The following is a 128,958-nucleotide window of genomic DNA, read 5'->3' on the forward strand; positions in this document are numbered from 1 at the left end:
GTTTGCCCTATTATTAGAATAGACTTTCTCTACATCTTAGTGCTGTATGAATTCCTTTATTCCCAGAATCATTCCCAAGAGCAAGATGTCAAAAAAGCTAACAGGGAAAAAAAGACGCTGGATGCCCAAGGCTGTAAGCGGATACCGTAACATAAAACTATTATGCTCCTGTTACAGGTCAATTTAACAAAAGAAGTCCGCACACAGAGTTAGATTTCTTCTTTACATCAAAATTTCTACAAAATAGGAGAGAATACAATGCAATACACAAGTCCATAAATGCAAGATACAGTACAATTCACACTAATTTACAGATGGTTATTTACACTGTTGTATATACATATACAGTCAGACCCAGTTAATGCAAATTTGGTAAGTCCTTCTAAAATGCAAATCAAGCAGTGTAAATAAAGGAATTTAAACTTATGTGACGAGAACAGTTAGCATCCAGAAATCTTTAATGCTTAGGTGGCCTAAGAAATTAGGCATGGGTTAACCAGATCTGACTGCAGAAATGAGAAGAAAAAAGTTCACACTATTCTGCTTTACAAAAGCAACCAGGCCACTATGGTCTATTGACTTGATGCTATTTATGCAAGAATGCTGTTACTAATAATCCTCTTTATATTTACAATATAGGTTTAACTACAGTAGGAATTATTAATTTTGGCATTCATGCCCTTTGCTTAACATAAAGGCAACAGAGTATCTTCTTGGCAAGTCACAGTCAAAACTACTACAGGATGTTTCTAGAGCTCAGTCATTTTTTGTCCTCCTTCAAATATCTTAACATTGCTATTAAAGAGACTGAGATAAATTAATTGAAACAAGTACATGTTCTCTAGTTCGGTGCTCTAGTACCCAACTTACATTCAGAATGTCCTGTATTCACAGTTTCAAGCTACCTTATAACCTGCAAAGCTATTGCAAACTACTGCTTCAAACTTAACACACCTGTAGATATTCAGTATCTGAGTGCTACTGGCTCAAACGGATGTGGAACAAGGCTCAAGGTAACTGGCATTTCATTTTGGAAAATGTTTTACAGTATTTCCTCAGAATGTATCAGGAATTGTTTTAATCTGCACTTGTCTTGAAAGAAAGCTGATGCAAAGCAGCATTTAAGTGTGTAAAATGAATTTCAACATGCAAAATGAAAGCCTCTACCCAGTACTGCAAACTCAACCACCGTAACCTGTGATAATCCTTGTGCTTCTTCGAAGTGGCTCAGGAAAAGCTTGCAGTATTTACTATCTGCTTCAAAGTGCTTTCACAGGATTCAGTGGAACTTCACGAGAATGAGATTGAGCTGCACTCATGAATAGCTTTGGTTCTGCAGAAGCAAGCTTCTACTCCTACAGTTATTGCTACTTGAGCTATACAAACAAAAATACTACTGAAAAAAATTACATTAACTCCAAGCTTAAATAGTACTGGTACCTGAAAAGGGAATGTGTTTTGCCAACTGCTGGGAAAGTTGGGATCTGTCAAGTGTTGGATTTCCCAACACGCAGTGAACTTCACAGCCTTTTTCAAACATTTCACAAATACAAAACAACACTGCAAGAAATAGAGTCACCACTTGAAGAAAACAGTAATAAGAGTTCAAAAAACTTTTATCAATCTTACTTCCAGATCTTGTTGAACTTAAAGGGCCTACCAAGACAACAGGGTATTACTCAACATAGGTCAGTAATGTCAACAGGGAGAAAGTACAGAAAATTAGTAAGTCTTCAGTGCTTTCATGAGCTCTAGCAACATCCTTGATAACCGCTACAAAGGAAAATATAGATGTTTTAGCTATTTGTTTCTATTTAACTACCAAGAAAGTTTGTCCATTATAGTAGCCTCCAGCTAACAAAAGCTAGTGAAAATGGTTACCAAATTTCAAGTTACAAAAAATCCCAGTTCTCCCATTTCTATAAGGATTTTTAAGGTTTTGATGAAGGAAATAATAAAAATGGAAACATTCAGAGATTAATAGAAAGAAGAAAAAAAAAAATCCCAAACCTTGCTTTTGTAAAATAACAGAATGCCATTCAAAATGGTCTTTCAAGGTGAAAATTTTTCATTCACATCAATTTTCTTTGTCCTGAATCAATCCAAGCTTTTGTAAAGCACATATGTATGTGTGTATATGTGTACAGATGTATACACACACAACGGTGTGCCATAAAGCAATTCTGAATAAATATCTTTGCTGGAGTCTGTACAACAGACACCCCATAGTATTTACTCTTCAGGTAAGCTTGTGTTTGCCCATGCATATGCACACACACAGACTTTGTACATGTGGGCACTTATGTGACCAAAGTGCAAAGTTTTTCAGAGTATGATCAGAGTTGAGTAAACGCCTGCCCAATTCCACACTGCATTGTTGGGTTTTATTTTTCTGTTATGGATTCCTTACCCACCCACCCCTGTCTGCCCCCACCCCACCCCCAGCCCCTTTCAGATTTAAAGCCTCTTTTCCATGCAAACTTATATATTGTTTTGTTAAGTAAACATTTTCTTGTCAATTCACATTTTGTAATCCAGACCATTCTTGGTATAATAGCTTTAAGAAATAATGATGTGATGATCAAAGCCCCATTGTTCAAGTCAGAGTTTTCCATACTACCCTTCAAATTGGAGACTTTGAAATGTAATTTGCTGCTGCAGGAAAAAAACAAAACAAACTCAAAAAACCAAAACACATACATACAGAATCTGCAACTACAGGACCAAGCATTTAAGACTAGAATCCAAGGGTAGAAGATGACAAAGCAGAAAGGCGTCAATACACAAACTGTAAACCTAAGTGTCTTGCTCCCCTGTGCAACAGGATCTCTGTTCACTGATCTTCAGTTCAATAGTCCTTTCCACTAGATACTGCTGAAGCACATCAAATATAGACATCAGGATAGTGTTCAAATTGAAAGTTTCGAAAAGGAATACAGATTTGGAATAGTGGTCTTTTGCTGTAAAGGTACACTTAATAAACAAGCAGCTTTCCCACAGAAGTTAGAGATGGTACATTGTCCATCTAACACTAAGATGGTACATAACCTCAAAGAATCTTATGGCCACAGAACTTGCACATTTCTACAGCTTAACGCATTAGGAAATAAAAAATCAAAACATTATTTATCATTTCAAGCAAGCTGGTTGATTCTTACACAAAAGAAAAGTACCATCATATGGAAAGCTTAAGTTTTTTCTTTAAAACAAACAAAAAACCAAACCAAAAAAAAAAAAAAAAACAAAACAACCAAAAAACCCACACACCACCAACGGTGGGGGTGGTAGAAAGAAAATCACTCTATAACCTTTTTCCTTAGTTACACCACACTGGTGATCTCACAAAATCTACTATCAGTCATTTTGCTTGTATACATCTAAAAGGTTATTATTCTCTGACCACGTTTTCTTTAATATAAGTTAATGCAACTTCAATAAAATAAAAGTTGTTAAACGAATCCTTTGGAACAACTTCACTGTCTGCACACAACTTTTACAAAAACTGATGAAAGCAGCAATGGAATCATGTTAAACTTATAATAAATAATTCACATACAACATATGTTAAATTACAAAGAAGGATTAAATTGCCATTTCTACAACTTTTTATAGATTTAGCAAGTTTCTAATCCATTTTATATCAACAGCAGTACGTATGCTCTTCATATTAAATTTAACATTGAAGGACTGTTTAGGGTAATTATTTATAAAGCAAGAACAACCAAGTGAGCATTAGAGAACAACAAATGTTTAGCTTTTTTCCAGTATCTGTTCTCAGAAAAGATTCAGGTGTTGTCTTATCCACTTGGTAAGTTTCTTCCTCTTAATTACTCAGGAAGAGTTAACGTCATGACCTCCAGCTTCATTTTGAAATACTGGTTAAACCGAACAATTGCATACCTATTCAAAAGGAGAGAGAGATTTCAAGTTAAGAGCAGATAACTCCTTACATGAAAACAGCCATGCTAGGTAGGACTAATCAGAAGTCCACCTACCGCACCCCACCAGCCTGTTTCCAACAGTGACCCTCAGCAGATGCTAAAGGAAGAAATCAAGAACAGAGCAACCACATTATGGTACCTTCCTACCACTACCACCCACTCCAAGCTTGCTGCAATTTGCAGAACAGATGCTGTTCTGCGATTACCAAAGGTAGTGTTTTCATGTTTAATAGTTCTTAATAGACTGTCCAACAACTGACAACTACAATTCCTGAGAAATCTGATCTCGATCATAGCAAGAATGACATTTTATTCGACACTGACACGTGTTCGGGTTCTACCACCTGTGCTTTAACTTGGGGCTTTTGTGCCATCTAGTGGTTACTAACAGGCACTTCTACTTGAGAATGTCATGAGAAGAAATTCCCACTTGCCTCATTTACAAAACGTACAACTAAGCCTAGTAAACCGTCTCAGACGATGCAAAAAAATTCTGAAGTGGGATCTTTTACCAAGCGAAATGATTAATTGTATCACCACATCCAGTCTCCATTGGAAAGATAAATTCCTCTGCTTGTTGCCATGAAAGACCATTTTAAAATGGGCCAAAGACATCTCTACCTGACATTGGCCAGTGTCCCAGGAAACAGAATTTAACATTCACTGGCATTATGAAGACTTTTTTAAAAAGATTAAGAATTTTCAAAGATCAACACTCCACGCAACAAGAAGTAAACAAGCTCTTTTGTACAAAAGACCATTTTTTGAGTCTTGTAGCTGGAAACGTAGGTCTTGTGTCTTGACAGATAGTACACCATGCTGACCAACAACTTGCCTTTTACGCCTGTGCCTCTCCAACAACAAACACTCAATGCCAAAACACATTTACTCCTCTAGTTATATCCCTTGCCTTGTTATATCAAGTGTTTAAACCCAAAGGCACTCACCAATCTGGAGAACTTTTAGCAACAAAAAGCACAGACAGCTTTTACTGTCTTGTTTTCTCTTAAAAATTAAGTTATAGTATGATCACATAAGATCAGGTCTGCTACTCAGACCTCAGTTTCTGATAGCTGGGGTGTTGGACTAGATGGCCCTACAGGTCCTTTCCAGCCTGAAGATTTCCGTTATCATATGTAGCAAGCACACTTACCCTAGAAAATCGAAGTCAATGGTGGAGTACTTGGCTTGAATTAGAGCCCACAATCCCCAAAAGAAGTGGGAAGCCTGAAAAAAAAAATGTGTTAGTGAAAGATTAACATTATATAAAATCCAACATGTGAACATATTCTCACATTAAGACAGAGTTACCTACAAAAGAACTCTCAAAACTCAATCTTTTTGTAAAGTTATTTGAGGTCTCTTACCAAAGAGACTGGTCAATGAATATTACAGAATAATTACTGGCACTCAAAGGAGTAAATATATAGGCATCTTGACTCTCCATTTGTCATTTTCAAGAAAAATAATGTTCCATTTAATAGATAACCGGTTTCCTGAGTAGACTGTTGTATAACTATATACGCAGTGTTAAAAAAAATGCATAGAAATACAACTATCATATCTACTGCTGCTAATTAAATACATACTATTCTACCTGTATTCAACTCTAGTACAAACGTGAAATTCCTTTTGAATCTTTGATTACAACTTGTAGGCTGCTACAACAACAACTCACTTTCACTACTGACTTGGACAAAAATACAGTCTGTGGCATGTTAAGAAAACCTCTAAGTCATCAGCATTTAAAAAAATTTCTCATTTATTCCAAACCTGCTTCCATTACAAGTCCAGGTAAGTAGCCTGGAGGCCTATATTCTATTCAGTTTTAGATCGAAACTATGGATTACACTAATGATACGATTGTTACTATGCTTTAAATGAACAAACAGATGTAATGGCCATGAGCTTGGTTGAGTCTGCTTGTGGAAGACACTTCTGGACCACCCAGTTACAAGTGATATAGTTCAGACTTCTGTTCAGTTAATAACAGCTTACAGTAATTACCAAAATTACTTCTGAAGCTTGCATTTAACACTTCAGAGGTGAAGACAACATATGCAACACCTTAAAATGGCAACTGATGTTATGTACATGTGAATCTTTCTTGTACCTCTAATTTCAATAACTTTGCCTGACAGTAAGCAGTTTGACATTTTACACGAGCATCCTTTAACTTGCAGTTCACTTTTTCTTTTAACAAAGCCTCCCACATTAAATGACACAAGAGTATTTAGCAGTATTTGTGCATCATGTGTGGCCTATAGGCAGGCCTTGAGCTGAGTGTATCCTCTTAAACATTAATATAACCATAGTTTAAAACTGACAAAACAATGCTATGTATTTCAGAACAGACCACCAACCTACTTAATTGCAGATCCAGCTTTCCTGAATGAGTGGGACAGCCGAATTTCACAGTAACAGTTGATAACAGAGATTTTGAAAGAGTAACAGCATGTAAGCTGGTACTTTTAAGGGCTTTTTTATAATCACCTTCCTAGAACACGAACTGTATTTCCTCACTGCAACCATTAGCTTCTGCCAAAAAAATTGAAGGTATTACAGTAACAGAGGTGTGTTGGATTAGTTAGAAAGAGGACTGAAATAAGGCTAAACTGGCCTCTAAGCCTCAGTCCCCCTGTGAAAACTATGGCACATTATTCTTCAGGAGAAAGCAAAACAAAAGTTAACGAGCTATTGGGTAAAAGGCACTTTTGCTCTAACATTTCCTATCACATCCTCTGGGCAAAACAAGACCAGGGCCAACTGGAAAATATAACAAAAATAACGTGAACCTGCAAAGTATCTTCAGAAATCTAGAGAGATAAAGCTTGGGGAAAAACATTTTAAAAGTCATCTTCAAACTGCTTCTAACAGTATACATAATTGGAACATTCACAGATTTAATGTCACACCTATTTGACTTCTTATTCTACCTCCACGAATTACACCTGATAGGGTTTTTTTTCATCTGAAGGACAAGGCACCAAAGCCAGATCAAAACTGCACACACTCCGAGTGAAGCTTTTACATCCAAAGCCTGCAAAAGACAGACTGACAGACAGAAGACTGCTTATAATGCACAGATACATGAGGAGCAGGGAGTACTCTCACATAGCCAGCCCTCACATTACAGAAAGGCAGAACTTTTGGGGAAGCACAAGAGACTACATGTGCACTCTGCTAAAAACTGTTAAGGTGACCAAAACCAAATCTGAAAGCAACTCCCTGTTTCCAAGATTCAGCAGACAAGGAAAGAGTTACGGTAGTACTGGGAAGATTCTGGACCTTATTATCTGTTTAAAAGGAAAAAATCTCACCAAAACCAAAAGCAAAGTATCCTAGTTTTATGTTAACAAAATGTTACCATCTTATTTTTAAAAAGCTTTCAAAGTCAGAAAATGTACAGGTCATTATGAACCACTACCTGGCTCTTTGTCTTCTGACCATTACAAGAAACAGTTCCAACAGAGACTCACCATACACTCTAGCCAACTTGGGAACTTGCCAGACCAATAAACAGGCAATAGAAATACTTGCTAAAAGCTCATCTCCTCATTTTCTGAATGCTCACTGCCTCTTTCAGTAGGAATATTCTACAGAGTATTTTTAGCACACGACATAGCAGAAAGTTGCCATTGAACAAGTTAAGGAAGTTTTTCTTCACGTGCCACAGCACTCAGAGTAATAAAACCAGCAATTCCATTTGTCCACAGAGGAGCAGGCTTCCCTACAGCATGTAATATATTCTAATCAAGTGGTTGTTATTTACCAGTGCAAACTGATTGACTTGGACATATAGAACTTCAACTTCCTTTTCACTGACTTCTCTGCCAAATCCTTTATATTCTTTGTAGGCCTCAAGGTAAGATCTCAGCCATTGTTCCTGTAATTTTCTGTTGGGATAAAGGCTGTAGTCTACCTCATTTACTCCTAGAAAAAGAAAAAAATACTTATTAGAACCTTATGGTGTCTAAAAAGACCATTAAAATCTTGTTACTGGACTACTTCCCCCTCCCCACCCTCAACACGCACACACATATAAACTGATGTGGACAAACAGTTCTTTTTACTCTGACCCGAGTTTATCAGTTACGTGTTGGCAAGAATTTCTCACGCATGAATCACAGCATTCAACACAGCAGAAAGGTTTATGCTGTATCTATTTTCAGCCATGTACGTATCTACTTGTATTTTGAAATTCAACAAGTTTGGTTTTGAGAGAATCCTCAAGGAAGTATTTGCATTATGAAACAACAGCCCTCCCAAACATAAAATACTACACATTTCCTAGGAAGAGGGACTTGTATGCGTAATATCCAAAGCTGAATCCAGATGCATGTATGTTGTCACCAACTAAGCTCATATTTGAGATTTATTAAAAGTCTACCTCTCTCCTAATTCTACCAGTACCCCATTGGAGAAGTCTTATTACCATAACCATTCCTTTTGACCTATCTTTCCTCCTATATTGGAGATGCTTAAGTCACAGGACATACAGAGTCTGCCGGGAGTCCCAAACTTGGATCACAGTTCACTCCCCTAGCTACCCCAGAGGACGTGGTAATTCTCCTTAAGTCTTATTTTATGAACGAGCAATCCCCTAGCATCTAAAATCTTTCCTATGTCAGAATCACTCAAATTTAGCTTAAAAAAAATAATCATCAAGAATTTTACTGGATGGACAGAGAATAGCAGAGGTGAAGCACAACTGCTCTTCATAGGCAAGAAAATTTACCTGTGCGTTTAGTCTTCTTACTGTACTTAGCTCCTTAAAGATGTAGTCAGACTCTGAAAAGAAGTCCCAGATGAAAAACCGAAGCTCTCAAATATATTTTGTAAATAATTTAACTTGCTTTCCAGATAGTTAAATTACCAATTATACAACTTTAAAAAAAAAAACTCAGTGTATACATGGTAATTTTAAGTTACCTAGACTTAACATTCAATTTGTGAAACAACAACTGGTAAGAAGATTAAGGCTCCCAATTTCACCATACTGCACTTTCCATCTGTATCATTTATTAAGTGGGCTTTTCCTGTCGCCCTCTCTGCTGAAGTAACACAGCATACACTCGAGGTTATTGCTCTTACAAAGTAAATGGAATTGGCATTCACTGAAAGAATTTGAACTAGTTAATGAATGAATCTACCAACACCTTACTCCTAAAAGCCCACCTTTTTCCTGTTGCACAATCTTAGTGCCTTTACTTCTCATTTTAGGACATGTCTCAAGGGCAAGTATCGAGCGCACACAAAGTCACCAAAAAAACCACATAAGCCTGCCATTTCGAACTGTGGAACCACACAGCATGTTCTCAATATACACCTATGCTGTAAAAGATACATCCGCAGTATTTCATTACAGTGGGTTGTCTCTGCTACGTCACTCCACAGAATGATATTGCGACGGCTGTGAATTTTGTATTTATCTAACTCTACCAAAATTTATGACATGATGTTCCCATTTCTGGGTTAACAGAACTGCAGAGGAAGGGCATAACTGGCCTGCAAGATCAGACATTAATATATTAGGATATCATGAGATGAACAGCTATATACATGTATTCAGATACACAGAGAGAGAAAAAGAATGTGTAAAAATTACAGGTTTTTTTAAAACACATTTACCTTTACCTCAGAAATCCAATTTTTACCTGCAAATTCATTGAAGTGATTTCCAATATCATAAGCCAGGTAGTTGTATCCAGAGTACTCATAGTCTATGAACTGCACGTCACCTATGTGAGACACAATAGCAGCAACATCAGCATCCGTATCAATTGAAGTCACAGCCCTAATCCTTCGGTATCCTTTGGAAGTTTTAGGGGAAAAACAAAACAAAACCACACTTGTCTTTCTTGTCCTTGTGCCCAGTTGTGTGCACTCAAAACATTCCAGGGTAAGGCTATGACTTTTATGAGACGAGATTCCCTTGAATATAAATTTAAGAAAGCTCTTAATTACTTACAGCTTATGATTCTCTATTTGTAAACTCTGAATAGCAGAATCAATTTTTATTTCTACCACATGAGGGCATCCCTTACCTTCAAAGTAAGAAATATAGTTGAGGATTCCTTATTTAAATTTTATGTAGAACTAGTAGATCATTTTTTCCCCCAACTTAAGAAAAGAACAGTCCTGTTTACTCTCACAGAAGTGTGCAACCACAGTGGACTAACACATTGCAACATGTTCGTATTTCCTTTAACACGTTGATACTCCCAGCTTCTTCCAACCACACTTACAAAACAAAACTATTCTTAATTGTTGCTTTTTTTATCTGGCTGAAACTAGTCTCAAGAATCTATCAGACAATCCTCAAGACCTCAAAACTATGCAACTATGTAGAGTCATGTAAACAAGGACTGATAAAGCAGCACATAGCCCCAAATGCTTCTGGTTTGCATTTACCTACAGTGAAGCTGGGGAAAATCCTTCACTCCAGGTAATGTAGCATTGAAACTGCTCAAGAATGTCTACACCACATCAAACAGTCAAAACATTAATACAGTGGATTAGGTAAAACTAGAACTTGCTGGTATTTTAAGGGAAACTAGCAAAATTACTAAAAACATCACAAAAGGAGTTTGCACTAGAATATTTAAAATGTAAACCCTTATGTTTTCCACTGCTATGCTGAAAACGCGTAATTTTCAGTTGTAACCTTCTTCCTCATTACACCCATTCTTTTGATGACCAAACTGCATATTTGTGCAATAAAAACATATTCCTTCTATTACAACGAACAATCTTCTTGACAAGACTTAAAACATCTTACAGAAACTTATTCTATCAGAACTCCAAGTAAAAAAAGTAAATCAAGAATCACGTTTGAGTATGTTTGTTTCCTAGACTAACCATTTTAAGTGTCTAATACACTGCCTCCATATGATTTATGGATGTCACACGTATCATACAACAGTCTTGACAGGTAAGTGTCATGACCAAGTTATCACGTAACAGCCATGTTAGAAGTGTTCCTTCCTATGCAGCTCATCTTCACCACATCTGAAGTACTAACATATTAAACGTTTTCAGATGGATAAATCTTCTTGTCTAAGCACTTAAAATGGACTTTAAACCCCACAATACAGAACCACTTAGTCACAATCCTCTGAGTCAAAGTTTACCCTTAATTTCACAGAAAGGGAGGATTGCTTACCAAGGTTATGAGGTTAAACCTTCTAGGCTCTGACAAACCAACATGAAAACACCCTGCAAAGCGGCAAGCTCTTCCCAGGAAAATCTGGTTGCCAATGGAAAATTGAGGTTCTCTAGAACTCTGAAGGGACAAGAAGTTTTGCAGCAGCTGCAGCCAAGACCTTATAACATTGTCACAGATTAACTTCTGCCACTGCTTGAACAGCAGATTCATACACTTGTTCTTCTCACTAACTCTGTAATACTACGTTTGAAAAGAAACACCTCTAAGTCACAAGCCAGTCAAAATGCATAGCCCAACCCTGGTTAATATCCTGCTACACAACTGATCTCCTGAACTCCACTGCCCCAGCCTCCCAAACACTTAATATTGCTTCTATTTAGAAGGTTTTTTTTCTTCCTCCCTCAAATAAAATACAAACACAGCAGATCGTCTGCTTGCAAAGTATCAATAAGAAATACTTTGAAAAAGTCCTGCATTTTTACTGATCTTTGAGACTCATGCTACTGTGGAACTCAACCTTAAGTTTAATTTTTACAGGAAGGATCAGAATAAAGATGCAGAGCTCTTTCTGGGAAACTGAAAAAAAAAAAAGCAAAAACTAAGTTTGCCTCTTCATAAGTGCGTGATGTATACATGTGCCAGCTACCTTGTTTTAGAAGAAGAGACTCTGCATTAGTTTTTTAAAATATCCATAATATTAGAAGTTACTTTTACAATTTATTGCAGTCCATATGGGAAAGCTACTTCTAATGTAAGTCATTATCTTTAAGCAGCTAGCTTTTGTTTTGAGGTTTCTAAAGTACAAAGAGCAGGTAAACCAACAAGAGACACTAATCTAAATGCATTTTTATTTTATTGGAGACAGGGTTTAAAACTAAGCTCTATCATCCCTCTGGAGAAGCTACTGTTATTAACAGGAACAGACACGTGACAGATCAAGAGTATTGACTATTTCAAGCTGAGACACATTCCTTTCTTCCAAGGGTCTCCTAGTGTAGACAACATACAACGTAATCTACAAAAACTGCATGTATTCCAATTTGTATCCTTATGTTGTGCTCCGTATACCAGATACTAATTTTTTTAACAGATCAAGTAGTATTCCATAGAGCATCTGTTGGGTCTCCTCAGGGAACTCATAAGTAAGAGGGTGATGACACCTCTCTAACTGCTCTTCACTCTTAATGGTTTAATAAGGTAAGCACTTTCGACATGCAAGTTCTAGCTGTAGTCACCACAGCAAAATGATATATCCCGAGTTCCATCCCATCCTGCTCATCTGGTGAGCCACCGATGCCCTAGAAGACAGCTTCAGTAATGACAATGATCTATGCTATGAACATACTCAAAAATTCACGAACGGGTCATATACCTATTTATAGCTAAAATTATTCCTTGGGTAATATAGCTTTGCAAAATAAAACAGCTTTTTGATCAAAACCAGAAGCCTTAAACATACCTCAGTCTTCAGAAGCACTGAGCACCCACAGACTCCTACCAAAGATCATAGAAAACATTGGGTAGGCAGAGGGATTAAACAGAACAAAACTACCTACACACTTAACTTCCTGGCAGGTAATTTTAATACATTCAAGAAAAGTACATATAGATACAGGCAAAAAAAATATTATATATATACACACACTGGTACTTGGTCTTACTGAATAGTAAACATTTTAATACTCTTAAAACATCAGGTATTTCTGGGAACTCCAGGTCACGTTGGGGAAAAAAACCCCACAACCCTAAACGATAAACCACACTTTTAAGAGCATCAGAACACAAAGTGTATAAATAAGCAGTATCAAGCATATTTTGACTACTTCAACATCCACCTGTAATTAGAAGCAATGTGAAACTCTGAGTTATATCCTTCAAAAAGTAGATAACACTGATAATTGTCAGTTATGTAAAGTAACACTTGCAGATTTTCATATCCTGAGTGACTGAAAACGGACATTAGGAAAAACAGCAAGAGGCAGAGTTCTCTCAGCCACAGCATGAGTAAATTCAAATCAGATGAGTGAAACACCATTAAATGATGCTAGCACTCAACATGCTATTCCAGTCTCATAAATAAAATTTAAGAACATGAGACCAATTCTTCTTAAAAGCAATATATAGCACAACTATGATTTTTCTTTCAAGTCTGAAAACTTAACATGAGTTTAATGCAGAGGACAAGCCTAAAGCAAAGCACTGGAACAACCCATAATAATTCTAACTGCAATGGACAGGAGTCCTAGTATCTGTGGATAATCTTTACCTTAAACACAGACCACCTCACACCTTGTAAATGTGCAGATTTAGCATTTACAAACAACATGATAAATACAGGGTTGTTAAAACCAATAATTGAGTTTGTGTGCCAGCTTCTGAAAAGTCACAAAAACACTACCAGCTTTGCACAAACTTTACTGAGGGGAGCAGGGAAGGGAAGGAATAATTAAAAAAAAAAAAAAAAAGGTAGTTATTCCAGAAGATCAATTGACCAGTTCTCTCTCTCAATTCCAGTTTAGGCTCACCAAGGTCTTTTTGATAGACAGAAGTCTTTGTAGATGGAAGAGTAAATTTAATAAGAGTACAGCAACATAAAGTTGTTAACTACCTTCATATAGTTTGATGCCATCCTTAATGAAGCACATCTTTAAATTAGATTCTATTTTGTGCTCTTGCAAAATTATTTGTATACCAATAAAAGCTTTTGCTCTGCTAAACAGAATTCCAGCAATACATGCTTATTTACAGTTAAAGCTGAGCTTCCACATCTAAAATCACATTCCCCATCTTAAGATTGTGCTACAGACAGCTTGAAATTTTTGGTCAGTAAAAAGTACACGACAAGGAAACAGCTCTCAAGTTACGCATATTCTTTCTACAGATGGCACTGAGGTTTGATTACTATGAAGATGGTATCTACTGTACCCAGATTGCAAAAGCTTTACAACACAGTACACATGCAATATAATTTTAATAAATATATTGCTTTCATATTCCCAAGTTTTCTTCTCCCCTGCAAGCTGTTTACAGCTAGCTTGAAGCCAAAGAACTTTAAATACCTCCCTCCTCCCTACCCTGTCCCCAGACTCACTCACAGCTAGGCACTCACACACTCGTTATTGCAGAATTGCTCTTAAGTGATGCGCTGCTGGCATTGTTTTTTTCCTCCATTCTGTTCACAAAAAGAAAAGCATATAGCATTTGTTTTTAAATTAGGAACTTCACGCCTATTGACCATGATAGAGAACCCTTTAAAGGAATTCCTCTGTTTCACGGTTGGGGGTGGGGGTGTCTTTTGCTTTTTGGGGTTTTGTTTCTTCCCCCCCCCCACCCCAGCATGGTTCTTCTATGAAGAGAAACTAAAAATTACTTTTACCTCAATGGGTCTGCTCTGGAATGCTAAAACTCAAGGTAGTTTCAGCACTAAAAAATTTCACACGGTAAAAAGATGTATTTTTCTTACTAAAATATCAGAACTCCAATGTGTGTAAGACCACAAGCCAATTTTTGTGCATACCTTCCATGGTTCACACACACACACACACTGCATATGCAAAACTATAATCTGTCATTGAAACCAAGTAAATCCACTGAAGTCTGGTATTGAATTCTTAGCATTTAAAGTGTATATTAATAACACTGTACAGGCATATATATGTATATACCTATATTAACTAGAAGTTGAAAGTGGCATTTCTCAGAGGGAAACTTGCATACAAACCACCAGAAGACTTTCTCATTTCACATCCATTCAGTGCATACCTGATGCAGAAATTCGTTATACATACACAGCCAGTTTTCATACTACAATCCAGCACATTTTTGTTAGTTTAAGAACTTAAGGCACACAAGCTTAAGAGGTCAAAGATCAACGATGACTGATGAAGAAGACTTTTGCTTCAAACAAATATGAAGCTACTAAAAGGAATATAATAACCTCATTCCAAAAGGAAAACCTGGTCTAACCTGACGAATTTGCTGAGCTCAGTTATTTGAAATGGAAGGAAAGTTGTGCGTTTTTACTGCGCAACAGCCATTTTAGTGTTGCAAGTTTGACTTATTTTGCTTTAATATCCTAATTCATTTAGTAACTGACCCTCAGCCACTAAAATCAAGAAATAAAAGAAACTGAGTTTATACAGAAGCTTTACAGATTTTAATAAAGGCATTCTTTAGTAACATGAAGTATAACATGTATTATAACAAAAAAAAAAATCATCTTTGCTAAGACACGTACTGCTTACAACTGCTTAAATTTCATGTATTTACAGAAGAAATCTTTAAGATGCCTATGTACCTCACACAGAAAAACAGAATCACTGAATGCAATATTGAGTATCACTAAGATACTTCACTATGAAAGCATCTTCCCACAATCACAAACCAGAACAATACACATATTATAGGAGACTATGTCTTCAGGTTATTTTCTATGCTTGTATGATTATTTTTTTTCTTCCTAAAAGCTTTATATGACTGGAATTGAATTAACATGAACAATTACATACTTTGAAGCGTAGTCATACAGGCTGGCTAGGGATTAACAAATTCATTAAAGAAAAAACAAGGAACATCAACACCGTTCCTCAGTACAATAACATACAGATGAGAGTTAGCTAATCGAGCAACTTACTATTTACACAGATACCACTACCATTACACTGAGCCTTAAAAATTCAAACCAAGTTCACTTTAACAAATCAGTAAAATGACACCGACACAGCAAATGCAACTACAAGCATAAACAAAGCCACTCACTACTTACTGTTTAGTTCAATACCTACCTCGTTTCTTGTTGTAAATAATATTCTTACACAACAGGTCATTGTGACAGAGTACCACTGGTGATCCTAAATTTGACAGTCTTTCCTTCATCCAGGCCATCTCTTCCTGAAGAACTTGAGGACTTGGAATGTCACTTAAAAACCTTTTCAGGTATAAGTTTGAGAGTTAATATCTAGTACTGCGTGTTCCATACCAAGTATTTGTAATGAAATTACTTATTTCCTCTACATTTTTTTCACAAATAATTCAACAGACCTTCTCCCAAGCCAAGGCACTTTTTCCCCTGGCACAATGGCAGTCTAATTATCACAATTATTTCCCTCTGTCCTCCCCAAAAACCTATTCTCTGAAGATTATCTATGCTGTAATCATGTCAGTAGTCCAGAAATCAGTAGAATTGAATGCAATCCTGCACATTTTTAAAGGAGTCAAGATGAAAAGGGCTATAACACAGATTTCATTCATTTTTTGCTCACATTACTTCAAGAATACACAACAGTAAGTACTAAGCACTATATGTATCTATACATAAGAAATTCAACACTTAGTTCCAGCCATCGTAAATATGCTTAGGTAGTCATTTTATCTTCTAGATAAATTAATTTTTAATTAATTACTCAGTTTTCTTAAGATTTTTACGTTGTAAAAGAAAAAAATGAACTTTGCTAGAGCATTCTTTAATTACAAAGCAGCAAGAAGGGCAGCTGGCATCAGCGATTTCAAAAAAGTTTCACGAAAAATGCTTTTAGGCTGGAATCTACTTCCTGAATGCCACAAAGTTTGAGGATATTGTACAAACACTTATGAATTAAAGAGTTTTAGCTTAAAAGTGTCATCTCCACTCCCTGAGAAACACTATCTTCAACTCAAGCTACAGATTGCAGCACAGAAAATTCAGTTACGTTAAACATTGCTCCTAGTTTTGCTGTTCCTCTCATCCCAAACTTCCTGTGACTGACAGTAGGACCCTCTGAAAATATTTTGCTAAGCTCCCAAAGAGAAAAAAAGGCAAAAAAGCCAGTTTGATTTACAACTCCAAGAGCTGTACTGGCATGATATAAAACGAAGTGTAAATAAACCCTTAAACCCAGGTGACAACATTATTCATACTCCATGATAGCACAGATCTAGAATGACTGGATACCTTTTCCTCCTCTGGAAAACACTTTGGGAGCTCATCCCATCACCCTTTTTCATTAACTTCACTTTTACATCACCTAGTTTAGGACAAACTTAAACACTGAACAAATACAAGACAGCAAAGAGGTGCAGGTTAGAATGGACAAGCAGCAGTACTCCTGCAAGCTCAGGAAACATGCTTTCAGTATTCACCTCAGAGGTGTGAGTTTGACGGTTCTCTTAAAAACTACTGAGATTCAACTACCTAAAGAAGTATGTGACTTGATGGTGGTTCTTTAGAAAGAGTAAGAAAACTACCATCAAATGACCAATCAAACCAAGAACACAATATACCAGAATTAATTTAAAATACTTTCCTTACCATATTTGACATATATACAGCTACTGAAGTATACAATAGTAAAACATAACTAAGTTTTATAAACCTAACATTATGTGATAATGCTAACCTATTTTTTTAAGTACTCTTCTACCCCTCAGCCAGAAAGAATGGAAGTCGGGAAAGCACATAGTGAAATGCCTACCTTTTATTTACTTCCTCATCTGCAAATTCTGTGGGTATGAGAGAGAAGTACTTCCCCATTTTCAGCCACAGATTAGATTTAGGGATCCATCCATTGTGTGCATGAATAGTATGGATTTTAGCAAGCTGTCTTGCAATAAGTCTAAAAAAAAGTTTAATTTAATGTTATATTTAATGTATATCTTGACAGTCTGCATCATATTTTTCCTAGTAGGAAGACAACTACAATATATTTAACAGAAAAACTGGAAAACGCCGCAAGGGAATCCAAAGAAGGTTTTTAAACAAGAGCAGCACAGCTACAGGATAGCATCTTGCCAGACTCAAAAGGTCATTAGCAGCACTACTGGAGTTCAGTTACAGCATGCAGACTTCACCTGTATTTACAGTCTACTCTTCAACTTGCTTATCTTTAGCTGAAATCAAATTAGCTGCCATTGTTAGGCAAATACCGAAAAAACTAAAATCTTAAAGACATCAGCACTTTCTGTTCAATGGAAAGAGTTTATAAAACTACTTCTAAATGGAAGACTATCTTTAACTTATTCACAACAGGAAAGTATTAAAAAACAGAACAATGAGTACTTGCTTTAATCAAGTCCAGCCCCTTACAGCTCCCTGTTAAATGATCTCCCTAATGGTAATGTGCAAATGTTAAATATTCACAACTAACAGACTTCTAAAAAGCATAGTCTTCTGGGGAAACAGCAAGGATCATTTGTTCAACACTGAAATACCATTTTAACTAAGAGGACAGTGAGCTGGTCAAGAAGAGTGTGAACATCAACTCAGTGCAGGCTTACAGAAATGTAACTTTTTTGCCTGCTCTTAAATAAGCACGAGATCCTTTAGACCTGTCAGAACACCATAAATGCATCACAGAACTTGAATAATGAAATAATAAGAAAATTAAAAGCTTACCTGAAAATATCTGGATTGCATACATGCTCTGGATCCAGTGCTTCTCCCTGCATGAACTCGTAGCACAGGCCATTATTGAAAGTACAGTATAGTTGAGGTGCACAGCCATGGGCCTGCAACACACGGAAACTCTTCACTTCCTCATCTCGATCTACTAAGAGCTCGGTCTTATTTCCATAAATCCTAACTAGAACGACATCGTCTGTTAAGTCACCCACGTAGCAGCCAATTAATTTATTGGTGATTCCATCAGTGAACAGCTGAAAAACAGAAATAACGCATAAGCAACTTAGATCTGCATCTGCATTTTCAACAAAGGAAAACAATCCAGGATTATTCTTCAGTTCACAACGCACAAGTGTCTCCTAGATCGAGCATTAACAAAAGAACTCCTTAAGAAACAGGAAAGTCATGAAGAAAATTGCAGGCATTTTTACCAGTGACACATGAAGACGAAAACATGCTACAGTGAACTACAGAAATACGACATGTAAAAGGCAGTAACTGAAAGCTCGGTATTGTAAAATGAGTTTTTACATAACCACTCTGAAACTGATGAACTTTTAAAAAATGGCTGAAATGAGAGACCCAACAAGGCAGCAATCCTAAACAAGTACATTAAGAGTCACGAATACAGGCAGCACAGAAACAAAAACAACTTTGATGCACTTCAGAACATCAGTATTTGTGATCAGTGCACCACTAGTGAAAGATGCTCCTGGAGTTCTAAGCTACTTCTTCAAAAAGCAAAATTCCAGTCAAACAGTTCAAGTTTGGCTGTTGTCACCTTCCCACTAGCCCTAAGGTTTTACTGGTTGAGAACAACTCCTAAAGTAACTTGGCTCCTCTACAAATTTGAGACAGTACTTAAAATTCAAAATCCTAGCCTTTAGCCTTAAGTACCATTCCAAATTTAAAAGCTTCTGATAACAGCCACTATCCTCCCATTTTACTTCATAACTGGTACACACTAATTAAAAGATTAAAAAGGCATTGTAAGCCCTTATCATTAAGATGCACATAAAAGCTACTAGACTTTGACCTGTCTCATCACTGATGCCTGAATATGCAGAAGATGAAGCAAGTAACTTTTACAAAAATAACTAAAGAGCATTATGCTTACATCTAATGATAACCTACTCACTGCCTTTCAAATAACGATGAACATATGGATACTGCAAGTGCCCAGCCATGGAAAGAGAGGTGGACTGAAAAAACACACTTGTTAAATGCTGCTTCTCCTTTCACATTTGATGACGAGGCCTAAAATTGTCATTATACAGGCTGAACTCTTGCAGATGCTGCCTGACAAGCAGACCAAACCCTGAGCTACTGGGCTGTGTGCAACCAGTCGCACGTAGTCAAGCATTTGAAATCCCACTCAAAGCCTGCAAGAGTAGCACAGCAGTTCTTAATCTCCTACAGCCCAGGACAATTTTACAGCTCAAAAAACAGATGTTTGGCACTTCCAAATGCTTTGCACTCTGTTAACTCACACTGAATGCTTAGGGACTTGGCTAAATGAGCACTACCCCTATTAACTCTAGCTGTCAGGTATGTGACCAAATGACAAGCCATTATCATTCTCGGATGAAAAGCAACATCACAAGCATGAACATTACTAACTACTGAGCAGTCTTCAACTTAAGAAGCAAACCATTTAACGTGAAGGTTCTCACAGCAACTTTAATTTACAGAAGTTCAAATATATTTTTTTTTTTTTTTTTTTAGTGTTTACAGTCATGCCCTCTTCTCCCACTCCGTTGCCCCCAAAACCCTACCTAAAACTTCATTTAAAAAAAGAATAAACGCGCCCACAAAGCACAAAAGATCCTTTCAGGACCTTCTGCTAAAACAAGCAAGCAGCAAGAAGTAGCTTCAAGTTGGTTACCATACAGTTAGGACATACACAATTTTCCCTTGAGTGGACATCCTGCAAGTTTAAATTAACACCTTTCTTTAGGAAGCGCTTTCATCATTAATTCTCATTTAGTTAACTCTTCCACCACATGCACAAGAGACAAATGGAAATACGGTCTGATCACTTGTATTAGGATTTTTTTCAAACTACACAGGTCCTTGAAGCTGCAAGCAGCTTTTATTTAAAGGCAACCTGAAGACCCTCTATAGATTTAATTCCTAATTGTAACAGAAGTCAGAAAATTAGCTGAAAAATGAAACCTGTTTATCAGAACTAGAATACTAAGTGTTCAATGACAACAGCTGGAACTCCTGATTTACTGATGTCCATTCACACATCCTCCTCCATGTCTTCTCCCTCAATCCCCAAGTCAGGCCCTGAACAAAATTACTGACAAATGGAGCAGTCTGTTGCATTTCAGATCTTATCCTAAACCTTAATATTTAATGAAAAACTATGTTCATTAAAAACACACATTAAGAACGGGCAACTTCTACAGGCATCACCATTCCTTAGAACCCTAGATGGTTTGGGTGGGGTTTTTTTCTTGAGCATTTTGTTTGGGCATGGGGGTGTTTGTTTTTAAAGCAAAACACAACTCAAACTGACTTTTTTTTCCCCATTCTCCAAGAGGTGGCCTTCATTTTGAAAAGTGAAGTAGCATAATTCAAACACAAATGACAGCTTATTTCCAAATCTCAGGGGTTTAGAGAAATCCAAGCATTAAGGACAACTTTTTTAACTCAAAGAAAAGAATTCTGAAGTTAGGTCAGGTCAAGTCTCCCAATTTAGGAAAAGACAAGAGTTTTGCAGTGGAACACATAGCATTTTAACAATTATGCTTTGCTTTCCCCAGCATCCCTATGTAATGAGGTTAACAAACTCATCAATAAATGCAGAAAAGGACTGGGGAAGCTTTAGTTGTCATCACAAGTAACAAGAAACAGCTCAAGTTCCCGAGGGAAGATGCAGAATAGCAGAGGATGCAAAACAGTTACAAAACAGTTACACTCAGTCTTGCACAAGCAGATTCAGCAAATTATATACCTTTCATCTACACAGGGTAACTATAAATTCAAATAAACCTGCTTACAAAACATCCTTGATTGACTCAAAATTAAGACTTTACAATTTACAGACATTTTATTACTACCTAGTATTTTAATAACCCACAGTGGGAGACCTGTAACAAAGAATCCTGTCTTAGACAGTCTTCATAGCAACTAAATGCTAATCAGCACAACTAAGAAAACTATACCATTTAGCACCATAGATACTAGTTTTCACATTAAAAAATACCACTGTACTCTAACACTACCCCATTCTGTTGCTTGATGCTTATGTAGATGTTAAGTTTTCTCTCTGTACATAAGCATATTGTTGCAACAATACACAGTCCCTGTACCAAGAGAAGGATGATGTGCTTGAGCAGTGTTACCTAATTTGAACACGCAGTACTTAAATGCGTTTCAAGTATGGCTTGTAAATCACAAATTAACACCTTCATAATATGTCTTCATTCATAACCTTCCCCCTTCTAAGCGTATTGTCACAGAACTATTTAGATCAGAAGGCACCTCCTGTAATCACTTAGTTCAACCTCCCTGCTCTACCCAGGGCTAACTACAGCCAGTTGTCCAGGACTGTGGCTAGTGAAGTCTCCACGTATTATGGAGATACTACAACCTGTCCCAGTGTTTTACCATCCTCACAGTAAGCGTATTCTTGTGTTCAGACAGAATTTCACAAGTATTTTATTCTGTGCCTATTGCCTTGTCTGTCACCGAGAAAACTCTGGCTCCCTCTTCTTTGTTCCCTTCCATCAGGTATTTATACGTATCAGTAAGACCCCTGCCAGACCTCTTTTTTCCAGGCCAAACAGTCCCAGCCTCTCCTCATATGAAAGATTCCTCAGTCATCTTCATGGCCCTTTGCTGGACTTGTTCCAGTAAGCCTGTATCTTCCTCACACTGGGGGATCAAGAACTGGACACAGCACTCCAATATGGCAAATCAATGCAGAAGTACCAATTTTCATACATTTTAGCATAAAACAAGAATTAACTCATTAAAAAGTTCAAAGAGCACATTGCAGAAGTGATTTGTGTCGAGCAGTCAAACGAGTTGACACGTATTTTGTCTACCATACTTAGAATTAAAACGTCTGAAACTGAGCATTAGAAAAAGCTCTTATCCTGTCATTGCAGGGTCGAAAGAAAAGTTCTATTGAACTAAGAAGGATCAAAATTAGTTATAAAATTCACTAGCCCCTCTGAAGAAAAAGGAGTCTGTTGTATTTACTGAATGGCAAAGGTGGCAAACAAAATAGGCAGCAATTCCCAACATACAACAGCACTATTTCAAATCACTGGAACTTGTGCTACTGTTTTCATTAGAAGATTGTTTTGTAAGAAGTAGAAGCTTGCCTTTCCCTCCATATAGAATTGCACTAAAAAGACAAGGCTCTAAGGTCATCAGAAAGAGTGATATTACAAACATCAGACCTTAAATAGTGCTTATGCGAATACACAGTTTGACTTGCTTACAGAAACTGTACAGCTTTTGTCATCCTACACAGGTCTATTATGCCCTTAAAAAGTCTCATTAGCGTTAACAAACAGGAATCTACAACATGGAAATTGGACTCCCTCAACTGATAATTTAGGAGCTCTACTTATTAGCATCTATTTGTAACATGCTGCTTTAAGTAATTTACACCCAGGAGTATTTTAGTTACTGCTTCTTAAAAAGGCAGAAGGGTTTACTTACTTTTCTAACAACATTATTCAGAGCAGACAATTTCCATATTCCATGATGAGAAAACATCTAATGTTTTCTACCAGTAGAAGAACACAATACTCGCTTTATTCTTTTATTCAGAATGCCTCTACTGTAGCATTTAAAGAATCAGCTTAGGCCAGCTTGCCTGGAACATAACCTGAGATGCAGCAAGGCAAAACCGAGTTGTGTAACAAAAGCATCAGCTGAGTGGCATAAACAGAGAATGGACTCTGATGACATGGACACAATAATCAGTAAACTCTCAAGGCCATGTGGAAGAAGATGGAAGAGTCTACAGAACATTAGCAGGTAGAAAATTCTGGGAATAAAAGTTACAGAGCACCAACAGAAGTCAAGAACAAAATGCAATGCATAAAAAAATCCAGCAAGAATCTGATACTCTTGCAATCTGCAAAAATGTAATTGTGTTATGTTCTTATCACATTACAATAAGTACTTTCAGTACATGGCAGGCACAGGACAGGCCAAGTGAGTCCAGGAAGAGCAGAGAAAACTCAATCAAGACATGAAGCATCTTTAGGACAAGAGTGCTTTTAAGGTAAGCTATCAGCAACAGTCAGGCTACTAGATTCCTGAAAAGGGCATGAGATGATTATGTTTCCATTTCATAAGCAGATGGTTCAAGGAAAGCTTGTATCTGACCCTACTGTTCCAAATGTTCAAAAGAGTGAGTGGTATCAAATTTAGTATCAAGCATGAATAGGCAGAAAAAGTGTGATGAGGCAAAGTAGAAAGCACTTACCACTCACAGAATAGATGTAAAACCAAACAGATTTTTTCCATCTAGACTGGTTATTACAGCCATAGGAGGAGAAATACAGAAAACAATGTTGTACTGCTGTAGAAACGGAACAGTGAAGTTTCAGCATAAGCAGGGATTCCCCAGATTCTGCTGCTGAACCCCAATCGCACGTTTAGATCTTCAGACAAGAAGAGTTTTAATACATGCTTCTTTAATGCTCACAAAACTTGGAAGTTTGTATTGTAAGATTTAACTTAATTTTTTCTGCCAAAGTATAGTCTATACAGGTACATCCACAAGTACAACCTCTCAAGAAATTCATTCCAGTAGCTATTCATAAAAAAACTTAAGTACAACTACTCGAAAATACAGAACTTAGGTAAATTCTCATATATTCAGCAGGGCTTACAACATCATTCAAAGGTCTCCAGGCTGTGGAGCTACCTCCTCTAGATCACTACACTCAGCAGGTGAAAGCCATTATCTATGTGATTCTGGTGGTCAGATGATCACAAACAAGACCATTTAGCTAGGAGGGAGCCAGTAAGTTAAGGTCTTAACTGAACTTTCACATCCTCAATAAAAATGCCATTTAAAATTACATTCAGTAGTCTATTATAAAATGCTACGGATATGTCACACCTTGCAAGGACTGGTTTGGACCTAAATGCATGACTAGATGAGAAAGTTTCCTCTTGTTTATGTCAGAAGAACACCCCAGAGAAATTTTATATTTTTTGCCTTGTTTCTGAAGACCATTGTCCTACCTGAAAACAGTCAATGTCAGGTAACTACTTAAGACTTTTGAAGTGGTGAATTGTTTTAGATCTTTTTACAGATTTCGTGTAAATGAAAACCATTACAGATAAATAACAAAAATTCAGTTAGTACAAAAAGAGTCTAAGATTTTATTCTAACTCTTAAGAATTAATTTGCTGCTCCTCCCCCTGGAAAATTTTGACATGAAATGGCCATATAATAGGGGGGAATACAAACAGGAACTAATATGCCACTACACAGTCAGATCCAAACTGTGCCTAAGCAAATGTTCTCTGTCATTAGAACCTGAGTTATCAATACAAACACACCTATAGCACGCACAACTGGATTACATCATGCACTGCAATGACATCATGCACTGTAAAGGGGCTCATTAATTGCACAAAAGGTCACTTCATGCCTGACTGCTGCCCCACCCATTGATAGAACAAAAAAAAAACCTTTACTGCAAGGGATTGAAGTGATCAAGCTTCAAAAGAACAGAGAAACCAGCCCAGCCTCAACTGACAGCTAATACTGCCTACATTTATCGCTTACCGTGACCCTGCACCCAAGGCACACCTCAAATTACAGTTTTTCTACAACACATGAGCAATGCAGCCCATTCTGTAACTAACTTTTCTTATACTTTAACTCATCACTTCTCCATGTAGAGGTATTAGCACTTCAGGATGTTAATCTGTGAAATCTGTCCTTCATCTTTACTAGGTAACTACTTTCACAACTGCTGAAGAGCATCATGTCCTTAACCCAGCTAAGCAATAAAAATCTCTTTTGAAAAATGTAATGACACCGAGATACAGAACAAAAAGTTACTTTGTTTCTCAAAGACTAACATTTTCTGTTTCCATTCAATTATTTCAATGCTTTAAAACCCACATTCGGTCTGTTTAAATAAACTGTGAAGTATTTTAACTAGTTCAGAAATTTGAACCTAATCATAGTTTGTTACAAAGAAAACAACAAGAGCGAGACAAGCCAAAAAAAATTAAGAGAAGCAGCCAGAAATTACTGCCTGAAGCAAAGCTATTGAGCACAAGTCAGGAAGAAAAAGCAGACACAAGGAGAAAAGCTAACCTGGTACATTAAAGAAAAAAAAAAAAAGGGTGGTGGTGCTGGTTAAAGTACAATTCTTTATAAGCAAGCTTCTGTCTTATATGTTCACATTTTATAGCTACAGATGAAACGTGTAGTAGTAAATGCTGCAGTAGTAAACTCATGCAAAGTGTTGATAAGTGCACAGACATACATATACATCAGGCCAACAAAGACCCAGTGCCAGAAAACAAGGAAGGTCCAATTATTCCAGAGAATAAAAACCTAAAGTTAATTACACTTCTCTGGAGATGACAGGAGCTTGCAGGATTTGGCAGGGGCCTGGGGGTTGTCTTATTGAAGAATTCAATCACTTTTGCAAAACCGTCAGGTTTGGGCAATGACAAGAGCACTGTTAGATAGCATATCATTGTTATTATTTTAGATCTCAGGGATTTTGCAGCCATCTTTTTTCTGCAAATAAGATACCATGATGGTCTATCCAATTAATGATATAACGTTCATTAATATTAAGCATTTTCACCCATAAAAACAAGCAGCCTTTATTCTCAATGGTAAAGATTATTTCAGAACAAGAAGAAATACAGATTATTTTTCCTGGATCAGAACGTTACACTACAGAGAGCGAATTATGTATTAGCCTACTGAATCCTTTGTTATGATCAGACCTCCAAGACATAGAATAGGTCATGGGATAAAAGAATCCTGAATCTGCACTTTCTGAAGTGGTAACTTTCCCATACTGTAAGTGAACACTGATCCTGCCGTAAGAGAGGAAAAACAGAATTCTTAAGGTGCCCAATGGATTCCAAACTGTGATTGTGTTTTTACCTTTAGAAGGGTGATACAACCTATATAAGACAGTAAAGAATTAAAACAATTATGTTTTTATACCTCATTAATAACAAATTGCCCAGAATATAGAAATTTGCATGTCCGCTGTCACAATTCAAGCTGCTTACTAACTCAAAACAGGGCCTGACTGAGTTCTGAAGAGCATTTTTGGTCATGAAAGAAAAGAAAAACCCAAACATTTCCTCACATGCACCACAGCCGATTTCTGGATTTAGCAAGCAGTGAGCTTTTCAGCAGCTTGGGAAAGAGGCCTCCAGAGATCCCACCCAACCTGAATTACTCTACAATTTTATTATTAAAATCAGCTGTTACAGAATCAAAAGCAACTGCTGCCAAAAAAAGCATAATTTCTTTTAGTAACATTTTTTTAATAATTTTAATAACTGCAGTAGTACATTGCTTTGTGTTACTGTAGAACTGAGAAAGCAAACCTCAAGAACTTAAGGGCTAGAAAATGTAACACCCACTTCTCCGCAGCTCCTAGTACATGCTCCAATTACACCTGCACAAAGTATCTACACGAAGATCAGCGTTCAGACAGGAAAGTAGTGTTTCTCCTTATCAGTGTAAGAGAACCTGAATATTTGTACCGTTCCATAGCGATATTCATATATTACTTGAGATAGAGGAGATGCATTACAGTAGAGCTGCTTGTGATCTGGCAAATAATCAGCAGTAATTATGGATTCTAAAGACTTCCTGATAAATAATACAATAAAGTAATAATTTAAGCACTGAATATTTAAATTATTTTCATCCTCTGTCCTACATTTACGTTCCATGCCATGATGCAAAAAAATCAAAACAATGTTAAAATATAATCATGATTTTAGATACTTCTAAATCTTAAATAAAGTGAGGATTAAGCATTAAAATTTTCTAACTGCACTTTCAAAATTGTTTATTAGCTGACTGAATTTGACACAAAACGGTGTATTTTTGCAAGATAAGTTAATTAACTTTTTTAAGTTAAACTCTGGACTAACTTCTTTGCTAATTGTTTAGACCCAAGAAGTACTAAGAGCAAAGGCAGCTAATAGCAGAGTTCAACAGAGGAAGCAGTAGTTTGCTTACCTATCAGTGTTCTTTGTCTACTTTGCTATGATGCTGCTGTTTCAGATTAGTCAAGCATATTTTCCATGCAATACATGATTCTCCATTTCCATCTCCCTCCTAAACATATGCCCCTCTAATGAGGGGACTCCAAGGCAGGCCTTCTGTTTGCTCCATCCTCTTAACAAAAAGTAATCTTTCATTTCAGCATCTTACTGCGCATGATGCACATGTAACATGCATGCGTAACAGACTGCAGCAGTAATGGTGGTAATACAACTCGTTTCAAACCACATGCGTTCTCGCTTGTTACAAACGCACACCAGTTTAAACACAGACCGAAGAGCTAAAAATAAAAGGCCACTAAAGAGCTTCATAAATAGGATGTTCTGCTGTTCAAAAGGAGCAAAAGGAGGGGGGCAGAAAGTTGAAAAGTCACCATCTTAAAGTAACTTCGCTGAAACAAAACTCGGACAACTTTTAGACAGAAACCTCTAACCAGACAGCAGTCTATTACATGATCAGTCAAATGAGTCCCTGTTCCACACCAATGGTACCAGTGGTTTTTATTCTGTTAATTGCTTCTTCAGAGGAGAGGGGGTGGAGAGGGGTTGACAGAGGAAGGAAGCAGCATTTTTTTTTTCCTTAAACCTACTAGAACTTTCCCAAAAGGCTTGAGTCATCTGTCCTTTGTAAGAAAGTGTTCTGTTTTCATTTATTACTAATCCTGCATGAGAGAAGAATATTCTGTTGAGAAGTACCCTCATCAGAGAGCTAAATAAAGAAAATTAATAACTTCAGGTAGTCCTGCAAGGAGCAGGGAGTTGTACTCTGTGATCCTTAGCCGCCCCTTCTAACTTGAGAGTGCACAATTCTATTAAGTCTAACAACCCTGTTTAGCATGACATGTTGCAAACCTATCTGCATTGCACCTTCAAGATGGTGGGCCTGTGCTTAACTTATGGTTACAGCCCTCAAAAAAAATTAGTTTGAAAAACCTGATCAGCTTTATTTTTGTACTAACTGGATTGGTATGTGTCAAGCTTCTTTTCCCGTCAATAAACTCCAGAAAAATTCAGTCAACTTACGTGCGATTACCTCAACGTACTCAGTTTCTCCATACAAATTAGTTTCAGCAGCTCTCTCCAGAGGAACTTCACTAAAAGAAGACGCTTCCAGAGATTAGCAACTGCTGAACAATGCGGTTTACGACCATATAATAAAACGCACAAGTGAACATAGGCTGCAATAGAACAGGTATTTTAGCCAGCTAAATTGACTGATGACTTGTGCGCGGCCAGGTTAAGTATATTCTAGAAGCACAAAAGCAGCCACTCCTCGAGCAGAGGACTCGCCGCGAAGAGGAAAGCCCGCTCACCTACGGCACACCGGAGCTCCGCGGCGGCACTCCTGCGCGCCGGCAAGGCTACGAGACGCAAGCAAAGCCGTTACCGAGGCCGATACTCACGGAGACGCCGCCAGCCTCAACCCAAACCCCGCAGCGAATCCAAGGCAGGCGTCTGTATGTACTTACCACGGGTGTCGGCGTGGGGCGAGCCCGCCAAGGGCTCTGCCGCCGATGGCGCCCCGGGGAGCGCCCAGCGTCCCGGCGGCCGTTACCTCAGCGGCGGCGTAGGCAGCGCGGCGGCAGCAGCCAGCCGCCCCCTCCTCCGGCCGCCCTGCCCCTCCTCTGCCCCGGGGAGGCGGCCAGTGCCCCGCCGCTGTACGAACACGCCGCGCTCGGCGCGGGCCCGGCGAGGGCGAAGCTCACGGCAGCCGGGAGCGGGTGGCAGAGCTCTCCCCTCCGCTAACGGGGGGAGCCAAGTTTCAGCGGGAGGGCACGAAAGGCAGGGGGAAGCGGGCGGTGGGGAGGACCGGGAGGGGGCAGGGGATGCTACCGCGCCGACACGCCCCGCCGCCAGGCTGCCTGGCAAATGGGGCTCAGCGCAGGGGGCTGCATTTGGAGAGCGAGGAGGGAGGGGGAGGGGAAGGAAGCGAGGCGGCAGCTCCCCCGCACAATGGCCGCCCGCCCTCCCCCCTTCCTTCCTCTCTCCCTTCCCTCCCTCCCCAAACTGGGGCTGCCGCATCCCCCGCCGGGTCCCCGGCGTAGGCCCCGCGACGCGCCCGGCCTCCCCCGTACCTGCAGCGTCACCTCCTCGGGTCTCCAGTGGGGCCGCAGGCGACGCAGGAGCTGCAGGGCGCCCTGGCGGTAGCCGGGCCCCTCCCGCTCGCTGACAGTGATGTCCAGCTTGGGCACCTCCGGGGAGCCGGGCGGGACGTGGATGTAGTTGGACATGGCGGCTGGCGGTCGCACGGGACGCGGCACGGGGCGGCAAGGGCGGGCGAGTCCGGCTGGAGTCTCCTCCGCGGCGGAGCCGGCAACTGAGGGGGAAATTTCCACTTCGGCTCTCGATAAAGCGGCTCCACCTCCCCCCGGCTGCGGCGCGGAGCAGCCTGGGAGAGCGGGCGGGGCCTGGCGGCGCCCTGCGCCCTGCCCGCCGCCCCCCCGCGCCCCTCACCTGTCCGCCCGCCGCCGCCCCGGCCCCTTCCCGTCCTCTTCCCGTCCTCCGCCGCGGCCCTGGGGCAGCCGTGAGGTGACTAACGACAGCTCCCGGTGGCTGCCGACGGCGAGGCGCGAAGGCGGCTGGTGTACGGGAGAGCGGTCCCAGCCGCCGCCCGCTCCCCGGGCGAGCGGGGCGTGCAGGAATGCGGCCGGCAGCTGCCGCGGCGCCGCCCAGCCCATCACCAGGCGAACGGCTGATTCTGATCAGGCTTTGAGTTATCTGCCGCGGCGGGTTTTGCCTTTAATTTCGGTGCCAGCCTTCATGACAATCCGCTTTTGTCTGCCCCGTGCCCCTGATGACCACCTTGCTCCGCTCCCCGGCCCCAGCGCGCTGGAGTTCGGTCCCGCCCGGCACCGGGAAGGTACCGCGCCACGCGCCCGCCCTGATGTAAACATCTTGGTAGATATCAGCCTTTTCGGGAGCAGTACAGAACAGTTACGTTTTGGTTTGGTTGGTTTTTTGTTTTTGTTTTTGTTTTTCCCCGGTTTTATGCTAAAAATCTTGCTGCCCTGAAGTTATTTTCAGCCAGAAAAACAGAACTCAGACTACACCGCAGCATTTTACCAACCGGGGGGGGGGGGGGGGGGAAGGAACAAATTATCCTGTCTTTTTTAGAAATATTTTGATGCTACTCCTAAGATTCCCACAAGTACCTTCCTCCCGTCACATTCTGTGACCCTTCCCACATGGGAAACACTGAAGACTCCAGCAGTTCCTCTGTTACAAAGCAAGTTTCTGAGTTAGCCTGAGACACAAGGAGTATGGGAACAGAATAGTGGCCAGTCTCTTCCCTGAAGAGTTGTTACTCTAAATAGACCCGGGTCAGGGGAAAGGGATGCTAATTTACACTCAAAATGAGCAATGCCGTGAGGGAAACGGCTAGCTCCACAGGTTTAATTCTCATTAATTCAATATGCATTCCTCGTGCATTAGTAACCTTGCCAGTGTCAGCCACAACCATCTACTTGTCTTTTTACCAAGAACTGCTATTGTCTTCCCACTGTGAATGGTCATGCATGACCTCACTATGTAAGTACATCATCACTTCTATTATTTCTGTTGAACACTTCACCTTATGCCAATATGTCTTCTTCATTCACTCACCCACATACCTTTCCCCTCAGACAAGATTAAACATTTTGAATAGTCTGTCAACAATTTTTCAAGTGATTTCCTTCTTAAATCTTTTTCCTCTCATTCCTCATGATCATTAATCTTAACATTCTCTTTGGTCTAAACTTTGGTTCAGACCAAGTGTTTAAAATCTTTAGAGCCAGGAATTTCTCTCTGTGAGAGTTCAATAAACAGAACTTCCTTCTGTTGTATTTTAAATGAAAACATAATGTTTATGGGTTGGTGTTACTACTGTAAATTTGTTATTCTTTATTAATAGGCTTTTTCTATCAAGGATTACAATGGTAACAACATAGGCGTCTGAATCAAATTTTGAATGGCATAAGATTTTCAGATCTGAATGTTATAACTTGAGTACATTTCTGGTGGTAATGTGCTTTTGGCTAAAAAAAGCCTGTTGCAAGTTTTATAACCTCTTTCCTGTGATGTTGTGCCTGTCTTACATACACTGACTCACCACTTTCTTAAAATCTTCTTTCTCCATCTCATCTGATTGGACCTACCCATTTCTTCCATTAGCCCACTCCACTTTTTCAAAAGTAAGGACATTTAGAAAGTTAAACTTTTTTTTACTTGAAAAAAAAAATCTTTAAACACACTCACTTTTATACATTGTTCCCTCCTATAAGGTAGCAGTATATTACTCTGTCTGATCAAGTATGTGATACATGGTGCCCTCTGCTTCTGCTCAGGCAGTCTGGTAGATCATAAACTCAGACTTATTTATGGATTAAGGGCAAAGCAACATTTTTGTTCATGTATCAAAGGTTGAAAGCTCCAGTTTCCGTATGTTAATTTCAACAAGAACTGGTCTAAACAGAGATTCATTCTTGCTAATGCTGAACACAATACTCCTTCCAGAAGCTTCCAGTCATTAACTCTGAGAAGCTTTGCTAACTTACCCAAGTCCAACTAAATTTTCAGGAGCTGGCTGTAAGTGTATTTTAAACATAAAGCGGGGAAGTTGAAGCACTCATGGTGCTTAGATTGTTTGGGAATTAAGAGACCTGAACTTCTGCCTACTAATTACGTATCAAATAGACAAAAGAACCAAAACCACTTATGCAATAGCACCTTCATAAAACCATAGAATCATTTAGCTTGGAAAAGACCTTTAAGATCGCGTCCAACTGTTAACACTGCCAAATCCACCACTGAACCATGTCCCTAAGCGCCACATCTACACCTCTTTCAGATACCTCCAAGGATAGTGACTCAACCACTTCCCAGAGCAGCCTGTTCTGATGTTTGATAACCCTTTTGGTGAAGAATTTTTTCCTAATATCCAGTCTAAACATCTCCTGATGCAACATGAGACCATTTCCTCTCATCCTATCACTTGTTATCTGTGAAATGAGACCAACACCCACCTTGCTACAAACTTGTTTCAGGTAGTTGTATATCTTTCTGGTCATGGTATAAAGACACATCCTTTTTGCTTGTCCTCATGGTGCACATAATTCCTTTTCTTAATTCCTGATTTAAAACAATTCAACAGAAGTTATAGCTAGCTACTCACCCTGTTTCCTTTTACCTTTTACTTACGGCAAATACTTGCTGTGTTCAAATCAAACCCCAGAAAACATCTGAAGACTGGGACTCTTTCTCAAGTTTCCAAGAATAGTATTCTTTTTCTTTTCAAAAGATCTATTTTCCCTTTTCTTTCCCTCCCCTCTCCTGACACCTGTACCCTACAAACTGTGAAATTCATTAATAAGAACCCTAGTGGGTTCTTCACAGGTTGTGTCCAGGTCAGCTGTAGGCTTGTTCTTAGAAAGACATGATGTTACATGAAGTAAGGGCATAAAAATAATAGGAATAAAAACAACAGGAATAAAAAGAATGCATTTTCTCTTAATGCCTGATATTTTTGTAGGTACACCATACCAAATTAAAGTAATTCTAAGGCTGACCGTAGATGTGCGTAACATGGAACTGAAGAAAAAAGGGTGCTACGCTCTACCAGGTGGTTTGGGTACTGACTACATACAGCCTGTCTGACCTGCTTATCCTCACTGTTCTGCCATTCAATTTTCCTTTTTTTGCTAATCAGAAACCAGCTTATGCCATTTTATTTACTCCTACATTTTTCACCTTGCCTTTAGGTCAGCACTGGATGCTTGATAAGCTCTTTAAAAAAAGTAATTAAAAAGCACAAAGAAAAGAGCAACATCAGGCTCAGAACCAGTTTTAACTTCCCAGGTGCAGTTCTCCTGGCTGCTTTCCAAACCCGGTAATTCAGTAATCGCTTCAGAAGAACTCAGTGCATAAATGTGACTATAAATGGGAAATATAGCCCTTCTAGCCATAATTAGTTTTAGTAATGTTTTGCATAGCAGAGTCTCAAAATTCTTTTTATTGTCCTAATCTCACAAATACAAAAATTTAGTCATCAGAAAGATAAACCTGCCATTAGACCAGTGGGCCCAGAAATAATTTTTTACTTCCAGCCCAGTCCTTTGATCGTAGGGTTTCATCAGAGCTTTGAAGAATGTCATCTCTGTTGATTATCCAGCATGTATTATTTGTGTCAAGATGAATCATGTCTCTGTACACACAGTGTTATACTGTAATTCAACTCTTATATTTATTTATTTATTATATTGATTTTTAAAGTGCCTAGTGCCCCAGCATCCATATTGATTTACCAGCAACAACTCTCGACACACAAAGCTGATAGTTCTGTCATATGTTTATTGAACTCTATAAGCAGGTTTCATTTTAATCTTGGTGAAGACTAGCTTGAAATATATCATTTTATACAAATCTTGACAGATTACAAATTTCTCTAAAATAGATACTGCTTGGTAAGTTGATGAAATGGTAAAGACCCTTCTCTTGCAAGTTGCTTGACAGAATAATAGGTTATAGCTTTTTCAAGTATATTTTGAAAGCTACATATGATAGAAAGTAAAAGCCTCAGTGCTCACTGCAGCTTCATGGCTTAGTTTTCTAGTAGGCTGGCAATTAGTGACACTCATTTGACACATTCCATGTGACAACCTAGTTCCTGACATCTAACCCCTATTTCTTCCAGCATGGGAATGGCATGGTACATAATGTAATGTGATAACAGATGTAATTACATGTGAAATAGCTTAGTGGTTTCCTTCAGCTTTTCAGTGTTTCACCTGGAAACCTCAAAAGTTTCTAGTGGAAGTCTAGACATCTGTGCCAGTTGGCTTGGTTACCTCCAAGGCTCCTTCAGATGAATGCACAGGCATCTTCCCTCTCTGCTGTCCCTGGCTCTGGGTCCGTGAACTGTAGACTGAACTGTCGTGAGTAGTTATCCAGTTCCACGTCCTGCAGGAAACCTAAGCAAGCTAAGCAAAACACTTAAAAATGCATGTTAATTAATCACAGTGCAGTGAAGAGACAAAACCTGATAAAGCCTGCTTAAGTCAGTAGGACCAAATACATGCTTACGCTTAAGCAGGTGCTAAATCAAAATGAGCAGCTTAGCAAGGAATTCTACAATTTCCCCATGTTGGTGGGGCTAAACTGTACATATGTTTAGAACTATTTAAAAAACATTATAGCCACTGGGTACAAAGAAGAGAAAATCTTTGTACCAATTACACTACTCAGAAATACATGTTAAATAAAGCAGCGTAAAATCATAATTAAGGTCAGTGTCTGCATTCATTTTAATAGACATATCTGTATTTTAAAAAATTAAGAGTAATTACAAGTTGACTGATTCTTGACTAAACTTCAACTGTGTACACGCATCCAATGATGTACCATATCCTGGTGCTTTTCTCAAAGGCAACAAATCCACATACAGTGCAAGTACCCAAAAAGAGTCTACTTAGGCAAATTTAGGATGCCTTGCATGCAAAAATAAATTCACCTGCAGCAAGATAAGAGGAGGGGTTGAATAGCTTTTGTATCTTCTAGAAATTTAAGCTTTTCTAACATTTTATTGACTAATCAAACATCTTCCTATGAAGAAAAGTTATAAACCTCAGCAATTTGAAACACTCTCTATGAACAAAGGCAGTATCAGATGTGCATTTGATGTTATGCAAGCTTGTAAAAGAAGCCTAAAATACTTCTTCTGACTTTTAAGGTACTATCAGAATGCCGTTCTGTATTCTCGAGTGACATCTCTAATCAATTTTGTAGCACAAAAAGTGGAGGGAGAGTTAGCTGAACTAAATTAAAACAATTTAAAAATGTGTACAGAATTATCTGGAGAGACTGAGAGTACAGTTATCACATGTAAATGACTGCCAATTCACATTCAGCCTGAATCAGTAATAAAGAAGGAAAGGCAAAGAAGGGTGGCAAAGAGGGGAGATGAGAGGGAGAAGGAAAGAGCAGGAAATTGTGATTCTGTGTGAATGAGAAAAGAAATTACTGAACTGTCTTAAGTCCTCCTCACAAAAACACCATTCCCTGCAACTTTCTTGGTAGCTTCAAGAAGGATGGAAAAAACCTGAAATTACGTGGAAATTGTGCTCCATTCTCATATTTATATCCAATTCCTTTACATCAAGTTGACAAATGACCAGGAGGGCTCTGGGGCAACACCCCTGCATCCTTTTCATTAAGTGTTGGAGCTTGCCTGCCAAGGCCTGTGTGCCCACTAGACTCCAACCTGGATGTTCTTTGGGTGCCCCTGTGTGCAGCTTTTTCTCTAAGCCTTACTTCCATCCTTGTTTATAGCCCATTTCCTATGGGAGTAAGGTTAACGTGACCAGACTTTGTGTCTGTCCTCCCTTAACAACTCTAAGGGGAGCGACTTAAAAATTTCACTGGGACTTAAAATCCCAAAGATAGTTTTAAGTCTTGTAACTGGGAATTGCTGGACAGGTGGAAAGAATCACTATTACTTCTCACTGAAAGAAAGGATAGCCGAGCTAAGCTTTTATTCATTCTGTTGCTGCCAAAGAAGTAACTTGTTTGGGTTTTGTCTCTATATTTGCCACTTCTCAGCTGGGTAAAAGGGAGAGGTTTTGAAAGGTGCGTAATCCCAGTTTCTCTGGATTAAGAATGACTAGCATAACCTAGTTTAGTATCCCCCGCTCAGACTTTTCCCCTTTTCTCTTTCTTTTGATCCCCCTGCCTTGTTTCTTATGTAGCATTCTCATGCTTTGGTCCTTTCCTGCCGGCAGAGTGGAAGTGCCTAGCTCCTTAACGAAGGAGGTGCATTGCACCCCAGGAACAAGCAACAGCACCCCAAATCAGTCCATGGCTCTGCAGTCATTTTCCTTTTCCAGAGCTCTTCTTTTTGTTCTGTAATAGACATGCTGCTTTTTTGCCTTTATAGCTCCCCCGCCCCCATATTTCGAGTCTTTTTTTGTTTTTAGCTGATTCCTGTTTACTTGTGGTGGTTGCCTTTTGCTGTGTACCAGCCCGGTTCGGATCAGTGACGCCAGAGGCACAGACCTTTGGGCAGCCTGTTCAGCTTCCATTGCCGTCACCAAGAAAACCACCACCCACCGTTTACTTCATTAAGAGCCAAATGAAGTGCAACAGTCTACCTACGTCTGTACAGTCACATGAGCTTAGATGAAAGTCCAGCACGGAGCGCTGCTCCCTGGCTGCCGTCACCCCTCACCCAGCGAGGGGGCAGATTCCACCCCTCTCCAGGGGTGCAGCACCCGGCAGTGCCCGGGGGGCTTTGGGGGCTCCCCCGGGGCACAGGGCAGAGCTCATCTCACCACCCCAGCCAAGGGACAGGGCAGGCAGGGTGGAAACAGGATCCTGGGGGTGTTGGGTAGGGACATTAGAGCCCATGAGGGCCCCCAGGGCCTGGCAGCACCTCCCTGGTTCCACCCTGGAGCAAAACGACCTGCTCTCAAGAGGGTAGGGGAGAGGCAAATCTGAATTTCCGAGGGGCAGACACGTATTTCCATTCTGAACCTATAAGCTGTAGGTCACCATCCACACCTTACATCTGCAAATCCTACAGATTTTATTATTTTCAGTATTTTTTATTTTATTATTTATCCTACCAATTTTATTTACTCCTGAGGCGTTGAATCTTAGGGGCCTTGACAAAGAAGTACAGTGAGCATAAGAGAACAGCTCAGAACAGCCTGATATTTGATCATAGGCTGTAAATATCTTTTACAGACTTCTTTCTTTGCAACTGTTGCTAAGCATGGCAAATTACTGAATTAGCTTAATTTGTATTTTTGTCAAGGGAGAGCTCAGAACATTAATTAAATTACGTTTCAAGTTTAAGGATAACAAAGCTATGTATTCCCATTGGAAAAGTAAAATGATAATACAATAAAAAATAAATATAACATAATGAAACAATATCAAACATATCAAGGGCAAAGGGCCAAACTTTGCTAAAGTGTCTCTCTTGCTCAGCTACCACAGAAGCACAGAGGAGTGCAGGGGAGGAGAATTGCTCCCTGGCTCCTGCCAGCTTGGACAACAAGCAGAAAGCAAGCAGGAGGGTTAACAGGGAGAAAGGTAACAGGAGTTGCTGCTACAAGAACATCGTGTCTTACTAGGAGCTTCTAGTGCAAGTGGAATTCAGAGTTTAAGTTTTATCAAAACATCTTGAAAGAGAACTGGAAGCCTCCCTGCAGTGTAAGCAAACACGTATTCTTAATCATTACCAGCTTTCCTAAATTCTCTTTCTTTCTCTACTTCCCTTAAAATATTTTGGTTTGTGCAGCAGACTCAACTCTGCAGTCTTTACACTTGAAGATGTGACACCATTTCTGCTTTGTTTGAATCTCCAAAGCTTTTAGCATGTGAAAAGGAAGGAATATTCATTCCAGCTTCACCCACCTCTCTCCAAAGCACCAGAGGTGAGGAGTAATGCCTCTGGTTCTTTCTTACACACTGGAATTTTGCATTTCAGCTGGGCCTCCCTGCCCGCAGTCCCTAAAAGCTGAGGTTCACCCAGAGCAGGGCAGAAAATCTTCTGCAAGTAAGTTGCAACAGCATTTTGTTTTACTGTGATCCCTGTATCTTCTGCCCCAATGTTATGCTGAGATTTACATTTTTATCTTGACTTGAAGTTTCTAAGTGAGTGGCATTTTTGTTCAGAAGATACTGCGTTCCCTGGTATTTGTTACAATTGGCTGCGCTTCCAGTACAGCAGGAGCTTAGTCAGCTGTTAGTGCAACCGAGACTTGTTTTTCTTCTTTTTATCCCTTTCATCCAGCGGAAAAAGTTTCCTGCTGTGCTCTCTACCGATATTTGATATCCTGCCTCCAACTGATGTACGTCTTTAAAAGTTAAAGAACAGCATGTCAACTAGCTCTGTTAATTATCACCTGTGTGTGTGTGTGTACATTGCAAGCTTATTTTGGAGGTGTTACTTCCCAGGAGAATGACTTTTTCTAATCCAACTCCCTCTTCTGTAATAATAAGTTTTAAAAATCACTTTTTCATGCTTTGCAACAATGTATTTATTTAACCTACAGAATTACAAGAATGCTTCAGGTAAGCAATGCAGCTAGTCAGCAGCTTTTCTGAACAAGTAATATTATAATGCAAAAAAGTAGTGAACTGGGGAGATTTATTTATTTATTTATTTATTTATTTATTTATTTATTTTCTCTTGAATTGGTTTACATAATAAAAGGTTTTCCTGATAACCATCTTTCCTCCTTTTTTTTTTTTTTTTACCAGAAATAATCTTTCTGGCACCAACAGCCAGAAACAGTTGGAAAAAACCAGTGGGAAGCCATTACTATGCAGTTATTGATCACGTAATTAAGTAATCACTAAAAGCCATGATAAAGCTGTCCACGGTTCTTTTTACGATGAGTAAATGACAAACATTTCCAAAACCTTCTTCACTGATCTCCCTGCTTACCTTTACAAGTATTTGTTTCCCCACTGTCTTTGGGAACAGGAAGCTTTAAGTAGTAAAACCCACAAGTATACAAAGGCAGAAATACTGAAAGAATATTTGAAAGGTAGATAGACCGATCCTACAGTTGCATGGATTAATTGCCCAGAATTATATGTATTTATAAAAACACCTGCGATACCATTCATAGATCCTTAGCAGTGGACAAGTGGAACTCATGAGATAGCTCTTCTGTGACGGTCGCTACTAGTTCAATAAATCATTGTCTTACTTCGCTTTGCTAAGTTGCAGAGTCATTGGCTCAAGGTCAACTTCTGTGCGATCCCTAGAGTGGCCCCAAACCAGCTCTGCCACAGCCTCACCCAGATCCTACCTTACAAGTCTGTGCCACATGTGGACCTGTGATGAAGAAAGAAGAATAAACCCAGATGTCTGAACCTTCAGAAGCCATATATTAAAAAAAAAAAAAATGTCACCTTTAAAACCTCTTTGAAGATTTTAAGGTCACAGCTTATTTGTGGTTCACTTTCTGCCAGTCAGGGATTTAATTTTCCTCCACTAAGGAGGAAAACTTTTCCAGAAAGAAAAGTTCTCCTTAATCATGTGTGTTGTGTACATGAAAGTTGATGCCAGAAACCAAACCTCTGGCACAAAATATTTTTTCCTACAATAACATCTCCCTGGCTTACTCTTGTATAAAGCAAACGCTTTAATTGCTTCCAGAAATATTCTGGGTTTCTGCTCTTCTCTGGTGTATTTCAACTTTCCCTTTTTTATCTTCATGGTGTTTTTTCAGCATTCTTTCCTCAGCTAGCTGTTTAATTCTGAGCCTCATAATTCACTACATGTTTTCATTTTAAAAAGAGGCTTCTTTTAGAAAGAAGAGCTCACAAATAAGACGTTTTACCTGGCCAAGAGAGTCTGGCAAAATCTGAATTTCATATGGGAAGGATGACAGAGCAGAACACAAACACAAGAACAAAGCACACTTTTGATGCAGTTGCTGAAAACATCAACAAGATCAGAAGAAGGCTAGAAAATGAAACACAATTAGTACAGGGTTCGGGTTAGTTTTGAATACAGTATCAGGAAACATAGATCTTAATTTTAGAGGGGGAGAGGGAAAGAAATGATAGAAAAATCTGCATAATTAAGATGCTTAAGCTCAAAGTTCAAGAAGCAGCTGAAACAGGCACACAAGTGGCTGTGGAGATGCACTTCTTATGTCTTTGACCCAGTTTCACAAAACCCCAAAATAATTCCAGTTTTATGTGAGCAAAAGACATTTCTGTCTGGACACAAGGTGACTGAAAGCAGTACAGGCATTTCAAAAAATAAAATAAGCTGTTTTCCATAGACATAGCCTATGGAAACATTTTCCAAAAACTAATCACTACTTTTGTGTCCCTTATCAGCAAACATAAGAATTCACTCCAATAAAACTTATGTCCAGTGAATTTAGAAAAAATTAAAGAAAAGCATTTTTAACTGAGATAGATGTATAGAAAACAGTGCTTTGGGCAGTTTAGGTAAATTTTGTGGCTGAATAATTTTATGGTTGATAATAATACCTGCAGTTACTGCACATACCAAGTTAAGGATAATTAAGGTAAGGGTAATTAAATCTTATTCTTGTAGGTTATAAACTAAATTGGCAAAAATCAGGAGGGAGGCTTTTTTACCAACCTTTATTTGTTATTGCACTCTGTTTATTTTTAGGGAAAATTTGAATATGTTTAACTATTTTTGGAAGCCTTGGATACTGCTGCTAATAGAAGAATGGAACACTGGTACCATCTGGCATCAAGTTAATTTTGGTCTCCTTGGTGGAAACCCAGAAGGCCTGCAAAAACACAAGCAGAAATTCACAGTGGGAACAACGTATTGCATTGTGCATATATTCAGAAGTGTGTTAAAACATTAATGTAGCCATCTTTAGTACATTTTTAACTTCTTAGCTTGGTGCTCTGTGAGAATAAGAACCTATTTCTACATTGAGTATTCAGAACACAGGCTGCTGGATGTTGGCGTGGAGATCTGAGAGAAAGGGGGAGTTCTGTCGCTGAGCCTTTCTGCTACCTTAATGAGCTCCCAAGCCCTGCACGGACTGCGAGGAAATCCAGGTGCTCAGAGGGCTCTGCATAACTCTGAATGTACACGAGCCTAGCTACCTATCAACTGGTGCTGCCTGTGCTGAACACACAGAGATCAACTTTCATTTTCTATACCTCTACTTTTATAATTGTGCCCTAATAGGGCATTATTTTGTCTTTATAAGCTTGCCTGTCGTACAAATACTATACACTTGTCGAAGAGGCAAAAGGAATCCTAGGATATATCCGACAAGATAGTCCCAGCTGGGACTACCTACAAATACAGAGGAATGTGAGATACAGAAGCAGGGGGATTCTAGTACAAAGCACTGTTGAGGCCTCATTTGAAATACCATGTACAATTCTGGTCCTGTGTACTAAAAACTGGAACGGGTATGGATAAAGGATAATAACATAGTTAGGCAAATGGAGACCCCCATTCTCTTATAAGAAAAGTCTGGAGCTTGGCAAGTTCCATCTAGTAGAAGAAAAGCTGTGCGTGGACAGAACCACCCATCACAAAAATTTCTGGACAGATGAATCCTAAAGGGAAAAGATCCATTTAGACTAATAAACAATACTGGTGTCCACAAGACAGGCACAAACTGATACAGGAGTTCTAGTTGGAAAATTTCTAATCATGCAGAAAGGTTCTGAAACAGTCTTCAATTATGAGCAGCAGCGACAAGAAATGTCTTAATTAAAAAAAAAAGCAAACAACAAGCATAGTTAAATCACAAGAAACTTGATAACTCTGTTCTCTTTGAAACTGAATCAAGAATAACGGGCTTCTTAATGTTGGGTAGTATATTATCTCTAAGAAATACCAGACATTCCCAGGTGTTTATTCTCATCAGAGAGGGAAGTGGAAAACAAGAGCTAGCTATCTGTACTTTAAATTCAGCATCCTACTGTTCGCAATTGTGGCCATTTAGAATGAGAAGGGCTATACATAGAAGCATAACCCAGCCTATATCCAACCCACCGGTAGTTAACAGTTTTGATACTTCTCTGTATCTGACCACATGGTTATCTGATGTGTCTAAACCAGAATTATTCTTTTTCCAGAATACTCTTCAGCTGCATCAATTTCAACTACCTGATTTTGTTCATCACAATTTTGGTACCACTAGTTAACAAAGCTTTGAGTGAGGACAGTGTTTTACCGCATACCAAATTACTTTTCAGTGACCGTGTGAAAAAAAAGTATACAGCCACCAAGAACAGAAAATGAAAGTGACACATATCTGGTTTATGAGCTGAAAGTTCCCTTTCCTCTGGGAGCCATTTAATACTGCTGATAGATTTTAAACATAACTTCTGTAACAGTGTGCTCTGATAACAAAGACTCAGTTTGAAACAAGAAAATAACATAGCTGCAAAGGCTGCATCTGAAAGACCAAGCTGTTACTTCTTTGCTGCGCACATACAACAAAAAGCATCCACGGACAGGACACAACTTTGTATGCTTAGCTAACAATCACAGATAAGCAAAAAATCTTGCAAGATGTGAATTACAAAGGACATGGCATTACAAAGGCAAATATCTGAAATCAAAGGGTGCGTCATTTTTCTGCTAGCTCCCCTAGCTCGGTAGCATCACTCCCAAAGAGGTTTTGCTTCAGCCTTTTTGTTCTCCCCCATGCTCCAGCCTGTCTAAGGCACCAAGCTAAGAATTCCTAGCTCAGAGGAATATCAGAGTACACGACAGTCAAACAGATCAGATGTGTGCATCTCCAAGACTCAATAATACATGCATTAGAATTGCTGCCTGTGGAGGATAAGCAGGAACTTGCAGCAGTTTCCCCCTCAGCCACTGACTTCTGCTTTTAGACTATGAGTAGTCTGACCACACCAACTACCAACCCCTTAACAGTGGCTATAGATTAATTCAAACAGGTGATCTGCGCTATAACTCATCTATTATAGTTCATGTGTTGTCTTATCTCAGTGACATCTAAAACCCGAACCAAGTGTTATATACATGTTTTTATAATGCAAGATATTACACAGCAGATATCACAAGAGAAGTGGTTCAAATGTTATCCGAGACAGTTCGTGCTTTTTTAAACTTGAAGATCAATGCTATCAAGCTGTTTCCCCACACATGCAAACAATAACAAGGTTAAAATAATATTAGGTCTGTCTTCAAAGCAATCCTCCAAAATGAAGCGAAGGCTGATGAAGTGATTCATCTGTTGACTTCAAGCACTGAAACTTACATAGGGCATTGAGATAATCTCTGGCATAAATGAAAAATCACTGGAAAGGAAGGCCACAAATATGATACTACAGATGACAGCAGTTAACTCTTTGGATTCAGGTGTGTGTGAATTAGCCCTTCAAAAATTCAAGGCCTTGTCTTCATGCAGATCACAGCTATGCTTTGGAACAAATTCTTGACCTTTGCAAAAATTACACCGAGGCTTGTCTTTGCAAACTGATTATGTCAGTCTTTCTTGCCTTTCTTTGGTGGAGGGTTCAGGAGTCACAACAATAAAATCAGGAAAACCAGTAGGTTTTCATACTGTTGAAAGTAATTTGTGAGACATCTCAGGACTGGGAGCGTAAAATTACAACACAAATTTAGTGAACATGTCTAAAAACGAGGATGGTTGTACTGGCATATTCTTATTTCTCCTTGCTTCTTTCAGACTGTTAAAATTAGCCAAGGCAGCTATGTTCTTAGTCCTTACATTTAGTAATAGCAAGATAGCAGGGATCTATCTTACTCCAAGAGCCTAAGTTGTAGGATACAGCTTTTATGGATCAGCAATCCCATACTTGTGCACATGAAAACTCTTCTCAGCTACTGTAGAGGGGAATTTTTTGTTACTCTATAAAAATACAGTAGTATGTCTCCTTATTTTGTGTTAAACATTAATTTATTTTAAATTTTAGCAGAATTCTTCCAGCCACTAGATGTTTTGGTGGTAACTAGTAGCCTACTCGTTTTAACTTCCAACTTTTACAGCATACCCTTGTCAGGGCACTGAATACACAAACACAGTTAGACCAGGTCCGATTGGTCTTACCAGCCTGTATCTGGCTTCCTCCATCAATTCTCCTTTGCAATCCCTTCAACCCCTCTCCTCCGTCTTTTAGCTGTCAGCATCCAAGACAAGTAGTAATATGCCACAACTATATAGCTTCTATAAATATAGAAAACAAGTGAGTGGTGAGAAAATTCTCACCAGTGGCCTCTGCAGCTTCTGCCCCCTGTCCTGAGCAAGGAGCTGGACATAGGCTCAGGTCCCTGCCCTTGCTCCTTCCTTAGTCCTTGCCCAAGAGCTCTGGTGGGTTGGCTGCGTCCAGCCTTGCAGGTCACAGCCTTGCCTGGCTACCATATCTTGACTTTGAACCTGCCTTGTTACTATAGACCTGATTGCTAACTACCAGGCTAACTCCATTACCATCACTGGACCAGCTCAGTTCTTGTTTGGGTGCTGTAGGACAGTGTCCTGGGGGGTGATGGCATTGCCCCTGCCTGATACCACCTTTAGCTCCTGGCTTGCCTAATTAAGATCTGTATTTAACTTTCACGCGCTGGAAGATGCTCAGTCATTTTACAGAATTATAACGTATAATTTAGCAATGTATTTAGCATATATTTCTCAAGTTGTGCTGTTCATAATAATCTTTGCTAATAAAATCAAAGCAGTACCTCCCTCAGCTGCTATCAAGACAGTCCAAGGTGACGATCGTAATTCTCCTGTACATAAAAGCAAAGCAAAGCAGAACAAGCCTGATGAATGAGAATTTTTATACTTTGAAGGCAGTTTGAAGACACTGTCCTCATATTTCAAAAGCCCTATAAATTGCCATTAACAGGGTCAAATGCGGCATTGAACACAACTCTGTCAGGAATGAATTAAGATAGTATTCAATAAGCACAAGATGACAGGATTCTACTTTAGTTAGCCAAGTTTTACTCTACAAGTAAGAGTTTTTACTGAAGAAGTAAGGTGGTAAGTACTGAATATAAGGAGTTTGTTTCAATGGCTGGTAATCAAGAGAGTGAACTGGATTAATTCCAGTTGGATAATAAAGCATGGGTCAGTATTGAGACTATTCATCTTCTCTCCTTCCCACCATATATAATTCAGTTATATGAATCCATGGCTATACAGAAATTGGGATTCTTTTTTTTTTTTTTTAATGTGCTTTGTGGGGCTTCAGTTATCCCGCAGGTCTTGAACTTTTATGCTTTCTCTGAATCGCTATTTCCTTCTTACCTCAGATGGGATTCAGGAATGCATTCTGGAATCGTGATATTAGAAAAAGATTTGCTTTGTTAGAAGTTGTCATCTTGATTGTTCAGACCCCATCAGCCACAAGTGTAAGACGTCTCTTTTATACTTTACACTTCTGTGTGGCTTCTCACACAGCATAAAATTTTATCACCAAACTCCCTAGTGCAGCACCTCAAATCCTGTAGCAGAACTCTCTTGCCACACCACACCACGGACATTCTCAGTAGAAAACACAGAATGAACTTGGGCTGGCGCTCTCTGCCCACCCGTTTCCCTGAGGGCTCTAGATAAGAACAGGACAGTTTCTTCTATTTGTTCACCTTTTTCCCCCATCACAGTGCAATGGAAGGAGAGTTTTTCTAATCTAGTTTGTGAAGTTCTTTGATAGCAATCACAGTTCCCTGACTTTATTCACATGATCTGCCATGAGCACTTTGCTAAGCTGAGCTTGACTGACATGTCCTGCAGCAGTAGCACATCCTTTTCACAAGCTGAATGGTGAAAGTGAATTATATCACTTTAGGTTTACAGTTTAAGCTTCTAACTTTACCAGCCTGAGCTAAGAGCCTAGTTTTTCTGCTTCCTGTGCACAGAGGGAGGAGACAGAACTCAGACCATGAACCTCTTCTGTCTCCTTTGGCTTGGCATGACAATTAAACCATTAAAATAAACAATGTGAACCCCTCTGTATCAGATGTTTTGACAGCAAATGAGTATCACTGTGTAGATACAAGCCTTTTGTAAGAAGCTGAATGTAAGGCATTACATGCTGCTGAAAAACAGAACTAATTGGTTTACTTCATTAATGTGTTTTTATTTTTTATATATTAAAATGTTAATATTTAATAACCCACATCATGTCTCTTCCAAATGGAACACAAGAAGCAAAAGCATCACATGGTTATTAAGAACTGCATTCACTCCATGTTCTAGAATACAAAGATTTATTGTTTTGATTGTAATCCAATGTAATCTCTTTAATGCACCAGGAAATAACTTGCATATCTTGTGAAGGATCTTGAAGACTACTCTATAGATAGTTTATGCAGAGTTACTATACTTAAAAGTATCTCCCTCGAGACACAGACTGACTTGCTGAGCAGTAAGTACAATTGCTGCCTGTGCAATAGCTGTTGATGAAACAAACTACAAGAACCATATCTTTAATAAGCATTAACCTACTTCAAGATTCCAGGATCATAATTTTTGATCCTGACAGCAATTTCAATATATTAATACACCCATTCATTAGCATTTCAATTTCTGGGAATGGGACCTAAATAAATGATTTGTTACATTTATACAGGAAAAAGGAAGACAAAATACCAACAGTGTTAAGCAAAATACAGTAACAAGCAAATATAACTATTTTAATAACCGTGGAAATTTAGCACGATTACAATCACAGTTAAGTATTTCATTTCTTTGTCACAAGAGCGGCAGCAAAGTTGTTGAAAGTTGTCACTGAAGGACTAATCTTCTAATTATGTAAATACTGCTGCTGACAATTACATTTAATTACATTATTAACTAAGTGTTGACTAATTAACTAGGGCTTGTAAACATGAACTCTGAATAGCTACTATTATCGTACTGCTTGTAACTAAGTATCTTTGCTAGACCATGGGCATGCAGCATTCTGCTGCAATCTCTGTGAACTGATATCCCAATTATGCCACTGCCACTCATTGCGCATAAAATGCAGTCATACGCAATGTTATTTCCCTCACAGAACTGTAAGAAAGATAGATGATATCCAATTACCAGCTGAGATGACGACATCAAATCCATTTGAGTCCCCTAGTATGTAACTGCATACATTCCCATGTCAGTGAATATTTATTTTATCCAATTTAAGTCTATATGGAAATTGAGACCTTCATATAGCAGTAATAGCATGAAATGGAATATTTTGATGGCTCTCCATTCTTACAAACCACTTGATGTGGACCAAATCCTAAACTGCTGAAGTCAACTGAAGATTGACTTGAGTACATTGTCGAAAAGATGTCACATTCAAAAGAATATTAAGTGTTGGGATCTCATTTCCAAAAGGAAGTATTTTCATTTGATATCCAGGAAACAGGTGTACATAAACAATTCAGAAAAACAATTTTAGGACTAAGAAATACTAGGATTTATTGTTACCCTCTTAATGCAAGTCGAGAATAATTCTTCACTTCTGTTTTTCCTCAAAGGACAACCAGGTATTATTCAATTCACTAGATCTGCATGGGAATAATATTTTAGAGTATCATTAGAATTAAAGAGTTTTAATTGCAGAAGCTTTTTTCCCCCCCCCCATACATATTAAAGGATATTAGAACATTTATCTGATCTGACTATCCGGCGTATCACCAGCACAGTATTTGAATTACCAGACAAGCCTACTTCAAAAATTACTTCCAAGATACTGTCTCCAAATTAGTTCTGTATTCTGTTCCTATGTAATATAAAAGAATAGAGTATATGATCATCTTATCACCAGTGTCAGCTCAGTTTACTTCCGTTGGCCTGGGAATGGCTTTGAATAGATTCAGGACAAAAGTAAACCACCCATGTACACCATTACTCATATCACATACTTTAATGCCATCAGGGAAAAATCACTTACTACAATCACCTTATTTTTACCCAATAGTTACAGCATCAAGATGAAAGAGTGTTGAGTGATGCAGTTTTAGACAAAATAGTATAAAGTCAGTAGAACTGAACCTGTAAGATCCTCCCCAAGTAACTGAGTCAAAAAGAACCTTTTGTCTCAAGTACTAGGTAGCCACCACTTCTTTACTGCCTTCACAGCCTCTTTCTGCATCTTCCTCTAGGCTCAGCCTCCATCAGCTTTGTGTGTATAACCAGAGGGTCAGAGCTGCCTGGTGGCAATCCTGGAGGACGGCAGCCTGCCCATGGTTATCCTCCTGCTTCTTGTTGGGCATATTCTTTTTTGTTCTCATTCATAAGTCAGCAAAAAAAATGCAGTCTCAGTGATGGAACTACAGATTCTAAGTTCTCCCAATGAGTAACAATTACAGGCAATTAAAAAATGCTTTGATAACTTGCTCAATGATAACTCACATTTTCATTAGTCACATTTTGAGTTTTAATCTGTCTTGCTCACACTTCTATCCTTATCATGCTTGCCATATTACAGACCCTTATGGCAACAGGAATTTGTTCATATAGATAATAATAGACACTAATACTGCTCACAATCTCCTGTTTAAACAGGCTAACTACAGTGAGCTCCTCCAGCATAAATCAGAAACATCAGTAATGAAGCCTTGCTCACCCCAGGAGTTCATAATAAAACCCATCTTTTCATTTCAGTGAGTGTTTCACCTTACTGATTTTATTGAGACAGGATTTGACTCTGTATCTTTTAATCTAATGAGAAGGGTTAGGGGTTGCAATGCCACATCAAATACATACATAAATAGTAGTGATCAGGATTGTGCCCATCTAAATTGTATTGGGCACAGAGCATAGCACACATTCAGAGCGGAAGTAAGGGTTAGGGTTTTTTTCCCTTTTTTCCCCTGGGATGCAGGGGTCCTTTACTAAGGACATATCTATCCACGTATCTATAACTCACTCTGGATATAGGACCCCTCTGTGCACTATTGAAAATATTTTTGGATTGATGTCCTGCAGATTTCAGTCAGATCACTTTGAAACATGTAGTTTTACAAAGAAATACTGGGACTGTTCCAGAAACCAAAAACTGACACTGCAGAGCTTTCTTTGTTGGTAATAGTTGACAAAGACTCCTGTTTCAAAGACTACTCATCACAATAAATGCAGCAGAAATGGAGCCAGTATCTTCTGTGAGTGCTAATAAGCAAAAACAGATATAAAGTCTCTTCAGTGTGTTTCAACAAACTAAAAAAATCCCAAACTTTTATTCATTTTTGTTCAAATCAGCTCAAGGCAATATAATCAATAAAGCACTTTTCCCTGTAGTTAAGACACAGCCCACCACATCTCAGGTCATGCTGTAACCTGAGGAAAACCTACACCTTCCAATCTGTATCTTGAAGGTGGCTAGTAAATCTACCCTAAAGCGATGGGTCAGCAGGTTGAAGTTCTGGGGAAAACATTTTCTCTGGAGTATCAGTTGCTAAGAGGGTTCCACACCCGTGTCCATTACAAAGGAAATATCTCTTTGTTGGAAATCCAAGCATACACTGAGCTAGCAGTTCGGCAGGAAACAAAACACAAAACAAAATCCTACCACAACCAGGAAAGAAGGGATACATGAAACTTCACATTTAGATGTTAAAATCTACCAGCTTCCCCACCTAAACCTCTCCTATTTCTGTCACTCACTGTTCCACACAAGATGACTTTGATACTATAATGAGAAATATTCTTGGTCTGTATAGTTGGGTTACAAAGCCACTTAATACATGACAGTAACTGCTCAAATGAGATAATGCTGTTCTTTAAGTATATCATACTTGTTATCTCGCTGAAACACGACTTCTATTGTCAAGACCTGCTAAAACATCATTTTTAAGCACTAATGTCTCAGCAAAATACAAAATGGATTATGAAGTGCAGACAGATATCAGAAAATACACCTCAACATTTTCTGTGGACTTCTGGCATGCACATTACTGAGAAAGTACATACTATAGCTTTAGTTTCAAGTATTATCTATTATGTTGAATATAGTTTGCCTAAAAGAGAGGGAAATCCAATGCTGTTTTAGATGCCTCAAACAGTTTGTATATTCTAGGGCTCTGACTAAACTTTCAGCTGAGTCCCTTCTACCTGTCACTTTCCCTAAATCCCTGCTGGCCCCAGAGAAATGGACTACTACTGACATGAAGTGTGTTAAGTAACATGCTAATTCATGGAAAGACAGGTCTCATTATGCCAGTAAAGAAAGTCCTCAGCCATGCATTAAATCACGTGTAATTGATCCTTCCAGTTATCTAAGAAACAGATTTAAACTGGTTCTCCAAAACAGGTGTTCTAATTTCTAGTTCTTTGACTACTAACATATTCCAATGAAAAGCTAGATCCTTAAACAGATTTTTTTTTGAAAAAGAAATGTGTATTTCATTAATCCCTGTATTTCACAATCCCAGAGAGAAGATGATGTTCACTAAGCAACACTGGCAAACCTTCCCTGGAATTTTATTTCCTGTTTGAGACACAACCCTTTAAGATAAATCAATTTTAAAAAAGCTAGATGGTAAGTCCATTTTAAAAAACCCATCAGAAAGAAGAAACAATTCTTCCTTCTTTCTCATAATGTAAGAGATAGGACTTCACAAGTGAAATCAGTTTGTAAATTCAAAATAAAAAGAAGATAAATTTTCCTAAAAAAAGGTCGTTAACCTGTTGATCCTATCGGCCCAGATGCTAAAAATTAAACAACAAAAAAAGATTACCTAAAAGAATATGTACCAGTTACCAGTCCAATCCAGTAGGAGTCTTCTAATATTTCTAAAGGGATCATCTGCTCACCAAGTTCAGCGGATAAGGCAAGATTTGTATTTCATCACACACCACCCCCACCCCCCCCAAGTTTTTAACTTTAGAAAAATCTTTTTTAAAACTTTGAGAGTAGTAAGTACCGAGGTAGATTATCTGGGAAGATTAGAGAGGTCTTTAAGAATCAGGAGTGCTGCAAGTTTACAAGAACCTACTTGGAAGAGCTTACTATATTAGATATTCTTTTAAACGTTTCCCTTTCAGCAAGCATCTGGTAGAATAATGCTTGCATTGTTTCAGGATTGCCCCAGATTGTAGCTATTGCATGTAACAAAGCAGTACATTTAGCCAGGTATTCACTGCATCAACTGGCCATTAGTCAGGCAAATTGTCCAATCGTCGATGATTAAGAAAGGGCTCCAGAGTTTTGTGTGGTGTGTTCAGTAGCTAAAGAAGGGTTTAGGAAGACCTTAACACCACAAAGATGTTTTGTGGAGCCACCTACCCATCTCTAAAGAGATGGAACTAAACTACATTTGTATCTTTTTGCTTGTAACATATAAGGCAGTTCCAATCTTGTGTTCAATGGTCTAGAATGTCCTCTTCAAAATTATAAATTTTTCCCCAAGAATTCATGTCCTGACAAGCTGAAAAAAAATTTCTCTGTATCACAAGGCATGCTGTAAAATCACAGTGATCACACAGTTTCCTAATAATTGTTATATTGTAATTTAGCTAGCAAAAGCAGCAAAGAAACACGCTGCCAGAAGAAAGAACATATGACAAAATTTACATTGTTTTTACTTGTTTGCAGTCAAGAACTTACTTTATACTCCCTAAATCTTGGGCTATAAAGCACTATGTGACCAATTAATGAAGTCCAACCAAGGCTGTATCTAACACGGGCAACAGAGAATGTATTTTTTTGTAGTCTTGTCTTCTGCTGGTAGTTTTCCACTCTTAACAGGGAAGTTAAGACACAGAAATGACTATGTTAACAAGTAACACAGTGGATTAATGGCCCATCTTTAGGGTGAAACGGTTGAGAACCTAGCATATTTCATATGCTATTCAGGGGGTTTAATTTCACACTAGCTTTAACTTGCTGTGACAGCCCAGATGTGCTTAAATAGCTAGAATGTATTTGGGGTATTGCTAGCTTATGCTTTTCAGTTCAGTTTTATCCAAATGAAATAATCAGTTTGCATCCTCTGTAACTACTAGATTAAGTGAGCCAAAATAATATTTAAGCAGGTGAGATCAGGATATTCCATTCAAAAAGCACATTTCTGGTCTCAAATAAACCCCTAACATTAGTTGGGTGTTTTCTGGTTTTGATGCCCCTTCCGGGTCTTTGCTTTTTACTGCTATCTTGCCTTGGGAGCAGTCTCATTCCAGTACTCCACCCAGGAATGCATGAGGAAGAAACATGCATCTAGCCTGTTTGTAATTTACTCTGATGTGATGAACACCAGCATTTTTCTTGCTCCAAACTGCAAAACAAGCTAGAGAGGAAGTGCTGTAGTAGCAAGACTAAATGCAGCTAGCTGGAGGACAGACAGGCAAGGTCTTCAATACGTTGATTTGCTATGCCACACACTACTGTTTTTCATTCATATGGCTTGTGTTTGCAGTATCACATTCCAGCCCGTAACATTATTTAGTCTTTTTGTAAGATTAGAAAGAAGGAAAAATAATCCACCCAGATCTACTATTTGGCTCAACACCTGGGGACCGCTTAATCAAAACAAAAGGGTTCTTTTATATTCCGGTTCACAGCCACACCGGTGGTACAACAGAGGACCCACAGGGTCTCACACAACCTGGTTTCCTACGCCCACCCTCGCCCCCGCAGCCGCCCCGCCGGCCAGCCCGCTCCCCGGCTCGCCCCAAGCCTCCGCAGCACTACTGCCGAACAAAGGGCTTTTCAGGCATCAAAAAGTCAAAACCTGGCTACAAGAACTGTATCAAATCCTATTTCTGATAACTAAATTCCATTTAATCTATTCATAATCCCTCAAACACTGCAAATATTTGTCTTTAAGAAAAAACCCCCACCCAAACCCACGGTGTTTGCTTGAAATAGTTTAAAGGACTCTCCCGCTAAATGCCGGAGGAGGAACGTTATGTCCCACGACCCCCCTCCCCCCCCCACTTCCACGAGCCCTCAAGCCCGAGAGCGCACCGAGTCCTTCCCGGGGGCAGCCGGACGCGAAGCGGGCCGGAGCCACCGGGAGCCGCGGACAGGGCGCCCGGAGCAGGCCGCACCCGCGGCGGGGCCTCCGCAGCGGCCGGGGACGCTGAGGGGCCCAGCCCGACACGCGGCCCCGGGCCCCACGGAACCGCAGGCACAAGGCTGAACGCGGCGACAGCCGCGACGCAGCCCCGGCCCGGCCGCGAGAGGCTGCAGGCGGCCTCAACCCAGCCCGTCCCGTCCCACGGCCAGCCTGGGCCGCCCGCGGTAGCCACGGCTGTCCCGGGCATCGATGACTCGGCGCTTAAGCGCCCTGACTTCCCTCGGACTCGCAACCACGGCGCTAGCACGGAACCCATGGAGGAGCCGGCGCCCGACTCCCACCGGCGTCCCCGTGCCCGCGGCGCCATCTTGGCGTAAGAGCGCGGCGATACCGCCTGGGCGAGTGACGCGCCGAGGCGTCCCCGGGCCTGGCCACCGGCGGGAGAGGACACAGAGCCGCCCGCTCTGTCGGCCTCTTACGGTAACGACCCAGCAAGCAGCGCATGCGCCCGGCTGCCGTTCCCTCCCCGCCGCGTTGCGTCACGGCGCCGGGTTCGGGCAGCGGCGCCGGGCATGGGCGGGCAGCCGCAGACCGTTGCTCGCCGTGGCGCATGCGCGTCCGCTGCCCCCCGCCGCCAGCCCCCCCCCCCCCCGATCTGTGCCGTGCCGTGCCGTGCCGGTCCATGGGACACGCGCTGTTGTTTTCTCCCTGCAGCCGGGGGGAGGCGGAGGAAGATGCCGGGGAAGCTGAAGGTCAAAATCGTGGCAGGGCGCCATTTGCCGGTGATGGACCGCGCCAGTGACCTGACCGACGCCTTTGTGGAGGTTTGCGGGAGGGGGGGGCGGGCGGGCTCGCGCCGCGGGCCCACGTACCTGCCCGCCGCCCGCGCGGCTGCGGCACTTGCCGGGCCCCGCCGCGGCGCCCCCGGGAGCGGGGGAGGGGGTGGGTGCCGCGGGGCGCCCCGTGCTGGCCGGGCTCGCCGCGGTGACAGGTGCCGCCGCGGTCACGGCCGCGGAGCGCCGGGGCGCTGCTTGGGACGCTGCTGCCGCGGCGGCTCCGCCCTGGGGCGCGTTTGGCGGCCCCGGCCTCGGCCTGAGGGCGGCTCCTCGGCCGCGCCCTGCGGCGGGGGGGGGCAGCCCCGCCCGGGGGGCTGCGGAACGGCAGGCAGCGCCCCGGGCCCCGCAGCGCGGGGGTGTCTATAAAGCAGTTGCTGGTGCGCCCAGGCCTTTTAGCTGACAGCCGACCAGGGCTGGGATGGCACTTCAGCAGCGTTCCGTTCTTTCTCAGCCTGCCTTGGCTGGAAGTTGTTAATGAGTGACCCTTGTTGGTGTGACAGCCAAATGGAACCCGTCTCAGGATTCGGTAGGCGTCTTGTAAACAGGCTGGAGAAGTGGTAAAAGCGTGTTTAAGTCATTAGCATCTCTCAATATATGAAGTGTAGAGTGCTTGTACAGGCTTTACTTTTAAGGCAAATATTAATTTTCCTATTTAAAGCATTGGAAATATGATATTTTCAGAGGATCCTTTATTGCACAAATACTGAATATCATTTGCCTGTTTAAATCACTTAATTGCACCAAGAGTACCTAACCTCACCCTTCTTTACAGTCTTAGAGTTAGCAGGCAATATCTAGGGCATTTTTTAGGAAGGGATTGTAGAATAAGTTGATGTGATCCTTCTCTTTTGTGATTCATTATTTCCAATATGAATAACTTAAAGACTTTCAGAAATGTTCAACAGATTCAGAAATCATACTCTTAGAAGAAGCAAAGAGGTGTTTAAAAATGGCGTGCTATGTAAATGCATGCTCAAAAAAATGTTGAGCATCAAAAGAGATGCTCAGCTACTAACAGTAATTGAGGTTGGCACAATAGTGGAATTTAGGAAAACAGACCATCTTTCTGGAACTGTATAAATTGAAAAGTCTGGTAATACTGGTATAAAAAAAGATTTGGGGTATGTAAGTCCTGTTTGGTGGGGTCATCTTCATTTGGTGCATAAAATATACGACTGACATAAGACAGACACTAAGCACATAGCTTAGGGGGACAGTAAATTGGTAATAAAGTGAAAATGTATTTCTCGCATGCCTTTTAACGGAGCCGAAATAGTACACAGTTCTGTTTTATTACATGAATGACTGTCATTTAACTTAATATTTCAGTGTTGGGTTTCAAATGTTTCATCAGTTTTTAATTTATAAAGACTTCTCTTGTAATTCTAAATTTGATTAATAGGCAGCCTACAACAAGTCTGATGTGTGCAACTAGGGGACAGAAAAAATAGGAATAGGAAATACAGTTCTCTTGAGTTTCATTTGGCCTGTTCTTATGCTTTCAGATCTCTTGTTGGTCTGTTGTTGTCAACGCTGCTCCATATGTGCCAGCCCTACTGCCTGAAAAGCTGTGTAGCAAAACAGATTGCGAAATTCATCTAGTTAAAGACTAGCTTAGCAAAAAAGGGAAACTTAATTTTTTTCAGAAAGATCTGTTTGCTTATCTGGGTTAATGTGCAATTTCATGAATGTCTTGGCACAAAGAAAGCTAAAGAAATGTGTAGATGGGGCCTGCTATTTAGACAGGACTGTTATTTAGGCTCTGGGAACTACCCTTTCCACATGTGGAGTAGGCAAAGCAGCAGGTGAGATTTATCTCAAAATAAATTGAGCTTGAAACAGTTATTTTCTGTGAAAAACTGGTGAAAACATTTACAAAACGTTTTCACTTAAATAAAATTGAAAAGCAGAAGTAATGTAAAGGTACTACTTAATTAGTAGCCTTTAATTTCCTTGTTAAATGTTCTAATATAAATCTGGCATTGGAAAAGAAAATGAGAAAAGCTTTAGAGCTCTTACTTGGCTCAGGTTATGCATGACTTGGACATAGCCAGCATGTGTGATCTGGAGCAAATTAACACATTTTTTTCTGTAATTGTGCTTCTAAATTTGTACAGCGGACAGCAGCGTAGTGCTTGATTATCTCTACTAGCTTTAATGAACTAGCTTGGCTACTGAAGTTCAGTTATAGCTGCCTGGGGCTCCAGGGGAACTAATTTACTCCCCAGATAACATGTAAAAATAGGTTGGGTGGAGCTCTGGGCTGTTCCATCTTGGCAGCTTCTGGTATATAAGGTAGCTCAGTTGAAACTCGTGTCAAGTTTATTATACTGCTTTGTGTGATGACAACACATTCTGAGTGGCAGTGCTGTTAGTTTTCTGTATGCACATAGGCTGCCTCCACCTTTTGATAGGTAGATGTATTTTTTACAGTAAGATTGCTTAATCCTGTGTTTTCATACCACTCTGGCTTTTAACTTTTAAGCTTATTTTGGAGTAACTTCTCTTCAAAAAAGATTACTGTTCATTGAATCAAATAGGAGACCCCACCGTTTTTTTCTTTTTCTTTCTTTGGTCACAAATGCTGTAAAGAGTTCTCTTAACTGAGGTACTATGGTTGTATATACAGAGCTCAGTGGGAACTCGTAGTCCAGTTTTGCAGTGCTTTAGGCTTTTTCAATTAATTGAGTGTACTTAAGCAAGTGCAGAATCTCTTTAGAGTTGCACTATGCACCTGTGCAAAGTAATCACCATATTACTGAAATGTATAAAATGTTTATACTTTCTTGAGCAAAAGTGTTTTAAAATTGCTATACAGTTTTCAAAAGGTAAGCCTAAATTTAGTCTCTAAAATCCATTTAGACTTTTAAAAAGAAAATGTCATTCAGAAGGCACAGTTATCTTTAACTGCAGTGTTTCCTCAATATCAGCACACTCTTTATTGTCTTCATTCATCTTGAATGAATTCAAAAACACTGCGTATTTGTAAGTACCATCAGATACTTGCTATTAGTTGAAGTACTAATCATTTTGAGAGGCAACATTCAGAGAACTACAAGTGTTTGTAAATGGTTTGGAATAAAAGCTGCAGTGAAATAAAGGCTCTTGCATTGCGCAGCATGGTTTCTTGATATATGGAGCATCACAAAAATTCAATTTCACTTTATAAAAAAACAAACAAAACCAAAAGAACAAACAAACCACAAATGGGGTTGTCCTGAAATAGACTGCTATGAAGACCAGATGGAAATTCCTGAAATAGGCTATTATGTGGTTGACGGTGTGTTAATCAGTAGAAGTATGGAGAATATTTAATCTTCAGTAACTGGAGGATATAAGGATATATGTAGATGCATGCATATATGTAGTCCCTCTGACCTTTTTGCCTGTATGCTTTATGGAGTTTTTTATATTTTAAGAAAGGAATAGAAAGTTGTAAGGTGTTTCCCCCTTGCTGCTCTAAATTTACTGATAAGTGTTCAGCGTATTAAGATTGCAGTTAATGGAGATGGTGTCAGTCATTTTCTGGTGTATATCTGGGGTGATTTCTTAAATTTAAGAAATAAATTTGCTAACTTTACCATTTATTTCTATATTTCTTTTATAAATTGTCAATATAGCTGATTTAGAAACTCGAGAGAGAACAGTAATAGGGCAAACTATCAATATTTAGATAGAATACTTGTGCTTACAGTATTTCTAAACAGAAGGCAAGGAAGTTATACCAGGTGACTTTGAATAGCCAATATAAGTGATATTTTTACTCTCATCTGATTGAAAAGGAAAAGAAACGATTTTAATAGTGGGAGAGGTTTATTGGAAGTGGTGTTGATACATGGGAAGTTACTTACTGATATATGTGAATCGATTAACAAAGCCACTCAGTGAAAAAGACTTGTTGATACTATTGAAATACGTATTTGAAATTTTTGGCATGTGTAGATTTAATTATTTTCTAGATTTCTTTATTCATATTTGTTATTAATAGTTGAATGCTTGTATTTTTAGGTAAAGTTTGGAAATACAACATTTAAGACAGATGTGTATCCCAAATCACTTAATCCTCAGTGGAATTCTGAGTGGTTTAAATTTGAAGTAAGTATTTTTCAAGAGTTTGCCTGTATCCATATAGATGCTCTGATTTAGATGCCCTTAATGAAATAATTTCATTTCAGGCAGAAAATAAGTTTTGAGGAGTGAAGTGTATTTCTCTTTAAATACACATGAAGCCTTTTCAGCAAACCTGTATACAGTAAGACCTTGTTTGCTAAAGGTGTCTCATTGGCTTTTTAGAACTGTTTGTAAAGATAAAAGCTTGCCAGATTGGATCCAACTCCAGTGTTAATCTGGGTAATACTAAAAAAGACAAAACAGGTGGAAGTGGGGGGAAAACAGCATTATGGATTAGGCTTTCAGATATCAGTATGGGTATGCTAATATATTTTTAATGGGTTAATTTTGAGTAAGAAAGTTAATAGATATTTGAAATGTTATTTTGGGTTGCAAAAACAATGCACTTGATGAAGAAAATGGAGAATTCCTATGAGAAAATTACAAAATAAAGAGCTTGGACAGCAATTATTGGACAATTTCTTTTCCATTTCCTTATGTAATAATGAGGGCACTCAGCATTTTCCTGTAATTACTTACTGCTTTCTAGGATCCAATTCAGTGTTGTCCTTTGACATTTTGCCCTGAACAAGTACCTCATTTTTCTTTTGGTTTTGTTACTACAGCTTTTTTTTTTACTTAAAAAAGAAGTATGTAATGATGTTCAGAATGAATTAATTGTTAAAACATTGGAATATTTAGTAGTGGTTTGTTTATAGTGTTCTAAGATAATATCACAATGTAAACATCATTGTAAATACATGTACCTTTAATGAGTGATGTAATAGCTGGTAATGTTAGAAATATTTTAAAGCGAATAGTAAGGCTGGGCAGAATATTAACACGGAACGCTTGATTATGAGCATCTCCTAATCAGAAATCCATGTTGATTTAGAAAGTAGTACTGTGGTGTTGAAGTTCAGTTGGTTTTCTTTTTTTTTATCTTTCAGTTCCAGGGGTTGTTTTTTTTGGGGAGGGGGAGGAGTTGATCTGCGTGGACAGTTAACTCTGTTCATACAGAAGGAGTTTTTTTGACAATAACAGAACTCTCAAAATTTTATTTTTTTGCATGGAAAAATGGATTTGGGAAAGAAAAGAGCCAAACAACAACATTGGGGGGGAAAAAAAAAAAAAGAAATTCCACATTTCAAAGAGTGGAAACACACTAACTGCTTAAGACATCGTAAGTGTGTGCGTGTGTGTGTACTTTGATGTTTTTGCAAGATCACATGTTATAATTCTGCAAACACTTTCAGGAGTCATCCCATTGCATTTAGCAAACCGGATTCTTGGTTTGTAATGTTCAACACAAAGAAATTGTAGATGTCTATCTATGTACATCTTAAATAGTTATTGCATTTATTTATGAAAGTGCATGTCTGAAATTACTGAATTTTTACAGTGGGTTGTATAAAATGTCTTGTCTTCTTTTAAGCCGTTGAGCAGTTTGGAAGGGTGAGAGCACCAGTAATCGTAACTTTAGAGTATAATAGTCCTCTGAGATGCTTTATCTTAAATTTTCATTTTTTTGTGAAAAGTGTGTATTGTGGAGGTGGGTAGACAACCTAGGGAATGTGACTTGAAACAAATTGTAGCATTTTAAAATGTGTGATCGCTGTAATTTTGCTTTTCTGTTTTTCTCCCAGTGATTACTCTCTGCTTCCAGAATCTCACCTGTCTGTGAAGGGTAAAATCAAAATAAGTGAATGTGTTGTTTCGATACAGAAAATCAAAATTATGGATTTATGTGTGTCAGGTCACCGTACATAATTACCTCTCCTATTTCTTTCATTTGTTTTTCAGCAGTGTGTCCCTGTATTTTTTTTAAATGCTCAGATTCCATGTTAATATTTGTTTCTAGGTAGATGATGAAGAGCTACAAGATGAACCTCTTCAGATCACCGTTCTTGATCATGATACCTACAGCGCTAATGATGCCATTGGCAAAGTGTACATAGATATTGATCCTTTGCTGTATAGTGAAGCAGCTACAGTTATTTCAGGATGGTTTCCAATTTATGATACCATCCATGGTAAGATTTGCTAATTTAAAAGTAAAGCAGTGTTGTTTGAGATGTAATCTGCTTCTTACAATCTTCATTTCTGTAAGCTGTCTTCAGAAATTTGTAATAATTTTAGCCTTGGGACCTAGGAAGCTGCTTTTCTGGCAGTTTTTTTCCTTATTTCTGGCATGAGAAAATTTCTGGCATAGTAGTTCAGGCTAGTGCTTGGCAGAACGCCTTCCACAGAGCTTGTGACAAGTGGAAAAAAATCTTCACATGATGTTTAAAATAGTTACTGTGAAATTTAGATTAAAAAAAAAGACCCAAACGTACTGTTCTTATTACCACCTGTTTACTAAAAGAATATACTTTTTTTGAAGTCAGTTGGGATGTGCCTTCCTAGGTTCTGGGATAAACTTCATTTGAGATGGAGGGACAGGGTGTGACATATCTTCAACATAAAATACAGGATGAAATTCCTTTTCACTGCGGAAGGTACTGTCAGTGCTAGGTAGATTTCATCCAAATGTCCAGAAGGTATGAGAAAATGAAGTTAATGATATTTTTGCCTTTGATTTTAATGAAACACAGCTTTGGTCCCAGAAGGTCGAGGTTAGTTTACAGGAATTAGCTTGCTGCTTGCGTACCTTACTGCAGAACATCTGTGTGGTTGTCATTACCACCCTTGTTCAGTATCCAGTATGCATTAAATGATCTAACTGTGTTAAAAGCTAATCATGAATTGTTGTATGGAAATAATTAATGGTATTTACTAGAAGATCGGCATAACTGATGAAAAGTATTTTTTTACATTTAAAACAGTTATACTGAAGGTGTTTTTTCTGAGAAATAATACATGTTTTCTTACCCTTTTATTCTAGTCCCATCTTTCTATTGTATGTTTTCTTTTGAAGTTAAATTAGGGAATACTTGTCTCAGGATGTGTACAACTTGCATGTCAGAGTTAGATTTTCTGTAATTTTCTAGATCTGTTATTATTTCACAGCTTTTTTTCTATTTAACTAAAATTAGAATTCTTATGTTTTCATGCTTATAGCAGTAGATTCTAATTATCTTGATCTTTGGCAAACATTAATTGGTGCTTCCTAAAAAAACCCACTGTTGTTTATAAATTTTTATTAAAAAATCTTTTGTTTTGCACCTCAACATGATTATCCAAGAAAATATATGGGCCTGAGGCATTTCCTGTTATAGTAACTGAAGATTTCTTTCTGTTGTGTTTTGGAAGATAGAATCTAGCTGACTATTGCAATAATGTCAGACTCAATTACAGATCTGATGTTTTTATTAGAGTGTCATATATTTAAGTGATAAACGCATCTGAAGATACTAGAGATCAGACTTACCAAGAATTTTAGTCCTCAATATGTCAGAACCTGTAATATGTGAAATGATTTTGTTACTGGATGGGGAAGAAGAAGAAAAAGCTCAGAATAGGGAAGTAGAAAAATAAAAAAATGGCTGTGTTGAGGAAATACTTCGTTATTAGTAAGGTTTAATTGAGGCCAAAAATTAAACTTTTGTCTAAAAAGTCTGTAATACCTTATTTTTTTATACATTTCTTCTCATAGTTAAAGTGTTTTATAGACATTTACTGTGCCACTTTGTGGTTCTAGAAAGAGCCATAAATTTTCTCATTGGGTTCAGCTTTGGAGACTAGCTTTACTGTGATTTTGAAAACATTTTAGGGAGAAAATTTAAAATCTTATTTGGTGTTGGTCAGAGCTTTTTGATGTGGACAGGACTCCAGTATCAAGACATCTGTATTCAAGTGAGTTTGGGAATATTTCTTCCACTTATCTGTTGGGACAGTCATGGTACTTAGATACTGATTTTATACCCTTCCTGCACTGATGGTACAGGGCAAAGGAGCAGAGAGACTGCAGCAGAGGCCACTGCAGTATCAGGCGGCTAATGGCTTCTCTTTTTCCCAATCCTGTCTTACGTCTGAAACCCTGTTCAGTGCAGCAGGTATTTGAGGACTGTTGCTTGCATAGCTTCAGCCTCAAAGGCTGAACTAGAAAATTCCTCTGAGACAGTGTCTCTGCAGCAGACCTGAGAGGCAAGGAAGTATCTTCCTGCTCCTCTGGCCTAGGCTAGAATTAACAGGTGAACTGCCAGTTGATCCGAGTGGCTCTAGCAGGGTTATAGTACATTCTTTGCAGAAAAACTAACTCATGGGTAGTAGAAAGTGCATTGATTACTAATAATAGGCAATAATTAATAGGGCTAGTTTTGTATTTGTTTGTGATACAGCTTCTCATTTTTCATGTCTTTTATTAATAGGTATACGCGGGGAGATCAATGTGGTGGTGAAGGTAGATCTCTTCAACGATTTAAACAGATTCAGGCAGTCATCCTGTGGAGTCAAATTTTTTTGCAGTAAGTAGAGGAAAAAAATTCATTTGAACAGAAAACTTCCCCTCCCTTCTTTCTTTCTTTCCCTATTCTGTCAGTTTCTCTTCTTTCACCAGCTCATTGTCTAAGGCCAGTGGAGATTACATTGAAGCCAGTAGTAAATGCAGGAAATTTAGTTTGTTTGTTTGTTTTTTTAATAATTTTTTGCTTTTCATATTTCAAAACAATGCAAATAAGTTATTCTCTGCTTTTCCTAAGTTGCATTTCAGTGCATATGTATATACTCACTGTGTTATTTTGGGTGTATATCCTGTTAAAGAAGCACAAAGTGGAAAGGTTTCATAATGGTATGTTGTAACTGATACACTGGACGGTTATTGGTGTTCCAGGGTCTCCCAGAACAAAACTGCTTGGATATGTCCACATTTTACAGAAAATAGTGTGGATTACTTTCTGGAATTGTTCATGTAACTGTTATGTGTAATTTCATGGGGTTTTTTGGAATTCTTGGCTCATAGACTGATGCCTTCCACTTTTGTATTTTTTTTAACAGCTACATCTATTCCTAAGTGTTACAGAGCAGTAATAATTCATGGATTTGTGGAAGAGCTTGTGGTTAATGAAGACCCAGAATACCAGTGGATAGACCGAATTCGTACACCAAGGGCATCGAATGAGGCTAGACAAAGACTTATTTCACTTATGTCAGGTATTAAACATGTAGACTGTAGTGGTTACTGCTGCTTTTAAAACTAGCATTTAAACAAGTGACTTGCTTAAGACAATATTGTATATGATTTTTGGTATTATGTTTATTTTTCAGTTCACAGTGTCTTCTGTTTCTGAAGGTTCTGTTGTCCTTACTGATGGCCAGTATGGCTGACTGTTTTGTTTTTTTCTTCTCCTTTGTGGTGAGGCCATGCTGCTGTCTAATTTGTTGGGTTTTTTTAGCAAGGTTAAAGAAACCTATGGAACATTCTCAAAGATGTTCTTAACCCATATGAAGAGTATTACTAGAATTTTGACGCAGTTAAAATATAAACTACTCCACCGTCTTTGAACTCTTTGAAGTATGTGAACAAATAGACACCATCTCAGATACAGTGTGTATTAACACTTATCTTACTCATCCCATCTTTTTGAAGTCAAGATTGGTTCATTGCTTCTCAAGCATACTTCTGTATTGTCTTGCCTCACTTCCGCAGGATGTACCTGCAGTTACTGAAGAGACCAGTGCTTAGAATCAGTTGATGTTTCCACTGTATCAAGTATCTTCACAGATAATTTTTTGCATTTGTTTTTTTGTATTACTGATGCTTATGAACAGCAGTTGTGAACTAAGATCCTCCTGTGTCAGTGCCAACAGAACAGAACAAAACACCCCTACTCTAGGACTTGCACACTAAGACGAGCCAATTGATAGAGGTGGACAATATTGAAAGTCTAAGGAATACAAAGAAATGATGAAAAATAGCCACTAGAATGATAGGGAGTGGTTTAAGTTCTCTAATGGGCTCTTAATATTGTCAGGTTTCTTATAGATACAGCTGTATTTTAAGGAAGATACTGAAAAAAAGTGAGTTGGTTTTTGCAAGCATGTATCTTTAGTAAGTGGGGCAACGTAAGAGAGATAATGGAGATGTTACTTGGTGTCTTTATTAGGAAAGCCGACACATTTTGAGGAAAAATGTGAAAAAACCAATATTGTCATAACTGACATGAATTCACTTTTAATGAAGTTTTTAATGTAGGTTCTGTGGTGTGTCAGTTTACAGGATTAATGTTTGCATATCTCTTGCCTTGCATAAATAGTGAAAGTGGATAAAGTAGCACATGTGCAAGTATTCTGCTACATTTTATTAATATTTTTATTCATGGCAGTGGTTAAGAGGCAAAAACTCAAAAGACCTCATAACAATACTGTTTCATGTCTCACATTGCCATCTTTGTTACTGTTGGCCACATCTAAAGAATCCTGAAGAAATCTGTAGCTTCTGAGAATGACCCAGGCTGTTTCATAGATCTCTGTCATACTTACTATGCGTTATAGATGGAAGAAAAGAATTCAGTCTCAACCTTGGCTTGAACGAAATCCATAGCAATTTTCACTCAGCTAGAAACTTTCGTACTCTACTTCAATCTTAGAGATTTTTCGAGACCAGTACAGGCATAATTTCAGCCTCTGTTAAGAATTTTGCAGTGGGATCCTGTTCTGGTAATATTAAGACCAAGCTTCTAGGAAGCAGTAGTGGTAATCTCATTCCACTTGATTTCATAGCATCATTGACATTGGGACTGTTGTGCTATCTTCTGTGACAGTGAGGCTTGTCAGTTTGTTAATGGAGAATTTTGGAAATATTTCATCAGAAGGGAGATGGCATTTCCCACCTAGTATTACCAAGGCTATCTAACTACATAGATCAATGAATTTACTTTTTTTAAAACATTCTGCTAAGTAAGCATCTATGGCAGACCACTGTCTTACAGTTACAGTCTTTCAGTCTTTGTCTGCAGCTAATACAAAAGAAGTGGCGGTCTTGTTTGCAGCGATTGTGTGGTATATTTGTTATGGTGTTCTGTTTATTTGGTGTTAAATTTTGTAGATGAGGCTGCCGTATTAAACAGTATTAATTTAAAAAGAGTGAGAAGTATGAATGAGGTTGAAACAAGCTTAAGTAAATTTGTAAATAAAAAAATTATAGGTGCTTATCCACGTGGATTTCAAAGATGTTGCATTGTTCTGAACTGGGTGAAGGAGTATTTAGAAACTTGACATGTGTTCCAGCACACACCTTGACCATATCTGCCCCCCCACCGCTGCCGCCAATTAAAAAAGGGAAAACCTAATGAAAAAAAAAACACCTGAGAAAAACATTTCTGAAATAACATGTTGTTTTGGCAATCAGATAGATTTGGAGTAAAAAGGAAAAAAAGCTGTGCAAATTACGAATATCACACTGTGTTACAGGAGACAGAGATTGTGACCAGCTGCTTGGCATAATATTGTAAAATTTGGATCTATTAAACTGTTTTACTGATGTGGTTGGCATTTCCAAAAACAAAGGCTGAAGACCACAAAAGAGCATAGGGAAAGTTCACTACAATTATGAGCTCTTTACCCTCTGTTTTTTAGGTGAACTACAAAGGAAGATTGGCTTGAAGGTGCTTGAAATGAGAGGAAATGCTGTTGTTGGTTATTTGCAGTGTTTTGATTTGGAGGGAGAGTCTGGACTAGTAGTGCGAGCCATAGGAACAGCCTGCACGTTGGATAAATTAAGTAACACATCAGCGTTTTTACCTGCATGTAACTCCCCATCCAAAGAAATGAAGGAGTAAGTATGAATTACGAGTTTGTAGGGAAATGAGTTTCATCTCTCTTTTCGTATTCATTCAGTTTTACATAATCAGTGTTATTTATTTTTTTCCCCAGAATTTGTTTTTCTTTTGTAGTTTTATTTGTCTGCAACTCAGTTTATATTCCACAGTTTTGAAATGTTTTAGGTTGGTTTACTTAGGTTATTTCTTTAGAAGCTGGAGCGGTAATCCTTACTTAATATGGCTTTTTTGAATTTCTGTAGCAACGGTATTATGTATCCTTGGGTTGTGATCCACCAGTTTCCTAACTAATAATTAGTTCTGCTTTGACTCTTGTGTTTGTACAATAAATATTTTTGAGGGCTTTTTATGATATACTTTCTGTTCAAGATTTTCCAAGTTCAGTACAATCAAGTTTGAGCGTTTCTGCTGAGCATATAAGAGAAGATACATTTTGTCAGTCATTTAGAGAATGACCCTGAAGTAGTCTTTTTTTTTTTTTTTTTTGGTGATTTGCTTTTTTTCTGTTGCAGAATAAGTAGGGCTATTGCAAAACAGGTAGTTGAACAGTGTACTTGCAGAGAAAACATTTTATGATGAGAGGTAGAATTTCTTGATCTTTAGTTATATTTACTGCAGCACCAAACACATTAAAAATGCAATTTTTTAATGTTTGTACAAATAGAAAAATACTTGCAGTTGTCTTTGAATTGTTACTACTTTGTTGCTTGGATAAATTTTTCTGTTTGGTAGAGCAATCCAATTTCTGGAAGGAAAAAAACACCAAAAAGCATACTACTAATGCTGTGTTTCCAGAGGTATTACTTGAATTAGCCATTTTCATTAACTTAAACTGTTTTGTCATTACAATAGTAATTGGGTATTTTTGTCATGTAGGCATCAATATGCTCTGACTTCTCAAAATTACTGGTTTCTATTTCATATCATAGCTTGTTTACTTGTCTTAATTTAAAAAAATTGCCATCAAAAGAGCTTTTGGATACAATGCAGCATAAAATAACAGTGGTGATTTAAAAAAGAAAAACCAGAGGTGGACCTGGTAACTACTAATTTAAAAGGCATTCCTAAATAAATCAGTAGCTTTCACTCTGAGCAAAATGTTGAAATTCCACCCCCCAAGTAATCCATGTTCAGCTTGGTGGTGGATATTGTCAGAATCATTGTCCCTCAGTGCAAAAAATGGGAATGTTTCTCAAATCATCTAATACTTCTTACTCTTGGCTTTACTAACTTGATGCCCTGTTGCCAAAGATTCACGTTCATGAGCTAGTACTTAAGCCGTTCCTTTCTCTCTTTTTATTTCATCTGGACTCTTGCATGCTAGGAATTTAAATTCTTAGAGTCTGCTTAAAGTAAGAGATCTCCTCTAGCTAAACTTCCCTGAAATAATTTATAACATAACTTTGCAACCTGTTTGTATGTATTGTTTTCTTTTCTTCCACCTTGGCTGCAAATTCTCTCAGGTCTCCGCTGGTTCATCCGCCAAGCCATGGATGCCGCTCGACTCACAACAGCCCAATTCACACTGCTACTGGCTCACGACTTACTCAGAACTTCTCTGTGTCTGTTCCCACTCTCATCTACACTGGTACGAGACTGCTCAGACTCAAGAGCTGGGGAGAGGCAGGCCACAGGCACAGTGGTCGCAAAGTGCAGGCAGGCAGGCAGTGTAGGCAGGTACCACCCATCTTTTCTCCTCATTTTCTCATGGAGACACCTGTTGTCAGTGAAGAACTACCCTGTGTGCAGCTGCTGAAATAAAGGCAATAGTTTCTTGAAAATGCATCAGTCTCTTCCACAAAGCCACACTCTTCATTTCTTTTTAACATGGTTACTTCCTACGAAATTAAAAATAAGTTGATATATCTGGGGAACATTCATTATTTTACAGTTATTGGAGGAAATAATGTTTTGATTGGAGTTCATAATTGCTTTCAAGAATAATTCAGATATGGTATTTAGGTTTTAAAGTGGTTGTAGGAAGGTTATGTGCCATTTGTGGAAGAGATGGTTTTAGATATCAGGTAAGTCAATCTGTGCATAAGTGAACTGTTTGTCAATATAGTTGTTCCCGTAAAGATTCTCCTCTTTGCTCTGTTTTTAGCTGTGGCATGCTGCTGATGCTATAGGATAAGGAAACATTTTTTTTTTTTTCTTAAAATGCATATGTGTGTATATACATAAATGTACGAATATGTATAAACACAAATATAATTTGAAATCATTTTTTCTTTATTAAACTAACTCAAAGCATTGTGTATTTGACCAGATTTTTAAGCCATAAACGGTTTTCAATTTCTTATTTTGCATATATATAATTTTTTTGTCACATCTCATGCCTTTCATTTGGCTTAATTGTTTCATTGTAGATTATCAGCATCTATCTGTAGAATGCTGAATGGGTAAAACAGCATTTCTTTGCCGCTGGCCTCATCCCCAGTCTCGCACCTAAGGAATAGCTGCTGGCCCTGCCCCAATCCCATCCTGGTGTTTGGATCATGCTGCTGTCAGCCAGGTCCTTTGGCACAGGATTACTGAATGTGTTTCCACCTTCTTCTGGCAGGATTCCCTTCAATGAAGATCCCAATCCCAATACTCATTCATCAGGACCCTCCACCCCTCTGAAAAACCAAACCTATTCCTTTTCACCTTCCAAGTCCTACAGTCGACAGTCCTCTTCTTCTGACACAGATTTGAGTTTGACACCCAAAACTGGTAAGGCGCTTCCACCCACTTTTTTTTTTTATTTCTGTTTCTCTTTTTATATTTTCATTCAACCCCTTTTTGCTTTTTGGCATTTAAGTTATCAAAATGATGTGGAAATTGGAGACTTCAGATATCACACCTCAAGCTTGAAGAGGTTTCACTAGGGTGAAAATTTAAATCCTGCCTATATTTCCACTCTTCCAGATAAAGTTAAAATGACATCTGTGACACAACTGTATTCAAGTCAAAATAAAACATCTTAGCACATTAAGGGAGTCCAAAGTACTTGCCTTTTTCTTATTTCCTCCATTTCATATTACAAATCATGGGAGTGCATTTCTTACCATGGTACGTTAAGGACAGTGTTACTAATATGTAGTCTTCAAGCCTAATGTGTTGTACGATAAGTATATTGTATACATTTTTCTGTGATTTTTAACTCCTTTTTGCAAATGCAATACTAGAAATGTAGCAGCTGCTGTCTTTTTTTTATCTCCTTGGCATATGGAAATGGCTATACATTTTGAAAGTGAATTAAATTATACTCCAGACATCTTCAAAAAGGCATTTTTCTTTCTTCATTGGTCTATCATTATTTCTTCGACTTGTTTTCTCCCTCCTTTTTTTTCAGTCTGTGGTTAGAATCATGTCAGTAATGTCAGCACAGCTCAAAGAATTATTATCTGTTTATTCTCCATTTTGTGACCAGTTTTGCTACTGTAGGGCAAAATATTTTGCAGAATTGTTTATAAAAGTTTGGTTGCCTTTTAAATGCTGTTTTAAGTTGTGGTATTTGAAGCTCAGAACATTCTTGTCTCCATCTAATCTAGAAAACTTTTACGCATATTGAAGTAGTTGGTTCAGCTTTACTTGATAGCACCCCTTGCAATTATTTTTTCAAGCTGACAAGTTAAATGTTGCCTTCAAATGCAGTTCTAGTAAATATTTTAACTAGTTTATTCCCTAGGTATCTGTTAAAAAATATTCCCAATTAGGAAGATGTCTTAGTACTGTCTTCTCTGCCCTTTTTAAAAACACAAGCAAAAGGACACTTTTTTTTTTTGTTGTTGTTGTTCTTTTGTGTAAGTGGTGAGTGTTCTGTGGATAACCTGTGGTGGTCCCTTGTTTAAAGGACCTAGAAATATAACTGGATGCTTTTTATGCGGGAGAACCACAAATTCATGTGTTTGGTTTACTGAATATTTGAAAACCTGTTTCTTTTGGTCAGATTTTCCTTGGTAAGGATCGTGTTGTATTAAGAATTTAAATGTAACATACATGGTCATCTTTATAGATGTAAATGTTCTGAATTCATGAAGGTGGCAACTCGTTATGAATTTGTAAAGTTTTAAAGCAGCAACCTTAATATCGTTCCTGGTGATGTTCTGTAGGTGAATGGACCCTCTCGTCTTTAGTCGTCAGTTCATTCAGAACTGAAGCAGATTGTGTAATTGGTACCTCTTATTTTTAGGCATTTTTCAAGTATATAAAGATACTTTTTAGCTATCTTTTTAGTGTTAAAGTTAATAGTGGGCATACTTTTGCTTGCTAGCACTGTCTTTTTAGCGGCTTTTAACTCTGCTACTGAAGCTTGTCTAAAGAGGATTTGCTGGTTGCATTTAAAAACTCTGTGTCTTGATGTGACATACTAGGTTTTGAATTTTAATAGCGTAAAAGGACCGTACCTCTTGAGTCATTTGTTTTACCTTTTACCAAAAATTCGATGATGTACACAAGATACTTCCGTAACATACTAAATTCAGTATGTTGTTTTTAACAATTCACTGTATATGTTTAGCCATCTGTTTTCATTTCCTAAGACTGTTACTGTGTTGGAATATTTCAGTATGAATGTTGGTGATGCTAGTTTTGAAAAAAAAAAAAAAAAAAAAAAGAAATGCAAACATCTCACATGACACATTAAACATCAAATTTGAGATACTCATTACTCAAGATTGGCTGATGTGAGAAATGAAGTATTTTCTGATGTTTTTGCAGTACAGTTTGTTCCTCTCTTTCTCAGTCAGGTAGCTAGTGTGTTCACATGTTTGAGATGGAGACTAACCTGGAAAAAGAGTGCAGATACCACAATTTCACAATATGAGTAACTAAATACAGGAGATTGAAACTTGGATCTGCTTAAGCATCTAGTTTTCAGTAGCTCCAAATCAGGATCTTAGTGTCTTTTATAAAATACAGTTGTGTTTGTGTTATCCATTCTCATCTGTATCTGGTCTAAATATAAGGGGAAATTATTCTGTGCTGAGAAAGCTTGTTTTGGTTTGAAATTGGACGACTTCTGTGAATAGTGATATTTACGCCACTGCAAACTAAGAGAATATCAAACTGACAAAAAATGTGACATTTTAATCAGGTGATACATTTTGATGTGACATAGTATATGTTTGGAGGAAATTGAGAAGGTCAGAACTCCTTTTCTTTGTGGGAAATTAAAATTCAACGAGATTTAGAACTCAGAGTCATAAAGCAAATCCATGGCTTCTCTGGAAAATAACTTTTTGTACCTAAATAATGAAAGCAATCAGATTAAGTGTGTGAGAAGACTTTGTTATTTAGCCTTTACTCCATAGTATTTGTTATCAAATTTTGCAGAAAATTTAAAATAAATGTTAGATTACCATGGCTTTTAAAGAAGTTAATTTCAAACTAAAGTTAATCAGGTCATTATTTTTGAGAATATGCTTCTCATTCACATTGTGGAACTGTATTGTCATTCCATTTCTTTGTATGTTGAGAAATAATTTAGCAGTAAGTGCTGGTTCATTTGGAGAGAAAAAAAAAAAAAAGGCTTCATTTTGATTTCTTCCGTCTGTTTCTTTAGTCATCTTCTGAATCTACATCTCTTTGTCTCTATTACTTTCCTCCACAGCACCTTCCCCACAGGGACCTAGGATTTTCCTGTTTCCCAGCTCCCCTACACTCTCTTGTGATTCCCCACATCTTAAAAAGTCCTGTCTCCTCCTCTCGGGGTCTAGCCTTAACCCTCTACACTCTAGCCATGTCAGCCCAGTTGTTCTGAGGAAAAGTGTTTCTTTCACTGAAGAGCTGCTTCTGGCTGCTTCTGGTAGGATCAATCTATTCTGGCCTTTAATTAAACTTTTAAGAAAATGTTGTTGTTACTTAATATAGGGGCATTTAACACACAGCCTTCTATAACCTTTTGTTTTTGTTCAGTTAGCCTCTGAAAACTGCTGGCTACATGACTATTCATACCATCTTTCACCTCTGCCCCAGAAACGTTAAACAGCTTCAGGGATTCTTAAGGATTTGAAACATATGTAGTTTATGCTGCAGAACTTTATCCTTTACCCTTGCAAAGCTTCCTTTGGTAATTGGACTAAAATTCTGGGGGTTTTACCCCCCCTTATTGCTTTCAGTTGTTCCTATATTTTGCATGGAACAAGCACTTGCTCATTAATTCATTCATAATTTATTGAAATAATGACTATCAGGTGGCTAGCTTTTTAATCTTTTTAACAAAGCCTGTACAAACTTTTTATTTGTACTGCCTCCTTTTCCATTTCACTGACATGCATTATTTCACAGATTTAAATAGTTGATACTACTGCTTTTTCTGTAGAAACTCTTTTGATTAGTTTGTATTTCTTTGAGTTTGTTTCATGTCCAGTATTTATGCTGTTTGTCTGTATTAAATATTGTATAGTCCCTGACAATGATATTTAGAATCAATGCCAAATAGTAAAAGCAATTTAATCTTGTTTAATGGGACTATACAGATACTATTTTTGTTTCCTTATCCAAGAACAGCTAAAAATATTTGTTAAAAATTATACTATTTTAATATTTAATTATATGGTAATGATAGTCTGGTAATTCTTGAAAATGTTAGGAATGAATTAACATATATTATTAAGTCTGGTGTTATTTCCAGATCTGGTTAAAACATATAACTGCACTTTGTATATGTACAATCTCATTCATGTTTATTAGATGCTTGATCAGAAGATAAAACTATCAAGTTATGTTAAACTAGTTACAAATTCTGTAAAAAAAAATAATCTTGGCTTCATTCATAACTGTTTGCACTGTGCTGTTTGTATTTCATCCTGCTCCTGACACTTTTTTTTTTTTTTAAAAAAATCCTGTGATTTCCTGTACAACTCAGGTGTTTATTTTTGCTTTGTCCAGTTAGCACTAATGGTTTTAGATATAAGAAATACCAATGATAGTATGTTTTCAGGCATGAAATATTACCAAGAAAATCTGATTCACCAGCATTGTGTTTACTTTAGGAAAAACACAATCTTGGTATGTGTTTATTTTTTTTACTTTTGTGATTTCAAACCGTAGAGCAGATAACCTTCTGTCATACATATAACCTGCATCTTGACACACTCAGTTAAGAGTACAGTTCCTTGATAACAGTTAATTCAATAGTGAAGGTATTTGTGTATCTAAAACTTTCCATCTCTTCAGAAAAGCTCCTGTACTGGGGAGGTGGGTGTAAAATATATGGGAGTAAAATATATGAAAGAAAGAAAGAAAGAAAGAAAATTACCCATATTATGCAAAATTGGAGTTTATTTCTTATTTTCATTTTACAGATAATCTGCAGGTTATGCGTATGCAAATATAGTAATCAGTGTGGCAGTTTTAAATGCTGAGCAGTAGTCCTTAGTTTTTTGGAATGAATCAGATAAGCGAATATTTCATTGCATAGATATTAAAGAAAATTAATCGGTAATTTTTTTCAGTTTATATCTCAAATCAAAGGATTTGCATTGCTTTTCACTGCTGTAATTATGTGTATAGTCTCTTCCCAGTGATTAGGAAAGGTGATTTAGTTATTCTGAAACTTTGAGAAAGCCTGATTGTTACTAGTTTTTAAAAAAATTATGATAGTAGGGAGAGATACTTGGCTAGAGTAATCTGTCAGAGAATCATCATTCAACAGTGTGGACTTAGTGGTGATTTTGCAGCCCTTTTTGGTAAGGGCTGAAAATCTGATGATGTAGAAACCTGTGAAAAGCAGAGGAGGTAGATGTATATTGAAACCATAGGCAAAACTCCACAATAGTAACAAGAAAAAAACCCACAAGTTGTGTGTCTTAGGAAAAAAGCACAGATCTTTAAGTCTTTGTATGTTGAAGGGTTTTTTAAATTTTATTTCAGGTTGATAGCAGAAAAAGATCTTAATTTTTTTTGGTGTCCAAATGCTAAAAGAACACCACTAGTCATGTGAAAACCAAACCCCAAAACAACTCCCCCCCGCCAATTAAACTGTGATGCTCAGCATTTTTTTCCCTGAGAATTAGAATTATGGGAATAATTTGACTGTTTTCAATGACTATTTTATATATTTTTAAATCAAAGTTTGATTACAAATTATAATATGTTTCTTTGAATGTCATTTGTACTGATACTCTTCAGGAATGGGCAGTGGGAGTGCTGGAAAAGAAGGGGGGCCGTTTAAAACTCTTTTAAGACAACAGACTCAGTCGGCTCTGGAACAAAGGGTAAGGCATTTTATACTTACAACTTCTGATCTACTAAAGTGAAAATCTAGTTTGTAGTAAATTAAGTGGTTCCTTGCTACTTTCTGTTTAAATGTGTAATTTTTAGGTTTTTACTGCAGATGTTAGAAGTTGAATAGCTCTTTTATACACAAATTTTAATATATTACTAAAGAATTAAGAAAAGTGGAGCAAATAACTGTAATGTGCACAGCACTGTAATCACAACACACAGTGATTACGGTTGGTGTTACAAGAAATAGTTACAGCGAAAATTACTGTTCTTTAGTCTCTGTTACTGATGCCTGTGTAAGGTAAACTCTTTATTATCATGTATTTAGTTAAGTTTTTACAGAAGCCGAATTCAGAAACATTGGAATAGATTTAAAGAAGGTGAAAATCCCAGTTATAATTGTGAAAACTTTCAATTTTGAAAAGTAGTTTGATGCATAACTTAGCCTTCGATCTACTACGTGGTATGGTGTGCATGTAGCCTTTAAAAACTGGTAACTTAAACAAGCCCTAAACAAGCTTTATAGATTTACAGTTCTTTTAAGAACCTCTATAGGACTAAAAATGCTATCTGTTATTATGCTGAATAGGCTGTATAATAAAAACACTTTTTTTAATTCTTTGTGTAAATTTGGAATGCGTGCTTGCAACTTTTTTGATAGATTATATACTGATTTTGTCAAAATGTTATTAGTGAGCTGTCTTGAAGAAATACGACTGCTTTGCAATTTTGAAATAAATTCTAGTTTAATTACAGTTTCTGACTGTCTGAACTACTTACGTAGAACCCTATACGTTTGTTGAAAACAAAATCAGCGACATCTGTAAAATATAAGTGAATAGCTAACATTTTGAGTAAGTCGATGATTCTCTTCTCATTTTTTGTGTTATCCGTTGCTAAGGGAGGATCGCCTCATAGGTTCTGTAGAAGGCGGGTATGTTCCAAAACATTGTGTGACACTTTTTGTAGCCCTTTTTTCTTGTATTGAGGATTTCAAAACAATTATTTGAAATATTTTGATTTTCTTTTTTGTGAGGTTCTTCAGATTTCGTTGTAATCTTGTTTATGCAGGTTTTTTTAATACTTGTTCTGTTATTTTAAGAGCATTTATCAGATCGGCATATTTTTGCTTACTTAGTATTTTGCATGTTGATACATTTCAATTACAATTTTAATTTCTCTTCAAATAAAAATCCATGGCTATTTGCTTTTAATGTTTTAGTTTGAAAAACATGCTTTAAGAAGAGCCTTTTCTCTGTTTACCTTTGATTTTGCTAGCATTTCAGACATTTCATGGCTGATCTTTTACTTCCTTAGGAAGCTTTTTAGAAACAATTAGGAATGTATATTAAGAGCACTTGATGTATTTTTAGAGCTTGAATTATTAGCACATTGTTTTTATAAGGCCTGTATATTCTCTAGTGGGAAAAAAATACCGTAAAATAGGATGATAAAATGTTGAGTCTGTTGATGATGATTTAGCAAGCATGCGGACTGTGAATTGATACAAAAACCACGTGCATACTGTCTTTCTGAAAGCTTCATATTGGATGTGTTTTTCCTATGGTTACCTCTTAGGGTTACCTTAAAGTTGAGTTACTTACATAGAATGAATAACACAAGGTTTTTTATTTTGATATTGCACATGTAAATAGGGCACTGTAGTTACTTGTCTGAGTTAGGGTAGCATTTATTTGGGAAAACAAAGAATAAATTCAGTATGTATAATACATTTCAGTTATGTGTTAGATATTTAGTAAGTTCTTTTGAGTATTAGCTCAGTTTAATTTGGTATATGGTAATGCTAAGGCATGTTTAAACGAGTTTGTTTAACTGTTTGTCTCCACAGCTTTGTTTTTTGATCAAATGTGGTTTTAATGTGTTCCTTAAATAACTCTAATTGCAAACCAGAACAGATTTTGTTGGAAGGGTAATATTACTCAATTTCTTCCAGTAAAATACACCAGCTGTGGAAAACTCATACATATGTTATATTTTACATTAGTATATTTTTAGCAATTCACAGGGTGCATGTTGATAGCAAGTGTAACTATAGCACAGTTATCTTTGTGTATATTTCTATCTATAAATGTATATGCTCTATTTCCGTCAGGGGGCAAATGTGAGCTTACTTTACACATAAAAATTGGCTTGCATTTTTGTAGAAATGGCCAAATGCTGCCCTTAATGGTATTTTGTGTCTCTGTTGGCTTCAACTTGGACAATTGCTGTTTATTCCTCCATGTCTGCATTCTGCAAGTGCTTGAGAGATCTTTTCTGCTGCCTTTTCAAAATGGAGATCTGTTGATCGCCATCTCTGAAGAGCACTGCTAGATAACTGTTGTGTTAGAGCGCAGTTCTCTGTGTGATTCTTTTGGCTGAAATGCTGACTTAAGCAACTTTAATTTCTTGTGACTTCTTGTTACTATCCAGCCCATCCCCTCAGGTCAGCTGAAGAAAAATTTTAAGGTTGTTTGGTCACCTTGTGAGATGGCACAGTAAATGTGTTTAGAATAAAAACAATTTAACCAGGAAATTAACAGTATTATCATGTGGACTAGTTCTCTACTCTGGTTCAGCCCTAAAAGCTCTATGAACATACCTGAGCATTACAAGCATTATCTGAGGGAGTGGTACGATGATGGCAACGAATGAATGGCTGGAAGAGAATATGAGAACTGGTTCAGCCGGCACTAACACCAGATGATATGTGTGTGTAGCCTTGTTCCATGTGCTTTTTCATTATTTTGTGTGTCTGTGTATGAAATGTATGAACAGAAGAATACTGGCAATACATGTATGTGTATACACAAACATTTTTAAAGTATTGTATTAAACAAATATTCATGAGGATTTTATTTAACCTTATCAAGCTTTCCTGAAATGCCAGCTATGAAATCTCTATGTAGTTGCAAGGATTAAAGCAGTAACAGTTCTTTCAGGGTCTTTGCAGTCAAGGGACTGTGAAATGTTGCAGTGAATTGGCATTGGTAAAATAATTAACCATCTTCAGTTGTAGCGTGGAAACTTTTAAGTTTCATCATGTCTCCTCACACACGGGAATACTCTGCTTGCATCACCTTGAGGTAGTTCTTTGCACATTGCAGTAATAGAGGAGATTTGTGATACGGAAGTACTGCATCTGGTTCTTACGGGATTTCTGTTTCCATGCAATAAGTATAGCTTTTATATTTTTGAATTGAGGCTGGAAATTGTTTTTGAGTAACGTAATGCTAAAAACCCTAAAACCTATAAATGAGCTTAAAAAAAAGAAAAAAAAAAAGGGGTGGGGTGGGGAGAAAGCCATCTTACGAAGTGATGCAATTCCATCTGCATCAGAATGAATGAGACATTGTTAATGGAATTGGAGTATGTCAGAATGGTTCCATGAGTCAGTTACCCAGACTTGTCTGTGGCTGAAATTAACTGATAAGACATAGGTCTAATTTTAAGATGTATGATAATATAGGCTTGCAAGTATCGATATATTGGCAGAGATGAAACTATGTTAGTAGTTTGAAGTTTTATGCCTGGTTTGTAGGGTAGAGAATCAGGCAAACGAAGTCTGAATATGTTAGAATTACTTGCAACCTTATGAAAATGAACAGAAACAGAAGGTAATTTCTGAATCTCAATAGAGATTAAAAAGCATTGGATTTGTTTATGCTTGAGAGCATGGAGTATCACTCACTTTGGTCACTACGTACTGCCTTAGTACAATGTAAGGGTGAGTATATATATGTATGTATAAAATACAAATGTAGTTTAGGTTTAATGGAGTTTCATATAGGTGGCATATGCATACACTGATTTCTGTACTTCTGGGAAAGCAAATTATTTTTTAAGTCATTAATGTGGGATAACTGTATTCAAGGGACAGAGCAAGTATGTTACATATTGAGTGAGTGTAATGGATACAGGGACAAATACTACTAGTACACTTTTGACTCACTGAACAGTTGATATTACAGAGCCACAGTGAAAGAGGGTTCTAACAAAGTGCTGATGTACTGCATTTTTTCTATTTTTTGGCATGAAAAACTTACAGAAAAGTAGTTCAAACTGTGTTGTAGTCAGAGCTTTCTCAACCGTTCTGATAACCTGCAGTTAGAACCTTTCTGGAGCCCTCTCTAGAGATCCATCCGTGCTCCTGAAGACAGATTAGTCGAGCAGATTTGCAGAGTCCTATGGTGAAATGTTCCTGCTTTTGAAGGCACAGCTGTAGGTTTTGGTGTTTTTTGGGGTTGGTGGCTTCCCGCCCCCCCCCCCCCCCCCCCCCCCGCCCCGCCCCCTTTCTGGTTGTTGATACTATGGTTGTTGATTTCAAAGTTTGCCTCTTAGACTCAAAATTAAGTCAAACAAAAATCCAGAAAACTTGAAGTTTGTAGGACCTTTTAGAAGTTCTAAGAGTTCTAATAACATGGGTGCTAAGAATTCTGAAATGTTAGTTTTTAATTTTGCATTGGGCTTTAGTTTAAGAGGACTTTTCATGCCATGTATTGCTGGAAGAGCCATGATCCTAATTTAATCTGCAGCATGTGCATTGTTTAGATAGAAGCTCAGTTGAACTGTACTGTTGCAAGTACTTCAATTACGTGAGAAAGGAATCTGTACTGTACTTTCATATATAATGAGTGTTTATTTTTTCCATTTAACCAATCATCATGACTATACAAACCATGATTGCATGATTTTTCTTTTTCTTTGTTTGCCTCTATGCATTTAAAATTGCTGAACATAAATCTTTTGCCTTTCCCCCATAAGTGTGCTATCAACATGTATATACATCCCATAGAATATAGAAAATAAAATCTTCTAATTTTTGGCTCACCTTCTTTGAATATGACTGGTTTATTTCATCATGTGTGTCATGAGAAATTACTATTATCACTTACTTTGCCTCTTGTATGAACTAAATTTTTGAGTAGTTTCTAATACTTATTAATTCTATATTTTCATTAGGAATTGGTAAAAAACGATTTATGCAAATGAATTGGAAGTGGATTTCCTTAGTTTAAGAACTTACAGTTGTATTTCAAAGACTTTATGCTAGAAGATGAATATTTACTTGTTAATGTAGAGCTTGTGATTCTAGCAGAGCAGTCAGTTAATATTTTCTAGGTATGTTCTCCTGTAATTAGATACTCATAATTCTTACAAGGCTACAGTTTGTTTTATCCTGTGCTTCAGGATCAGACTGCAGTCAATTGTAACACTAAGACCTAAAAAAAGGAGAAAAATGTTCCTTTATTTTGTATCAGCTAATGAATGTAGAATTATGTTGTTTAGCTGCCATCCTGAAAGTGGACCAATAGAGGCTCTGTTAACAGGAATATGTAAAGTTTTGATTATTTATTAAAATTGTGCTGAGATACAATTTATGGGGGAAAAGTATTCTTACACTGTATAATACCTCTGCTTTTATTATACTATGCGTCTATGGAGATGCATGGTTACGTAGTGCTTAGTAAGCCTGAAGAGCGTTTGGCCTAATGTAACTGCTTTGCCTGTATTTCAGGGAAATATCAATTCACTGCATGTTTATTGGCAATCAGCAGTGATTGGTAAGCAGTCATTTGATGTTTGTTTTTAATCATAACAGGAATTTCCGTTTTTTACCTTGACGACCTTTCCACCAGGCTTTCTTGTCCACGTTGGTGGTGTTGTCAGTGCACGGTCTGTGAAGCTCCTGGATCGCATTCACAATCCTGGTATGTTAACACAAGAACAACTTCCTTGCCCAAGTCCAGTCATAATGATTGCATACTTCAGATCTTTATAACTTTATAACATAGCAGTATTTGAATATACAAATCTGTTCTAACACTGTATAAACAACTCAATATTTTTCAGACAATCATTTAAACTTGAAAAATAATAATCATTCAGAGGGTGTGTTTTTAGTGAGAAACTTTTCAGCAAGTTAATGAAGTAACAAAAATACTCTGAAACCAGTATCTTTGCCCTAAATGTCTTTGAATTATTGAGGATTAAGTTATTTTTTTACCACTTTTTAATATTAAAACTTGATGCAAATTTTCAATTAAAACAAAAATAAGATGAAATGCTTGATCTTAACTGTGAATGTTTTTTAATTTTCAGCTCCTTGAAATCCTTAAGGACTAATGACTACAGTTTATCTCCATACATGTTTTTAACCTCTTTTGATAAAACCTTACAGCTTTGTTTCTGTTCTTAAAAACATATAATGAACAACACTTCAAGATTTTTACTTAATATTTACCTGGGAACCCCAGTACTGGAACATGTGTATTTTGCGTGTCCTAGTGCTGACATCAGAATTAAGTTACTTTTGACTCTGAAGACTGTGTTGTTACGTTCACTGAGACAAGCTGAGGAATACTCTGTAAAACGTTGGAGTTAACAATGCACTTGAAAATGCAGACAGAGGAGAGTAAAAAGTAGCACCTGTAGTGGTTTTGCATGCACTAGTCAGGAGTAATAAAACAAAGTTTGTGCAAAGGCCTCTTTAAAAGCAGTTAAAAAAATATCTTTTTTCCTTTTCTTTCTTCTTCCTGTGGTCGAAGGCAAGTAATTCTGTAATTGGGTAGATTGGTGCTGATCTAAAGATTCAGCAAACTGACAACACAAAATAAAATCAGAGACTTAATTTGAATGAAACCCCCCTACTTTAAGGGATTTCTTTACAGCACGTGAGTGCATAGTATTGTCTTTTTTTCCTATTTTTAGGATTTATTTACACAGTGGAGAGAAGATTAAGAAAAATGCCAAAATATAATTTATATGTGAGTCGTCCCTTTCTTTGCCACAAAATTGTTTTATGCTTCTGTATTCTCAATAGATTCTGATACAGGTTACTTATGTGTGATAAATATAAGACAAAATGAAAAAAAATCAGTTTTGGTCAGAAGTTTTAAAAACTTAATTTCTTGCATTATACACTCCTTTATTTTTACAACTGACTGAAAGCAAGATAAGAAGAGAAGATAGAGATGCATCTTTGCACAACTAAGTGGCTCTTTGCAGTGTTTTTGTGGGACTTGAAGATTGCTCCTGACAAGTGAATGTAAGATGCATGATACTTTGAACTCAGTATATTGCAAAACAATGAAAACAAAAGAGGAAATGAAGGCACATGGCTATGGGAGGGAAGGTGAAGAAGCAGAAAAAAATTTTCTGATACAGTGATGATCATACTAAGCATTGGAGTCAAATCTGTAAAATATTAAAGGAAACCAATAAACTGGCAAACCAAAAACCAGGAGAATGTAGAAGAGGAAAGAACCTTTGAAGGTGGATTGAGAACTTACCAATAAGACAATAATTGCTATATACTGTACACTTTGATCACGCCTAGTACTAGATTGCTATAGCATGCTCCTTTTTTCCCTTTCTATTTCAGCCTCTTATTAACTCTGCTGTCTGTGTCTTTCCAGTTCCTGTGGAGTGGTGTTGTCAATTGTGTTCTTGTTGGTAGTTTTTTTTCACTATTCTGCTCCTATAACTGATCTACTAATTTGCTGTTTTGAACTCAGCCTTTGTCGGAATTATGGGTAACACAAGATCATACAAACTGCTAGACTGGAATAGTTTCAATTCAGGTATTTTACTAGTCATTCAGTACTACATATGCTGACAGAAATTATGGCAGCTCAGTGAAGTTCTTAGAAATGCTTTAGGATATTTAGGTTAATGCTTCAAATTTAAATCTGTTTAATCATCAAATGCCTACATGTCTTGTTTTAATGTTGTTAAAGGCTTTCTTTAAAATTGCAAAACATTGTTTTAGTATTAAAATAGTATTGCTAAGAATAATTTAATATCAATCTGGAAAGCTGAATGTTCAGATTATTATTTTGTAGTAGCTTTCAGCTCAGTGTCCATGAAGCAAGTAATTTAGGGAAAAAGAATGGATTCTTATTTCTACAGTTGGGATCATGTCAGCTGTGAATTAATTTTTTTTATTTTTTTTGTTGTTGTTGATCGGTTTTATTTGGGGGGGCTGTTGGTTAGTTTTGTTGGTTTTGCATGAGCTTGCACTTTCTTCAAGGATGGCTGTACTTTTGTTAATTTGGGAAATTGATAATGTGTTTGTTCTAAATAATAGGTACAGGCATTGTCCAAAAGAATGGAAAATAGACAGAGGACTGTCTGTTTAAAGAGAAGGGTACTGTGTAGTCTGGGATTTGTTGGTTCATAGGTCTTGTACTGTAAAAACGCAATCAGCTTGTAGGACTTACAGCATAATTATTTGAACTCTTTAATCACTTTAATGCCTAACTTAAAGAAAGCCCCAATTTTCTATTTTTTTTAATGCAGTTTTTAGGGATCAAAGTGTGTGACTTCTTTATACAGCTGCAGCGAGAGTGGGTGAGTTGATGATGCAGCCTACATAAAAGCCACTTAGAGTGCTGATCTGTTAAGGGGAGAAATAAAGACTTTCCCACCACCCCTTTTCCTCTGGAAATGTGGCATGCTTTGGAAGAAAGGCAGGTGTAACTTCTCTGCATACAATATCTAAGCCAAAGCCAGCAGACCTTGCCAAACTGATATTTTTAAAGCTGGTACAGTAAAAAGCTATAAAGCTGACCTCTCTTTCCTCCTTGGTACTTTACTGTTGCAGTGAAGCTCTGTGTCATGCTCTAAGCTTCAGTTTAAATGATTATATACATTTTTCGTTTTACAAATAGTTCAATGATAGGTAGAGCCTAAAACTATTAGCGTATTTTTGTATTCTTGTTCCTTGCTGCAGTAAGCGTCCTGTAATACTATAATTACAAAGTCTTCTGGTTTTGTTGGTTTTATTTGCTTGTTCTAAAGCAATAATATTTTAAATTTAATTTTACTTTCCATATCAAAATAATACTGTGAAATTCTCAGATCTGTTACTAGTATAGTATAGTCTGATAGTTAAAAAGGTGTCAAAATTTTTCATCTTGTGTGCTGCCTTAGAAAGTTTGAATTAATTGTTGCTTCTTTGAGATAGTAGGATGTTAACATGGAAGAATTTTATTAGAATTAATGATGTAAATGAGTTATGTGCAGACCTAAACATACATTGAGCTAGGCTAGCAAGTGATCCAGCAATGTAAACCTAAGAAGCTAAGGAGTAGTCATGACTTCATTTCTTGACAGAATATCCAAAAAATTAGCCTAAATTTTTTTAGAGATAACAAGGAAAAGAAGGTGCATATATACTTACATATACATATGCATTTTATACTCGGGGGCTTTGGTACTCAAATTTTGGAGTAGAGAGGTCTAAACCAAACAGTAATTTAAGAGTTAATACCGTGCTGAGAACTGTCTGTATTTCTGTTGCCTCGACATGTGTTGGCAGCTCTGTAGTAAGTCTTAATTAATCCTACTAGTTAGGGACTGAGCAGGTTATGCTCATATTCCTGGAGTGTATGTTTCGTAGATAAGTAGTTACATACGATGCGTGATGGATAGTAAAGTTACAGATTACATGCAAGCTAACTCTGTTTTAGGCTGGAATAATGAATATGTTGTGCAGATCTGTTGCCATTGAGAAAGCAAAGAAGTTTCCACCTCCCCATTCTAGACCTTTATTGCCAGCTGTCATTGTTGGCTAATACTTGGCCTGAAGGAAAACAAGGATTTATACAGCTTAAGGAAAACAATAATACATCTTTATATTACATTCATGTTAGCAAGAATATAACACAACCATAAGTAGGCTAAAATTATTTTCCTTTTTGAAAATGTTCAGACTTCATTTAAGTTTGCTAGTAACCTGTGTAGCAAAGAAGGATGTTTCTTTTTTTTGTCAGTGGAGGGAGAAGCTTGTTTAACTAAATGTGTAAGATACAACAGGACCATCTGATGGTGTTGAAAAGTCAGAGATTTGAAGATGTTTGAAAATCAAATGCAGACGTAAAGACTGTTTCATGAATAGAAGCTCCTTAAACATCTGGGATTTGCATGTAGTTCAATGGCAAAATTGTTTAAAAGTTTGTAAATGATTATCAAGATGAACCTGCAAAATAAAAGTAGAGAGACAAGCACAAGTGCATAGAAAAGAGGGCACGTAATACAGTGGAAGAAGTACTGGTGTGTATTCTCTATATAATACATCGCTGAAAAAGGATGTTTAAGGTGTACTATAAATACAAAAATATGAAAGGAATCCTGGATCCAGAAGACTGGGTCTTTGTTAAAAGTTTCTCCCTGAAATTAAATAGAGAGAGGAGAGGTTCCTTAGGGAGTCCAGGGAACTTGTTGAATAGAGACTGCTTTTGCATATGACTGTTCCATAGCACTAATGTATACAGTGTTGTCACATAATTACTTCATTAAACCCCTCATTCAGGGAGCTGCTTCAGCAGTGATTCTTCAGCTCCAGCAGTCAGAAACATGGAAGGAGAAAAGATTGTTTTAAAATTCCTAAGGATCTCCTAGGCTCCCTGTGTGATATCTGGTCTTGCTGTTGGAGTGTGAAATTCTCCAGAACTCTAGTTTTGTATGTGAGGAAATGCAAGAGGAAAGCTTGAATATGTTTTGGTTCTGTAACTTGAATGCTTTTCTTTCACAAAAATACATACAGTGAATGTGTAGATTACATTTTGTACTGCTGTCTGGGCTGTAAATGTGGTGTACTTGTAAGAACACAGTAGAAAATGTCAAAATGGTTTTGTTGATGTCTGATGTGGCTATCATTCAGAAATAGTAGAAAACCAACATTTTAAGCTTGACCTCTCCCCTGTTCTTGGAGAATTTCTGGGTTGATGACTTGTACATCAGTGTGTATTGATAGATAATAGGAGGTTGAGGCACTCATCAGAGCCTTTTCTGAACAGAGGGCTGCGGTGTTTTTCAGTAATATTTTGCTCTACTTTTCTGCAACCTTTCCAGAGGAGTGAATATTCCCAAATGGTTTTTATGATGTGAATGGTGTTTGAATATTCTTTTTGTGAAACAGATGCACCCTTATATTAATGAACTAATTTTCTTTGGGACTGTGCATTATTTTTCTTGTGGAGAGTTCTGAGTAGATATTTATGTAACTGAACAAAGGGTGGTCACTGTCAGTGAGTATAGAATAGCATTCTTGTGTTCTGTTAGAGATTCATAAATTAATAAACTTGCCATTTAAAATATTCGGTTTAAAATTCTTTGCCTAATAGTAAGTAATGCTATTTAATCTGTTCATATTGATTTAAAAGTCTCCCTGAAATCTGGCTAATAGTGTGAAAGCCATCATAGATTTTTCACTGCACAAATGCGGCAATAAAACTGTTGCTTATTGCACTACAGTTTTTGTTTTGAATTGATAGTACATAAGAGAGAAAACCTTGGTCTTGTGGAAAATCATTCTTATTTTTCTTGCACATTACTCTTCCTCATTTCAAAATAGGGGGCTTGACTAAATTTCTTGATACAATTTCTTTCATGGATTACAATGAGATTTTTCAGCCTTAAGATGTGTCACTGTGATTGCAAAGGTACACTTGTAGAATGTTTTGCCTAGCTCAAAATACATTGTTAGAAGAAAACTAGAATGATTCTAGTTGAATGGACACCTTCCTAACTACTATGTAATAACAGGTAAACATGTCCTTGTAAAATGTCTGTGGACAGTTTTGTAGGAAAATGGCAGATAATACAAGTTCTAACTGACTGTAACAGGATTGTAGAAATAACTCTGGTAAATATTAATGGATAAGATCATTATCTGAGCTGAATTAGGCACAAGAATCTTCCTTCCTTAATATGTCGTACTTCTTATAAAGAAATACCATAGGGGTTTTTGATTGGTTGTTGGTTTTTTTGGGGGGGGGGTTTGGTTTCTTTTTTTTTCTGGTTCATTTTGTGCTTTGGATTCTGTTAGCCAGTGCAATTTGTCTTTGACCTTTTGCAATAATATTTTCAGGGTTTTGTAAGTTTTGACTTTTTGGTCTCTCTTAAATTGACCTCTCATTGAGGTCCTGAACTCACTCCAAAAGGCGCTGTAGAGAGGCTCCTTGGATCCAGAAGATTAGAGAGGCTTCTCTGGCTAGTTTGTCTTAAAACAAACTGCATTCACTATTTCTGTGCACTCAATACAGAAGTTCTGTGAATGTTACAAATAAAAGCCTGAGGAGTGTAAACAATGAATAGGAGATACGGAGGCAGTATCATTTCATGCCAAATAATGCCATCCCATTTCTTCAGCTGTGCAGGGAGGTAGATACTCTGCATGGTAGTCAGAAAGAAAGTGGCAGTCATGTTTTTGAACATCTGTGTTTGTTGAGAGATTAATTTTTTTGTGTTTAAAAATCTGTATGTTTCTTTCAAGAGCTATGTTAGATAAATTAGTATTATTGTTGCTTGGTTTAAGGTTCCAGCTAGTTTGGCTTGTTTAAAGCTTTAAATCGTACTTGTAGTTAATTTTGTGATGCTAATTATAAAATAGATAGGACAGGTTTTAAACCACATTTTGTTACAGCATAGCGTCTCCAGCTTTGGGTAATAGCTGCTTGAGGATTGCTCAAGTTTTAAAATAAGTTGTATTTATTGTGCCAAGATAACAAAGCAAGAGAGAGATAGGAGGTAGAATAAGTAGCTTATTTATTACCTAGCAGCTCTTCAAAGTGGCAGACCTTGCCCTTGTTATCGTAATAGGATCAATTAAAAGATTCCTAGATCTTTTGTTAGTATCCCACACTGTACTGATTAGAAGAACCTTATGCACAGCCATGAGGACTTCGCCATTATAGGATGAATGACTGATTGAAATAGTAACTAAAAGCTGGAGTGACAAAGCTAATGTTCAGGCCTGGTACACTTATTTTCCAGAGACAAATTAACTTCTGATATTGTAACATTTTGTTGTGTCTGGGCATAACAATTTTAAGGAAGTAAGTTGAATTTTAAACCTTTATTTTCAAGTGTTATCTTAATAGTTTAATTTTTAATTATGTACATTAAACACTGAGCATCTTTTTGGTCTTCAAATGCTTAATGTTTTATTTTAGTTTTTTAAAATTTGAATGTGTATCACCTGTTTGTTTCCTTTAGCTATAAATTAAATTATTACTGAAGTTTTGGTATGATTGCAGTTGTGGTGGTGTTTTTGGTTTTTTTTTTTTTAAGATGGTACTTTTTTGTAGCTTCTGCTGTTTCATCAGACCTTCATCTACAATTAAAAGCAAAAGTTTTAGGGTTATTATTACTGCTGTGTAGTTAATGCTTGGTGGTATTTGTAGATCTTGTTAAACCAGTTTATGGAAAACTATTGCCTCAAAGATTAATTCTAATATTTAGAAAAGGTTACATTATACTGTAGTCTGTCCAAGTGATTCTTGCATGTTTATTCCTAAGATCAGTTACATCTATAATTTGCAACGTGTGATTGATAGACAAAGTGTAGAACAGTGGAGGTTTACTTTTTTTCGATTTGAAAATCCAAGTCATTGCTATTTTTTATTATTATTTTTATTTTTAATCTGAGACATTCTGTTTAGATTTACAAAGCTGAATTGGTTTAGGTCACAGATAAGTTACTGTATAGAGACTGTGTAAAATACTCTAGTTTAGTGATGTCAGTCATAAGGCTTAGGTATCTGAGCATTTAAACTGTTACAAGCAACGTTTACTTGAGATGGTGAGCCAGTGTAGTGAGACATCTCAAGACTTGCTCTCAGGGATATGGAGAATATACAGTTGTTCAGGAATATATGGCTGAGAGAGTTACCTGATGGGAAGTTAAGGTAGGATTCCAAAAGCCAAACTTTGAAGTAGGATTTTTATAATTCACTTTTAGGGATGAGATAGGCAAAAACATCCCCTGATCCACTTTAAAATTCCTTAATGGAAATAAAATTCCATATGTTTCTGTCTAAATCACAAATACATTCACTCATATCAGGGATATAGAAGCTATGGAGATTCTGTTAATTTTGTTTCATATGTAAAGTAACTTCTTTTTTTTCCTTTTGTAAGAAAAAACTGTTTTCTCTAGCCTCCTAGCAACGATGTAGTTTTTTGGGGTTTTTTTTTTCATGGAATTCAGAATATAGGAAAAGAATTCATGAGTTTTGATGGGAATGTTACTTAGAGGAACACTTTGCTACTCGTCCATCTTGGGGTATAGGCATTAAAGCACGAAAAGGAATGGTGCTGCTTTTCTGTACGATTTATACTATGTGCTCTTGCAGTCTTCTGGTGGTCATGTAGTGATTTGGTTTTGTGTTCAGTCAGCCAGCCGAAATACCCCATCCTGTAAATGTGTGAAGGCTGGATGCATTTTTAATCCTAAATGTTTTAAAAACAAGTTTCTTCAATAATTGAAGAATTTCTTCAACGTCCAAATTTAAACCTGCTTTTTTTCTATTTAGAAGTTTGGGCTTGAGAAGTGAGATACGCGCTCTCTGACCTCATCTGGCAGAAAAGTAGTAATGCAGTATTGTTATCCAAGCTAGATGTTTTGTCTGTACTTTTGCAGGAGTAAGTGTACCTGTTCTCTTTGGTGGTGTGGTTGCACTGTTTTCTGCTGTTTTAGTGTATCTTAGTTTTCATTTGATAAATCCCAGTAACCTACTTCCTTCACTTCCTGTATCATAAGCAAAGTTTTCATTTTCACATCTTCTAGTCTTGAAGATGAATATAGGGAGTAATTTTTAAAAAAAGGATGGAGTGGCTTTGAAAACATTTTGAAAGTTTTAAGTTAGTCTGTTATAGGTTTAGTTATTTACTACCCAAGTTTTGGGTTTAAACTTTACAGACAAGAGGATTTGGCTTTTGTACACTTAGATATTTGTTAAATATTTTAGAAAGATGATAGGAATCACCTATGGATAACCACAGAGGATTAAATTAAACTTCAAGGACCAGGGAAGGGTGCTTATAAACCAAACAAAGGTGTCTTTTACAAAAAAAAACCCCCAAACCTACAAAACCAAATCCCACAGTTTTTTCTGTGTAAGCTGATTAATATGTTTTAATGAAGAAGATACAAGAATAAGGGGATAAGGAAGATGTGGGTGATGGCTTTGCCTAGTGAAAGACTCAAAGATTAAATTTGAAAGTGTGTTACTGGTGTCTCTGTAGCCCTTTTTGAGACAACAGAACAATTGAGTCATTTGCAGATTTTGAACACTTTCATAGTACGATTGTCCTCGTTTCAGAACGTTATGTTATAAATGTAAATATTTATTAAATTATACAATATTGAAATAGGTTGAAATGAATCATACAGTTCCTGCTTCAGGGTAATTGTCTCAAGATGTCTAGGGATACAGCTTTTATACAGTGACACTTGAGGATGATATGTGTAATCAAGAGACCATTCTTAATTTTTCTTCAGTTTTTAAAAATCTGTATGGACCTAGCATAATGCAGATTCTGGCTAAATCTTGAAAGGCCCTGAACAAGTGGACCTCTAGCAAATAACTTCGGAAAAGTGTTGCTTCTTATGAATGAGAAAGTATTGGTAGTATCTAGCATTATCTCCAGGTAAAAGACTTGGACAGGGTGTTTTCCTGTCGACATTACAGCCTCATAGAAGTCAACCTCATATTTTGAAGGGAAGAGATAGGTGCCTTGGTGGTGGATAGAATAGACTCAAAGAAAATTTCGGGCACAAATGAAATACACTGCTGTGTGTATCATCTAAAGCTGTTTAGTAAAATGAGTTTGGAAAGTTTCAGTTGGAGGAGGTTTAAGTTGGCACGATTTTTATAGAGTGCTGTACTGCTGACAACATTGTTTCTCAGGTCTTCAACTCCAGAAACAGTGTGCTTTGCTTCCACTTTGTTATAAATATCATGCCAATTTTGAAACATTAATAAAAGTAGGTTTAATATTCAGTCTTTGGTTTTCAATAAAGGGTGCATAATAGCAGTGTAATTTTTGAAACTTTTTTCCCTAAAGTTGTAGATAAACCTTGCTATAAACTACTCAGTAGATTTGCTAGAAAAGCTTGTGATTGAGTGCTATGTATGCTTGCCTTTTTGCTTCCACCTAGAATCCAGGGCCATTACTTTCTGTAACCATTTCAGTGAGCTGCCATAGTTTTCAGTCTGTACTGTCACCTGATCCAAGCATGCGCCAAAATACCCACCGTTTCTGGCTACTGTCTGCTGAATCTGCTTCGCAAACCCTAAGTTCTTAAGCTTTTGCCTTAGCAAAAAACAACAGACACTCTTACAGGGTGTACTGGACACATGCCATCCTGCTTCCCTAACTCCTCTAATTGTTTATGTAAATCCTTAGCTTTACTAAACCTGTAAATGCTACAATGGCATCCCCATGTGAAATTGTGTGGCTCATGTGTCAAAAAAGGCTGCTTGTGAAAATATTTGTCAGAAGAATATGAATGCTACACATTGCACTGCATTCAGTGTTTTGTATCAATTTATTATTGCAATGTCATGGTGTTTGATTTTAATTGTAGACAATCATTTTGTGTTTTAATATGCAAAGGTAAGTTCATGTAAACTGTAAATGTACATTATTTATATATAAACATACTGATTCATATTTTTGGCCTCTTTCTGGAAGAAATAAATACTCGATGAAATGTCTTAAGCAGAGGACCCTGTCTTCTTTACAAACACTTGTTTATGCATTACTCCTATAGAAATTTTTGAACCTGTGCAATAAGGATTTGTTGGACTGAAGATGATTGCTGGAAATTTGTTCTTACCTCTGAAAGACTGAAAATGATCCATTATATTACTGTAGTTAATAGTTTTGTTAATTCTGCTGTTGAACAGATTCTCAGAGTAAAGGGTTAAATGTTGCTTTAGCACGACATAGTGTTGAGCAAGCTCACACCAATATGTGTTTTCCTTTATGATAAGGCGTTGTTGTAGATAGGTGAGAAGATTATGTTTACTCTCTTAGGAACTTGTTCCTAAATTTTAATTTAGACTATAAATTTTTGTAGAGGAAAGTTACATGCTTGCAGAGAGTTTGGGACCCGTCACTATTTCTACCTTTTCTGTTCCCCTTAAGTGTATCTGTTCCCTTTCAGCATTTCATTCTGTTTCAGTTTTTACTGTGGCAACATACCTTTTCAGTGTGATAGTCTTTATTCACAGATGTCTATTCACAGCACTTTCCCTGTTCATCCCCAGTCATTTCACCTGTTGCTCACTTTCAACTCCTTTGTCATGACTTCATGTTTTCTTGCACTTTTTTGTCATAGAAAAGTCACAAGTAGGAGTAATTTTTTGCCAGATGGTACCTAAAGCTGTGAAGAGAAGAATGATGATTTAGTAAAGCTGGCTTTTTGGGGGCTTTGTTTCTGTCCAGAAAAAGGTTACTTCTCCTTTGTAGGTGTTTTTCTGCAAAGTACAGAAATTTGCGTGGCTGTTCAATCTTTATAACCAGCTGCCTGTGATCAAGTCTAATTGAGCAAGAATTGTTCTACATAGTTAGTGAACCACTTTTCCTACTTAGACTTTTCTGTTATAAAGAGAAACACACATTGATAAGCAGTATTCGTGTCCATGGTTGGCTGGGGAAGGAGGAATTACTCCCAAGACCCATGTCCATTCCACCATAAAGAGTTAGTGATAACATTTACAGAATGTGTGTGTGGTCTCACATCTCCCATGCAGCTCTCCCGTTTTGACAAATAAAGCCTTTGCCTTGAAATGGATGTCCAGAGTTGCTCTGTGCACCTACCACTACTGCCATTAAGTGGTGGCAGCAGTTGCAGCCTGTTGTTCAGACGGGTGCGAGCACAAGAGAGATGACATTTCGCTTCCCACTTTCCTTTGTGTACCACAAATGGTTCTCGTAGCTGAGCTTGGCAACTCCAACCCTACAATGGGATGGGTTATTCCTGCATGGTTCTCAGCTTTTGAAAGCTGCAAAGTGCAAGACTTGCTAGCAGGTACTTCAGCCACCTGAGTCAGGATTACTGTGTATCATCTCGAGCATTTGATTTTCTGTCAGTGAAAGTGTTTAAACACTGTTTTCATGTTTAGAAACAGTGAAGTGCAGTGCCTCAAGCTTCTGCTGGTAGTTGCACTGAAGCCTGCTGAAGGTGAACTCGGATGTAAATAGACATGATTGAAACAGTTCAAAAAAATCCTTAGTCTGTTATGTGTCTTAATGTGTATATTTTTGTCTTGAATGCAGAGAACCTTCCTAAGAACTATCAATGTAGGTTTTGGTGGGGTTTTTTGTTTGTTTTTGTTTTTGTTTTTGTTTTCCCTGTTCATTGTTCATATTTTAAAGCAAAGGTTAGATAAACCTCAGTCTGGACACCCAAGGCTGCTGTTAATACAGTGCTATGAGTTACACAAGCATTAACCTCTAAAGTTAGGTATAGCTGAATATACATTCCACTATGCTTATTTTTTAAAAATTAGAAAATTGTCATCAGTTTATTTTGGAAAGCTGAAAGCCCAGTTCTAAATGAAAAGTTGAGGTAAATTCAGGAATGAATACCTCTTGCTGTACAATATTTTTGTTTCAGTAAAGTTCAAAATATGTGTATATCTGCATCTTTCATTTTTGTTTGTCATGTTGTCAAGAGAACCTAGTGTATGATATAGGGTATCATACACTATATTTATAAAGATTCTTGATAGTACAAAATTGGTTCCCAATGAATCTCAGGTTTTGACATCGATATTTTAAGTTATGATTCAGCAAGGGGATCTCAATGGCTAGAAGTTTGTATCTGTGCAAAGTCCAGTTGATTTCAGGGAAATTGTGTAAGAATCTATCTACTCAGAACCTTTCGTAGCATTTGAGTGCCTATTGTTTGTTGTTGTTTTCCCCCTTATTTTATGTATCAATGATTGACATAGTTTTCAACTAAGTTCATTGTTTCAGGTAAGCTATTTTGAAAGAAGAAACAGTTGAGAAACTAGTTCTAAATGACAGTACCCGACTTGATATGTAAAAAGCTTGTGAGACAAGAACTTTAGTTCTGGGAAACTAATTGCTTAACAGTTAAAATTAATAGATTGCATAAACTAATTCTAGTAGCCCTCTTTTGCATTTTTAATGTAGTATTCAAGTAGAGCAGGCAGGATACATTTTAACATATAACCTCAAAGATAATAAAGGTAATTGGAATCTGTTGGAGGAGAGGGGAATAAAAAGGGTGTGGTTGTCAAGATTCTGAAGCAAAAAAGCATTGGCAAATGCATAGTCAACATACATCTTGTACTTCTTAATGTTGTTAACGTAGCAGCAAGTTTGAAATACCTATTGCTTTTCCAAGTTAGAAGTGCTGAAATAAGGACCACAGAGCCATGTGTTGGATTAGCGATACGGTCTTGAACAAATATTTTTAAAACCTGGTTAACAGAGAGAACTGCTGGCAGCTGAAAAAACTATTGAGGTTATTTCAAAGATGTCAAGTGTATACTGAAGTAAATACTTTATTGCTAAAAATACTGTTTCATTACTACTACTATTAGTTTTTCATTATTACCGAGTATCTGTGATGCTTTGTTGCAAGTTACATGCTGCTCTTGTGCTGTTGGAAACTGACAGTATGGGTAGAGATTGGAACAGTATCTACAGTATTTTGGTCTTATCTGTCATACAGACAACAAGAAGAATGCAGTAGTTTATCAGAACCTGTTCACATGGGTGATAAACAAGAAAATTAATGAAAAAGCTAGTGTTTGCTTGAAGTACAATAGCTAGGAAATAAAATTGTCCAGATACAGCAAAACTCTTGAATATGAAAAATTTGACTTTTCAGATTAATTGCATGAAGCTTTATGTTGACGTAGTGCAGAATAGTGAACTGATTTATACTTTGTCTTTCAGATGAACCAGAGACACGAGATGCATGGTGGGCAGAAATCCGACAAGAAATAAAATCCCATGCCAAGGCATTGGGTTGTCATGCTGTAGTGGGCTACAGTGAATCAACTAGCATTTGGTAAATCATGATGATGATTTGATTTTTAAAATGCCACAGAAAATATATTGAATCTTCAGTGGATTAAAAATGATAAATTGTTTCAGCACAGTTGTTGGTACTGTGTAACGTAACTACTTTGGAGAGTTTGTTAAAGTAACTTTCTGAGATTTCAGTATTGTGGTGGGTTTTTTTTTTGTTATGTGTTTTTGTTTGAGTTTTTACTGGGTTTTAAGTTTGTTCTAATGAATATTACAATTTTTATTTTTTAAAAATAATTAAATCCTACATGTTTACTTTTTTATTAACAATATTGATTTATCTATTAAGTTTTCTAAAACTAATCTATCTAAATAGTTAAGACTGTTCCTAAAAGTATATGTATTATATTTTCGTTATTGGGTAACGACTGGCAGACCAGTACTAAAACGGTAAACTTCAAACTGAAGGCACAAGTTCTTTACTAGGGCTGTATTAATTGCAAGTTAAAGGAGAATACGCTGCTTGATAGATGCAGAATAAGTGTAAACGTTCTGTATGTCTTTTTGGAAAATGCATGTAATTATTTTTATCTTTGAGTACTGCAGTAGTGTTTAACATACTAAACTGGTGAGTCTTTGTGAGGGTGAATTCCCTAGCCCTGCCTCTCATTCGGGCCAAAACTCAACTGTCTTACTGTATTCCCTTTGTCTAATAAAATTCCAATCTTCTGTGTTTTGGTAGCTTAATAACAAACTTTGTGAGAGGCTTGGAGATTGGGAAAAGTTAATTTGGGATTCATCCAGTTACTTGTCCTTCTCTCTGGCCCAGGAAAGGTTGTGTCTCTTTTTAGCTCAGGAAAGTAATCCATGAAGAGGTCCTCCTGGGGCCAGGTGTGTCTGTCTGGTATCAAACAGAAAAGTACTCTGGCTCACTAGTTGTTTCAAATCGCTTTAGGAAATTAACTGAAGCAAACTCAGACATCTGAATTTATTTTCTGTCAAGTTGATTTTGCCTAAATACCTCAAAGGAAAAGCACTGAAAACTTGCTTATTTTAAAGAGAGAAGTTGGGATGTTTCATTTTACTTTGCAATTGATAAGTTGAAGAAAGAAATACAGTTACACAGTGTTTTCATGAGTGTACACCATCTGTTGGTAAAGTAGCAAGGTAACCAGGAATTAACCAGTCTTGAATGCCACAGCATTGGTTGTTTCACATCTGTTGCTGCTTCATATTTATTGCTTCACTGCAGGTAAAAATAAACACCCCAAAAAACAATCAAACCGAAAAACCATAACACCAAATATATTGACTCTTTTACAAAACTTGAAAACAATTTTTGGGTCGACTGCTTGTGCTAGTAGAGTAGGAAAATGGGAGAATTTACAGACAAGACATGTTTTGTATTCCTTGTGCTGTCTTGTCTGGTTGTGTCCTGTCTTGCTTGGTGTATTAAAGACCGTATTTATCAGAATTGCATCATGCAAGTTTCCAGCACTGAGGGATGAACTTGCACTAAAAATGGAAGATTTATTTGTTTGGCTGTCAGTTCTTGTAAAAAGCATGAATATTCAGTGTTCTCTTTTCTACTTTAACAATGGGGAAAGAATGTACAGAGTATAGATAGGCAGTCAGTTATTGGGTTATTTCACATGTTCATTTTTCTTAAAGGAATTTAATGCGATAATATTGATCATTGAAAAAACAGTTTATTAGAGTTCCATCCTTACTTGCCAGTTCAGTTTTATTCCATGCTTAAAGAACAAGGCTCTTATCTGTGAGTACTGGTTTGCCAGACATGTTATATATGAAAAAATATTTTGGGAAGAGAAACAACAAATAAAAAAGGCACATGTATCATTCTAGAAAATGTGGGAAAGGTTTTCTCCATATTTTTTCCAGTATAGTATTTTAAGTACTGAATGTTTGATATTTGTTTCATATTTAACAATTTCAAAAATACTGAAAGCTCTGTGGTCACAGCTTGTACTTCTGAGAGCTTTACCTCTGCTAAATCATGAGTATGGTCAGTTACCTTACATGCTATATGTACTACCATTGTAGTTGTTCATAGTAAAATTTTACTGTTTTGCTACTCTTTATCGTCCAAGAAGCACCCTTGTCAGTGTTGTGTTGTAACTTCATTTTGAAAGTGAATGTTCATAAGATGATGAGGCTGTCCACTTCACTTTTACTTTGGTAAACAATTATGCCTTGGTTTTGTTTTTGTTTTTTAAAAAATGTTTCTTTACTTGTTGGTTGGCTGGATTTCTTTGCATTATTAACCATAGTATTGAAAACCATACTTAAACCTGATTAGCCTTTGTGATGTTGTAGCATATTATTTATAACACAGGGCAAAGCTTTTTAGTCTTTTGTTCGATTCTTCTGCATCTCTTACTTCCACAATGGTTTTAAATACCAAAGAGGATTGTTTATGAGATTTAATGACGGAAATTGCACAAATGCATAAAATTAGTAGTTTATTGGGTTCATTGTGACTTTTGTACCAGCCTTTTAATCTAATAGTTTTAAATAAAAGTAGCACTAAGTAGTAGGAATTCACTTTGTTGTAATTCTTTTCTCTTATAGTGAAGAGGTCTGTATTTTGTCCGCGTCTGGCACAGCAGCTGTACTGAACCCTAGGTTTCTTCAGGATGGCACCGTGGAAGGCTGTTTGGAACAAAGGTTGTCATGGCAGCCTGGCTTCTTTTCCATAGGGTCAGAGAAGGGAGAGGTTGATTTTTTTCCTCAGAGCCAAGATAGTTCTTCTCTATTAGGGTAGGTTACAGTGTTACAGTGCAGGATGCGGGACCAACCACTTTACTGCTTTTCACTAACAACAACAACAACAGAAGTAATGGAACTCTGCACCAAATTAGATATTCTGTTTTTATTTCTAACAGTCTGAATAAGGTAACACATTTGACTACTAACCACAGACCATAACACAGTTTTTTTCTTTACTGGTCTTCAGGTATTTTCCTCAACTTTGTATCACACTATAAAAAATGACAGATGTATGATAAATTACATAAGCCAAAACCTGCTGCGGCTGTAATGTGTGTATATATGTTCTAGGTATACTAGTTAAGAGCTGTATGGGAGATAAAATAGCTTGAATGTAAAACAAAGATGGTGCCAGATTTTTACAACGCATATATGTTTCATTTCAAGTTTATGAACAAAATCATGAAATGAATTTGAATGAAAATGAACAAAATCATGAAACTGAAGGAGAAACAGGAAGTTTCCCTTTGTTACTGCTTTTGCAGATAGAATTTGAAGAATGGGTGTTGACAAACAGTTATTTTGGGGGAAAAATAATTAAATTAACTAATACATATTAGTAAGAGTATTTATTATACCTTAGCACTTGCATTACTTTTTCCACAATAACCCTGCCCATGTAGTATTATGTATTACTCTTTTACTTTGTTAGCAGGAGGCCATTATCTTCTTGTATAGATAAACTTGAGAACTGTAGCCAGGAAAAAAAAAAAAATCTGTATTGACTATATGATGGAGAGAAATGTCTTGTGTTTATAATACAAAGAAAATTACGTTTTTATCAAAATACGAATTCTGGGACTACTTAAGAGTCTTGGCATAGATTAGAAATGCCAAAGGAAGGTGAAACAACTAAATGGACAAAGCCCATGTTTGAGACAAAATACATTTGCTATATATAGCCTATGATAACTGATGTTCCAAATCTGTTGAATTTGTTTAAGTGTCTCTCAGAAATTCACTGAACAGAATTGTTTATATGAAACAGCATAAATTTGCAGTGATGCAGTTAGCCTATGCTTTCCTTGTTAGTATTTTATAGTGGTCATTCCTGGATATCTATTATGGGGGAGTGGGACTAAGTGTTTGAAGTGAATAACAAGTTTTACCTAATACCTTATCTTAGGAAATAATCTTGCTCTTCTTCTTACAATGTTAACATAAATTATGCTGCTTCTCAGTAGGATGGTTGGTTTGTTGTTTATGTTCTCATTAGGTTTGTGTAGGTTTTTGGACACAATCCATGTAAAAGAGACTTTCCATTGTATTTGGTACAGTAAATTCTCTGTACAACTGTTGTACCATGGACTGCATTTAAAAGTCATAGTGCCTGAAAACAGCTTAGTAATGTTTTAGTTTTATATAAATCATTGGTCATTGTATGTACTTTTTCTTCTTGATCCCTGCATAACAAGTTTCAATGCAAGTTTTATTTATAGCATTTTAGCTAGTAGTGTGCAGCCTAATTTTATTCTTCTAATTCATAAAATGCAATACTTGTCATATTGGTGTAATGGAGCAGAGTATAGCTGCAGTGTATGATTTAAGTAGATACCTGTAGGTTTTAATACACATGTGCACGTATTGATTATTGTTAATAAGATGCAGATGTTTTAAGTATGTTCTCCATAATGTATTTTTAGGATTGAAGAAGCTTCGCCACCAGGTTGTGGATTTTGCCATATACCATATGATGAATTGAACATGCCGTTCCCTGCTCACCTCACTTACTGTTACAACTGCAGGAAGCAAAAAGTTCCTGATGTCCTTTTCACCACAATTGATCTTCCTGTAGAGGCAATAGTTATTGGGAAGGGATGTCTTATTCAAGCCAGGTATCTATCAAAATACTTTCTTAGTAACGTTTTGGATATCTTTGAAAGAATTCCTGTTGCTAAAAATGTATTATGTCATTAAACCTTAAATTTTTACGTTGAATTGATAGGAATTAATGAGAGTATGTAGGATACAGGAGGATGAAGACAACCTTCTCCCCCTGTGTTACATGTCTGTTGATGGTTGATGGATATCTGGTGACTTATCCGTGTTGATGGAAGTCACTTCTCACCTGAGGTTTTTTTATGATCCTGTAATTATCATTCTCTGACTTTTGCTAGAGCAGATTTACTGGAGCTACTGTAGAGATGTGTTCTGTGCTCTTCCTTTGGTGTTTTCCATATTATTAAACTGTGTTGTGCAACATTGTGGAAATTGACTTCCAGTCGCAAGGTGGTCCCTGATCTGTCTCTGGAGCACGTGCAGATGTCCCATTTTCTCTAGAATTATTCCTCAAACATTCCCACCCCTTCCTCAAAAATTAAAAAGGACCTGAAGCTTATTTAGAAAGATTTTGAGGTGAACTTGTTATGATTGGGTGAATTACTGTGTTTTCCTGATTGTGTAATAATTGTAGTCCTTAAAAGAAAGTGTTGTCCGTTCACATCACTAAAATGTACAGTTGTCATGTTCTTTTTGAATGAAAATTTGTCACTGAATGTAGGTAGTCGTTACACTGGTGTGGGGTTTCAATTTCAGTTTGTGGGACTAAACCCAAAGAGTGGACTATGATTGACATAATATAGTCAGAGATGGGATTTCTGTGCTCTTTTCTTTTATTCTCTTAAGATAAGTATTTTGAGTCTGCTTAATGCTTGAGCTGTGAGGGTACTCATTTATTATTTTTTGTCTGAAGTGTGCCTTGAATAACTGTATTAATAGGAATTTTAAAAGGTCTACCAGTAGGTGTAATTTCCTGTGCTTGTACCTGAAGTGTTTACGAGGTTTGTGGCAACAGAAATAGATGTTTGCATTTGGGGTCTTACTAGAGGAAAAGTTGAAAATAGACATTTTCAGATGACAGTCTCAAGGAGTTCATGTAAAGAACTGACATTCTGGTTTACAGTTGCAGCAGTCTGGAAGAATACACTTCATCAGTTCTGAGGCTCAACTGAAAAGGGCTGCATAACTGTCCCTTGAAATAATCTATTTTGGCAGGTGGAGGTGATGTTTAACAAATACCAGACAACTTGAAATAGCAAAGAAGTTGTCTTTGTCTTCAGTATTTGCTTTGAACAAGTGAGCAGGGCAAATTTCTAACAGTCACTGCTATATGATAGGACTATTAATATATTTAGCTGAACATCTAGTAGATGGTTATCTGGAATCTGTAGAAAATGTCTTTGCATTTTATAGTTAGTCAGTGCTGTCACACCGTTACGATAAAAACCCTGTGTGATACATATTCTTTCTGTCTGATAGCAGTCCTTAAGCATGTTTTAAGGAAGGAGACATAACTTCATTCAGTGATTTACAAAAATAGTGTGTTTGTAATTTTTATATTCTGCTTCGGTAGGAAATATTTTTGAATGTTGCTAAAGGTTATGTATTGTTCTGTTTTATAAGTTTACTTTTTATGTTACCTGTTTTTATTGTTAATATAAATATAGTTTCCTATTAAAAATGAAAAGCAAATGTTGCTTACTGAAACTCAGTGCCTTGGTGTGCCTTGATCTCCCTGATACGAATTTGATATTTTCAGTATTCAAAAATACATCAAAAAGAAAGTGATTGTATTAGGTTATACAGTAAGGGGGAAAAAAATAACATCAAAGTGCCCTGCAATCACTTCCAGTCTGCAACAGTCCATCAAAACTGTGTATCTGATGTCACGTACTGTTTGTATTGTCAGGTTATGCCGTCTAAAGAAGAAAGCTCAAGCTGAAGCAAATGCAACATCTATCAGTAATCTCTTGCCGTTTATGGAATACGAAGTGCACACCCAGCTGATGAATAAGCTTAAGCTGAGAGGAATGAATGCTCTGTTTGGGCTGAGAATTCAAATCACTGTGGGAGAAAATATGCTAATGGGGTTGGCAGTAAGTACAATTTTAATCTTGGGGTTCTTTTGCTTTCTGACAGTATTTTTTCAGGACACAAAGACATACTCTGAATTCCACAACCCTTGTAACTAGAGATAGTAAAATGTCATTTTAAGAATAAATGAAGTGTTGGAAATGAACAGGGTGTCTTATTTGTTGACAAATCAGGATATACTGTCTGTCCTTCAGTGCCAGAAAAAGATCTGAATCTCCTGAAACTCTGTCGAGGACAAGATTATTAGAAAAAGGATGAGAGAGAAGAAACTTTTATTGGTTTAATGGCATAAATTACAGAAAAATGATTGTGTTTGTTAAAGGTCCTGTCAGAGTTCCCTGCTACTCAAGTTACGTTACTGTTCCATGACAAGTAAGATCGATTAAGTCTCTCAATAAATCTTCCAGTTGGTTGCCAACAAGAGAAAGATCTACTGCCTCTTCTTTGATGGCACTGAAGAAATAAATGGTAGATTGGAAGTGTTAGAGATAGTCAAGAAATATTCCTTAACTATGTCTTCTAACCTCATTCTGTCCTGTGCAGTTAGCATAGTGAAGCATGCTGCTTCTTCCTGCATCAGTGTAAGAGGATGCTTGAGTAATACTGACTGGCTTGCATGTTCTTTTGTCTGAAGAGATGATCTGTTTTTTTGTAAGTAGGAATGGGATTGTCACGACTTCAGTGATACTGTAAATGGTTTGGCTGGGTTTTAAGTTCTTAAAACCATCACTTGCCTATGCAAAATATACTAGGGCAAAGGTTTTAATTCAGTGTTTGGAACTTGTAGGTAAGTTAAGAGCTCCACCGTGAAAAAGACCCATGAGACGGAGAGAGTTTATTGAAAGAATAGTGGGGTTTTTTTGTAAGTGAACAGGAGACATCCATTTATTATGGGAAGAGATCATGTTGTAACATGCATGTCACAATGCTGTCCATTATAGCTTAAGCATTATGGAAAACTTTACATGAAAATATGAGAAGTATGTGCTTATGTAATTGTAATTTCTTCATGACTTTTTAAAAGTCTGCAACAGGTGTGTATCTAGCAGCTTTGCCAACACCTGGTGGTATTCAGATTGCTGGGAAGACTCCAATGATGGCACCTATGAGCAGCATATATCTCACATACAAAAGAAAATAAATGATACAATAGCAAAAAAACAAGGAACTTTATGAGATTAATCCTCCAGTAAGTAAAGCTTTTATGTTCTTAAAGCATTCTGAGTCAAACAGATACATATATACTATGTATATCTGTGAATTCTTGCTGATTCATTCAGAACATAAGTTGCTTTTTAATCAAGATAGAGATTCTTTTCACTGTATTCTGGGAATCCAGTGGAATTTCTGTATCTCTTAAGCCACATATCCAAATCAGTTCGTACTTATTTAGATGTATTTCTCAGCAATTTTCCGAATGTTCTGATTCTTAGAACTGTTAAAAAATTGCTTATAATTGAAATTATTTCTAACCTACATAGAACAATTGTTAATTTTTATGTCCTTTTTAGGAGCTACCTGAAGAAATCATTGGGTCTCCTATTCCAGAGCCAAGACAACGTTCCAGGTTATTAAGATCTCAATCAGAAAGCTCTGATGAAGTTACAGAGCTAGACCTTTCACATGGGAAAAAGGATGCTTTTGTCTTGGAGGTGATTAAGTGTTTTCAGTAATCATTTTCATACTTCTCTTTTCCTGAAATATATATAAAAAAATGGAGTAAAATTTTCTTGCTTATCTCCAAAGACAGTTCTTAAATGGAAAACGGTATATATAATTTTGGATCAGTAGATGATGTTAAGTATTGGATTTTGCATTGTCTTTATTTTTCTTACTCTCTTTGCTTAAAGCGTAGCTATATTATGTCTAGGGACAACATCTGAAAAAAAGATTGCCCTGCTGTTCAGGAACATGTAGCAGCATCTAGCATAATACCCAGGAGCTGTTAATGCCGTTCTGCCTGCTTCAAGCACCAGTCATGACTGATCAAAAACTTAGATACATTTTTGTAAACATTGCAGTTCTGTGTTATCACAGTTTACATTTAGCAGAGAAAAAGCTTATATATTCTTTCTGTTTCAAAGCTCTTATTGTTACGTTGGATATTCAGAAGGACTGGTTTTCCAGAACTGGTAGTAGGCAAAGCAGTAACAAAACCATGCATATGTCAAGAGAGCACCTAAAAGAAACTTGCTTTTCTGAATTTCAGCTGATGAATTTCAGAGTTCAAGAATTTACAGCTTCAGAGAATACTTCGAATTCTTTCTACAGCTGTAACTACAAAAAGGAACAGCTATAGATAACAAACATAGTTTTCTTTTACCTTTCTGTTCACTAAAATTCAGTGGTGTGATTTTAACATTGTACAGTTTTGAAGGAAAGGAGCCAAGTACTGAAGAAGGCTAGTTTTGATCATCTGCTTGTAAATACAGGTATTAAAAGTATCTGTCCTGGAGTAAGAAAAAGAAAACAATTTAACTACAGCCTGTAATTGCAGCCTAAGGTACATTCAAGATTTTCCTTTATGTTAATCTCCACAAACCACTGTCTTCATAGTAAATAATCTGGAAGAAAGGTTGTAGATAGGGAGAGTGAGAGAGTGTTGTAACAGCAGTGCATTTGTAAACAGAGGTAAGAAAGGAGAATGAAAAAATAACAGGTTGGGAGAGGCTGGCATAGTAAATTGAGAGTGGCTGCTCTTTGAGTAAATTTTTGCTCTCCAGTGGATTACAGGTATACTAGGATCAAAGTAAGTAAATTGCGAAGTCTGTAGAAGTAACCTCAATGGTAAACTCTCACATTAAAAAAGGGATGAGGGCTGTTTTTGTCAAGTATTTTTGCAGCTGGTCTTAACAGGTTTTTGTTTAATATCATCATCTGTGTAGACTGACAGGAGTGGAATTGTATCCTCAAAACAAAAGTTATGATGGATGCTCTCTGAGGCACTGTACTGAAATGAATGAGCACATCAGAAAATACTTTGATAAATGCAAAAAGGGTTGAATGCCTTTGTAGGAAACAGAGGATTGTGTAAAGCTTAAAAAAACCAAAAAACCCCTCCAAACAAACGAAAACCAACACTAAGACTGTTATACTGCAAGAGACCCTTTGGACAAATTATGAAAATACTGGAAAAACATAAGCCCAGCCTCCATTTAACTTCTAAAGGCTATCCAGTAGAAGATAGGGAGCAATAATAAAAGCTTGGCATACTTCTGTCCAGGTGCCTCATAAAGAAGTTTGATATGATATAAGCAGAGAGCCAGCTGGTTAAAGACTGCATTATATACTGCAAGCAGAGTTTAACTTTTTCAAAGTTTAGAATTCTTCCTTCTACCTTATTTTATTAACTGTAATATAGGCACTTGGGGGGGATAGGAGGAGATCTCCATGTGGAAGGAAAAAAATGTAAGTATACTGTAGTGTACTATAGAGTACATTATAAATGGTGCTAAAGTTAGCAAGGAAAATGACATCTGATGTTTAAGGACAGTTGTTTAATGGTTTACATTATGTGAATGTCTTGGTCCTAGAATATGTATGCCTGTGTTTGGTAGTTTAATCTTTATTTATAGAAAAAAGAACGTCGTCCAGCCACTTACCCAATTTCTTAACAAAGACAGTATTATCAGAAACAATAGTCCAGGAGCTTTAGTGAAACTGATGACTGACCTTGCAAGAGTAGAACCATTGTTCACTGAAAATATGTTAGAAAAGGTGGTAATAAATTCACTGTAATGAGGAAGTGCTAAGGGATGCTGGGAAGGCAATTAGGAGAGGTAAGGCTGTCTGTATTATAAAAAAAGAAAAAAGATGACTCCTTTTACTTTGAGAGGGAGAGGGAGAAACAATATCTGACAGAGAACCCTTTAATACTGGAGCTAAAATATAAACAATTTCCAGAATACTTGGTAAGAAAATGTGGGAAGGTAAACTTAGATCTCTTGCAGATGAATAAGGCAGAATGAACCTAAAGACACATGACACGCAAATATTTACAGAAGGTATCTGGGCAGATACGCTCCCAGTCTGATATAAAATAACAAAAATCTTATAAAGATTGGATGGGTTAAAGGTTATTTGGATGGGAAGAACTAATAATCCCTAAATCTGCTTTTTCCTATTCAATTTTCTGCTGCTGTTCGTACTAAGCAGAGTTTTTAAATTCCTGGAAAAATTTTTGTGTGTCATTGGAATAGGCAGAGAACGACCACATATGTGTAATACAGACTTTATGAAAGCAGCTGGAAGAAGTTGCAAGTTATGTGAACCTTATTCAGCAATTTTAATTGTTTTAAAAATTCTCATCATTCTTGTCTTACCTGCTGCAGTTACTGTGTGTTCTGTGCACATTGCTTTATTTTTAATACAACTTAATTAAGGGAACTATTTTTCAAGTGTTAAACATACAGGCTGCTAGTTAAGACTCAGAGGTCTGGTTATGGAATCTTGTATTAAAATTTCAGCTGCTAGATAGAATCTCTTGATGACAAAGTTTTTACAATCTTGCTGAGACTTCCGACTAGAACAGCAAGGTGATTTTAATAAATTAAGTCCTTTCTTCAGATTGATGACACAGATGCAATGGAAGATGTACATTCTTACTGACAGATGTTCCACCACCTTCTGGTATAGTTAAAATATGTTTCTAATTTATGGTGTATGCTGCAAAAATGACACAATAGAACTGGTTTATTTTTTTAAAAAAGTTCAAAAAATAACAGTGAAAAATATTCTTGAACTGTTCACTTGTCATATATACCCCGGTGTGAAGACAATGCATTAAAACTTTTATTTGGGATTGTTGCTTATTGAAAACTGAAGGTAAACACAGTATTTGAATGGCATTTTGTACTTCACGATTCGTACTGTTGCAAACTTGTTATCTTCATATGGGGATTGCAATTGGATCTGTTTTTACTACTATACCAGTTTCTGAAGTTTTTTTAGACTGCATGGCTAATATGTAGGTTTTAGGGTATCAGTAAAAGTAGTAATGAGAACAGAATGGTCTTCAAGTATTTGTAGCCATATAATATGACCATTGGTGCTGTATTCCAAGAATGTTATGTACATGAGCACTTGCCTTTCCAGCACTCTTTTCAACGACTGCATTTATATTTCCTTGCCTTGTGATTGTGCCATACTGTCAATTTTAGTCTTCGTGTTTGCTGCTTTGTATATTTGCTGTTTAAAAAAAGCAAAGTCCAAATGATTTGGTCGTCTTTAAATCACCCACGGCATTTGATTATCCGAGTCAAGTATTAGGCTGTTTTCTGTAGAAGGCAGTAAAGCCAACATAACAGAAATAAAGAGTATTCTAATTTCTCAGTTGGGGTTTTATACATGTATTGGTTTTAAGAACTGTTGCCAACCTGAGAACACAGAATGGATTAAAAGTAAATAGTTTTTCAAAATTCTCAGGAACTTGAAATCAATGTCTTTTTACCTCACAGTATGAATACAAATGTTGGGGCTGCATTGCTGGCAATAGAACATTGTGAGGTTTCCGTTTAGTTGTCTGCATTTAAAAATTACTTAAGAACCCAACATAGGGAGAGGTGTACTGAATCACTCAATGTCCGCTTGCTGGTAGGGATCAGGTGAGAAGACGTATTGCATTAATTTAAGTGCAAGGGAGAAAAAAAAATCCTGTAGAATAGCATGCTAACAGTTCATAGTTCAGCATCATCCTGAAAGAAAAGTTACTGTCTTCGTAATGATAGCCTTGACAAACTTTTTGTACATTTGACTGACTGCATTTGAGCCCATATGTGCTTTCAGTGTTCATAGAATGTTGCGTCAGGAATCTGTACCCATCTAAGAGCCAGCTTCTTACGGTTTGAATTGGTATCACCCACTTTTCCTTACGTTGGAAGAACAGTGAATCATTGCTTTGTGTCAGTCGTCTTTATGCTATTTGTGGTTGCATAGATACCTTCATACATCCTTTGATGGAACTCCTGGGTCTGGATAGAGGTTAATGTACTTGTCTGTTACATGGAAGTTGCACTGTACATTTGGTTGTCCTTGTCCTCCCTCTCTTGTTTTTGTGAGTTTCCCCATGTTTCTTCTGAGCACATTACCTGTTCCCTTCCTAATAATTGGTATCAGTGTTTATCATTTTGAGTACTTTTGAGCTCAGAACTACCCTTGTCATAGTTATCTGTTAGTACCACCAAATCTTTTATTCTTCATCACTTATCCATTGTTGGGTCCTGCTGCAGTTGCTGTCAGCAGTCACCTCATTTTATCCTCTTTTGCAGATAAGCTTTGAATACATTTGAAGCATACAATGCTGAGTTACAGATGTTTCCACTATGAAAATTGAGCATTTATTTTGACCCTCTCTTTCCAGTCTTACAATAATTGCATTTCCATCAATGGTACTCTGTTCTGCCCTTCAGTATATTAGTTGCTTAAAGAGTCCTTGCTGATGGATCTTATCAAATGCTTTTTGATGTCCAAAGTAGACTCTGTCAGTCAGATGTATTTTGTCTGCATGCTTGTTGACAGCTTGTGAGCCATGAATGTTGCTAGAAAAGTGGTATCAGTTCCTCTGCAGTGTCTTTTTTTTCCATCTACCTGTGAACTCCATTTTCTGGACTACCTTCTCTGAGCCAGTAATACAGGTATCCGTACTAGGCACCTTACTAGGTCCCAGTCACAGAAAGCAGCTCGCTACCTGAATATCCTCTCCTCTGGTAGTGGGTAATTTAAGTTGGAGTTCAGTGCGGTTAGTCAGCTATTTAATCTTTTGCTTTTCCTGTTGTTATATGAATCTTCATTTTTAATCTGCCTATTTTGTTCAATTTTCCTTCAGACATTTTTGTTAGATTGGTTCTCAGAGGAAAATAAACAAGGGACTGGTTTTCCACTATTGTGGAAAGCTCCACTACTGCGGTGGATGCTGAATGGGGCGGGGGGGGGAAAGCATCATGGGTTCTGCTGTTACGTTATCATCTATGCTATTCTTTCTGTATCTTACTTGACTTTTCAACAAGGTTCTGCTTTTGATGTTCTGGAAAAGAAATCGTATCTATTTTCTACCTTTTGCAAGCTGCTACACAGTTTCTTTTTCTAGCTTATTTTGTGCATTTACATAGGCCCTACCAGATTTCTCTTTTGTGCTCATTTAGCTGTATCTTTACATTTTCAACACTGACTGTTTGCTGTTTATAACTTTTCTTACGCTGGCCATTTATTTGTTATACTTTCTTCTTTTTTCTTTTTTTGTGTCTTTTCAAGCCCCTGTTAGCAAGTGCTACATATTTGCACTCAGTCTCTGGGTAGTATTTTTAAGCATCTCTATGTTGTCTGTCAAAAGTTAGCTTTTTAGCTTTTCCTGTCACACGTTTTTAATAACTTTCCTAATTTGTATGTAGTTTGTCTATATAGAAACTAGACAGAGCAGTAGTGGATTTTGGGGTGTTTGCCTGTCCTACAAGAATGCTTAAATATGTTCTGATTGGAGCTAAAAAACTTGTATACACACTTCTCCCTGCTGAGGACCAACTAGTCCGGGGTTTCTTGGTTTGTGGGTTCCACAAGGAGCAGTTCTAAGAAGCGGTCAGGGAGTTTGTCTCACCAGTTAGCATCAGATGACACGAGTTACCTGATTTCCATGGGGAGCAACTGTCACTGTTGCATTTCATGTTGTAGCCTCTCTCATGTTCATCAACGTGATGGCATTCTGGGCCTTGCTTTTGGCAGCTGAAGAAACATTTGGAATAAGAATTCTGTAGTGAATTAGTGTTTTAGAGTGGCGAGTTCCATCTTTGCAATATTTTTTTCACTGCAGTGTGAATACGTCTTTCTTTTGTATGTTATATTGTATTCTTCAGATGCTACATTTATTTTTTGAATGTTTGGTCTTATTTCTGGTATATTATTCCATATTCAAAAACACATGAGGGAAAAGACTTGTAAAATATCAAGTAAGGTCACATATATTTCTCTAAAAGTATTTTTATATTTTGGTGTGCCACACATATTTTCCCAAATGTTTTCTTTACAGGTTTTTACAGTTGCAACACAGAAATTATGCCTGGTATAAATAACTGGACACCAGAAATTCAAGTAAGTATATTCAAAGAAAATTAGAACATTTTTCCAATTGTGTTGAAATACTGTGGTAATTTAAATACATATTAGAGGTCACTGATTTTGAAAGATAAATTAAAAAGATAACTCTTGTGTTGGAAATAAAAGCAGTATTTTGGTAAGAAAAACGGGTATGATAACCTGGTTGTTTCTTTGTGGTTTTTTTAATGCTGTTATGTAACAGAGAACCTGGTACAAAAATACAAAAATTAGAAAATAATTATGGTAAATATGAACTTTAAGGTTTGGGGAATTTTTAAGAGCTTGACTAGTCTTTGAAGCCTCTTAAAATGAAACACATTGATGACTGTGTTACTTAGTGTGAGATACTGAGTATCATTAACATTAATAGCTTAAGATATGCAAGAATTAGGTAAAGCAAATCTGGTGAGTAGAGAAAAATTCCATTTTTAATTAAGTTTAAACATCTTGGTCATGTTTGTACAACACAAGTCAGTCTCGTAGAGAGGGAGTTAGAACAGATCTAAGTGAGCTATTACACCTGATTGGCACAATGCAGTACTGTGATTTGAGGAAGCACAGCTTAAACCTGAAAACAGTATGACTGCACCAGCAGCATACGCTCAGGCTGATGGGATTGCCTGTGTGTCTGTATATGACATTACATTATTGTATGCAAGTAACGTATGATTTTCAACGGCACTTAAAATATGTAGCAGGTAGAATGACACCTTTATGAAGCAAGTAAAAAGAACATAGAATATTTCATGTCATGCTTAATCACTTGTTTCATATTTTCATATACATTAATTCACAGAAAAATTGCCTTTTGTTTGTAAAATTTCATAAGCAATTACTTGACTTACTGTTGCTACAGTTTTTTTCTTTTCTCTCCCTCTCCTGCTCTGTTTTCCTTCTTTATGAATTTGCTTTGGTTTTAACATAACATACAGGCCTGTGTTGGGAAAAAAAAAACCAAGTATGTTTGTTTCTAATTTAGATGTTCACAGCAGTAAGAGTATCCAGATTAAGCAACATTAACCTAACAAATCAAACACTTAATAAGAACTTTAATGATCTCTGTGAAAATCTGTTGAAGGTAAGAATCTTATTTCAAACATTTTTTTTTAATTGTTCAAATGGAAGCAAAGTAATATCAGGCTATATTGAAAATAATGTTTTCTTCATAATTAATTTCTGGAATTAGACTACAAAGGGTCTGTAATTAATTTGTAAGCTGCTCTAAAGATAGATTCAGCCTTCTTAGTATACTAATGATTTCCAGAGCTTTTTGGATCTGAATGAGTCCTTTGACTGGTAGTGTGCTCTAGAAACAGGAATATAAGGACTGCCACATAGTAGATTGCATTCTGTCCTGACTTTTCACACCTATAGTTCTTCTTCAAGAAAAAATTAATATAATTAGATGTGAAAAATGTTTTGATCTTTGTTTTCTGTGAAATAAACCATACGTTATTTAGAGTAACACAAATAATGTCTTGTCTTCAACAGAGCCTGTATTTTAAACTGCGATCGATGGTTCCCTGCTGCCTTTGTCATGTAAATTTTACAGTTGCTTTACCAGAGGATGAATTAGTTCAGGTAAGTAAACTGCTTTTGACTTCCAGCATGTAGGGATGCCAGTTTTGGCCTTTAATTAACATTTCCTCTTCAGAGTAAACTAGGTTAGGATTTGATTTACTAGTGTGTCTGGTGAATTCTGAGGTAAAACTTCAGGCCATAACATTCAGTGAAGAAAAGGGATGACATATTGAATTCAGCAGTTTTAAGAATTGTGAGGCTACATGGCGTTTCATGAGCACAGTGCCTTTTAATAGTGTTTACCTTTTGTTAGAAAGGAAACGAAAAGCCCTGAGTAAATATCCATTAAAAGGTGTTACCACGTACACTACAAGAATATGGCTCACTGGTTTTCTAAGTATGCTGTCATTATAATTCTTTTTCTTGCCATTTCAAGATGGTGCGACATATACTTCATTATTTGTAAAGAAAATGTTTTAAAAGTATAACATCATGCTTGTGTTCAATTAAGCATCACTTTCAAATACAACGATAATGAGATTTCATGTTCTCTTTTATGTCAGTTCACCAAGGAAGAATTGGAAAGAACTGATGAATGAAATCGTAAACATCAGACAAACAGTGTCAGGTGTATGCTCTAATGAGGAAGCTTAGTACTACCTTTTATGCTCCCCTGTGAAGGGTTTTTAATATATCTACTTAGATGTTCTTCTCCTCCTCCCCCACCGCATGGGGCGCGCCGCCCCCCCCCCCCCCCCCCCCCCCCCCGCCTTATTTTTCTGTGGAAGAAGCTGTCTTGTTTGCAAAATTATTTTTGTGGATTGCATGAGAGATTAAGTTACCTAATATGCCATATATTTCTGATTTGCAGATTGCAGTCACAGCTGTTGCAATTACATTTGACAAAAACCAAGCATTGCAAGCCAACAAAGCCCCTACAGAAAAATCACAGCAAAGAGGTAAATATTGTGAGGCATGTGAAGATAAAGAATTAATATTTTTCTTTCTTTTTTCTTCCCCAGTACCTAATGAGTCTACATTTCAATTTCAGTTACATACACATGTTTTTACAGGGAGGTTCTATAAAAATCGTAAAGTCATAATGGAGTTTTGTAGAGTTCATGTACGTGACCTCTGGCAGGATGACACTACTCACCACGTATTAGATATTTGCTTTACATAATCAACAAACTTGCCAACATTTTTTTCATGTTACTGTATTTCCTTATTTCACATTCCATCTTATTTTGAATATTTTTCTCTGAAGAGCTAGTGTAACAGATGATGGCATTTCCATTGTATTTTGGAACATTGTGTAAGTCATGAGAGAGTACTTGTTCTTGTAAGTAGCAAATTTTGTCCTTACTTCAAGAAGGCAGAAAATAAATTATTCATAATACTTACAAAAATCTCCCCCAAACCCTAAGTAGGTCAGTAATAGTTTTGGAGATCAGTGAAGCATATGGCATTATATTATATATAATAGAAGAGACTGCTGCAGTCTGTGTATGTCATCTTGCTAATGAAGCACCATCGTAATGCTAGAAATGTACATATGCAATCTGGGTATGGGAATTTAGACAGAACTTTGAAGATTCTTCATTCTGAAGAATGGAATTAGGTAGTAGAACAGAGCCATAAGTTTCTAAAACTTTATAGTTATATTTTACTTCTTCAATAGTAACAGTAAATTTTCTTTTTTTATGTGAAATAAATAAAATGTTACTTTTTACTGTACTGTATAGCTAACTCAGATTCACCTGCAGAATCAAATCTAAAATGCTTGAATTCACTTAATATTTTTTTCTGAATATACTAAATCAAATCCTGTTAAGTGGAACACAGGTTTTATTCAATTTTCCAGCTGGATTTATTGCCAGACACCTAAGTTCATACAGAACTGCATCACTATATGCATACACTGAAAAAATCTGTTGCAGTTAGACCTGACTGAATTGAAATTGTAGTGCTTATTATTACTGGCAAGTCTTACATTGGTGGTTAATTTTCAGTTGAGTATGTCTTTTCTGTTGAAGCATCTACAGACAATGAAGAACAGTTACAGTTTCCATTGGAACTTTGCTCTGATCCCCTTGCTTCACAACCATTCTCACCAGCTAAAGGTCAGTTACATGGAAGAATGCTGAGCTATTGTTTTTCACTGATTTTGAGTTCTGCTCTTTCATTGTTGCATTAGCTTTAAAATATCTGTAGTTTCACATGCTTTAAATATTCTTTACTACCTAAGCATAATGGATACGTTCACTCGTAAAGTCCAATTTTTTGAGTCACGTAAGGCTAATCATTCTGGATATATTATTTTGTCAATTTCCTGTACTACTTATACCTTTGAATTTAGAGTATTGAAAATCCTGCAAACTATGAGTGTCATTTGACTTAGTGTTATAAATTACCTAATAATTAAGCTTGCCTTGTACTGCTTTGCTTCCGTAAATGGCCCTTGTAAAATGAAGTCCATGTATTGTCATTCTCAAATAATTAATCTCATAGTTCTCGTGGTGGGCTGAGCAAAATTGCATGCAATTGTTTTTTAAATGAAAGGTACTTAAACTTGCATTGTAAACAATTAGTACAGTGCAGCATGTTTTAGCTGTTAAACAGGCGCTTTGTTTTATCTGAGATAGAGCTGCGTTTCAGGAATGGTTGTCACGGTTCTATGACTGTATGAAAAATTAGATTATCATGCATTGAAATCAGATGTATTTACTTCCTTCTCTGTTGCTGGATTATCTACCCACCAAAATGGCTAGTGACAGGAAATTCAGTATCTGTGAATTACTGTAAATGTTCTTTTACTAAAGTGTTAAAAGAGCTCCCTTATGTAAGTTGTATAAAAGAGGGTGCCTACCATGTTTACTTGTATTTTCAGAGGTCAGTTTAATTTCAGCAATATTATTATCATTGCTTTGGGGTTATTTTTAATTTTATTTTTATGCAGTTGTGTGTGCTTAACTTCCAGCTAGTCACATTATGATACGTTAAGCTGTAATTTTCAAAAAGAGGAGCTATCCAGAAATTTCTGACTGTGTCCTTTTTACTGTTACTGGACTGTGCTACTTGTGTAATGGACACTGACCAGTAGAGGGTAGCCTGTTCACGTGTATCACTTTCCCTGAGCTTCACATTCCATATTGTACCACACATAGCTTTAGAGGCTTTCAACTAGATAATTATTTCATCTGCCATTTCTTCACAAGTAGACTCGAGGTTTCATTGTATTTACATTTACTTTGCAGTTTGTTTAATATATTGATACCTTTTTTTACATACTTTTCTGTAAAATTGTTACTTTAAAAATATTTATGTACAACCTTATACAGTAGTGACCTTTAGTAAATGATCATATGATAATTTGCAAGACAGATTTACTAAAGTTAATTATTTATACCAATTTATTAGTACTACACTATATATAGAAGTTTTTTTCTCATATTTTATTCTAAATGGGTTTTTTATAATAATAAGAAGAAGAATGTTGTCTTGTACTATGTGATTCTGCTTATATATTACCTGAACGGAATTCGTTTTGTCTTATTAGAAGTCCCAGAGGGTGCAAGTTCCCATGCAAGTATTCCTGCTGCTCAGAGAGGTGAGTTTACTTAATTTAGCCATATGCCAGAACAGAATGAGCATTCTTGGGATATTGGTATACTCTTTTTGGATGTGCCTTAATCCAGGAAGTGTTTACTAGTTAACTGAGAATGCATGCTCTGGTGTGGCTTAATGGTATCGTAATATTTTTATGTGTTTTTTTTAAATTACAAAAGTCAGATTTGTTGTTATTAACAACAATGTCTCTGTCAGATATATTGATATCACTTTATCTGACAAAAAAATTAGTTCCTCAAGAGAGAGCTTTTTTGCTTGTCTTAATTTGAAGTTAGCATGTCTTCTTTCCATTTCTTCAAGATAATGAAGAAATGGTATTTACAAAACTGTTTTTGGGTTTTTGGTTTGGTTTTTTGTTTGTTTGTTTGTTTTAAGATACGCAAACACCCCTGCAATAATACCAAAAGTCATAGCAGAAACAACTCTATTTCTCATTGTAGTGATAATGGTGGGGGGTATATTGGAGAGGGGAATGCTGGGGGAAGGACAATGTTTTGTAAGGAAAATTCATTTGTGTTTAAAATTGAGGTGTTGTTTCAGCTTGTGACACTTACCCTCATCACCAAAGCTTTTTTTCAGTCTGTAGGTTAGATATTGGTAAAAGATAGTTAGGAAGCTTAAGTTATGATCAGCAGCTCTTCATGAGGAAAAGAATAGCAATGCAAATTAAAATTAAACAAGGCTTAAATAAACTTAAAGAAGCCAGAACTTAATACCTAAAGTGAGATTAAAAAAGAAATTAATCTAGCATAAGTCATTAATGACTGTATTTGCATGTTTTTTCAGTGATGAAGTCCCAGTCAGGCAGTTGGTTCACAGCTGGGACATCACCAGAAATCGGTACACTGGTTTGGACAAGTCCAAACCTATACTGTAACTTTTCCTTTAAACAGACCTGGAAAGGGATGTTTGTTCTCTCTGAGACACAGATAATTGCTTCCTCAAAAGGAGCATTGAGATGAGCAAGAGACATCATCCATATTTTTTTTCTTTGTTTTTTCTTTTGTTTTTCTGTCTGTGTTTTCAGCAACGTCAATTGATTACAGTTCCTTTGCAGACAGATGCAACAGCTGGATAGAGCTCATTAAACTGAAAGCTCAGACCATAAGGCGCGGATCAATTAAGACAAGTAGGCGGCTGTTTCTACCACGTTATGATAATCTGAGACATATCTCTGATTTCCCAGTGGTGAATAGTGGAGTTTCCTGCCCAGCAATAATACTGTAGATCACATGTAGAATGAATACCTGAGTGTGAAAACTGCCGACATTGTTAATGTCTTTGTAAGCTAATACAGGATTTATGAACCAGTGTCATAAAAAGTAACATATAGTATTTCTGTTCACTTAGTAAAAATTAGTTATCAATAAATGTGTACGCCTACTAATTATATAACATACACTGCATGGATGTAGGTGTATGTATGATCTTGGAAAATTTTTGGTGAGAAACAGGAAGCAATCACCAAGGTGACAGTCAAGGCAATGGTCACTAAATTAGCAAGTGGTGAGTTATTTTTCAGTAGTTCTTTGGCCACAGGTCTGACTATCTTGCTTAAATTAGCAGACATTAATATCTGTTTTAATGGAAAATGCTGCACTGGGGAAACACAACAACTTTCACACTTCCTATAATTTGTTCCTCCAGCAGAATACGTATTTCAAAATGTTGGCACTTTTTTCTTTATCTTCACTTTATAACTGATTGTTGTATGTGCAGCTATTCGCCTCAATGTTTTCCTTTGCAGGAATGCCACTCTTCCAAATAAATTCCATTTCAGCTTTTTGTCTCCTTTTTGCATGCATTGCATGATAATTTCCTTTCTCACATGATATGGCTGAGCATCACAGGCAGCTGAATGTTGTCACCAAGCTATTTGGAAACCATAAAGAAGAGTTTTTGTGTTTTGAGAAACAGTGATCGATCTTACATGATAGTTACTTTCTCTTCTTTTTTCCCATCTTTTTAGCTACTTCACTTGATAAAGCAAGTCCATTGTCTGAGGGATACTTACGGCACCGTTCTGTTCCATCGTGCACCAATTCTACTGTCTCAGTTGTTAAGATGACACCTCTTTCTTTTCTACCTGGGGCAAAAATAACCAAATATCTTGGGATAATCAACATGTTTTTTATACGAGAAACCACTTCTTTGCGTGAGGTGAGCAGTGTATCAGGGATTAGCAATTTTTGTTAATTATAATGAAAGGTAAATATCTGAAGAGATTTGAGCTGCAGTATGGTGCAGGAAGGGAACAGAGTTTTTGTCACATCAGGGTAGGTGCTGAATGGGGAGTAAATTGCCCTGCACTGCTCTTGTCATAGAGCATGTAGAGCTGCTCATGTTTGGCAGCGTTAGGAAGCGGTTACTTAACCATTGTCATTGCTGTTGAATTGGGATATGAGTTCTTAAACAGAGCTACATGGAAAAAAATGGGTCTTTGAGTAACAGTGATAGTTGGGATCATTTGAATCCAAAACTGAGATTAATTTAAATGCTTAAAAAAAAATCCATTCTTCTCTCATGCAGCAAACTCAGCGATGAAATTTCATAGTATATTTGGATTTTAGAATTCTTTGCTAACACAAGGTTTCCTGTAGCATATATAAGTAATATGCCGATTTTTAATATTGTGTTCTCTGCAGTCTTAGTAACATAGCTCTGTGTGATGAACAAATGTCTGAAAATCATGCCGTAGAGTACATAAGCACACAGCCAACTTAGAGGATGTAGCTAGTGATACTCAATGATCTCCAATCTGGATCTGGAGATTGGATAGTGCTCTGAGCATGCCAAAATGCAAGACATGTTCCCTTTCATTTTCACATCCTTTTGGGAAGCAGCTGCATCTTTCTGCTACAATTTCTGGTCACAGAAATAGATTGTACCTGTTGCCTGGTTTGTTAGTGCTGAAGAGTAGGCTGTTTCTTGCTAATTACATATTGATAAAATCACAGAAGAGATGTTAATAAAAATGATCAGCCTTCATAAAAATGAGTTGTGAGCTCTCCAGAGAAACTTTGATCAGACAGACATCTTATTTGGATCTTGCAAGTTATGTCCCCTTTTAACTTGAGAAATCTATGTAAAAAGGACAGCATTTTCAAAAGGATGTCTATGGTATGACCAGGGAAATGGTTATGTGACGTTTCTGTATTAACTGCAGCTTCTGTAGATACAAATTACATAGCTGATAAGCAAGCTTTGGTGACTGTGATAGCAGATCTCAGCAGAGGTAGGTTGTTGAAGTATTTAATTCAACTCCTCCATGAAGTTGGGACAGTTCTGCAGTTTCTCTGTTACTGTCAGTGTGCTATTTCCAGCTCCCAAGGCAGCTAATTTAAATCTGTTTTGGCTGGAAGGCCAGGCTGGATGGGGCTTTGAGCAACCCGATCTGGTGAAAGATGGCCGTGCCTGTGGCAGCAAGGTTGGACTAGATGATCTTCAAAAGGCCCTTCCGACCCAAACTGTTCTATGATTCTTTGCATAGGCTGAGTCACAAACCAGTTTTAATACTAGTAGCGCTGTATTGCCCTGAGGCTGTAACTGAGTAAAAACAGAGTGGTCACTATATCCAACTTGAGCAATGTGTTTCGGATTCTACAGAAAAATATTGAGCAGCATTTGTGTTTGCATTGCTTCGTTTTGCTTATGGTAGTCTACAGAATATTGAGGCTCTATGAATGCTTTCATAAGATGAAGTATATAGCAGCCACTGTGCTTTAAAAATCAATGATAACTTTAAGTCCAATTTATTTATTGCTCTTAGGCTTTGCGGTTTACAGATGGATATTTATAATCTTCTGTTGCCTGTTGTCATCAAATTTTGTATTAGGATTATGATGTTAGAGGAGGGTTTTTTTCCCCATCGGTTGCTGCAACTGTTAAACTGCTTGGACGAAATCAAGATTGCATGAGGAATGACAAACTTGTGTTGAAATTTTGATTTCTGGCTGTAGTTGGCTTCATTCATACTCTCTGCTGGATTAGTGAAGTGATACTTGCCCTTCTGTTTGTTAATTTTCATCCAAGATATGTTTTCGTACGTCTTTATGAGTCTGTTCAGAGTAGGTCATACTTCTTCCAGTAGATATGAGGGCAGCTTCTTCTTGCACCTGCCTCTTTCATTTTCTCCAGTGGCATGCACACACATGGGAATTCTAGTGGTCTTGCTTCCACTTTAATTTTGAAATTTTACAGAGATTTTGAACCAATGGTGAGCTCTGTTTTCATCAGTTTCCTCATTGGTTTTCTGTGGATTTGTATTGTTTTGGTTAGTTGCCTGTTTTTTGTGCATTGGGTTTTTTCTTGCAATGTAGTTACGTCCTTTCATAAGGATTACCTGGAAAAAAGCCCCATACTTCATTGTTTTCATTCTCTTCCTTTCACAGCAATTTAAATTATTCAGGTTGACACAAAAGAAGTAAAAATCCCCCACAAGTACCATCAAGTCAAAAAACTTAATGAAATAGGATGGCTAGGAGTTCTTTTAGGCTTCAAGGGGGAAAAAACCCACCTTGGATAGCTTGCTTGTGAAGTCTCAGCTCTGTCCTGTGCTTACTTGATATTTTGAGGGATCATTTCTTTAGTGAACGTTAGAAGTAATGAGTTACTAACATACATGAAGTTGCAGTGACCAAAGGTAATGGCTGCTCCTTACCAGTGATTTCCAGGAAGTCCAAATCACTTGCCTGATGAAAGAAAAAATTAATTATTCAACTGTCACTGGAATAGTAAATGTTTCTGCAAAGGTGTAGGAATGTCTGAAAAGTATGAGTATATGTAATATACTGATTGGAAGGAATACCAGTCACAAATGAATAACCTACTTGTGATTCCTCAAACAGTAAGTTCCATTGGTCTGGTTTTAACTTTGACCCACTAATCAGTGAATAGCTTACAAGTTCTGTACTATTCAGGATTCTCTGAAATGTTCAGGTCATAAAAATGTAAGAAAGGTATTCAGCATCTTGTAGCTATACCTAACATAAAATGTAATATTTTTTTGTGTGTTCCATTTTAGGAGGGTGGTGTCAGTGGCTTTCTCCATGCTTTTATTGCTGAAGTGTTTGCAATGGTCAGAGCTCATGTTGCAGCTTTAGGGGGGAATGCAGTTGTCTCATACATAATGAAGCAGTGTGTTTTCATGGAGAATCCAAACAAAAATCAGGTAAATAATGATATGAAATAACAGTGCTATTGTGATTAGAATGACACACATGCATATTTTATGTATTTAAAAAACAGCAACCCTGTAGGGCCGTGTCTGTGTAACACTTCTGGATCTCTCATCATAATTCAAATAATTAAATAATTAATTAAATAGTTTGTTTAAAAAAGTGAGGAGTGTTCTTAAATACTTGACAACACAAAAAGTATGAGTATGCTTCATAAATACCCACATGAGTAGTAATGCTAAGTTAACTAGAATGAAGTTAAGTTGCAGAAAACAGTTGAACAGTAGTGCCGAACTTTAAATTTAGCTTTTCTGGTGTTGCAGTGTTACGATTTTCATCCTGACTCCATGTAGAAATACCTGGAGTTGCTGGTAAAAAATGCTCCATTTTGGACATAGAGGGACAAAACCTGATTAGTAAAGATGACAAGAGGTATTACAGTCATTTTGATACATGAAACATGTTCAAAACAGTCGTGAAAGCCAGTACAGCTACCCAGATGTTTCATTTGTGGTGATCTTAGAAGAATCTATGCGTTTGATAGCACACAAGTGAGAGGATATAAAAGAAAATACGGCAGAGATTGCCTCACTGATAAATTCTAGTACTTCGTCCTTCTCCTGATTTCTGACTTTTCTATTGTCTGTATAGTTGTATGTAGCAAAAATAAGTAAAAATAAAATATGTTATTATTTTATGTTTGGTAACTGTGTATTGTCTTTTTCTTTTTTTTTTTCCCAGGCTCAGTGTTTAATAAATGTCAGTGGTGATGCAGTCATCTTTGTACGTGAATCTGATTTAGAAATGTTACCAGTACAACCTTCTACAGTTGTTTCTCAACCCACAACTTCTGGAGGAGATGTCACAACATGAATGCAGAAAAAGGAAAATAGTGTCTGCCAAATATAAAGATTATTTAAAATGTGGGAATGTTTAGGTTTGCATCTTCAAAATCATTATCTCCTCATAATATTAATAGCCAAAATCCAAGACAATCACTGTACTTTGTCCTTCAATTTTATGTAATAGTCGGGGCAGCATATTGGCAAGTATGCTCTGATTCTGTTACAATTACCCCTGTGAAACCTAGACAGTAGTAGATGAAGCACTGATGTGAGAGTATGGATTGAAATAGTAGGCATCACATGGACCTGTGAAAGTAAACAAAAATTCTGTTGCATTTTTGAGCTGTTCCAACAGGACCAAGATAAGTTGTAATTTAGAACTATTTCTGAGTTTGCATGGTGTATTGGCTGATTCTCAGCTCAGTGTAAAAACTAAAAGAGGGGTTGGGGTGGGTGGGAGGGAAGTAACTGAAAAGCCTGTATTAGCAACCTTTGCTGAAGGAGCAAGGCATCTGTGTGCAGGGTAGGAAAATGTGGGCTAAAGTTTGAACTTCTAGATCATAGAGTGTGAAGAGGAAGAAGCAGCACCAGAAAGTCACAGTTTGAATTTCTGCACACAAAGAATATTTTTCAGCTGTTTGTGAACTTCTGATTTTTTATTTTTTATTTAAACTATTACTATACAGCATATGTTTTGGGTGGGTGTTTCATGGTTTTGTTTGTTTTTGTTTTTAAAAAGGTGCCAGACCATGATGCTGTGTTCCTAGTCATCCCCATGGTTAAAAAACCCCAAAAAGTTCCAAAGTGTGTTTGGTGCTATTATAAGATGTTCACTTCAATATTGACCAAACAGATTTTTTTCTTTTTAATCTAAGATTCTGTAAAAGAATTGTCCTGAGGCTCATTTTGTCTTGCCAGTATGACATAAACAGTCCTCCAGAAGTCAGTTTACAGAGGCATACTACAGCCTTTTTCCATTTAACAAGTTGGAAATGGGTGGCTAGTTGGAGACTGATGTATGTTTGTGATGCTGATTTCTGCAGGTTGGTTTTGGTGGTGTTGTGTTTTGGGTTTTTGCCTGCCAGTAGTACTGTACCTGGGAAATGAGGATACTGCGAAGAAAAAAAATGTGTCATTTCCATTAAATATCTGAAAGGTGGTGATATTTTAATGTAAAAAATGCAGACTTTGATTTGAAGATGCATTCTTACTTAATTCTGACAATACCATACATGGAACTTGAACAGATGTGTAAACTTGAATGTAAATATTTTGCTTAGTGTTGAAATTCAGCAATGGCATGATTATTTGTTAAAACTAATTATTTCATTGTAAATGAGCATGAAAATCATTCTTGCACAATAAATGTCTTTATAAAATTTATTGCCTTTTTATATGTGTAAAAGTTAAATGTGTACACTGGATATGTATTAAAGATGTCCCACCCCCATTCTCCTCAGAGGAACATTTTTTGTATAGAGTGTTAAAACCTGATTATTTAAAAATTGGAGAGTTAATTATATTTATAGTGTTTGAATTAGGTGCTTACCAGAACACTTTACTCATACCGTTAATTGTATTTCTAAATTCTGTAGCTGTTGCAACTAAAGCTGCCATAAATTAAGTTGCCTGTAAACAGTTGCAGCTCTCTTGATTATTTTGCAAGGCAAGTCTTGTTCCGTTTGAAGCTGATGAGAGAATATTAATAACTTCAGAAGCTCTTGGATCTGGCACAAGAAGTTGTTTTCAGCATAAGTATTCATCATGAAAATATTCTCTGAAGTAGCGCATTACAGTGACAGTTCTTGGGGGTTTTTTTGTTAGTTTGTTTTGGGGTTTTTTTGGTAGCTTCTGTGGAAGTAGTAATGCCATCTTTTCATTTCTAGCTGTTTAAAAGGTCACAATTTCTTCTAGTGTGTTTCATTAGACATAGAAGAGGAGATTTGTATCTAGAAATTTTAATTCTTCTCTAATTATTATTCCAAAAATGACAGACTTTTTTTTTTTTTAAACTGTTACTAATTGAGATTTAACTTTTCTTAATTGGTCCAGCTGGATACTTTTAACCTGTAAATGTTGTACACTTAATTGCTTTGATTGTTTTCTTTCCACTGTAAAAAGCATGTGCAGATCCCTTGTCATTTGGAACACTAGACCTCATACGTTTCACAGATGCAAAAACTGGACCATATAAACATAAGATGAACTTCAGTGAATTATTGGAGTATGTAAGGAAAGGAAAACTGAAACATGAGTTAAAAATTTGAAGTCATTAGTGCACAAAACACCTTTGAAGAGCTGTGTGCTTACAACTTAAGATGATTTATGTTCCTTGCTGAGTTCAGAATGGCTGAAAATCATACAAGGGTACTTTGGTAGTTAATGACTTTTAGCTGTTTAGTCATGACATAGTAACATACAGTTTTGATTGTGTGAGAATCGTCAAAGTTTCTGCTGAAATGGGCACAGTTAACGCTGGATACCCTGCTCGTTACTCAAATGGGCGTTCCGAATATGGGGAGGCAGACGGTACCATCTGAGATACTTGTGGCTCAAACAAACATTGCTTTGTCAGGAATTTACTCTGAGAATAGCTGTTTGGGGCTAGGAGCTAACGCAATCTGCTTGTACTGGTTTCAGCTGGGATTGAGCTAATTCTTCACAGCAGCCGGTATGGTGCTGTGTTTTGGATTTGTGACCGTGCTGTGGTTGTTAACACTGGGAGGTTTTTGGCTAATACTGAGGGGTGCTTGTTCAGTGTCAAGGCTTTCTGTTGCTTATGCTGCCCCCGCCCCAGTGAGCGCACTGAGGATGGATGAGAGGGTGGAAAAAGCAGCCAGGACAGCTGGCCTGGTCACCACAGGGGACACTCCACGCCATACAACACCGTGCTCAGCAGTAAACCCAGGGAATGGTTTGCCAGGGCTGCTGGGGGACTGACTGGCACTGGTCGGCTGGTGGTGAGCAATTGCTTTTTGCATCACTTGTTTTAGTTTTGCTTTGTCTGTCTTCTCTTACTGAACTGTCTTACCTCAGCCCCCTGAGCTTTCTCTCGCCCTTCTGGTTCTCCTCCCCATCCTGCTGGGAGGGAAGGAACAAGCCAGCAGCGCGGTGGTGGGTGACTGCCTACCAGGGTTAACCCGCAGCATTGCTGTGTAGGAAAGTGGCAGTAGCCCTGCTCCTGCCGGCCGCCCTCAGAGGGGCCACTAAAGCTTGGGTTGGAAACCTTCACATCAATATTGTGAACAAACCAGGTTGGTACCGCCCTTCGTTAGAAAGGAGTGACAGCATGTGATGTAAAAGAGCACTTCTCCGGGCGCTGCTTTGCTTGTGGCAGTGAAGATAGGGCTGTGTCAGGCCTTCAGGTAACGGGGGCAGGGTTCAGAGCCCGGACGCTGCCCCTTCCTCTGGAGAACAGCAGCAGGCTAAGGAAGAGCATCTGCAGGGGAGCTGATTCTCTCCACAGCTTCTGTCACCATTGCTATTTTAAGAGATCCGTAGCGCTTGCAAAGCCAGCTCTGGCTTGAAGGTGGCCAAGAATTGGGAGAGAGATGTTGGCTTCATGTTAGAGTCCCAACCAGCTCAGTGTTTTAGGAACAGATCTTCTGGAATAACATCCCACTCTTTTTTTTTTTCTTTCTTTTGTTCAACTTGGAGCATGTTTTCAGAGCTGGTTGAAAAGTCCTTAGCTTGCATTCTTTTTTCCTTGTTAACCTTCTAGTTTTGTGACCTCGCACAGGCACATGTGAAAGGTGCTAAGTGAGAGTAGATATCCTCTAGTGAACGGTGTGAGGTTAACTGTGGCTTCCCTCTCCCCCACGTGGAATGAAATGTGTTTTTCTTGGTGTTTAGTTGAAATTAGAATTTCCTTGTGAATGACACCTGAGGTTCAGGTTGATTCTTGTCAGACGGAAAGGCAGCCCTGCACCTGTCTCGCTAGAGCCTTCCTGAGAGGCAGGTGTGTGAAAATGGAAGCAAGGCAGTTGCAGGGAATTCCAGACAGTTGCAAAGAGCGAGATGTCAGTGAGTGCGAAGTTTTTGGAGAACTCGCAGTTCCCTTTTAGTGGTCAGATGATGGACAGAAGCTTTGATGACTGATCTGAGTGAGTAACAGAGTTTTCTTGGCAAGCGTGTCACGAACGACTGTGCTGCCACAGCATCTGCGGGTCTTCTGTCGAGCCTCGGGCTGCGTGGCGAGAAAAGTTTTCTTGCTATGCACCATATATTTGTAGTTTTGGTAGGTAGGAGAAGGCTCAGCTTTCACTCTACAAAGCAGAAATGAAGCAAAACAGGGTGAAGTGACTCGCCCTGCCAGCAGAAGAGTACCAGGCCCTAGGAGCACCGACAGGTCTTACAGTGCCGCCCCGGCCGGGGCTGTCCCAGGCGCCGAGGCCACTGCAGCAGGGCTGGTCTCCAGGTGCCCTCAGCCCTGCCCTGCCCGGCCGTGGGTGCCACTGAGCTGGGGCTGCCCCAGTGCCCCCAGCCGCCGGCTCCCTGCCCACCACCTCGGGGGCCGCCAGCGCTCCGGGGGGCCTGGGCAGCAGCGTGACGTAGGGCCAAGAACTGGGCTTCAAGATGCAGCCTGACACGGCAGCTTAATTATTGAAACAATATTAATTTTTAAACTTGCGTAACTAATATTAGTTGTGACAAATCTGACACGCTGAAGGTTTCCAGTGGTGGGAAAGATTCCGTGTTTCTAGGGCTCTTCCTTCCACACGCAGATGGCTTTCTTCCCTGGCTTTCAACAACTTGGCTGTGTAAACCCCACCTGGAACGATAGCAAGCCAGGCTGCTGCAGGTAGCACTCTTCGCTGACATTCCTGAGTGTTTCACCGAACCGGTCGGTGCCATTTCTCCAGTTCACAGCTGGGGTGACAAGGAGGTGTGAAGCAATGTGCCGAGGCCGTGCTGGGCGCTGGCGGTAGCAACAGGCAGGTCTCGCTCCAGGCATCAAACCACCGTGCTTGTGAGTGTGGTGTGACAAATGACAACTGGCCAAATGAGAAATACATTATGAGAAGCTTTGAGTGATTAATGGCTTCAGTGGGTTAACTGTAGATTTGTTTGACATCAAACAGCCACTCTGTGAAAAATACTAACAGTGTGCCATTAATTTGTCTGCAGCTCATTCTACTAAAAACTTGCATGGCCAACTGTCCTCAAATACCTGCTGTAGAGTGAGTCTAATGCAGAACGTGTGGGGGTTTTTTTAAGTGGTAACAATTAGTTGCTATCATGATCAGTTTGCTTCCTTTGAAGTCCTCATGTGAGATTTTTTTTTGACAACATTTAACAGCAAAGTTCAAGCCCAGTCAATGCAACATGAGTATAAAAGCTATAGCACAATATAGACCTTTTAAGGAAATATGGGAGACCTTCCTATGGTGGTGGAACAGAAGGACGTAAGGTTTGTGCAAAATGATTGTTGCAACTGAGCAAGCACAAAAGAAGCTGCACATACTATTTCTAGCATAGCCATGCAGAAGGAAGTGCCAGGTTCCTGCTTTCCTTGGTTCCAGTACAAGGCTTCATGTTTTGCTGTAGCATTTCCTTAGCCCTGTGCCAGGTGGCCCACCACCTTTTTTGCTGCTTTGCTGCAGGTGTCTCTGCAGTGAAGAGTGGGGTACATGGGTTTGCCAGCTCGCTTTGCTTAGAAGTTTGTTCAAAATCAAAGGTGTCACATTTTTCTGTAGGAGCTTCAAGGAAATCAGAGTAAATAATTCATGAGAAATAACATATCAGGGAAGTTAAAAGATGGTATTTAAAATAGAGAACAGTTTGAGTGTTGTTCTTCCTTTGTGGAGTAATTGTCCATAGAATGTAATCACACAGGAGCAATTTTTGTACTATCTTGTGATGCTGCTTGTGGAGGAAAAAAATATGTACACTCCAATGACAACCAAAGATATTTTTGGCTGGCTAGACACAGATTTAATTCATGTGATTTGCTTGAATGGTATAATTACGATATTAATTTTCATCATGTTGCCTAAATACAAATGCAAGTGCCAGAAACAGAAGACTGAATTGGCAACCAATGAAATACAAACATATTGTTGCTGTGGGAATCCTTACCTAAAGATGCAAACACATTCATCTGACTTTACGTGGTTTTAATTGTTAAGAAAATCTAACTAACATTTGAAGACTACGCAGCAGTTGTGTCAAGGGGCACAAGTGGATGGCTTGCAGAGCAACCGAGACAAAGTATGAAAGCCAGATTACAAAATTTAAGGAAGACGTTGCAAATTAAACACCAGTCTGATATAGAGATAACACAGAAACCAATAAAATAGTGAGTCACTGATATCATGGTATTTACTTTATTTTTGAAATGTTTAAACTTATGCTTGGGTTAATTCCTATCATATTAGAAAATTAAATGAATAGGTTATTATACTTTTTTACTGTGCCTGAGTGCTCCTCAGTTAGCAGGCAGGAGAAATAAAACCTTAACAGACACATTGAAAATCAATTTAAACTCTATAAGCTCCTAATTCCACACACCCCGCGCGCGCACACACACACACTGCCCCCTAAGATAAGTTTCATTTCCTTACAAAATTAGGTAATGCAGAATTTAGTCTACAAGTTCCTTGTTTCATGAGAGGAGCTGATGGGTGGTCAGTTCAGAAATGTTTTGCTGAGTTTTCCTGGTTTAGTGTACTCTTTCTGTGGTTTTATGATGATATTTCAGAGCTAGTATGAATCATTTGAGTTGTGAGTAATTAATCCCTCTGGAAAACTGACTCCTAAGGATGTCTCGTGTTGAATAATCATAAAATGAATCACTGAAATTAGATGCATTGGGAATATTTTGAATCGATCATCCAAAAATGTGGAGTCACTGTTTGAGCAGATAATGACTCAAACCCCAAGTGTATCTGCTCTTGTGATCTGTGTCATGGAGGAAAATAGACAATATTTGAATTAATCTAGATGGCACCTAAGGCAGGACAGCAAAGACTAGAGTTAAATCAGAGGACCAAAATTTTGCTCTTATCTGTGCTCCCAACTTAGGAATCATAAAGCCTCTAACCCCAATAGACAGATGTGGTTGTTGGTGCACTCCAACTCCTTCTCTGGGCTGTTTTACAACCCCTGGAGCTGCTGACTAGCCCTCCACACCTTGAGTAACAGGTTGGGCTGCTAAGAACTCCTTGATCGTACCAGTAACTCTTACTCAGCTAAGGCAGAGAATGGCACTGTCTGTACTGGAACTCCCATTGACTGGCTGAAGCCAGGAACAAGAATGGAGACAATTCCGTGATAACTCTGGAACACTTCTGCCTGGATTGTAGCCTGAGTGGTAATCCGAGTAGAACAATACCATTTATTTTTTTTTTTAATTTTTGGAAAATTGCCAACTCAGGTTGCAGCCATGATGGAAATTTACTGATGACTAAAGCCAATCATCTTACAGCCTTATAAACAGCAGTCCTAAAGTGATACCCTCTTGAGCTCTCCTGGACCACAGCGGGCTGCAACCAGAGTCTCCTTCTGAGCAGGATGTTGCTCAGAGCTTGTAAAGCACCAAGTCTGCAATACTAGGGGGAGCACTGCAGAAAGCCTATGATGGGGCCTGGGCTGACACCTCTGCTCCTCAAGGCTCAACTCTGTGCTCATTGAGGAATGCAAAAGGCATGAGGCATGAGTATTTCATTGAACTTGAGGGGGACTGGTAAAAGGTATACCTTTATTATAATATATATTGCAAGCTTGAAGTAGTTAGGTTATCTTTGTGATTTAAACAAATTTTATTGATTTGCTTTGCTGCTGGAATCCTATGGATAATCTTGAATTGCGAACAAATTCTCTGTCCTTCCCCTTTAGATACAAGCCATTCTCCAAGTCTGAGACTAAAAGTGATCCTAACTGTACCTAAACTCTATGAAAGTTTAGAAGGCAAGGGGATCTCTCTTCTGAACCTCGTGACTTAACGGTAGAATTCCCCTCACTCTTTGTATTTCTCTGGATCTAATCCATTGTCCAAGTCTAGACTACGACTAGATCCAGCTGCACCTAAGCTCTGTGTGAGTTTATAAAGCAAGGGTGTTGTCCTGGTTTTGGCTGGGATAGAGTTAATTTTCTTACTAGGAGCTGGCACAGTACTGTGTTTTGGTTTTGGTGTGAGAACAATGTTGATATCACAGGATGTTTTTAGTTGTTGCTGGGGAATGTTTTTATTGAGTCAAGGACTCGTTAGTTTCTCAGGCCTTGATGGCTGAAGGGTTGGAGGGGCACGAGCTGACCCAAGTAGCCAAAGAGGTGTTCTCTACCATGGGATGTCATGCCCATGTATAAACTGGGGGGGGGAGGTTGGATGGGGCTGCCAGTCACTGGTCTGGAACTGGCTGAGCATCGGTCGGTGAGTGCTGAGAAGTTGTGTTGTGTATCACTTGGTTTCTCTTCTCCCTTCCCTTTGGATTTCACTCCTCTTTCCCCTCCCTCCTTTTAATTATAGCTGCTGTTGTTGTTGTTATTATTATTATTATATTATCATTATTATTGATCTTTCACTTTTATTTCAATTATTAAATTGTTCTTATCTCAATCCTTGAGTTTTACATTCCTTTCCAATTCTCCTCCCTATCCCTCTGGGTGAGGGAGGAGTGAGCAAACAGCTGTGTGGCACTTAATTACTGGCTGGGGTTAAACCATGACAGGGGTTTATTCCAAGCCTTGTGACTCAGTGGAATGGTCTCCCTTATTCTTTACCCTACTTTCTACATCTGTCCCATTAGACATAAACTGTTGACCAAATCAGAGACTAAGATTGGATCTAGCCATACCCAAACTTGGTGAGTTTAGAAAGCAAGAGGGTCCACGCCAAGCCTCGTGGGTCAAGAGATCTCCTTTACCCTCTTACACCTTTGATCTTTATAAACTATTTCTGTCTTGATGCTGACTTGACTTCAGCTTTCATTTACTTGTGTGCATTTACTTCATGTAATAATTAATAGAGTGAACCCTGCTGTTGAATCTTGCGCAGTTGCATTTCCACAAATTCATATTAAACCTATTTCACTCAAACTGGTCATAATTCTTTAAGCAACTTGAACTAAACCACTCTTTCTGTGACACAGAGCATGCTTTGTTACATCAGTTCCCTGCTGATGAAAAGTGTTACCTTGCAGGTGTCCTTAGCTGTT

At 37.6% G+C, this 128,958-nt stretch overlaps 2 protein-coding genes and 1 long non-coding RNA gene across 3 annotated transcripts; 2 read left to right on the forward strand and 1 right to left on the reverse strand.

The window, feature by feature from the left end:
• Positions 1-2,467: 2,467 nt before the first annotated feature.
• ETNK1 (ethanolamine kinase 1) lies at positions 2,468-30,129 on the reverse strand. The gene is made up of 8 exons (XM_037387507.1): positions 29,827-30,129; positions 18,479-18,738; positions 17,559-17,699; positions 15,894-16,036; positions 9,599-9,682; positions 7,714-7,874; positions 5,095-5,168; positions 2,468-3,900 (listed from the first exon to the last, which is right to left on the reverse strand). Exons 1-8 carry the CDS (start codon positions 29,980-29,982, stop codon positions 3,828-3,830), a joined length of 1,092 nt encoding a protein of 363 aa, XP_037243404.1. The 5' UTR covers positions 29,983-30,129; the 3' UTR covers positions 2,468-3,827.
• LOC119148013 lies at positions 11,566-26,872 on the forward strand. Its single transcript, XR_005104269.1, has 3 exons — positions 11,566-13,474; positions 15,119-15,124; positions 26,860-26,872. It is a non-coding gene; the product is annotated as an uncharacterized LOC119148013 (long non-coding RNA).
• A 23,685-nt stretch (positions 30,130-53,814) lies between the features above and the next one.
• On the forward strand, positions 53,815-121,253 carry C2CD5 (C2 calcium dependent domain containing 5). The gene is given in 30 exon segments (XM_037387506.1): positions 53,815-54,025; positions 58,046-58,132; positions 60,009-60,180; positions 62,458-62,553; positions 63,083-63,238; positions 65,663-65,861; positions 68,429-68,580; positions 73,984-74,069; positions 79,682-79,790; positions 93,808-93,922; positions 96,475-96,570; positions 98,316-98,507; positions 100,361-100,547; positions 101,570-101,636; positions 101,639-101,700; positions 101,702-101,734; positions 102,057-102,197; positions 105,112-105,142; positions 105,145-105,174; positions 108,563-108,624; positions 109,610-109,708; positions 110,122-110,211; positions 111,023-111,110; positions 112,188-112,274; positions 113,711-113,761; positions 114,568-114,621; positions 114,809-114,910; positions 115,751-115,941; positions 118,805-118,951; positions 119,700-121,253. Coding segments are annotated over 30 exon segments (3,204 nt in total). The 5' UTR covers positions 53,815-53,935; the 3' UTR covers positions 119,832-121,253.
• Positions 121,254-128,958: the final 7,705 nt, after the last annotated feature.

Source organism: Falco rusticolus, chromosome 5, assembly GCF_015220075.1.
Source record: "Falco rusticolus isolate bFalRus1 chromosome 5, bFalRus1.pri, whole genome shotgun sequence".
Classification (NCBI taxonomy): domain Eukaryota; kingdom Metazoa; phylum Chordata; class Aves; order Falconiformes; family Falconidae; genus Falco; species Falco rusticolus.

Excerpts from the sequence above, each read along its gene's own strand:
- ETNK1 (XM_037387507.1), bottom strand. The coding sequence starts at position 29,982 with ATGTCCAACTACATCCACGTCCCGCCCGGCTCCCCGGAGGTGCCCAAG. Across the intron at positions 18,739-29,826 it reads CCGAGGAGGTGACGCTGCAG|CTGTTCACTGATGGAATCAC; the intron begins GTACGGGGGAGG and ends TCTGTTTTTCAG. Across the intron at positions 17,700-18,478 it reads TGCAATCCAGATATTTTCAG|ACTTATTGCAAGACAGCTTG; the intron begins GTAAGCTTTTAA and ends ACTTTTTTTTAG.